The 103502-nt window shown below is 44.6% G+C and overlaps 2 protein-coding genes across 2 annotated transcripts; both read left to right on the top strand.

Moving 5' to 3' along the window:
• The first annotated feature begins 32133 nt into the window (after positions 1–32133).
• Positions 32134–35179, top strand: LOC143925407 (uncharacterized). The gene is made up of 3 exons (XM_077449963.1): positions 32134–32656; positions 33224–34585; positions 34698–35179. The coding sequence occupies exons 1-3, from the start codon at positions 32440–32442 to the stop codon at positions 35177–35179; spliced, it is 2061 nt and encodes a 686-aa protein (XP_077306089.1). The 5' UTR covers positions 32134–32439.
• Positions 35171–103238, top strand: LOC143931432 (zinc finger translocation-associated protein-like). The gene is made up of 3 exons (XM_077455756.1): positions 35171–35246; positions 79729–80154; positions 102025–103238. The coding sequence occupies exons 1-3, from the start codon at positions 35210–35212 to the stop codon at positions 102459–102461; spliced, it is 900 nt and encodes a 299-aa protein (XP_077311882.1). The 5' UTR covers positions 35171–35209; the 3' UTR covers positions 102462–103238.
• Positions 103239–103502: the final 264 nt, after the last annotated feature.

Below are 103502 nucleotides of genomic sequence, written 5' to 3'. Positions count from 1 at the left end.
CCACTACACTGACCTTCCTGTCCACTACACTGACCTTCCTGTCCACTACACTGACCTACCTGTCCACTACACTGACCACTATACTCTCCACTACACTGACCTACCTGTCCACTACACTGACCACTATACTCTCCACTACACTGACCTTCCTGTCCACTACACTGACCACTATACTCTCCACTACACTGACCTTCCTGTCCACTACACTGACCTTCCTGTCCACTACACTGACCTTCCTGTCCACTACACTGACCTACCTGTCCACTACACTGACCTACCTGTCCACTACACTGACCACTATACTCTCCACTACACTGACCTTCCTGTCCACTACACTGACCTTCCTGTCCACTACACTGACCTACCTGTCCACTACACTGACCACTATACTCTCCACTACACTGACCTTCCTGTCCACTACACTGACCTTCCTGTCCACTACACTGACCTACCTGTCCACTACACTGACCACTATACTCTCCACTACACTGACCTACCTGTCCACTACACTGACCACTATACTCTCCACTACACTGACCTTCCTGTCCACTACACTGACCTTCCTGTCCACTACACTGACCTTCCTGTCCACTACACTGACCTACCTGTCCACTACACTGACCTACCTGTCCACTACACTGACCACTATACTCTCCACTACACTGACCTTCCTGTCCACTACACTGACCTTCCTGTCCACTACACTGACCTACCTGTCCACTACACTGACCACTATACTCTCCACTACACTGACCTTCCTGTCCACTACACTGACCTTCCTGTCCACTACACTGACCTTCCTGTCCACTACACTGACCACTATACTCTCCACTACACTGACCTACCTGTCCACTACACTGACCACTATACTCTCCACTACACTGACCTTCCTGTCCACTACACTGACCTTCCTGTCCACTACACTGACCTACCTGTCCACTACACTGACCTACCTGTCCACTACACTGAGCACTATACTCTCCACTACACTGACCTTCCTGTCCACTACACTGACCTACCTGTCCACTACACTGACCTACCTGTCCACTACACTGACCATTATACTGTCCACTACACTGACCTTCCTGTCCACTATACTGTCCACTACACTGACCTACCTGTCCACTACACTGACCACTATACTCTCCACTACACTGACCTTCCTGTCCACTACACTGACCTTCCTGTCCACTACACTGACCTTCCTGTCCACTATACTGTCTACTACAATGACCTACCTGTCCACTACACTGACCACTATACTGTCCACTACACTGACCTACCTGTCCACTACACTGACCACTATACTCTCCACTACCTGTCTACTACACTGACCTTCCTGTCCACTACACTGACCTACCTGTCCACTACACTGTCCACTACACTGACCTACCTATCCACTACACTGACCACTATACCCTCCACTACACTGACCTACCTGTCCACTATACTGTCCACTACACTGAGCTACCTGTCCACTGTACTGACCTACCTGTCCACTGTACTGACCTACCTGTCCACTGTACTGACCTACCTGTCCACTACACTGACCTACCTGTCCACCATACTGACCTACCTGTCCACCATACTGACCTACCTGTCCACCATACTGTCCACTACACTGACCTACCTGTCCACTACACTGACCTTCCTGTCCACTACACTAACCACCACACTGACCTACCTGTCCACTACACTGTCCACTACACTGACCTACTTGTCCACTACACTGTCCACTACACTGACCTACTTGTCCACTACACTGACCTTCCTGTCCACTATACTATCCACTACACTGACCTACCTGTCCACTATACTATCCACTACACTGACCTACTTGTCCACTACACTGACCTACTTGTCCACTACACTGACCTTCCTGTCCACTATACTATCCACTACACTGACCTACCTGTCCACTATACTGTCCACTACACTGACCTACCTGTCCACTATACTATCCACTACACTGACCTACCTGTCCACTATACTATCCACTACACTGACCTACCTGTCCACTATACTATCCACTACACTGACCTACCTGTCCACTATACTGTCCACTACACTGACCTACCTGTCCACTACACTGACCTACCTGTCCACTACACTGACCTACCTGTCCACTATACTGACCTACCTGTCCACTATACTGACCTACCTGTCCACTATACTATCCACTACACTGACCTACCTGTCCACTATACTATGCATTACACTGACCTACCTGTCCTCTACACTGAGCCACCTGACCACTATAACCTACCTGACCTCTACCCTGACCCACCTACCCACTACACTGACTTCTCTGTGCCCTGCACTGACCTACCTGACCACTACACTTCTTTCTGCACTACTCACACTACTGACTACTTCCCCACACCCCACACAAACATATGGCAGATTGGTGGATTTCAATCACCACTCCAGACCAGTACTCCATGCAGATCATCCATAGTCAGATGACTGCTATCCCCGCAGGCCGGGAACTCTGCCAGCGGCCGCTGTACACTCGCCTGCATGGAGCACCGCCCCTCCCACTCACACATGGGCTGCCTGCATTGGGCAATGGCACGCAGCTGAGGAATCATGGGGGACAGGGCAGGCTGGACCACTGGAGTCGCTGGGCGGGGGGAGATCCAGTTGCTGAGGAGTCTGCCTCATTGGAGATGTGTGGAGCCTGGAAGAAGTCACTTGGGCTGCCCACCCCCACGCTACACCACTGGGCTGGCCCGACCGAATTACAACATCGACATTCCACAATCAATTAAAATTGTGAATGGCTGTATCCGTTTCATTCCGGGACACTGTATTGTCCCGGAATGAAGGTGCCCGGGACCCGGGACAGACCTGCTAATTGCGGGAATGTCCCGGGCAATCCGGGACACGTGGGCACCCTAGTCGGTGGACATGTCACCGCTGACATCCGACCCACAATAGACCTGTATGGATCCTCTGTTCAGGTCGCCCTAAAAAACTGACAGGAGGACCTGAGTGGTCCGCCCGTGTGAAAAGGACCGAAGGCTTTTCCCCTTGGTAATCTGGCCAGTAACACACCTCCTGTACTAGACTGCCCCCACTCTGGATGAAGGAGCACAGGGGGCACATCTTAGGACAGAAGCATTGTTGGTCTGGGGGAGGGGGGATTAGATGTACTAGCAGATTTACATATACTACCAAATTGGAGCCAATCTCCAGGTCACAGTTTAGACTCACAAGCAGTTAGAACGACAGATTTTTTGGGATAAAGGTTTTACACAAATAAATAAAAGAGCTGATCACTGCAATCACCTATCAGTGGCACATGGTTTGGCTCAACCCTCTAACTGCTACATCTGCATGACAGCTTGTTTTGCTGATAAAAAAAGCAGACTTCTTCCAGGAGGATGACATGGAGGGGATAGAAATGTCCAGCTGAACGCATAAAATTTCACACCAACAATTCAAATATCAGCAAAAGTAATACAGGAAGTACTTATTGGGAATTGGTCATCCGATTCAGGTGGTGCTGAACACGGGGGGGGGGGGGGGGGGGGGGATAGTGAGCACTGAGGTGGGTGATGGGGGGCAGATGAGTGAATACAGGGGTGTTGATTAGGGAAGGGGGGGTGATGAGTGAACAGGTGGGGGGTGAGATAGATGAGTGAACATGGGGGGTTAGTGAGCATGGATGGGGAGGGGGTGATGGGGCAGATGAGTGAATGGTGGGTTAGTGAGCACTGAGGGAGGTAATTGGGAGAGGGGGGTGATATATGAATGAAGATGGGGAGCAGATGAGTGAACATGGAGGGGGGTGATGGAGGGGTAGATGAGTGAACACGGGGGGGTGATGGGGGGCAGATGAGTGAACAAGGAGGGGGGTGATGGAGGGGTAGATGAGTGAACACAGTTGGGTGATCCGGGGTAGATGAGTGAACACAGAGGGGGGAGTTATGAGGGGTAGATGAGTGAACACGGGGGGTGTGATGGGGGGCAGATGAGTGAACAAGGAGGTGGGTGATGGAGGGGCAGATGAGTGAACGCGGTTGGGTGATCCGGGGTAGATGAGTGAACACAGAGGGGGAAGTTATGAGGGGTAGATGAGTGAACACGGAGGGGGGAGTTATGAGGGGTAGATGAGTGAACACGGAGGGGGGAGTTATGAGGGGTAGATGAGTGAACACGGAGGGGGGAGTTATGAGGGGTAGATGAGTGAACACAGAGGGGGGAGTTATGAGGGGTAGATGAGTGAACACGGAGGGGGGAGTTATGAGGGGTAGATGAGTGAACACGGAGGGGGGAGTTATGAGGGGTAGTTGAGTGAACACAGAAGGGGGAGTTATGAGGGGTAGATGAGTGAACACGGAGGGGGGAGTTATGAGGGGTAGATGAGTGAACACAGAAGGGGGTTGATGGGGGGTAGATGTTGTTACACCCACCAGAGTTTTGCATTTTAGACGTATTTATAACAGTAAAGTTCGTTTCTATAGTGAAATACAGGACTTAGAATGTCTGACTGCTTAGATGTTGAATTTTAAAAGCAGCAAAGTTCTGTCAGATTAGCAAACCTATGAGCTCCCGTATTTCACTGCGATTTTCAGCGACTGATGGCAAATAACCACAATTTTTATCATTTTTATTGATATTTATCGCTATTACTAACCCTTATTAGAATATTATCATTAATTTTATAGTTTTTTGCAGGTATACAGACTTTCAACAAGATGCCTCGACCTTCACGTCCCAGATCCCGGCGAAGGCGCTCACGCCAGGACAGCGACGAGTCACCAATCGCCCACAGGACGCGATCCAGAGCCCCACATCAGCGGAGACAGGAGGCAGACCCACCCAGGAACAGGAGCCGTTCGCCGAGAGACCGCGACAGGGTGGCTGAACATCTTCCAGCACCGCCGCCGGCCATGGAGCTGCGTGGCGAGGAGCAGGTGAGATGTACAATTTGTCTTGCAGGGTATGAACCTGGAGAAGACACGGCCATTCTGACCTGCGCTCACGAGTTCCACATGGGCTGCATCCAACGTTGGATCGAGCAAAGCGCAACCTGTCCACTGTGCCGTGCTCCTATTCCCATCCCCCAGCAGGACCAGCAGGACCACGGAATCCACTTTGACATTGACATCGACGAGTGGCTCAACGACAGGTTTGAGGTTCAGCTTGATGAAAATCGTAATGTGTGGTACTTTAACGTTGAAGAGGTGTTGCTTGACTTTCAGGTTCTTGAAGAGGACGAGGAGTATGAGTTAATTGATAGGTGGTAATGTGGTAATGATCCCTATAGAGCAGGGCTCGACAAATCCCAGGCGCCAGGTCACCATTGCGACTAGAAATTGTGCCCTGGGGCCTGGGCTTTTGTCAGTGACAGGTGCCCCTACTACAGGGCAGGCTGTGGGGTCTTGACTGGGAAAGTGGAGGTGCCTTGCAGGCCTCGTAGGCCCTCCACACACAGAGCACTGTCTGGTAAAGTTATTAGCGGCAGGAGTGGGGATGGAGCAGGAAGGGAGCAATGCAACAGCCGCTGACATGGCGAGAGCTTCCTCCTCCCTTCTCCACACTCTGTTGGCAGAGCAGCGCCACGGTGTGAAACTGTATGGAGAGAGAGAGGAGCTGTCAAAATTGAGGTTGAATGTCGGTGTGGGCGGGACCCGGGATGGGCGAGACCCAGCTATCCAACACCTGCCCCTTTCTTAAACAGCCCAATCATTGGCTGGATAGCTGCCAGGTCCCGCCCACCCCGTGTCCCGACCACCTCCGACATCACTCTGAATTTGTCAGCTCCTCTCTTTCTCCATACAGTTTCACACGCCACAGTGTTGCAGAGAGTATTCAGTTACACTATCGGCTGTGAAACCCACCATTGCCATCCAGTGCCATCTGCCAATCCCAACCAGTGACACATGCCAATTAGTGCCACCTGCCAGTGCCAACCATTGCCACCTGCCAGTGCCAACCATTGCCACCTGCCAGTGCCAACCAGTTCCACCTCAGTGCTGCCCAGTGCTGCCCATCAGTGTCACCTGTCAGTGCCACATGTTAGTGCTGCCTATCAGTGCCCATCAGTGCCACCTCAGTGTTGCCTATAAGTGCCACCTATCAGTTCCCATCAGTGGCACATCAGTGCTGCCTATTGGTGCCCATCAGTGCTTCTGACAGTGCCCATCAGTTCCGACCTCAAAGCCACCTCATCAGTGCAGCCCATCAGTGCTCATCAGTGCCATCTCATCAGTGCCCAAGGAGTCGCTTCATCCTGATGCAGCTTCAAGCTTTCCAGGTGAGCGCTCCAGACAATTATCACCGAAAAGGGGTCCCTTCATCCTGATGAAGTTGAGGATTCCAGACCAGAATACAAAATGTAGTTTCAAACTCAACATATAAACAGCAAAACACATTTTTTTTTAATCTTACAAAGATGGAGAGGGATTGTTGGATATAAGGGGTGGAGGAGGCCGGATTTTTTTTTTCCACTAAACAATATCCTTATTTTTCATTAAAAATTCATACACATCCATTAGTTAATGGTCCTCCTACACCCCTTCTTTTTCCCCTCACGTCTGTTTCAAATGAGCAGTGCAAGTTAGTTGCAGTCATGTACACTGCTCTATGAACACAAATCTTATAGCCCAAAGCCCAGAGCATAAAGTCTAAAGCCCATTGCCCTTTTCAGGAAGTTGGATCATAAAATAAATGAAGGGACCGGAGTTTAGTGTCACTTCTTTACCAAAGTACACAAAAGAAGTGTGATTGGGCGGCTAATTGGGGAGAAGAAAGCCCACAGTCCAAAAGCCCATAGCTATGTTTTTGGGTTAAGAACACATACTTAAATTGAATATATATTTTTAAACCAGAGTTTACTATATGAGTAGTGTGTGACAGGTCCTCTTTATGGACCCCACATCTCTCCTCCAGGCTGGAAAGGCTGAGATCGTTAAAAATAATAAAATAAAATGAACGCTCTTGGCTTTGTTTACATCCGCCAGCCCGGATGTGACATAGCGTCATAAATCTCTACGGTAAACTTCCGTTGGTGACCGATTCTTTCTCTGGGTCGCCGATTGTACAGGCAAGCCCACGAAGAGCACCGGAGAGTGGCAGAGGGGGGGGGGGACGACATCCCCTCCCGCTGCCTGTAAGAACGGTCAAGCGGCTGAGCTGTTGGGATTGTTCTTACGGTGCGCAGTGTCGCTGGCCGAAAAAATACAATCCAGGCATCATTCAGATATCCCCCTCAAAGTCTATGACGTCATATCACATACTTTGGGCATGAAGTGGTTAAACTACTGGACCTCTCCCTTTCCCCTCACTTCTGTTTTAAAAAAAAATGTAAAAATGCAAAAAAAAATTTTTTAGTAAACATAGATAAGATAGTGATATGATAAGTCAGTATGTATGATTTTTGTTCTTGTATAGATTTTTATAGATAAGATGGATATTATTAAGTCAATGTACTTGTAAATTATTTGTCATGAAATTGTTTCTTATGTGCGTTTCCGATTCCTCGTCACATCCTCTGTTAACTCCCAAACCCCTCCCTTTCCCCTCACCTCTGTTTGAAAAAAAAAAAAAAATAAAAGAATATATATATATATATATATATTTTGTAAATAGAGATAGGATAGTGATAGGATAAAATAGTATGTATATTTTTGGTCTTGTTTTAAAAAAAAATATCAAATATAAAGATAGATATTTTAGTTAACGTCCTTGTAAACTATTTGTCATGGAATTGTCTCTGTATGTTTGTGCCTCCCTCTGTCATTCTCCATTAATTCCCAAACCTCTCCTTTAGCTCACAGTCCAAAGCCCACAGCCCATATCCCAAAACCTGCAGCCCAAAGCCCAGTGCGCTGCCCACCCCCCTCCCATGTAGTAAAAAAAATAAATAAAAAAAAAAAGATTTTTTTTTTAAACATGTCCCTTTAAGAATTTTTTTAAAAAAAATTTCCCTCCCTATGTGCAATGGCGCCGGGAGCAGTGCAATATAGGAAGCGCCACCTCTATGCAATCACAAGATTGCAGACGAGGCGCTTCATTTGGCCAAAAAAAGAGCGCTCTGTGGCGCAGCCGATCGCGCCACAGCTTCCAGCGCGATCGACTGACCGAGCAAGTGCATAGACTTGCACTTGAGTGAGCGGTGCTTCCGACGTCACTCAAGGAAGTGACATTGGCACAGCAATTCTCTGTTCTGCCCGCCTGAGAGGATCAGGTAAGGGGCTGCCGCATGGCAGCTTAGAAATTCTTGATTATTCATTCAGCCCAGCCGCCGGTACCCCCCCACATCCACAAGGTTACTATGGTGGTCGCACTTGGCAGCATACCCCACCCCCCTGCTAAACAAGATTTAAACAAAATGTGTTATCGGTGGCCGGCAGCATACCCCCCCCAAGAAGCTTTAAAAAAAAAGGGTTATTAATAATAACCCTTTAAAAAAAAAAAAAAACTTGTCTGGGGGGGGGGGGGGGGTGCTGCCTTTTTTTTTTAATCTTGTTTGGGGGGGTATTGCTGCTGACCACGATAATAACTTATTATCGGTGTTTGGCAGTACACACTCCCCCCCAACAAGATTTACAGGTTGTAGATATGTGCGATTTGCATGTTGTAGATATGTGCGATTTACAGGTTGTATGTGTATATTATATGTATATGCAATAGACAGAATGCGATTTACAGAATGCAGATATGTGCTATTCACAGGTTGTAGATATATGCGATTTGCAGGTTGTAGGTATGTGCAATTGTGCATTAAGGTGATAAAACTTAGGGCTTTAGAACCACATTTAGATAGCCATACACTGTAAGATTTGGAGGGGTTGAAGGAAAGAAAACGACTGATTAGGAGAGAGCAGATCGCACACACAGATTATAGGACGAGGCCTACTACAAACATACATCCAACATTAGAAAAACGATGACTAGCATCCAGTAGGGTAGCTTAGTGTAGTTTAGTGTAGGTCCTGCCCTAGAAGAGTCTACCTTGTCGTGGTGGGCAGGCTTGGAATCTATTGGTCAAAAGTATGTTAGCGAATGGGAGAGAGGATCACTAGATCGTCACTTCTGACCAATCGATTTCACCAAAGGACTCTTGGTTTAATCAGAGCACATGAAAAAAGTTCATGAATCAGGTTTACATCCACTTTACGATGAAAGGAGGCTCCAGGCCTCAAGACAACCTTGTCCATACAAGTTTTATACAAGACAATATTGCTAGCACTCACCTCGCAGACATGATGGCAATAAGGAAGGCCACCTTGTGAAAGTTGGCTGGGGATACACTTTAAAGTGGAGCCTACAATCCTAAAATGACCCCCCCTACATGCACTCACAGCCCCCACCCCCCTCTGTATAGTAAAATGCTATTCTTCAGTTAACTTTTTTCATACCACTCTCCTGGGATACCACATCATGTATCCTAGGAGGCTACAGGAGAAGGGATCCGCAGCATCTGATAGGCAGACGTGGCGTGCTGGTGTGGATCATCTGGAGGGGTGGGGGCGGGGCTTGTGCCTGAACCCAGAAGAGGCAGCCAACTCTCAATGACCAGGATGGCAGCATGGGACCCAGGATGTGACAACTGAGTAGCGGATCGCAGCAAGACAACACTGGATTGTCTGGGCAGAGATAACCCAGCATAAGAGGGACTTAAAACAATGTTATATATATATAACCATATTATCTATACCAGCTTTTATCAGCCAGGATGTCCAGGCACCCTGGGGCACCGTGAGGTTTCTTCAGAGGTGCCTTGGCAAAATGCCTGAAAATTGCCCCAAAATTGCATACAAGCCAGCATGTGGATAAAGCTGCCTTTTAGCCACAGGTTTCCATTGAGCACCATTAAAACCTTCTTGAGGGCACTTTAGCTGAGTGATGGAGAAAATTTGAGGGAAAAGAGAAACCTTGGAATCCTAGTCAATACCAGTTTATAAAAGATGATTTGCTTTGGAAGAATAAATCCCCCCTAATGTTGGGGGTCCTACATGTGTGGATGCTGCTGTGTTATGCAAAACTATTAGAATAGTTTTTACCTTTTGAAATGTGGAGCCCCCAGATTGTCCATATTTTTTAAAGGGTGCCTTGACTGATAAAAGTCTGAAAAATAATGATCTATACAATGAAAAGACTGAAAAGATTGTTCAATGTGCCATATATTTAATTGCCATTAAAGCGGGAGTCCGCTGTTTTTTTTTTAAAAGCCAGCAGTTACAAATAATGCAGCTGCTGACTTTTAAAACAATGACACTTACCCGCCCAGCGTGCCCGCGATGTCGGCACCCGAAGCCAATCTCTCGATCGTCTCTCGGGTGCTGCCGCCGCCATCTTGGGTATGGGAATCAGGAAGTGGAGCCTTTCGACTTCATTTCCCGGTTCCCTACTGCGCATGCGCGAGTCGCGCTGCGCAATAAGGATGGCCCCCGCTGTCTCTGAGGTCCGTGTGTTTCCCAGCAGGCAGCGGGGGACCTTCGGAAAGGGGCGTAGATTCTGCAGAATCTACGCCGGAAGTGGTTGCAGATACCTGTACTGTACAGGTACCTGCACCCCCCTCCCCCCTGAAAGGTGCCAAATGTGGCACCGGAAGGGGGGAGGGTTCCAATGAGCGGAAGGTCCACTTTAGGGTGGACCTCCGCTTTAACAATCAGGCCGCCTTCACACCTGGCCGACCCATTGCTTTTTTTGGTGCATTTGTTGTGTGACAGCATAGGGCAGCCAGCGCCAAAGTAGCTCCTGTACTTTTTTTTTCAGCGGAGAGCCAAGCATATTTTGTCACAAGACTGCTACCCAGGTTTGGGGTGACATTGAGGGTCTGTTCACACAGGAAAGGGGTGTTCTGTGCACATTTCCTGCATGGGAGGGGAACACGTTTCACCTGCGGTCTCTTTTTATTTGTTCGATTTTTAGTTGATGATATTGATTAGGAGGTGATTATGGATTTTGTAAAGGGTGCTGCCTTTCAAGACGAATACGAATTGTATAGATTGATGTGTCATTATAAAACGTGACCACTAGATGGAGATAGATTATCCACTCTGAATTAAAGTGATCGTAAAGTCTTTTATGACATTTTTACCTATAGGTAAGTTTATAATAAAGCTTACATGTAGGTAATAGGAATATGTAATAAATGTGCACTGTTTAGGAGATATTCCAGTGAGCAGCAGCCAGTGACGTCACCAGCGCATGTACTTTGAAGAAACTGAACATTGGTGGCATTCCTCCAGAGCTCTGTGCTGAGGCTCCCGCACAAATGCGCTGGACTGACATTTTTGCAGCTACCGCATCCAAATTGCAATAGTGTGAACCCAGCCGTAGCCTCCCTGGCGGTATGATTATGTCAGATCTTTGCTTCTCAAAGCAGTACAATTATTTTGCATAGAAATTTGGCGATTTGTGTTAGGAATAACACACTTAAATCTGTCCAAACAAGAGTCTAGTAGACATCCCGGGTATGATGAAGTTTGAAACACAAAATCATAACTTATAATATAATAAATATAAATAATTTTAAAAAATAATAATATAATAGTAATAAAATTAATTTCCACATGATTAACTATCACTCAATTTTGCAAGTGTTCTAATTTACTATTGCCGTTTTCTAGCTGGTCTAAAACCACTTTTGACATAAAGGGACACTTTTTGGTTGCTATGGACAATCTCCAGTTTCCAGGCAGTATTTATAATACAAAAAGAATCACTAAAAAAAGAGTGTATATCCTCTGATGGGAAATTAAATAGGGTTACTGGCAATAGGTAATAGTACAAGAGTAGAAGAGATTAGAGTCTTTCTACTATTACCTATCGCCAGTAAACTATTTAAAATCCCATCAGAGGATATACACTCTTTTTCAGGGATTCTTTTTCTATTGTACTAGGGATGTGGGTTCACTGACAATCAAGTCTCATACAGGGGCGACGCCACTCCTCTGTATTTATAATATAAAACTGCATGGAGGGCACTGGACAAAGCACTAGGGACAAAAGGGATGTAAAATCATTTCATACAGTAATGTAATCGTTAAGATTACAATGTACTGTATGTATTATGATTTTTCACATTTTTGAATTTGCTGCTGGGCTCTACCCCCATGCGCCGCTCGCAGGGAATGGAGCCCGGCACACAGAGGCATTGGGCGGAAGACACAGACACAGCGGGGGGATATTGCAGGATCCTGGGGACAAGGTAAGTACATTGCACCAGGATCCTGCAATGCAATCCCGAGTGTGGCTCGGGGTTACCGCTAATGGTGTGGAAATTTAACCCCGAGCCACACTCCGGGAAACCGCCAGGGAGGTTAATGAGAAGTTCACATCAAATAAATAAATGCAACATTTTTTTTGCCTTTTGGAGCCTGGGAAACATGGCACCAGCGATCAGCAGATTGCTGATACCATGCAGGTCTCCTGCAGACTGTCAGTGTAAGCTGTTTGCCCTGTACATCGTACAGCCAGGCAGTTTCACACTGACAAGAAGACTCAGTGAACTACCATAGCACTGAACAGCGCAGTGGTAGATCATTGAGAACTGCAAACCAACAGCCGCAAAGGATGGCGATGCTTGTAGATCATTCACACACACAGAGTCCTGTGAATGAATAATGCAGCCGTGTGAGCAGAGCCCCGTGCGGCCGCACTGTTTTCAAAAAGTGACAGCTAGTATAGGGAACTTCTCCCCATGCTGCTGCCAGAGGGAGAGGAGGAAACAGTGAATGGCTGCAGCAGTAGGAACATGTTACATGTTTCACCTTAAAAACGGATGAAACATGTAACACGTTCCCAAAGGTGGATTTATCCTTTAAAGAATCTTAAAGACACAGCGCAACATACAGTGCCTTGCGAAAGTATTAGCCCCCCTTGAACTTTTCAACCTTTTGCCACATTTCAGGCTTCAAACATAAAGATATAAAATTTTAATTTTTTGTGAAGAATCACCAACAAGTGGGACACAATTGTGAAGTGGAACAAAATCTGTTGTATATTTTAAACTTTTTTAGCAAATAAAAAACTGAAAAGTGGTGCGTGCAAAATTATTCGGCCCCTTTACTTTCAGTGCAGCAAACTCACTCCAGAAGTTCAGTGAGGATCTCTAAATGATCCAATGTTGTCCTAAATGACTGATGGTGATAAATAGAATCCACCTGTGTGTAATCAAGTCTCTGTATAAATGCACCTGCTCTTTGATAGTCTCAGGGTTCTGTTGAAAGCGCAGAGAGCATCATGAAGACCAAGGAACACACCAGGCAGGTCCGTAATACTGTTGTGGAGAAGTTTAAATTTGGATTTGGATACAAAAAGATTTCCCAAGCTTTAAACATCCCAAGGAGCACTGTGCAAGCGATCATTTTGAAATGGAAGGAGTATCAGACCACTGCAAATCTACCAAGACCTGGCCGTCCCTCTAAACTTTCAGCTCAGACAAGGAGAAGACTGATCAGAGATGCAACCAAGAGGCCCATGATCACTCTGGATGAACTGCAGAGAACTACAGCTGAGGTGGGAGAGTCTGTCCATAGGACAACAATCAGTCGTACACTGCACAAATCTGGCCTTTATGGAAGAGTGGCAAGAAGAAAGCCATTTCTCAAAGATATCCATAAAAAGTCTCGTCTAAAGTTTGCCACAAGCCACCTGGGAGACACACCAAACATGTGGAAGAAGGTGCTCTGGTCAGATGAAACCAAAATCGAACTTTTTGCCCACAATGCAAAACGATATGTTTGGCGTAAAAGCAACACAGCTCATCACCCTCAACACACCATCCCCACTGTCAAACATGGTGGTGGCAGCATCATGGTTTGGGCCTGCTTTTCTTCAGCAGGGACAGGGAAGATGGTTAAAATTGAGGGGAAGATGGATGCAGCCAAATACAGGACCATTGTGGATGAAAACCTGTTGGAGTCTGCAAAAGACCTGAAACTGGGACGGAGATTTATCTTCCAACAAGATAATGATCCCAAACATACAGCAAAATCTACAAAGGAATGGTTCACAAATAAACGTATCCAGGTGTTAGAATGGCCAAGTCAAAGTCCAGACCTGAATCCAATCGAGAATCTGTGGAAAGAGCTGAAAACTGCTGTTCACAAACGCTCTCCATCCAACCTCACTGAGCTCGAGCTGTTTTGCAAGGAAGAATGGGCAAGAATTTCAGTCTCTTGATGTGCAAAACTGATAAAGACATACCCCAAGCGACTTGCAGCTGTAATCGCAGCAAAAGGTGGCTCTACAAAGTATTAACGCAAGGGGGCCGAATAATTTTGCACGCCCCACTTTTCATTTTTTTATTAGTTAAAAAAGTTTCAAAAATCCAATAGATTTCGTTCCACTTCACAATTGTGTCCCACTTGTTGGTGATTCTTCACAAAAAATAAAAATTTTATATCTTTATGTTTGAAGCCTGAAATGTGGCAAAAGGTTGAAAAGTTCAAGGGGGCCGAATACTTTCGCAAGGCACTGTAGTACAGATGTTAAGAAACTGCATACATGATACAGTAGATGGTCAGAGAGTGTGCGGACATTGTACAGGAGATGGTCAGAGAGTGTGCGGACGTTGTCCAGGAGATGGTCAGAGACTGCAGACATAGTACAGGATATGGTCAGAGAGTGTGCGGAAGTGGTACAGGAGATGGTCAGAGACTGCAGACAAAGTACAGGAGATGGGCAGAGACTGCCGATATGATACAGGAGATGGTCAGAGAGTGTGTAGACATGGTACAGGAGATGGTCAGAGACTGCATACATGATACAGGAGATGGTCAGAGACTGCAGACAAAGTACGGTAGATGGGCAGAGACAGCAGATATGATACAGGAGATGGTCAGAGACTGCAGACATGATACAGGAGATGGTCAGAGACAGCAGACATACTATAGGAGATGGTCAGAGACTGCAGACACGATACAGGAGATGGTCAGAGACTGCAGACATACTATAGGAGATGGTCAGAGACTGCAGATATGATACAAGAGATGGTCAGAGACTGCAGACATGATACAGGAGATGGTCAGAGACTGCAGACACAGTACAGGAGATGGTCAGAGACTGCAGACAGTACAGGAGATGATCAGAGACTGCCGACATAGTACAGGAGATGATCAGAGACTGCAGACATAGTACAGGAGATGGTCAGAGAGTGTGCGGAAGTGGTACAGGAGATGGTCAGAGACTGTAGACAAAGTACACAAGATGTTAAGAAACTGCATACATATATACCCTCTGGTAAGCGCACTCACTATATGGTGACGGGCACTTGTGCGCATTCAGAGTGTGTTGAATCACTGTGGTGTCTTCATTTAAGAACATAATTGCTAATTATATGGACTTACACATGAACTTTTTATGAATGGATTTTTTGCATTGTCATTTTTTATGCACTTCCTTTTTTTGATTTTTATGCACTTGAGGTGTTTTGATTGCATCAATTATTTATATATTAATTATTTATATTTCATTTATATATAATTATTATTTTATTTTCTTTATATAATTGGTTAGAGGGTTGGCGCAGCCTTTTGTATTTTTGTACTATTGTTGAGTGTTTATATCGCATTTATCGCTGCTGCCTACATTATACACTGTTAGTTTGTTTTTTCACTATTTTTACCCAAGCGCGGTTTATTTTTTCTTTTGATACAGGAAATGGTCAGAGACTGCAGACAAAGTGCGGTAGATGGGCAGAGACAGCAGATATAATACAGGAGATGGTCAGAGACTACAGACATGATACAGGAGATGGTCAGAGACTGCAGACATGATACAGGAGATGGTCAGAGACTGCAGACATGATACAGGAGATGGTCAGAGACTGCAGACATGATACAGGAGATGGTCAGAGACTGCAGACAGTACAGGAGGTGGTCAGAGACTGCAGACAAGATACAGGAGATGATCAGAGACTGCCGATATAGTACAGGAGATGATCAGAGACTGCAGACAGACTACAGGAGATGGTCAGAGACTGCAGACATAGTACAAGAGATTTTGATTTTGTGTATTTAATTGAAGCTTGGACCCCTGCGTGAGATTCCTGGATGGACCTTTGTTTTGTTTTTAACTATAAATGCCTGTCTGATGTGGACTCACTGCACCAAAATGCATCTATCCACTTGAGCTAAACACGCCAATATCACAGTCTATAAATCATAATTAATATTCTGCCATCTTCATAGCAATCATTGAATATTGGCAGATGAATGCCTACATATTTTATATATTTATTTGCATCTTCTTTTTCAAATATTTATTGCACTGTAATCATCACCTAAAGTGGTATGGATTGTATTATGAGTTCTCACGTTTTTAGATATTTATTTGCTCAATGTCACATTATTTGCAGAGAAAATCAGGCCTTCCGGGGGAGGAGTCTGTGATGGTGCGTGTCGGCACCTAGCGCTCTGGTGTGCTCCATGGCCCCCACCGTTCGGAGAATGCCGCTGAGCGCGGCTCCCTTCTAGTCCTCCCTGCCGGCCTTTCTTGATCCGACACTCGGGCTGTCCCGCACCCGAAAAAAGAAATCTTCTCCCCTACCTTCTCCCTCTGTCTCTCCCCCTTGATCCGGAACATGCCGCACGTTACTGAGCGGCGCTCCGGTTGAGGACGCGGATCCTCTGCAGGTCTCGCTGGGTCCTGGCGATTGCCTGAACGTGCGCCGGCGTGGCCGGTCTATTGGATCGGCGGGAAGTGAAGGGCTCGGTGCTCTGGCGCTCGGAAATCTTCGCTAACCTCGGGAAAGCCTTCTGTGAGTTCCGGACGCCATCTACTGGTCAAAGTAGGATACAATCCCCAGGACTCAGGAAGGTATTGTATTGTATTGTATTATACTGGAATAAGGACAGAAATCTCATGAAGGTTAGTAAAAACAAAAAATAAAAATGGAAATGCTGTATTGGAAAGAAATTGTGGAATGTTGAAAATGTTGAAGATATCATAGAATTATAATACCAAGATAATTCCTATTACAAATAACTATTGAGTAAATGGCAAATGGACGTAAATATATTAAATATTAAATATTAAATATTAACCTACAACATCCGTTAATCGTGGAGAAGGTTTGGTAAAGTTATTCGATAAGGCTTAATATATAATCAGGAACCTAAAAAATTGGTCCCTCCCCTCGTTGCCTGGAGGGGGGGAGGTGAGATTGAGATAGATGCAAATTAATAAGGGAGTTATAGCCTGGCTGACGTGTCCCTCCTCTGTCTCTGCCCGGTCCCCTCCTCCCCCCTTCGTTGGGGAGAGGGGGATGGGAAGAGTTGGGTTGGTGGGGCCGGGGGGGGGGTGGTGGGCGGTGGGGGGCGGGGGGTGCCCCTAGTGTGCGGGATAACCACCTTGCCAGTGTAAGGCGAGATGGGCGAAGGCACCATTAAACGGAATTCCACCCTAGGGCCAAGGGATAATTGGAACGAGGGTGTTCCAGACAAAAGGTCCCGGACCAATAGGTCAATTTTACATCTTGCAGGGGTACAAGGAGGGGGGAGGGATGAGAGGGGTAAGGGGAGGAGGGAGGTGGGTAGAGGGAAGGGTGGGAGGGTTAAATCTGTTAGCACAAATCCATATCTCCTAGCAAAAAATGTTAGAAAAAGTATTATGCATGTATAATGACAGAAATTAAAATAGCAATATATAATGTCAGAGGAATGAATTCTCCAAAAAAAAGAAATAATATACTGAGGGAGATAGAGGGACATTCTGTAGATATTGTGTTTTTTACAAGAAACGCACCTGATGTTGGATGTTTGTATTAGATTAAACACACAGAAGTATCCAACATGGTACTATGCAGATACCCCAACTAGGGGCGCTAGGGGAGTGGCAATTGGGATCTCCAACAAGGTCAAATGGAAAATGGAAGAAATAATAACGGATCCACAGGGGAGGTTTCTATTTGTAAAAGGATGTATAGAAAGAAATAGATATACACTAGCAAATATATATTGTCCCAATAAAGGCCCAAAAAAATATTTAAACAAAATTCTGAATTAGATACACACAAACAGGGTCATATAATCCTGGGTGGTGATATTAATTTTGCCATTGACCCGAACATAGATAGTACGTCACTGGGCATGGTACATGAAATTAAACAACATGCAACCCTAAAAAAGAAGATGGTCCAGCAACAATGAATGGATACTTGGCGAATATTTAATACAGGGAAAAAAGATTATACATATTGTTCTACAGTACACGACATGTACGTCAGATTGGATTATATATTCGTCGACCATGAATTATTAGAAAATATATTAGAAGCAAAAATAGGATCCATAACCCTTTCAGATCATGCACCGGTAATAATAAAATTAAAAGAGCCAGGAAGAGAATTTAGTAAAGGGACATGGAGAATAAATGAGTCTCTATTAGAAAACGCGGAAATAGAAAATATTGTTAAAAACGAAATCGAACAATATTTCTTATTTAATGACTCAGAAGAGATCCCAAGGGCTACACTCTGGGAGGCCCATATAGCCATAATCAGGGGGAAACTAATATCCATAGGGTCCTGGAAAAAAAAAGAAAAGGAAAAGCAGCAAAATGACTTAAAAGAAGAACTCTATTTATTAGAACAAACACATAAGTCTCACCTCGATAAAAATATATATAAAGAAATAATACACAAACGTACTCTATTAAACAACAGAACGGAACAAGACGCAAGAAAAACTTATAAAAATGTAGCGAAAGAGAGATATATGTGGGGAAATAAGACGGGGAAACATCTGGCTAGACTGGTAAGGGAGAAAAAAGCCATTAATTATATAGAAAAGATTAGGAATGCGGTAGGAGAAATAAAATATAGAACATCAGAAATTGCAGAAGCGTTCAAAACATATTATGGCGCACTATACGCAATTAGGAGTAGGGAGACTGAAAAGCAAAAGGAGACTAGAAAAATCAAAATACAGGAATATCTGAAGGAAATAGACCTACCAAAAATAACTCCAGAGAGGGCCAGATATTTAGAAGAACCAATCACCTCAGAAGAAATAGAGAACGCAATAAACGATATGCCCAATGGGAAAAGCCCAGGACCCGATGGGTTTACCATCAGATATTACAAAAAATTTAAACAACTACTGGTCCCCCACTTGTGTAAATATTGGAATAAATTGGTAGAAGATGAGTCCATGAGAAAAGAATCATTACTAGCAAATATCACCCTTATTCCAAAACCCGGTAAAGACCCTTCGATCTGCTCTAACTACCGTCCAATAGCGTTGCTAAACACGGATACTAAGTTATATGCAAAAGTAATAGCAACGAGGATAAAAAAACTACTCCCAGAAATGATTAACGGAGATCAAGTAGGGTTTGTTCCGGGAAGAGAGGGACGAGACAATAGCCTTCGAACGCTATTACTAATGGGGAAAGACGGTGAAACTAAACCTCCAATGATATTGGTGTCGATCGACGCCGAAAAAGCCTTCGATCGAGTAGATTGGATCTTTATCATGGAAACACTACAAACATATGGCTTGGGGCCAAAAATGATGAAATGGGTGAATAACTTATACACGTTTCCATCAGCCAGAGTGGGGGTTAATGGGAGTATGTCGTCTGCTTTTGATATGCATAACGGCACAATACAGGGGTGTCCCCTCTCGCCTTTATTATATGTGATAGCCCTGGAACCCCTATTAGCAAAAATTCGAACTAATCCAGTCATTGAAGGAATAAGGATGGGGGGGGAAGAACATAAAGTCGCGGCATATGCAGACGACATACTCCTATATATGACCAACCCCCAAACATCGTTAGTAGGCCTGATAAAGGAGATGGGAGATTATGGGGCTCTCTCTAATTTTAAAATAAATCCAATCAAAACTGTTATTCTAAATATCGGATTAAACTCACAAGACGAAGAATTGACACGGCAGAAATTCCCTTTTACATGGGGTAAAAAAGATATAACATATTTAGGGATTAAAATAACAAAGTCAATTCAAGGGTTATACCAAGCTAATTATATTCCTTTGATAAATGAAATTAAGGAATTACTAAAAAAGATGAACAAAGGAATAATATCCTGGATGGGAAGAATTAATGTGTTGAAGATGGTGGTATTGCCAAAAATTACATACAAAATGCAAATGCTTCCGATAAAAATACCAACTTGCTTTTTTAATATAATAAGAGCGTTATTGTTAAAATTTATATGGCAAAACAAAAAACCTAGAATTAAATATAATTTATTAACAAGGAAAAAAAAACGGGGAGGATTGGCACTACCAGACATACACAGATATTATTTAGCAATCACAATATCGAGATTGGTCGAATGGTCAAACTCAACCACTAAAAAAAAATGGGTAAAAATAGAGGAGATATTAATGGGGTCACAACTACAAAAAAATACATGGATTCCACCAAAATTTAGAGAAATTAGTAATAGCACACATGAAATCACATTAATGACACTGAAAAACTGGGACACAACACAAAGTAAAAATAAGTGGCAACACAATTCACCCTTAATCCCCCTAGAGGGTACGAGTTTTTTTACACCAGGACACGACACTCCATTAGGGAAACAATTGAAAGACTTACAATTAAAAGACATTATAAGGGAGGGGAAGTTAATGCCAAAATTTGACTTAATGACGAAGCATAAATGGCGAAGGTTAAAAGATTGGGAATACCATCAGATCCAGCACTTTGTGAACTCCATCCCAAAACCAATAAGAAAAGAAAGTAGTTTAACATTCATGGAAAAATTATGTATAAGGAAATCAGCAGTTAAACATTGTGTCTCACAAATATACGACGGTCTTTCTGAATTAGAGGGCCAAGGAAACATCCCATCTATAGTCAAATGGGAGAAAGACCTGGGCTACAGAGTAGACGAGACCCAAATGATTAACTCGATATATGATTCCATACATGATATAAGATCTATTGAAGTAAATTACAAATGCTTAATGAGATGGCACTTAACACCAGATAAATTACATCAAATTGATCCCTCCAACTCCAAACTATGTTGGAGAAACTGTGGTTTATATGGATCAATTTTCCATCTCTGGTGGGAATGTCCAGTAATAAACAAATACTGGAGTAAAATAATAGAGTATATAGAGAAGATAACGGGGCAAAAAATACCTTTATCCCCAGGGGAGTGTTTGTTCTTGGGAGCAGAAGAAAAAATGAGTAAGCAATCCAAAAGAAGAACAAGAAAGTCATTAATTCCCGTTTTACTTAATGCTGCAAAAGCCTTAATACCAAAAAACTGGTTACAGGTGAAAGGACCCTCGATAAGAGAATGGATTCAAAAAATTGAATACATAAATAATATGGAATATCTAAGAAAAATGGAGGAAGATAGAATGACACAATTTTATAGAATATGGGAAAAATGGAGAATATTTAAAAAGACGAAGCATTATACACAAGCATTAATGGAATAGAGCTGCGGAGATAGGGAAGGTTAACAGATAATTAGAGAAGAGGGAAGGGTGAGGGAGGTATAACTTAATTAAATAAAGAATAAATGATTAACGACTAGGTAACTAATTGTATGAGGGTAAAATAGAATCGGGGAGAAGAGAGTTTTATTCATTGATATTGTTGTTCTCTTTCTTTGTATTTCTTTTTTCTTTAAAATGTACATGGTCTTCTCCTTTTAAATGGAAAAACATTAAACAGATATATAGTATAACGAGAAGACAAAGGGGAAAAAAAAAAAAAGAAAAACACCCGGCCACAATGATGTTAATCACAAAGATTAGGATTCTGAGAGGCAAACTGATTAAAAAGAATCAATAACTAGAATCCTACTGAGTGGCATAAAAAAAAAAAAAAAAAAAATGTCACATTATTTGAATTACCATTTTTTACATCCTTGCACACCAATGTTAAGTTAGCTTTCTTGCATAAATTAATTTGACAATCACTACAGCAGTGCAGCCCCACCAATCACATTTAGATACGGATAAGCTATAAGGTGCCTGCAGCAGCGAGTCACTTGTCATCAGTATATCCAATTCAAAAATTCAAAGTGGTAGTATACACTACAGTTATGTCCCCCAATCCTGCCTCCCAACTCGCATCCCACTCGAATCCCTCCTTCCAGCCCAAATCACTTCTAGCACAACCCCAGCCCCCCCATCCCTCATAGAGTTAAAAGCCAAAAATGACCTATGGATTTTGATAGATATAACCGATAAATGGAAATATTTTAGCATTGAAATCAATTGGAAGCGCCGTGGCAGCAGCGCTTTGAACCCTTTATTTGGCCGCTAGCAGGGGTTAAAAGCGCACCGCTAGCGCCCAAAAAGCACAGCAAGGACGACGGCAATGCGTTTTTCAAAACAAAGTTAGAAATGGATTTACATTTAGTGAAATAAGCATTTGACCCCTTTGCAAAACATGACTTTGCAACCACAGAGGTCAGACGTTTCTTGTAGTTGGCCATCAGGTTTGCACACATCTCAGGAGGCATTTTGTCCCACTCCTCTTTGCAGATCCTCTCCAAGTCAATAAGGTTTCAAGGCTGCCATTAAGTAACTTGTACCTTCATCTCCCTCCATATATTTTCTATCGGATTAAGGTCTGGAAAATGGCTAGGCTACTCCAGGACCTTAATGTGCTTCTTGAGCCACTCCTTTGTTTCCTTGGCCATGTGTTGTGGTCATCATTATGCTGGAAGACCCATCCACGCCCCATTTTCAATGCCCTGGCTGAGGTTCTCACCCAAGATTTGACAGTACATGGCCCCTTCCATCATCCCTTTGATTCGGTGAAGTTGTCTTGTCCCCTTAGCAGAAAAACACCCCCAAGCATAATGTTTCCACCTCTGTGTCATCGTCAGGCTTTAGATCTACCTTTGCTGGAGGCTGGGGCCTGTTGTGCTGCCGGTTCCTCGGATGCTTTTTCGCCGAGCGGTGCATCACCGGAGACTACCTGGAGTGTTCCCGATCTTCCGGAGATATGTGTCCCGCTTCTCCTGCGCGTCTATGTCGGATTAGGCAAGGTTTTGTTTCCGACGGCGCAGAGCAAAGGAGTCAAGCGGCCATCTGAGTTGCTCGCGCGCATTGCGCCCCAGATTTTTTTTATTATTATTATTATTTTTTTTTAACATGCCTATGAAAAATAATAGAAATTGCCCTGTGCAGCAAGTGTTTAAAGACTGCATGTGGCAGGCTCTTTATTGCACTGCAAGTGCATCTTGCCGCTTACACATGACCGGACTTTTGGCAGAGTTCCGACTGACTTTCCAAACGCACATGGTCACACGCGAACAGACTTTTGAACGTGATGATATAAGACGGGATTAAAAAAAATACACCATACAGATGAATGTTTTTCCCGTTAAGAATTGAGTCTGTCGGACAGATTTGAAACATGTTCTATTCCTAGGTTCGTCTGATTTTATTTTATTTTTTTAAACGAAAAACGATTGGATTAGCCTACACACGATTGGATTGTTCGACTGACTGATTCCGTCTGACCTAGTCTGCTGGAGAGTCTGGTCGTGTGTACGCGGCATTAGTTTACATTCAAGCACAGTGCCTGTGCACCAGGATGACTGACCTGATGCTCAGGAGTGATGTCATCCTGTGCTGGCCAATAAAAAAAGGCCACAGCCCGGCACTCGGAGCCAAGTAGATGCCAGTGAGCTACGTTTGGACCAGTAATGGAAGAGTAAGTATGGACTTTAGTTCTGCTTTAAAGAGGGATTCCACCAAAAAAAAAAATATTAAAAGCCAGCAGCTATAAATACTACAGCTGCTGACTTTTAATAAATGGACACTCACCTGTCCCGGGTTCCAGCGATGCCGAGGCCGATCGATGCGTGTGTCCCAGCAGACAGCGCGCCAGGACAGGAAATGACATAGACTCCCACGGGAGTCTATGCCCGGAAGTGGGTGTAAATACCTGTCTTTGACAGGTATCTCCACCTCCCTCCCCCCTGTAAGGTGCCAATTGTGACACCGGAGGGGGGAGGATTCCGATTAGCGGAGGTTCCACTTTAGGGTGGAACCCCGCTTTAACCTGGCAATCTCCTGCAAAAAAATAATCAATTTATACTACTCTGCCCAGCAGCCAGTGTCTCTTGCCTCCCCTACATTCCAGCACTGCTGCCTTCACCAGTGATTTTTTTTTTTTTTTCCATTCAGTACTTAAGGAGTGTCCATTACCTGTGTCTCCTGAGCACACTGTGTCCCCTTCCTCTGACCGCTATGTCACTTTCGAGTCCGGTAGCCAAGTAGGGGTTGGAGGAAGGAACTATGGTAAGTTTCACTGAAGACACTAAAGGAATCCGTGGTGCTGAAACACAGGCCCTGTATACACAGTGCCTTGAAAAAGTATTTATACCCTTCAAAATGTTCCACATGAATACTTTGTAGAACCAGCTTTCACCGCAATTACAGCTGCAAGTCTTTTTTTTGTTTTTGTCTCCACCCGCTTTGCACATAATTGTGAAGTGGATGGAAAATTTATAAATGGTTTTCAAATTCTTGTACAAATATTTGAAGTGTGCCCTGCATTTGTATTCAGCCCCCCTGAGTTGGTACTTTGTAGATCCACCTTTTGCTGCAATTACAGCTGCAAGTCTTTTTGGGCATGTCTCTACCAGCTTTGCACTTCTAGAGAGTGATATTTTTGCTCATTCTTTGCAAAATAGCTCAAGCTCTGTCAGAATGGATGGAGAACGTCTGTGAACAGGAATTTCCAAGTCTTGCCACCAATTCTAAATTGGATTTAGGGCTGGACTTTGACTGGGCCATTCTAACACACGAATATGCTTTGATACAAACCATTGCATTGTAGCTCTGGCTGTATGTTTAGAGTCTTTGTCCTGCTGGAAGGTGAACCTCTGCCTCAGTATCAAGTCTTTTGCAGACTCTAACATGTTTTCTTCTAAGATTGCCCTGTATTTGGCTCCATCCATCTTAACATCAAGTCCGACCAGCTTCCCTGTCCCTGCTGAAGAAGAGCATCCCCAAAAGATGATGCTGGAACACCATGTTTCACGGTGGGGATGGTGTGTTCCGGATGATTTGCAGTATTTGTTTTCTGCCACACATAGTATTTTTCTTTTAGGCCAAAAAGTTAAATTTTGCTCTCTTTTGACCCGAGCACCTTCTTCCACATGTTTGCTGTGTCCCCCACATGGCTTCTCGCAAACTGCAAACAGGACTTCTTATGATTTCTTTCAACAATGGCTTTCTTCTTGTCAATCTTCCATTAAGGCCAGATTTGTGGAATACACGACTAATAGTTGTCTTGTGGATAATTCTCCCACCTGAGCTGTGGATATCTATAGCTCCCCCAGAGTTACCATGGGCCTCTTGGCTGCTTCTATGATTAATGCTCTCCTTTTCAGTCCTGTCAGTTTAGGTGGACTTCATGTCTCCTATGTGATGAAATTTCACTGTAAAAAGAAAAGTTGCGCCAAACTATATAAAATTCTCCCCCCCCCCCCAAAAAAATAAAAATAAAATTAGAGCCACATACATGTACATGCAATAATAAACACAAGTGTCGGGGTGCCAGTGCATTAAAACATTGATTACTCTACACATGTTGCATATCACTGCACACGTGAGAGTGAGAACATTAATTCTAGGCCCATTATTCATGGATATCACTAAACTGATTACCTGTAGGTCAATAAGCGCCTCTTATTGAAATATTAGGTTAGCAAAGTTCCACAGGCATGCAATTTCAAGGCTTGATATGTTATATAGCCTTTTACTCGGCACAACCTCGTCTTTTATATTTTACCAACAAATTGGTAATATATTGTGTTTTGTGTGACTTAAAATTAACCTTGGTGTGTTTTTTCTTTTTTACTTGATAAACTGTTGCGGTAATATCGTGTGACATAAAAAAAAAAAAAAATTGAACTACAACTATTTTTCCAGAGTATCTGCTTTCAGAATATAAGTATATCTATTTTTTATTTTTTTTATTTTTTTAGTAATCAACAGGCCTAAAGTATTGTGTGCAAAACAATGCAAATGCTAAAGTAATACTATTTTAAAGGCTAACTCCTTTCGGAGCTTGTTACACAATACACCTGTATTTGGGGTTTAACAGGAAGTATGGTCAGAATCTGCAGCCCCCACTCTCAAACCACCACCCCTTCTTACAGAAGCCAGTGATGCTTCTCCCTGCCAGCTTCTGTGAAAATTTACACAGCTGCATCATTCATTTTACATTCATTTTTTATTTAAGTCCTCTCTGCCACCGTGACAGAGACTCGTGGATCTCAATGGAGCACAAGTGCGGTAACATCCCAGATGTAATCCAACTTCCTTCAGCCATAGCAAGCGGATGCACAAAGAGTCTACAGGAGCCAGAACATTGCATGTGTAATCCACTGATCAAGGTTGCAAAACTTTCCCAGCTCCTTAACAAAAAATAATATAGTTTTTTTTTTTTACTTAAACCGAGTGCATTTATTTATGCTAAAGTTGGACTGGGCCTTTAAACACTTTAGTCACATGATCAAGGGTACTATGTTAGTAATTTTATCCAGGGCTCGAAAACCCCTTTGGACAAACCCAATCTGCCCTTTGGTTGGCTACACATTTGAGCAGGTCTGGAAATGCATGCATTCCCACACCTACATTCAGTCGCACACATAACGTGGAGCTTTAAAGAAAACACATGGCTTGCATTAATTCTTAATGACATGCACTCATGCACTGAAAAACATAGAGAATGTTTCCCTGCAGGCAACTTTTAAAAAAGTTGCAATGACCTTTTCCCTGCAGGAAACGCAGGTACCAGAGCCCATTCAATCTAATAGGCTGCTATGCCAAAACATGGCATGCAGAGCTGCCTAGATGTGAACCTAACCTTAATGTAGGTAAAAACATATATTTCTCTTATTGATGTAGCAGGAAATGCAATAGGATAAGACCCTGCGGAGTGTGTTATATTGGTATCAATATAATGCTTTAAAGAATATAATCCTCTGGGGCATGTGAGAAGAGAAAAAGAAAAGCTCTAGAAGAAAGAAGAGAAGATAGGACAAAGAGGGGTCTGCGACTTACTTATTTTAATTCTTCAGTGAAGAGGGTTTAAACCCTTTTGTAAAGAGGTGTGTTTTTTTTTTTGTTTTTTGTTTTTTTGTTAATTGCTTGTATCCTCATGGAGGAGATTGGCAACTGAAGGGAAATCCCAAGATTTTATAGTTGTCACCAAAACGAGTTTAAGTTAAAGTGATTGTAAAGTATTGTTTGTTATAGGAAAAACAACATTATACTTACCTGCTCTGTTGCAGTGGATTTGCACAGAGCAGCCCGGATCCTCCTCTTCTCAGGTGCCTCTTCGCTGCTCCTGGCCTCTCCCTCCTGTTCAGTACCCCCACAGCAAGCAGCTTGCTATGTGGGCACCGGAGCTGAGTCACAACTCCGTGTATCTATTCAGACACGGAGCCCCAACCTGGCCCTGTCCCCTCTCTCCCCTGATTGGCTAGCTGACTTTGACAGCAGCGCGAGCCATTGGCGCGGTTGCTGTAACTCAGCCAATCGGGAAGGAAAATCTTGGACAGCTGAGACATTCGTGGACATCGCTGGACAGAGAGGGACCTCAGGTAAGTGTGAGGGAGGCTGCTGCACACAGAAGGCTTTTTATCCGAATGCATAGAATGCATTAAGATAAAAAAAACACCTGACTTTACAACTCCTTTAAAATATCCAGTGAGGATTCCAATTCCAGTGACTACTGTTTAAGGTGAGAATTTTTTTTTTTTTTTTCTCAAAAAGGATTTTATTGAGATTGAAAAGAACACACAGGAACAATATAGTTTCCAGTTAAAACTGTCATGTATGTACGTACATACAAGATCTCCATTTCCACGGATTATAACAGCAGGTCCTCCACCATGCCAACCCTTCATGCCTCAAAATATAAGCATCATTACGCATCCACATTAAAGACGTAATCTGTCCAGAACTAAATCTACAGAAGATAGGCCAGGGGTGTCCAACCATAATACGTTAAATTTATCAGGGCAGCCACGGTGTTGGAAAATATATTTTTCCAAGTGTAGGGTGACTCCCATTTGGACAATCCATTCCTTCAGGGTAGGAGGCTCGGTCGCCTTCCAACATCTAAGAATAAGCTTATGGGCCAGAAAAAAACCCTGGCAATTGCCTGTTTAGGGTTGTCTTCAATTTGAAGATCATCAAGGATTCCCAATATACATGGTCTGGGGTCCACGGGAACGTGGACCTAGAATACCTTATTAATGGTTGCAGTGACAACCGACCGGTAAAGATGTAACTTTGGGCAGAGCCATAAAAGATGAATAGGGTCCTTATGGTCTCTAGAGCATCTAGTGCAATCAGTATTTTCTCTTATCCCCATCCTATATAGCCTTGTGGCCATAAGATGTACCCGCAACACAATATACAGCTGGGAAAAAACATTGTGCTGTATTGCGAGAGCACAACTGTACAGCCTGTAACGCGTCCTCCCATTGGTCTTCCTCAAATGTGCCCACATATCTCTCCCACCTGGTCACCACCCTAGCTAGAAAGCTGTTTAGGAACGTAGACAATAGCATAGACTTGACAATGGATATAAATCCCTTGAAATGGGATACCTCTATCATGTAATGAAAAACGAGCTGGGGATTGTATTCATAAAGTTCCACCTGATTGTACCTTAATTGCATGTTGCAGCTGCAAATAAGGGAAGTACATTGATTGTGGCAACCCAAATTTAGCCTGTAATTTTATAAAGAAGCATTAAAAGATATGTACCAAGTGTGTGACTCCATGTGATTTCCATCATACGCCACATGTCAGGGATGTTCTTTATAGTACCTATTGTCCAAAATAGGGCTATAGCCAGTGAAGCCAGTGATATCCTGTAGCTGTCTACGTTTGTGCCACACCTTTTGCAATAAAATATATGTAGGGAAAAGTTTATTTGATTTAGTAAAAGCTAAACCTTCCAGACCTGTGGCTACATTATGCATTCCCGTGACATATCTCAAAAGGGCTGTGGTTGGATCCTCTTTCCCCCCCTCAGCAACAGACTCCTTAGGCATAGCTGGGCAATATGCTGCAGCTGAGCTGCCAAATAGTAGAGCCAAGGATTGGATAAGGCTAGCCCACCTGCCTCTTTAGGTTTCTGCAGTTCTAACCTAATCATTGGAGGTCTATTAAGCCATATGAAGGAACAAAACATGGAATTAATAATGCAGAATATTTTAAGCTGGAGCACCATTGGTGTGTTGTGTAAAATGTACAGAAGTTGTGGCATAAAAATCATTTTAGTGAGGTTTACTTCCTCTTTAAGTCTCTGGATAGCTCCACCTAGCACTGCTTATCCCCAACATACACTTAAGCATGAAAAAGAAGGCTATTCCTGGGAAACCCTTCTCTTATATGGATCGTGTTTTTAATGAGCCTTTATGTAATGATTGGTGCAACGTGCGGAGGGAGCTTCATGCAGAGAGTTTCTTCCTGCATAATATGCAGTAAAGTAATAACCCCTCTGCCTTTACAACCATATTAAAAGAAGACTGTTCACACTGTGGATTCAGCCATTCTTGCACTAAAATATTTGCATCCTTTATGGATTCAGTTGGTGTCCTCCTTTGCCTTGGCAGGACCAGCCTTGCAACTGGCTATTGCCACCTTGTTGATTGCCCAGATCATGGCAAAACTGGGCTGGAGAAATCTATGGTGAACTTTTTACAATTGATAATCCTAACCTTGTTGCAAAATGACAGTGCTTGACATCAGCACTGCCCTTTTTCTGTATGCACACTATGGAGAACTTGATCAAGTCTTGTGCATAGGTGCAGAATCTTATGGCTTAAAGCATTGTTGGCAGAATGCCCTTGAAAAGATACTTCTGTGCATGACTCTTGAAATCACTTTCCTCTTTTGGAAGCATCTTTTGAGGAATACATCAATACGCCCCCTGAGGAAAGGGGCCTCCTACCCCTCTATCCTTAATCTCGCCTCCCCTACCATGCAGATGACATCTGTTCATCCCTCAGAGTCATTATCTACTGCATGTCCTTCCCGTCATGGCAGACCCCTCACAGCTGAGCCCACTAGACCTGCTCAGAAATCTTCACATAAAAGAATGCACCCACTCCTTAAAGAGGAAGAAGGGGGAAAAAAAAAAGTGCCCGAGGGACTTGTATTAACATAGGTATCCTGTAGACTTGCCATTTGGTCAACTGCAGCAGAGTGACTCCTGCCAGGTCTTCTATAAACCTACCGCTAGATCTCACATATGAGAGATCTTCTAACTTTAAAGGCAAATGTAATGTAATAAGGCTTTAATTCCCATTTCACCATATCTCCGTGTAGGTTTTACATTGCTGAACTCACCACATCTTGTGCTTTATCATTAGACACCTAACCACCAGATCATGCGTTGTCTTGTAACTTTCTAAAAAAAGGTATCTGAGTCAATTCTTTGGAGATAAATATATATAAAATAAATTAATTAATTTCTTAGTTCTGTTGGCAGATTCCTTTGGGAAAGCAAAGCTATTGTCTGCTTTCTTCTCTACGCCGATTTAATGCATGGAATGAATGCATAGCCCCAATCGTTCCCCTTTTATGTGCCCGTCTCTTTCAATATGTGGTCTGTAGATAATGTCAGCTTTTGTCTGCCCATCCCATCACAAACAGCAGTAGTTCTGCTTTGGCTCCCCTTGCATTTTACTTGGTGCCTCCTTTTCTAACATGACATAGGAATGAAGTTTCCTTGAAGTTGGTCCTTCTTGCTTCCCTTGGACTTTATTGTTACCTTCCGTGGGGATGTTGTTCTTTCTCCCTCTGTCTTGCTTTGAGGGATGTCTCTTGGATAGGTTGTGTCATGTTATGGCTACCTGCCATGTATCACTTTTCAAACTGACCCCTTTTCCATGTCTCTCAGGAAGATAGCTCTAGTCTAGGAGATTCCACTTTTCCTTTTTACTTCCTTTACTTAAGTGGTTAATTTACATTTCTTTAAGGCTTCTTCCATCAGGAAAGGAGTCCCTCGTTCTTGCCTGCACCCATTCCCCTGGCGGTTGAGGTTCTTGGGTCCTTTCCAGCATCTAGCCTCAGTCCTTTTTAAAGGTCGGAGAGCCACTGCCTGTTCTTCTTTTCCTATTTTTAAGACCTTCTCTTGGCAGTTGGCTATTTGAGTCTCTGCTTATTCATACTTCGGCTATAAGGTGATTCCGCTGTTTGGGTCCATTGAGTCCTTCTTTTTGTGGGCCCCTTGCTGCAATTTTGCCCACCCCTCAATTTATTTCTTGGGGACCTCCCATAGTATTAGAATCAGCTCCTGTGCCCTGTACTATAGGATAAAGATAATAGGAATTTTGATGTACCTGTAAATTCCATATCTTGCAGTAAAGTACAAGACAGGGGTCCCTCCTCTTTTCTCTGATCTCCTTACTGCTTGCTTAAACTGGAGCCTTACAAAGTGTGCAAGGTTATATGGATACACTGTGGGGTAGTTCTCGGGAGTGCTTTTCCTAGTGTCTAAACACCTGAAGGTAGTGGCATATAACCAATAGTATTAACTTCTGTATCCTGTACTGTACCCCAAGATATAATTTTTGAAGTACTTGTAAATTCTATATTTTTCTATGTAGGATAAAAATTTATAATATCTGCAATCAGAATCACATGCACACATACAGTATATGATATGCATGCAAGCTTATGGAAAACACTACAAAACCTTTAAAAATCTTGCAAAGCTATCACTTTCTTAACCTAAGAAGACATCTGGCACAGAAGCCAAAAATGCTATATTCTTATCAGAGTAAATTTAGGAAAGGGTTTTTCCCCTAAATTTCACTGAATGATCATCAACATCTGCAAGTTATTTTTATTTTTTCTAGTTGTCTTTTAAAAGTTTTCATTCACTAGCACACCAACTGTTTTTTTTTTCCATGGCCCTCTGAACAAAAGAGCATGATTGCATACAGTATAATTGTTCATCAGAGTCTGGCCGGTAATGTGTAATGGGCCAGTGGCAGCCTCGATTGTAGGGAATGATTGTCAGGTATTGGAATTTTTTTTCCAACAGCCACCAATAATGTTGTTATATAATATGGTGTTAGCAGGTGGAAAATACATTTTAACTTGCCAAGCTCCATTCAAAACTACATTTTGAATTTGGGGTGTTGATCCTTAACCAAATACATTCATGTATTTTAAACATTGCTGAGACATAGCTTTAGCTTTTGTTTTGCCCTGTTATTTTAACCCCTTATTCTTTCACTTTATTATAGATTCAAGCTCAATAGATGTCTTGTATCCAGATCCATCAGATTCATATACCGGTGGGCTTTTCCCAGGTTCCACCTCTTTTGACTGGAGTTCCCCAGATAGTAGTGGAGAGGGGAGAAACCAAGAAGGAGGGCAAGAGAACTGCGAGGAGCGGGCTTCCCGGCCAGGGAACAGTCGCATTCCTGGAAAAGACCACCGGCGTTACTATCACAGTCACTGGAGGCTTGAGTATTTGATGGACTTCAATGCACGTTCTCATAGCATGATCTGTATGGTGTGTGGCAGTTCCCTGGCCACCTTGAAACTCAGCACCATCAAACGACACATTCAGCAGAAACACCCCTATTCCCTCACTTGGACTCCCTGTGAAAAGGAGGTCATCATTGGTGGCTGGGATGCCCATCTATGTGTTGATGCTCAGACCCTTACAGGTGGCGAAGAGCAGGGGGCAGGTAAATCTTGGTCTACAAATATCAAGTCTGGCAGTGGTCAATTCCAGGATACTTTTCATTGACAATATTCAAAACTACAGGCCTAGTATTCCTGGAAGCCAAATCCAGGGGTCCGTTATTAAATGGTGTGGGGGCCTGTTGCCCAAACACACACAGATGGTAAGCAAAGTGTTTACTTTGCTACCATTATTCCTGCAGTTAAAAGTGACTTTTAAGGGTTCAACAGACAATCAAAGCAACAGTCCATTCACCTGCACAGAGAACCCTTGCACGCACACACTCGGCAGAACAGTAGGACCATGTCAGTACAATCGAGTGAAATTTTGAGTGTTCAGTATGAAAAGAGCAGAAAGCTCTTGTGTTTACTAGGCTTTTTTTGTCTTGTCACTATGTTAAGCATTTGTGTATTTTGTCTTGTAAAGAATTCCTTTCCACCATTAACAGTCTCATATTTTGGTTCATTTTTTTAGAATGTGTTTCCATCTACATCTCTATATATAATTTTATATATACATATGTGCATCTTCATTAGCGTATGTGTAAACGCCTCCCTTCCTCTTTCTACAGATGATAGTACAGTTACACCTGGTCCAAAAAAGAAGCGTCGTCGTCTTCCTCTGGCATCAAAAGGATCATGGCGTCCTCTATTAGGATCTGAGATTTCTCTGCCTCCACCTCCAGACAGAAGCCAAATAGAACAGTACATGAATGAGTCTTTTAAACAATGGTTACGATTAGAGTTTTTGATGGATTATGATTGTCAAGGGGACACATTGTATTGTATGATGTGTGCAACAGCCTTACCAACTCTCAGTATTAATGATATTAAAAAGCACATATTGGACAATCATCCCACATCAATTTATTACAACACTGCACAGAAAGGTATTATAGTAGAGTCATGGATAAACCGTAAGGCGGCTCCAGAAGAGATTGTAGATGTTGAGGATGAAATGGATGAAGATGAGGAAGAAGATGCAGAGGTTGATCTGACAAAAAATTTAGATGAAGAGGATTATTTGGTAGAGAAAACCATTACAGATCCAAGACCGCAAAAAAATGTGGGGAAAGAAAATGTTAATGGAGAAACCAAGGAAAATGGACAGCAAAAAAATGTTGAGCCTTTGGAAAAAGATGGTCTCAAACTTGGCAATGCTCAACAGTTGAAGAAAACTAAGTTAGAGTCCAGAAATGTGACATCACTGGAGGAAGAAAAGATTGGAGAAGAAAAAGAAGAAACCAATGTTGAAGAGGCAAAGCTCCAAGATGAGGGCTTGAAAGCTGAAGTAGTGAAGAAGCTAGAGGAGCACGAAAAGATTAGAGAGGCACAGCTGGAGAAAGGGACACAGAAAAGTAATGAGCCACAACTGTTGGAGGATGAGAAACTTAAAGCTAGTGAAACAAATCTCTTACAAGAGGGGCAAAGGAAGACTAAAGGGGCACAGATGCTCATGGAAGAGACGCATAAAGCTAAAGAGGCACAGGAGAAGGAAGAAAAGCTTATGAGTATTGAAGACCCATTGCTGGGGAATGAGGAGTTAAAAGTTAAAAAGTTGCAATCACTTGAAGAACAATGTAAGGCTGCAGAGGCACAGTTGGAAGATGATCAAGCAAAAGTGTCTAACCATATGGAACTTGTGAAAGCGGTCCAAACACTGTCAAATGAAAAGCAGTGTGTGCAAGAAAAAGTGAAAATAGGGAGCCAACAGACTGAACCGATCGTGAGACTTAAAGGACCGGTTCCTGCTTCAGCTGTGGAGACGGTAGTTGGGAATATCAAAAATGAGCAGGAGAAGCATAATTGTCCAAAGCTGATAGAAGAAGGGCAGAAACTATCAACTCCAGAGAAACGTATAATTCAGGTGCAACAAGTTCCACAAGTACAGCAAGCTCCAGCAGTGTTGGGAATTGAAGTTCCCCTGTTAAAAAGTGAGTGACATCCATAATAGTGAAGCTACAGCAATTTGATAAGCATCAGTATTATATTTATTTTACTGTATGTCCATTCATATTCTTTTCTGTTTGTTTTCCTTTTTTACAGTGGGAACTCCAGCACCCATTCTTATCACACGGGTCTCTGTTCTACCAGAGCATACAGTGATTACACCTCCAAAACCAAAGCCCTCTACCTCCACTTCTGACACTTCAAAAAACTATCGGGTTATTGCTCCCAAAGTTATTACAGTTCCGGAAGACCTCCAGATACAAAAGGCATCATCCTCTGTTAACACCGAGCCTTCTCTATGGCCTGCAGGGGTTGACCCTGCCATATGGGAGGTTAGTTTGTGGAAAGATAATGGCGGTAATTCCATTACAAATTTCCAGGGCCTGGCTTATCAAATGCGTTGGCGCTCACATTACCTGATGGACTACAATGGACTGCGAGGAAGTGTGGTCTGCATGTATTGTTGCTCTTCACTAACTGTACTGAAAGATAGTAGCATAAAAAGACACATTGTACAGAAGCACCCTCATACATCCAACTTCTCTGCTGAGCAAAAGGCAAGTGTCCATCTAGACTAGGAAAATAAGCTGGCTGAAGTAAAGAAACTGATGGCAAAGCATAACATGGAAGGAATTGTTCTAGGAGGTAAGAGGAACATTGAGAAAGTATTTGTTTTTTATATGCGTAGAATGAATTTATAGAGGATATTTACCCTAGGAAAAAATGGTAATAGCAGCTACAAATACTGTAGCCGCTGACCTTTAATAAAATAACACTTGCCATCTTTGCCCGATCCAGTTCTTCTGTCTTTGGGTCCCTGGCACCAGTATTTTTAGTGTGGAAAGCCAGATGTGACTCCTTTTGGCTTCACAATTGTCCTCCCACCACACATATGCTTTGTGAATAATCCCACATCCTTCTGGGATTTGTAGCATGGCTTAAAAGGCTGCGGCAAAGCGGGCACCCCCAAGGTGTGTCCAGATGTGATGGGGGGGGGATTTTAAGACTTTTATATATAATTAATATTATTTTTTTTTATTATTATCTTTTGGCCAATAAAGGTAATAGCAGGCATTAGAGCTGCACGATTAATTGTCAGGAATCGTTACTGTGATTTTTATTGTTGCGATCTTGAGAAGTGTTTCACGATTCTTTCTATGCAAAGAATCCTCTGCTCTTCCGAAGCCGCAGTCTTCCAAAGGAAGAAAAAAAAAAAAACAGGGCAGTCTGCCAAGAATCACAACATTCTTTAAGGCTCGGTTCACACAGGGGCGGCACGACTTGCAGCGCGACTCACAGACGCGACCTGCAAACGACTTCAGTGGCGACTTGCAAAACGACTTCTGTATAGAAGTCAATGCAAGTCGCCTGAAGTCGCCCCAAAAGTAGTACAGGAACCTTTTTCTAAGTCGGAGCGACTTGAGTCGCTCCTATTAGAACGGTTCCGTAGTACAGAACGGAGCGCGACTTGTCAGGCGGCTAAGTCGCCTGACAAGTCGCGGTAGTGTGAACCGGCACTTACAGTGGAACTTAAGTATAAACATTGTACCAATTTATTAAATAAACAGACTTCATGTGTAAATGAGGAAAGTTTAACCTCTTGCCGACTGGCTCACGCTGATATACGTCGGCAGAAGGGCACGTGCAGGCATATTAACGTAACTGTATATTGCCCTTTTAAGAAGCATTTTGCAAGCGTGTGCACTCCGTGAGTGTGATCGCGGGTCCCGCGAACTCTGTCCGCAGGAATACCTGCGATCATCTCATGGAGTGAAAGAACAGGAAAATGCTGATGTATAATCATTTCCCCATTGTGCCTAGTGACGCTGATCACAGCTCCCTGTAATCGGTAGCGGTGATCAGTGTCGTGCCACACATAGCCCCCCCACAGTTAGAATCACTCCATAGAACACACTTAACCCCTTCACTGCCCTCTAGGGGTTAACCCCTTTACTGCTAGTCACATTTACACAGCACTCTATACACTAATCGCACTGATCGCTGTATAAACGTGAATGGTCCCAAAATAGCACGAAAAGTGTCCGATCTGTCTGCTATAATGTTGCAGTCACGATAAAAATTGCTAATTGCAGCAATTACTAGTAAAAAAAAAAAAAATTTATAAAAATGCCATAAAACTATCCCCTATTTTATAGCTGCTATAATGTTTGCGCAAACCAATCAATAAACGCTTATTGCGTTTTTTCTTTTTTTTTTTCTTTTACCAAAAATATGTAGAAGAATAAGTATGGGCCTAAACTGAGGGGGGGAAAAAGTGTGTGGTTTTTATTTTTTATATACATTTTTTGGGATATTTTATTATAGTAAAAAATTAGTTTTTTATTTTTTTGTAAAAATTTCCGCGCATATATAATAATATTATATATATATATATATATATATATATATATATATATATATATATATATATATATATCGCAAAAAATAAAAATCGCAGAGGTGATCAAATACCACCAAAAGAAAGCTCTATTTGTGCGGAAAAAACAAACGTCAATCTTGTTTGGGAGCCACATCGCAGAACCGTGCAATTGTCCGTTAAAGCGACGCAGTGCCGAACCACAAAAAGTGCTCTGGTCTTTGGCCAGCCAAATGGTCTAAGGCTTAAGTGGTTAAACACTAAACCTTTTTCTGACATTTGTTGGTTTCAAGTTAAAATCGTTTAATTTTCTAGCAAAAAAATAAAAAATTAGAACTCCCAAACAGTATATATATATATATATATATATATATATATATATATATATATATATATATATATATATATAATTATTTTTAGTAGCGACCCTAGAGAATAAAATGGTGGCTGTTGCAAAATTTTATGTCGCACTATATTTGTGCAGCGGTCTTTCAAATGCAATTTTTATTTTTTTTTGTAAAAAAAAATAACCTGTAAAGTTAGCCCAATTTTTAATTTTTTTTGTATAATGTGAAAGATTTTACGTCACGAGAATAGTGATCTTTTTATTCTAAGCAAAAAAATTGTGATTCTCCTTTTGTCCAGAATCGTGCAGCTCTATCAGGCATGCTTTTGTTTTGTTTTCTGTTCATATACAGACCGTTTACATGTAAAAATTACTGACAGGTTAGTTTTTAATCTGTGAAATATGATCTTCATGACATTCTTGCTAGTCGCTGCAACAGGTAACCCCAGTTCACACTCCCCTAACAGTTGTAGGGACATTTGCTCTGTACCTTTCAATGGTACTGATGTCTAGAATTCTGTGACCCTACAATTATAGAGTTTGCCTTGTTATCGGAGTCCTCCTTAGCTTCTCTGGGTGAGGCTGCATCCCTTGCCTTATCGACTGCGGTCTCTACTACAGTTACACAAGACCTTGTGGCCATATTCACCCAGTTTTTCTCTGGTTCTCTTCCACAGAGGTTCTAACCGTGCTCACATCCATTTCCTTGCAGTGTCAATTGCTTATCTACTAACAGCCTTTTTTTTAAATACTTTTCTACAAGTTAATTTTTTTTTTGCTAGAAAATTACTTAGAACCAAATATTATTATATATTTTTTTTCTCTTTAGTTCATTGATGGACACAGCTCCTTTAAATCTTGACCTTAGGGTTATCATGCCACCTTCAGGAGAGGACTAGACAGAACATGTAAAAATAGCAAGTCTGCACAGCACTGCACAGGGGGCGGTCCCATTGGCTATAACCCCTCACCCTGCTTCCACAGCTCAGTTTTTTTTCTGCCTAGTGTAGGACCTGGCTCCGTGAGGGGAATTTTTTTATTTATTTTTTTCTGCAATTTTGATCCTGTGATCTACAATCAACAGCCGGGCTGGGGGAAAGGCTGGATTATATAGATCATTGCAGTCTCCCCAGCCTAGCCATTGAGCGTGAGCAGACCCTAGCTATGTGCTGGGTCAGCCACGACATGCCCCTTATGGTCCAGGAGCGGCCGGTGGGCTATATGCTTCAGGGCACACATATGACCGGGCTACTGCTGTCTGTAACAGTGTGCCGTGGCCAACACCCACTCCGTACTGCTCGGGTGATGGGTCTGTGGTGGAATGCGTCTAGCAGTCCTGACAGGAGGGGAAAATATGGATCCCCCGGCCTCGGCAGGATGGAGCAGCTGGGCATTCCCTGGGAGGTCAACTAGGGGGGTCTCTCGCTCTCCCTTTCCTTTCTAACGCATTCCCTCCTCCCCCTGCTGGGACCACTGTGTGACTGGGAATGAGGTGCGGTGTATGTACCTGGCCGGGGGGGCTCTGGGCCTTGGCGGGGGGTGTTGCGCTGGCTGTCAGGGTCCGCTTTTTTCTTTACCTGCTTTTTTTCCTGTCACAGTGAGGTAATCGGGGTGTTTGCCATGAGGGGAGTCTGCCGCGCGGGCTGCGGCCATTTTCCTGTAGCCTTATGGGGTGTATATGCTGTCAGCCATTTTCTAGAAGGTTCGGTGGCCATTTTCTTGGTGATTGTTTTGCTAGAACGGCCGGTACTTTGTGACTGATACAGGGCAGAGCAGACGGCGGCAGTCAGAAGCCAGTGCTTCTTCCCCAGACATCCCTGCTATTGCAACTGGCTCACCTGCACAAAATGCAGTGCCTATGGATGTTTTGTCGTTGGTCCTGGAGACCTTTGTTGCCAGGGTTGCGGGTGCAAGGGGGTAAACGCCCCCTGTCTTCTGGGGAAAGCTCTGATTCAGATCTGGGCCCTGCGGTGACAGACGGCCCCTGTTCTAATGTGTCAGAGGATGCGGACCAGGACCGTTTGCACAGTTAGAATGGTTAGCGCAGCCCGCCTGGCTCGGCAGGTAAGCGTTTCCAGTCCGACAAGGCACCAGCTGAAGGACAAAAGCAACAAATCAGCCTGCGAGCAAAAATGTTACCGCATGAAGGGTTGCCCCCGCCCGACTCTCTCGAGTGGGGGGTCGCCTTGGGGAGTTTGCAGCTTGGTGGACCTCCCTACTGTCCGACCAGTGGGTTTGCGAACTGGTTTCATCGGGATACAAGATTCTTTCCCTCCAACCTTCATCTGCTTCTGGCTCATTGGGAAGCCCTGTTCGGGGCAGTACAGGACCTGCTGCTGCGCGGGATGATAGTACCTGTACCAACGCTGGAAAGTTTTCAGGGATTCTACTCCAATCTGTTTGTAGTCCCAAAGAAGGAAGGGGTACGTTCAATCCTGGACCTCAAGGCCCTCAACAGCTTTGTGAAAGTGCAAAGGTTCAGGATGGAATCAGTTGCTCCGTGGTCGCTGCACTCCATCAGGGGGACTTCCTGGCGTCCTTGGATATCAAGGATGCATACTTACATGTACCTATATGCGCACGGGAGCCGACACGCGCGGCAGCTCCATTGTTGCAAATGCCGCGCTCAGTGCGCCTGCGCATGCGCCATAGACAGCGGTGCCTGTCTTCAGGCAAATATCTCCTAAACCGTATAGGTTTAGGAGATATTTCTTGGACCTACAGGTAAGCCTTAATCTAGGCTTACCTGTAGGTCAAAGTGGTTTGTAAGGGTTTACAACCACTTTAAGGCTTACCTGTAGCTCCAAGAAATATCTCCTAAACCTATACGGTTTAGGAGATTTTTACCCGAAGACAGCCACCACTGTCTATGGCGCATGCGCGTAGACAGCGGCGCGCAGGCGCACTGGGCAGGCCACAGATCGCAGCGATATGCCGCGAGTGTCGGCTCCAGTGCGCATGCGCGGGAGTGACGTCCTCATGGCTCAGAATTACAGTGCCGGAGCAGCTCCAGGATACATGGCAGCGGCGAAGAGGAAGACGGAGGACCGCTTCGGGGGCTTTGTTCTCAGGTAAGTTATTCATAATGAGTTAGTATGCTATGCATACTAGCTCATTATGCCTTTGCCTTTACAGGGTGTGTTTTTTTTTTCCCTTTACTTCCTCTTTAAGGCAACGCGGGATCACAATTGTGGGTTACTTAGACGACCTCCTTCTGAGGGCAGCTTCCGCCTCAGAATTAAGGGAGGACGTAGCGATCACCATACAGACTCTCCGGGAGTTTGGTTGGGTACTGAATCTAAAAAAGTCGGTGTTAGTGCTGACTCAAAGCCTGGAGTACCTGGGCTGACAGACCGAGGTCTGTCAGACTCGGTAATTTCCACTATGCTGAGGGCATGGAAGTCCTCTTCTCTGAAGATTTAACATCGTACATGGAAGGCTTACATCTCCATGTGTGAGGAGATGGGGTGACGTCCGTGCACATACTCAGTTTCCAGGATCCTGCTGTTTTTACAGCGAGGAGAGGATCAGAAACTTTCCTTAAGCACCATCAAGGGCCAGATATCAGCCTTGGCTGTCTCTTTCCAACGTCCCTTGGTGACTCACTCATTGAGTACATTTGTGCAAGGAGTTTGACACGTAGCCCCTCCGGTTCAACCACCGCTACCTCCGTGGGATTTGAATCTGGTGCTATCGGTTCTTCAGAAACCGCCATTTGAAAATATTAGGGAGATTCCCTTGTTGACTCTTTCTTGGAAAGTAGTCTTTCTGGTAGCTATTACATATGCCAGGCGGGTTTGTGAGTTGGCAGCCTTGTCATGCAAGTCTCCTTACTTTGTCCTCCACAAGGATAAGGCGGTGCTATGTCCGCAGCCCTCTTTTCTTCCAAAGGTGGTTTCGGCCTTCCATCTAAAATGAGGACATCATGTTACCATCCCTATGTCCTAAGTTGACACATCTGAAAGAAGTTACTTTACATTCCCTGGATGTGGTCCAGGCTCTACGGGTGCATCTGTCTGCTACGGCTCCTTTCCGGAGGTCAGACTTTTTGTCTCGGTGGCTGGTCTGAAGAAAAAGGTCTGGTGGTCTTGTCGACCACCATCTCTCGGTGGATCAGACAAATCGTGGTTCAGGCCTATGCCTTAAAGGGGTGGGTACCCCCTTTGTCCTGTCGCAGCTCATTCCACCTGGGCAATTGGAGCCTCCTGGGCTATCCGACATCAAGCGCCTGTTTCCCAGGTGTGTAAGGCAGCGACATGGTCGGCCGTTCACACTTTTACAAAATTCTACAAAGTTGAAGCAAACGCATCTTCGGATGCTTGCTTTGGCCGCAAGGTTTTTCAGATGGCGGTGTAAGGTTGTAATTGAGACTTTCATTAAGTTACAAGTTTGTGAATGCATTTTTTTTTGCATAAGTTGGCCGCAGGTTTTAATGGCAGCCGTTTAAGGTGGCAACTTCTCTGTTTGAAGAGTTCCTCTTGTTGTGGCTGAAGTTATTTCTTTCTGTTTCCACCCCTCCCCCTTTTATTCTTTATTTTTTTACACTGCTTGTGGATGTCCCTAAGGTCAAAATTTAAAGGAGTTGTCTCCGTCAATGAACGAAAGAGGAAATGGGATTTATGTACTCGCCGTAAATCCTTTTCTCTGAAGTTCATTGACTGACACAGCACCCACCCCTCCTAGTTTTGTTTGTACTCCTTTTTTGATGAACTGAGCCACAGGAAGCAGGGTGAGGAGTTATAGCCAGTGGGACCACCTCCTGGGTGGTACTGTGTAGTCTTGCTGTTTTGCATGTTCTGCCTAGTCCTGAAGGTGGCGTGATAACCGTAAGGTCAAGATTTAAAGGACTTGTATCCGTCAATGAACTTCAGAGAAAAGGATTTTACAGTCAGTACAAAAATCCCAGTTTTTTTCTAACACCCTAGAGAATAAAATGGTGGTCGTTGCAATACTTTTTGTCACACCGTATTTGCGCAGTGGTCTTACAAGCGCACTTCTTGTCTTATTTTTTAATTAAAAAAAACAGTAAAGTTAGCCAAATTATTTTTTTCACATTGTGAATAATAATATTATGCCAAGTAAATTGATACCCAACATGTCATGCTTCAAAATTGCACCTGCTCGTGGAATGGCGACAAACTTTTACTCATAAAAATCTCCATAAGTGATGTTTAAAAATGTACCAGTCTTGAGTTGCAGAGGAGGTCTAGGATTAGGATTATTGCTCTCACTCTAACGATCAAGGCGATACCTCACGTGTGGTTTGAACATCGTTTTTCAAATGCGGGCGCTACTCACGTATGTGTTCGCTTCTGCACACGAGCTCGTCGGGACGGGGTGCTTAAAAAATGTGTTTTTTTTTTTTTTTTTCATTTTATTTTAGATTTTTTATTTTGACAGTTTAAACAAAAAATAAAATTGGGTCACTTTTTATTCCTATTGCAAGGAATGTAAACCTCCCTTGTAATAGAAAAAAAGCACCTCAGATCTCATATTTACACTAAAATGCAAAAAAATAAAAAACCTTTTTTAAGAGCTATGGGCGGAAGTGATGTTTTGACATCATTTCTGCCCTTCCATGCTATGGAGCCGAGCAGGGACCATCTTCCCCCTCAGTCGACAGCCAGGTATCCATGGGAGAGGATGCGATCATCTGGTAGCGGTGGGGGGGAGGCGGCATCTCTCCTGCCGCAGATAAAAGTGATCTTGTGGCAAATCCACCATGGAGGTTACCTTTTATCTTAAAGAGACATGCACTCTGTTCCTGAAAATACCAAGGTTATGGCAGCTAGCTGCTGCCATAACCCTGGTTTTTTGCATCAAAGTACCAGCGTACGGGTATGCCGATTTGCGTCACGTGGTTAAAGGAGAGCATTTCAGCTCCTATTGATGCGGTACATTCTACTCAGCTGTCTTTAATATTTAGGTCTTTCAGAGCTCTTAGAATTGCAAAGACCTGCTCTTTGAGGTATTCCATGTAGATTAAAAGCACTCTGATGGGTCCTGGAAACCCCCTGCGCCCTAACTAGGTTTTGGGAAGGACTTTGATAAACAGTGGTCTATATCCACTGTGGATCTGCCAGTGGCCCACCGTAACAGGGAAACGACTAGGCATTCTAGGATTCTCCCACCCAACAGTTAGAATCCCCCTGCAAAACCCAGTATTTGCTGGTGAGCCCTGCCCTTAGCCCTATTTTGCTTGAGCGGAATTGTCTAAATGACTCAAAAGGATACCCCCACCACTGCAGGGAATCCTTACCTTATTGAGTGTGTAGAGCAGATGTCTGGAGGTTTAGAGTTTAGCTGTTATGGCCTGCTGGTAGCATCTAGGACAGGGGTCTCAAACTGGCATCCCTCCAGCCGTTTGCAAAACTATAATCAGACACTTACCTATCCTAGAGTTCAGCGATGCGGGGAAATCAAAGCCCCGTTCATCTCCCCCCTCCGCTCCGCGGCGCCGGCATTTTAACTGTGGGTGTCCAGCTGTGGCTTCACAGCTGGGCACCCACTGCGCAAGTCACGCGACGTGCTGTGACTGGCTGTGCAATCATCTGGGACCTGTCGTGTCCCAGGTTGCCTAGAAGGAGGGTTGAGAGGTGAACTCCCTTTCTGCGCTGAGGGAAGATTTCGAGGGACCACATAGAAACAGCCATTATAAGGCAAGTAAAAAAAATAATTCTTTTTTTTTTTTTTGGTGGCACTCCACTTTAATTCCCCTCTCGTGTCCCTTTCCCTTGGTCAGGAAGTTGCCTGTCACTCTGTTGCAGGAGCATAGTATGCTGAAAGGCCATCCTCTTTAACCCAGTCTCTTCTCGGATTACCTCAGACCCTTCCTCTGCTGTTGTGGATCAGGTTCCTCCACATAATAAACTTTCTGCCCCGAGTAACAGGTAGTTAAAGCGGAGGTCCACCCTAAAGTGGACCTTCCGCTCATTGGAATCCTCCCCCCTCCGGCGCCACAATTGGCACCTTTCAGGGGGGAGGGGGTGCAGGTACCTGTACAGTACAGGTATCTGCACCCACTTCCGGCATAGCTATCTGCAGAATCTACGCCCCTTTCCGAAAGTCCCCCGCTATCTGCTGGGAAACACACAGATCCCAGAGGCAGCGGGACCATCCTTATTGCGCAGCGTGACTCGCGCATGCTCAGTAGGGAACTGGGAAATGAAGCCGAAAGGCTCCACTTCCTGATTCCCATCCCCAAGATGGCGGCGGCAGCACCCGAGAGACGATCGAGAGATCGGCTTCGGGTGCCGACATCGCAGGCGCGCTGGGCGGGTAAGTGTCCTTATTTTAAAAGTCAGCAGCTGCAGTATTTGTAGCTGCTGGCTTTTTAAAAAAAAAACGCAGAACTCCCGGCGGACTCCCGCTTTAATGACTTTGTGAATCAGTCTTTATTATTGGGGAAAATTTCCGTTCCTTTTGTCCAGAAAGTCCTGTCATTGGGAGCTCACATCTACATTCTGTAGTCCCCAAGTAGGTGTTTCTTACTATATTGCAGGCCCCTGATACTTGGATAGGACTCCAGATATGGATACTGTTGAACAACATCATGGTGCTAGCAAGCCTCTACCATTGAGTAGGAACAGGAAGTTTTGCTGTGACGAGAAAAATTGTTTATTCTTATTTGGGAAGCAACCTTGTATTCCAGCCCTGTCCTCTCTGCTCACTTCAAGTGCTATCTTCAGAAGGCCAGTTTCTTTCAGCTGGCTTCTTCTAGACATAAGGGAGTGGTCCAGTCATCTGGGTGTGTTCTTCATGGAAGTTGGGGGAAGCACCATGACACCCTGGACCCTTCTGCATGCTGAACAAGCAAGTTTCCTGATGCAAGAAGCCTCTGGCATTAGAAAGGAATGGTCTAGTGACCCGTCTAGAGGTAGGCATTCCCGGCAGTTTTTCTTTGCTCTGTTTTAACCTGGGCAAATGTTCCTCGCCAACCTGATAACTTATGGTCCATACCCTACACACTCTGATTTCTCTGGATGTAGGAAGTCTGGAGCATCTCTAAGTTTTTGACTGTTTGAGGCTCCTTGATAGGCAAGATATTTTTAGCAATTTTTATTATTTTTCTGCTGCTCGGTCAGCTCCGATCCTCCCCTTTTTTGCAGGTGCGGCCCTGATTCCCCTCTGCTGATAACTATCAGCTGGGGGCACACTTGCCGCCACCCACACCTCCACTGGGATACCTGCAAACCTGGAAGATGGATTAGGTGGAGTTATATGCAATGGCGGTGATGTGAACCTCGCCTGGCATGTCAGTGGACAGATGAGTCCTCCCCAGTCCCCTCCAGGTCACACAGGATTTGTGATCTGGGCGACATGGGTGGCCTCAGGGATCCCTCCTTCCTCCTTCCCTAGCAATCACAGCAGACTCCCTTTATATATAAATATACCACAGTCTATGAAGGCCTCCATTCAGTGGTCCAATTAATTGTGGAAACACTGGAAGTTGACACACATATACAGGGAACCAGGTGAGAACTCTTCATGCTGGGACAATCCTTACAAGGCTATCATTCCTTTATTTCTTTGGCTTAATGGAAACCCTCCCCTAGGGCTGCAATGATTAATTGATAATGAAAATCGCTGACTACGATTTTAATTATCGATTAGTTGGTCCGCACCTTCCTCCCTGTCTGTCCATTAAATAAATCCTCCTTCTGCCTGTGTACAAGGTGCTGCCGTATGTTACGAGGCACATCCTCGCCTCTCCTCCTCGCCTCTCCTCTGATGTCCACTTCCCACTTATCTTCTCAGCCCCACCTGCTGCTGTCTCAAGGAAACAGAGGCAAGAAGCAGCCGCGAGGGGAGCTGAGCTGGCGAGCTGCACACTTGACTGTGAAAGGTAGCGGCTAATAGAACAGTAAAATAAAACCTAAAACGTACATTCATTTTTATGACAGTGCCCCATCCTAACACTCCTACGTATTCCTGGGGGGGGGGGGGGTGCTCCATCATTGGTGTTCCGGGGAGGTGGGTGGAATAGTAGTGTCCCATCATTGATTTTCCTGGGAGGGGGAGAATAGTGCCCCATTGGTGTTCCTGGGTGGGTGAGGGGAATAGTGTCCCATGATTGGTGTGTTATTCTGCAGTTTGCGTGTAACACTCAGCTTTTTTCATTCTTACTTTTAAATAAATGGAAAAATGGCATATTACGTTTATTTTTTAAAAATGATTTTATCTGCTTAATCGAAAAAAATTATCGTCTGATTAATCGATTATGACAATAATCGTTAGTTGCAGCCCCCCCCCCCCCTTCTTCTTATTGGGTCTTTTTGTGGCTCACCCTTAGGCTCCATGCACACTGGAGCTCATGAACTACAGTTTATTGGAGTTTGGGCGTTTTCTTTTTTTTTTTTTTTAAAAGCCCATAAACTCCACTCGACTAGCCTATGTGTTGCACACATGGACGTTTTTCTAGCTTTAATGAGCAGTGGTGTTTATGGGCTTTTTTCTGAACGCCAGAAGTTCTCGTTTAAAGTGGCGTTTTTCACTGCCAAAAAACGACAAACGCCGATAAACGATTATAAATGCTCATAAACACGTGTTTATTAGTGTTCGGCATTCTATTTTTTCAATGCATGTGGGAGTTTGGAATGCACTGTGGGATTTTTGGAGTGTCCTCTGTGTATTTTTATTGAAACCGCCCATAAATGCTAACGCTCATAAACGCTAGTACAAAACGCTGTTAAAAGCACGTTTTTCAACCGGCGTTTTCTGCCAGCAATCTGGCGTCCAGAAAAGGCTTTTTTGAACTTCAGTGTGCATAACAGTATAACACCATTCCTGGGGACTGGGATTGAAACCAAAGGGCGGTTTGCCTCACATCAGTAGTTGCTCAATCCATCTTCTACCAAGAGACATGTATGTATATATATGTTTTTAAAATTATATATATATATATATATATATATATATATATATATATTAGAGAGACAGAGAGATATTTATTATATACACTCTTTTGAACATCTTAACCATACATTGGTTTCCCTGTTAGTGCAAGGTAAGAATGTATGGGGGTTATTTACTAAAGGCAAATCCACTTTGCACTACAAGTGCAAAGTGCACTTACTGTAGATCCGAGGGGGACATCCAAGGAAAATGAACAGCATTTTAGCTTGCATGTGATTGGATAATAAAATCAGCAGAGCTTCCCCTCATTTCAGATCTACCCCTCAGATTTACAGCGACTGCAACCTCTGAGTGCACTTTTAGTAACTGTGATTTTTTAACCTGTTAAAATTGTAAAAAAAAAAAAATTTTTTTTCTTCGGGCATTAGGCGTAGTTCCACCATGAAAGGTTTGGCCTCTTCTGATGCCATTTTTATGTGTTGGTCCTTGAGGTTGATCTGCAGGCAGCCCTTAGTTCTTTTTTGCATTGGGCCTGTTTGCAGTTGTTTGCTGTTGCCCAACCCTCAGTTGGGCTGCTTTTGGACATCCCAGTGGTGAAGACTTCCAGTGTTCCTCAATGGATGAGAAGTTTAATTCAATTTTATACTCTCCATAAAATCCTTTTCTTGGAGTCCATTGAGAGACACAGATCCCACCCCCCTGTGTTCATGGGATTTGTACTATTTTCTGCAAAACTGAGGCATGCTGGCTGTAGGAGGAGTTGTCCCTGGGCTGGCCTACAACTATTTTATTTTTATTTATTTTTTTGTTTTCCAGTATCCATTAATGTAGGTGGCAGTATAACATAATAGTAAAGGTGTCCTATGTCCCACAATGGACTCCATTCTAGTGAGAGCTTGTTTTTGTTTGCATATTCCACCTAAAGAGGATCTTTCTCCCTTCCTAGCTGCATCTAAGCCACCAATGCTGCCTTTTGCAACTTTTGCATCAGTGCTTCTGGACAGACTGTACTTGAACCCAACTGCATGGAAGATACAGGGCCAGTCTGTAAGTTTGCTGTGAACACTTAACTCTGCGTCAGAGTACAGCACTACAGTGAGATGCAGTTAGCAGCAAACCACTATACAGGTCCAAGGCCGTGGTACATCTGGTAGAGCCCTGCCCATGAGGACCCCTACCATGGTGGAGGGTTATGGTCTTTCAAAATAGATAAAGTTGGGTATATATTAGCTTGCGAAGGAGGGCTCAGAAACATGGAGGGGATAGGCTGGGACTGAGCTCCTTCCCTTGCATAGGGGTCGTCCCCAATACTTGGCTAGTCCCTGGATCCTTTATCCCGGTTTTGCTGTTGAGAGTGATGGGAGGTGTGAATCCTTTAGCCAGCAACAGTGTTTTGCACAGCAGCCCCATGGAGCGCTCTGCAACTTTTTCCCTTTTTACTGGGACATTCTTTTGTAGCAACCCTGTCGTACTGCTACACATTGAGAAACTTGGGCATACTGTTGCCCATGCTGTGTACTAGGTCATGCCCCAGAAGTGCTTCTTGTTCTCCCTTAGCTGTGGGCACCATTTTAGGCATATGCTTTCAGCAGACTCTTCAGGAAACAATCTCTCCTCCACTGCTGGGCTCTTGGATTATCACAAGCCCTTGAGTTATCCAGCAGCCTTCACTCATGCGATGCAGATCAGCTGCGGCCCTTCTGTGCCAAAGCTTGGGTCAAGGGTACCACTCAGGGGTTCCTTTCACCCACATGGTGCGTGTCAGGCACAAAGGCACTAGGACAAGGGAAAAGGCCAGCACACAATGTGCAGAGGGCCACGAAAATGTGACTTGGGCTTCCCCTAGTACCTCAACTTCATTGTCCTCTGACCTCAACTTCTCAGCATCCTTCCTTAACCACTCGGATACAGTTCATCCCTCCCTTTTTAATTTTTTTTTAACTAGCTATGGCCAAGGGGAGTATAAACATTTTGGCAGTGAGTGTCAGTTGTGTCCCATCATTAATTTTAGAGGAATACGTGTCAATTGGAGGAGTAGCGCCCAATGGTGTCCATGTGAGGATTAGTGCCCCATCATTGGTATCCATTGTAGAAATAGTTCCTCATCGATGGTGTCAATGGGGAGGAATGGTGCCCCATCATTGGTATTTATTGTAGGAATAGTGCACCAAGGGCAAGATAAAGGCAAGCAAAAGGCCGCTTCCAGCCCCCGGGCCACAGTTTGGAGACCACTGCTTTTTAGAGTGATCTGGACAGCCAAGAAAAAGGAAGAAAAATGCATGCTACAGAGTATTCTGAACAATAAAGAATTGCTATAGCCTTTTTTTTTTTTTTTTTTTTTTAGTTTTTTATTACACAAAATTCTATTGTGGAGCTGATGAAGGTCTCTATGCTGATAGAAATCACTGGATGCTAAGATCTTAAACTCCCCTAGTTGGCGTCCCCTTCTGAATCACTTTCAGACTTTGCCACGGTGGAAGTCTTGCTCCTGGATAATAAGGAGGGAAAGGAAGAAGTGAAGGGGGAACAGGAATTGTTGGAGGACTCCTCCCGGGATGATGATCAGTCAGCTACAATATCTCCTAGACTGAAGGAAACCATCACGTTTTTGGTAGATGTGGTACATATATAAAAGAAAACAAGATTACTACGCAAAAATAATTTAATGAAAAAGTTTTAAAAATACATCAAAGTTGCATGGTATTCCGTTTCGGGCTTAGGCAGATAACGCCCTTCTTCAAAGACCAAATGCCTATAAATGACCATATACAATGATGAATATATAGCTCTTATACATCTTTAACCACTTCAGCTCCGGACCAATAAACACCTTAAGGACCAGAGGTCTTTTTGCAATTTCGCACTGCGCTGCTTTAACTGGTAATTGCGCGGTCATGCAATATTGCACCCAAACGAAATTTGCGTCCTTTTCTTCCCACAAATAGAGCTTTCTTTTGATGGTATTTGATTGCCTCTGCGATTTTTTTTTTTTGCGATATAAATGGAAAAAGAGCGAAAATTTTGAAAAAAAAAGATATTTTCTTCTTTTTGTTATAAGAAAAATCGAATAAACTAAATTTTTGTCATACATTGAGGGCAAAATTTATTCAGCCACATGTCTTTAGTAAAAAAAATGTCAATAAGCGTATATTTTTTGGTTTGCGCAAAAGTTATAGTGTCTACAAACTAGAGTACATTTTCTGGAATTTACACAGATTTTAATTTATGACTGCCGATCTCATTTCTTGAGGTGCTAAAATGGCAGGGCAGTACAAATCCCCCCCAAATGACCCCATTTTGGAAAGTAGACACCCCAAGGAAATTGCTGATGGGTATGTTGAGCCCATTGAATATTTATTTTTTTTGTCCTAAGGGATTGAATAATGACAAAAAAAAAAAAAAAAAATTTTTTTTACAAAAAGTTGTCACTAAATGATATATTGCTCACACATGCCATGGTTATATGTGAAATGACACCCCAAAATACATTCTGCTGCTTCTCCCGAGTACGGGGATACCACATGTGTGGGACTTTTTGGGAGTCTAGTCGCGCACGGCACCCCGAAAACCAATCACCACCTTCAGGATTTCTAAGGGTGCAAATTTTTGATTTAACTCCTCACTACCTATCACAGTTTCGAAGGCCATAAAATGCCAAAATAGCACAAAACCCCCCAAATGACCCCATTTTGGAAAGTAGACACCCCAAGCTATTTACTGAGAGGCATGTTGAGTCCATGGAATATTTTATATTTTGCCAAAAGTTGCGGGAATATTACAAACTTTTTTTTTTTTGCACAAAGTTGTCACTAAATGATATATTGCTCACACATGCTATAGGCAGAAGTCAAATTACACCCCAAAATAAATTCTGCTGCTTCTCCCGAGTACGGGGATACCACATGTGGGGGACTTTTTGGGAGCCTAGTTAACTAGCTACCTAGCGACACTAGCGACACTGATGCAGCGTTCAGAAAAATTATTGCTTAGTGACACTGGCAAAAGGGGGTGAAAGGGTTAACTAGCGGAAATCAGGGGGTTAAAACCATTATTGGGTAGTATATCGGGGTACCTGGCGCTATAAAAATCTGGCGGTGAACCTAAAAAAATAACTAGCTACCTAGCGACTGTAGCGACACTAATGCAGCGATCAGAAAAACGATCGCTTAGTGACACTGGCAAAAGGGGGTGAAAGGGTTAACTAGCGGCAATCAGGGGGTTAAAAACATTATTGGGTAGTATATCGGGGTACCTAGCGATATAAAAACCTGGCGGTGAACCTAAAAAAATAACTAGCTACCTAGCGACACATGCAGCGATCAGAAAAATGATCGCTTAGTGACACTGGCAAAAGGGGGTGAAAGGGTTAACTAGCGGCAATCAGGGGGTTAAAAACATTATTGGGTAGTATATCGGGGTACCTAGCGCTATAAAAACCTGGCGGTGAACCTAAAAAAATAACTAGCTACCTAGCGACTGTAGCGACACTAATGCAGCGATCAGAAAAACGATCGCTTAGTGACACTGGCAAAAGGGGGTGAAAGGGTTAACTAGCGGCAATCAGGGGGTTAAAAACATTATTGGGTAGTATATCGGGGTACCTAGCGCTATAAAAACCTGGCGGTGAACCTAAAAAAATAACTAGCTACCTAGCGACACTAGCGACACATGCAGCGATCAGAAAAATGATCGCTTAGTGACACTGGCAAAAGGGGGTGAAAGGGTTAACTCTAGGGGCAATCAGGGGGTTAAATCTTTATTGGGGGGTGATAGGGGGCTACCCTGGACCTAACACTAACTGTCCTGACAGTTTTTACTGTCACAACTGACACTGAATGCATTGATCAGTAAAGAAATGATCAATGCAATCAGTGACACTGTGACTGGGGGGGGAGGGGGGGCGGGGGGGGATCGGGGGGCGATCGGGGGGGGATCGGGGGGGGTTTGTGTGCCTGTGTGTACCTACATGTCAGTGTAGTGTTGGTGCACACTTACTTTTACTGTTCTCCTCGTAGTCCGGTCAAAAAGACCGCCCCGAGGAGAATGACATCACTTCCTCCTTCCTGTGTAAACAATACACAGGGGAGGAAGCTTCTCATTGGCCAGGAGCGATCCAGAGGGGGTGGCCGAAAACCAACGGCCATCCCCTCATCACGGAGCGCTCCTGGACCGAATCGGACCGCCGTAACCAGCGGGAGGGGGTCCGATCGGACCCCCCACCCGCTGGAAGGCAATCACGTGGATGTACGTGATTATGCCTGCCTGTGCCATTGTGCTGACGTACAATGGCAATACGGCGGTCCTCAAGTGGTTAAACAATTAAGCAATCCATAATCAATTACTATATAAGTACTTGTACAAAATTCATTATTACTATATAACCTAATCTAATATTAAAGCGAAAAAAATCAACAGGTGTCTCAGATCTCCCACACCACATCAGAACACTGTCGGCTAGGGATCTTCTGTCAAAAATAGGAAAGGGGGGGAAAAAAAGGAAACAAAAAAGCTTAACCTATAGCTAGAAATATCAATCTATATGTTATTTTAAATATATTATTGGAATCATTGGATATTAATATCCTACTTTCTTATATAAAAAAACGAATATGTACATACAGTATATATGCCAAAATTATTGCAAAAAACATGACTAAAAAAAATAAAAATATATAGCTCAATAAAGAATCTCTCACAGAGAAATGTAAACCAAATCTGAATTTAACCCTTTTAGTATGTAGGGTTTGCAACTGATGAATCCAATTAACCTCTCTTTTTCTCAACTCCCTACTCCCTACTTCCTCCCCGTCTATTCCTGGGTATACCATCTATCACCATATAACTTAGTTGTGATACCGTATGCCCTTTTCAGTTAAGTTTTGCGCCAGTGGTGATTTATCCAGTTTATCCCTAATGGCGTATTTGTGTCTAGCAATACGGTCCTTGACCGTCTGTATAGTTTCCCCTACATACAAAATCCCACATGGACATTTGATAATGTACACTACATAAGAGGATTGACAAGTGTAGTAATCTTTTATTGGTATGTCAAAGTCTTTTTGTGGGTGAGAGAAACTCTTACCCTGATCATACTAGTACATTAACTACAACAAGGAAATTAGCCTTTCTTCTGTGGCTCCAAAAAAGTAATATGGGGAATAGGTGTACAATGTTGATCTGATTTTACAAGTCTATCATAAATTGTTCTCCCTCGATGATATGATTGCAAGGGAGGAAGATAAAATTCTGGAACCGTAGAGTAATTACTATTAACAGGTCAATGTTTTTTAATCGTATTGTATACTCTATTAGAATATGGGTGAAATCGGAAAATTAATGGCGTTCTCCGACCTGTGATTTTAGGCTTGCTGGATTGTAAATTATTACGTTCTTTATGAACTGTCTCAAGGATATCCACACTGTTGGAGCCTGCCCTCCATTTCATCTAATCAAACTTCATAAATTTTGGGATTACTGGTAATTCTAGTTACACGTTTAAATTGGCTCTGAACGTTAATACTAGTGATGCACCGAAATTTCGGCCGCCGAAACATATCGGCCGAAAATGGCCCTTTCGGCAAAAAGCCGAAAGAGAATTTCCGCCGATACTGGTGCCGAAAATGGGGCGGGGCTTGCGGAGCTTGGCCCCGCCCCCGGTGCCGCCCGTCATTCTGTTTTTAGCTCTCCTCCTCCCCTCCCTCCTCACCTATGCTGCAGTCAGCCTGTGGGGTCTCGCTCTAAAGTCCCCCTCTCCACAGCGGTGGCTGCATATGTTTCCTCAGCCGATGTGTAACACATCGGCTGTGCAGGAGTTCGGGCACGATGTTTACTGTGAAAGTGAAACCAAAGGAGAGGCCTCTAGCAGTGTGTGCTGTGCTCTCTGCCTCCCCCTAGAGTGCAGTACCCAGCATGGAGATTAATGTACAGAGCTGCAGCTGCCAATTTAAAAAAAAGACTGTATGCATATATATGTGTGTGTGTGTGTGTGTGTGTTTGTATGCCTGTGTGTTGTATGTGTGTGTGCATATATATATATATATATATATATATATATATATATATATATATAATTTTGTGTGTGTGATATGTGTGCATGTTTATATGTGTGTTAAGTGTGTATGTTTCTATGTGTGTGTGCGCGCATGTATGTGTTATGTGTATTGTATGTTTATATATGTGTGTGCGTGTTTTTATATGTGTATGTTTATATGCACTGGTGAGGCACTGGTAGGCTGCTGGGCACAGTGAGGCTGCATTGATCTCCTGTAGCATGCCTGCAGTCTCTGGCCAGCTCCTGTAGCATGCCTGCAGTCTCTGGCCACCTCCTGTAGCATGCCTGCAGTCTCTGGCCACCTCCTGTAGCATGCCTGCAGTCTCTGGCCATCTCCTGTAGCATGCCTGCAGTCTCTGGCCACCTCCTGTAGCATGCCTGCAGTCTCTGGCCAGCTCCTGTAGCATGCCTGCAGTCTCTGGCCAGCTCCTGTAGCATGCCTGCAGTCTCTGGCCACCTCCTGTAGCATGCCTGCAGTCTCTGGCCATCTCCTGTAGCATGCCTGCAGTCTCTGGCCACCTCCTGTAGCATGCCTGCAGTCTCTGGCCATCTCCTGTAGCATGCCTGCAGTCTCTGGCCACCTCCTGTAGCATGCCTGCAGTCTCTGGTCACCTCCTGTAGCATGCCTGCAGTCTCTGGCCACCTCCTGTAGCATGCCTGCAGTCTCTGGCCACCTCCTGAAGCATGCCTGCAGTCTCTGGCCAGCTCCTGTAGCATGCCTGCAGTCTCTGGCCAGCTCCTGTAGCATGCCTGCAGTCTCTGGCCAGCTCCTGTAGCATGCCTGCAGTCTCTGGCCACCTCCTGTAGCATGCCTGCAGTCTCTGGCCACCTCCTGTAGCATGCCTGCAGTCTCTGGCCAGCTCCTGTAGCATGCCTGCAGTCTCTGGCCACCTCCTGTAGCATGCCTGCAGTCTCTGGCCATCTCCTGTAGCATGCCTGCAGTCTCTGGCCATCTCCTGTAGCATGCCTGCAGTCTCTGGCCAGCTCCTGTAGCATGCCTGCAGTCTCTGGCCAGCTCCTGTAGCATGCCTGCAGTCTCTGGCCAGCTCCTGTAGCATGCCTGCAGTCTCTGGCCAGCTCCTGTAGCATGCCTGCAGTCTCTGGCCACCTCCTGTAGCATGCCTGCAGTCTCTGGCCACTTCCTGTAGCATGCCTGCAGTCTCTGGCCACCTCCTGTAGCATGCCTGCAGTCTCTGGCCACTTCCTGTAGCATGCCTGCAGTCTCTGGCCACCTCCTGTAGCATGCCTGCAGTCTCTGGCCACCTCCTGTAGCATGCCTGCTGTCTCTGGCCACCTCCTGTAGCATGCCTGCAGTCTCTGGCCACCTCCTGTAGCATGCCTGCAGTCTCTGGCCACCTCCTGTAGCATGCCTGCAGTCTCTGGCCACCTCCTGTAGCATGCCTGCAGTCTCTGACCACCTGCTGTAGCATGTCAACAGTCTCTGACCACCTGCTGTAGCATGCCACCAGTCTCTGACCACCTGCTGTAGCATGCCACCAGTCTCTGACCACCTGCTGTAGCATGTCAACAGTCTCTGACCACCTGCTGTAGCATGTCACCAGTCTTTGACCACCTGCTGTAGCATGTCACCAGTCTCTGACCACCTGCTGTAGCATGTCACCAGTCTCTGACCACCTCCTGTAGCATGTCACCAGTCTCTGACCACCTCCTGTAGCATGTCACCAGTCTCTGACCACCTCCTGTAGCATGTCACCAGTCTCTGACCACCTCCTGTAGCATGTCACCAGTCTCTGACCACCTCCTGTATAAAAATATTTTTTAAAAACAGTCATTTTCGGTATCTGTGCTGTTTCGGTTTCGGTTTTCGGCCTAGTGTATTTTTCATTTTCGGTATCGGTTTTGGCACCAAAAAACCCATTTGGTGCATCCCTAGTTAATGCGTGAAAAACGCCCCCTATTTATCAGCGTATAACACGCACCCCAAGTTTAGGAGGGAAGTTTAAGGGAAAAAAACTTACATTTTTAAATGCCCATCAATGCAGCCTTGTCCAGCGTCCATCTGCACACAATACCGGGCTAATGGCAGGACGTAAAGGCTAGGAGGCGGGACTGGGCATCACTACGAGTGGAGTCGAGTACACAGTACACTCAGCTTGGCTTAGCCAATGTCGGCGGCGCTTCTGTTGCCCCCACAGACAGCAGGATCGGCGTATAATGTGCATCCGCGATTTTCCCCTGCTTTTAAGGGGGGAAAAAGTGTGTTATACAGTACTTATCTACATAGAAATGTGTTTTAAAAAGTTTTATTCAATGTGGCAGCCATTACTGTATGTTCCCAGTCTGGCCCCACATCAACTGGTAAAAGACTAATACAATTGTGAATCCGCAGAAGAGTGAGACCACACTGAAAAGCATATAGTGAGACCATACTGAAAAGCATATAATCAATCGTAACTTAGAAGAGTTGTCTCGGCCATGGTAATTAAGTTCTGTTAGTATTTTTTTTTTTTTTTAATACATGGTACCTGTGGTATTCTGCTTACTGATCTAGTAACCACTGTAGCTGGATTGTGATGTACAATTTTGTAGTGTATGGGTCATTCTCTTTATGATTACTTTCCTTGTTATACTGCCACATGTGGGTATGTTTTCTGTTTTCAAATTCAAACCCATTCCAGCACCTGCAAGTTGTAAGTAGTACTTCTCTTTAAATAAAAATTAGTTTCCTCCAAAACCATTTTTAACAGGTCCAAATGAAAATAAATCTGGGTAGAATTGTATTTTTGTGAATTAATAACTGTCGGCAAGCTTCCATACACAATTCATGCGGAATGGCTGTATATAGATTAGCTACATCCCAAGTTACTAGTAATGAGTCTGGAGGAAATATTACATTACTAATTTTACTTAAGAAATCCTGAATATCTAGTATATTTGAACGAGTTTGAGTTATTAGATGTTGCAAACATTTTATTTAATGGGGTGTTCAGGGATCAAAAAAGTTTGTGTATTGATTAACTCCCTGAGATCTGAGGACTTTTTGACCCAGGATCTCATATTTAAGAGCATCTGTTATGCTTTTTTTTTTCCTGTGACAGTAAAAGTGACACTAGTTATTTTTTTAAAAGAACAGTGTAAAAAAAAAAGTAGAAAATGGTAAAACAAATTAAGAAAAATTTTTTTTTTTTTTTAAATTTTAACCACTTAACAACCGCCCTATAGCCGAATGACGGCTACAGGGTGGTTGCTTCACTCGTTGCTTCGTCATATGAAGTGCTCCCAGAATTCCGCTCTCGCGTGCCCCCTGGGGGGCACACTCGAGAGCATCCGTGACCGCCGGGTACATCACGGGTGCATCACGGTGACGGAGTGATCACTTGTAAACAAACCGGCGTCCTGTTATGACGCCGGTTCCTCCCTCCCCTCTCTGTATCGATCGGTACAGCGCAGGGGGAAGAGATCGGTGTCAGCAGTGCTGTGGGCTGCATCTGCAGTGCTGCCCACCGAAAATTAACCCCTCAATTCCCTGCCAATACTCTGCAACTCCCTGCCAATACTCTGCAATACCCCGCCAATACTCTGCCTGCCAATACTCTGCAATACCCACCAATAGCCTGCCAATACTCTGCCATAAATTGCCATACCCAGCCATACTCGGAGATAACCAGCCATAGTCGGTGATACCCTGCAATACCCAGCCATAGTCGGTGATACCCTGCAATCATCGGCCATAGTTGGTGATATCCTGCAATACCCAGCCAGCCGTCATATGACATGCTTGAATTTGTGCAGGGATATCTGAATGATGGGTGTAGCTACAGGCATCATTCAGATATCAGCTTTTTCAGCCGGCGATTCCCTACACCATAAGAACAATCATAGGGGCTGTTCCACTGCTTGATCGTTCTTACAGGAGGCGAGAGGGGACATCCCCGCCACCCTCCGGTGCTTCTACCGTCTCGCCAATACGATCAAAGCCAGAATCTTTTTTATTTTTTTATTTTTTTATTTCAGGCTTCCCAGCCCAGAGGTGAGTTGTGAGGTCTTATTGCCCCCTAACTCACTGTAAAGAGGACCTGTCCTGCCAAATTCCTATTACAAGGGATGTTTACATTCCTTGTAATAGGAATAAAAGTGATCAAAAAAATAATTTTGGGGAAAAAATGTCAAATTAAAGTAAAATGAACAATAATAAAAAAAATTTTTTAAAGCGCCCTTGTCCCCATGAACGCATACGTAAGTCCCGCCCACATATGAAAACTGTGTTCAAACCACACATGTGAGGTATCGCTGCAAACGTTAGAGCGAGAGCAATAATTCTAGCCCTAGTCCTCCTCTGTAACTCAAAACATGTAACCAGTAAAGCGTCGCCTATGGGTATTTTTAAGTAGCGACGTTTGGCGCCATTCAACAAGCGTGTGCAATTTTGAAGAGTGACATGGTAGGTATCTATTTTTCCCAAAAAAACACGTTCGAAAAATTGCTGCGCAAATACCGTGTGAGATAAAAAGTTGCAACGACCACCATTGTATTCTCTAGGGTCTTTGCTAAAAAAAACATATATAATGTTTTGGGGTTCTATGTAATTTTCTAGCAAATAAATTATGATTTTTATATGTAGAGAGAAATGTCAGAATTGGCCTGGGTGCTCCAGAATGCCTGATGGTGCTCCCTGCATGTTGGGCCTCTGTATGTGGCCACGCTGTGTAAAAGTCTCACACATGTGGTATGGCCATACTCGGGAGTTATAGCAGAATGTGTTTTGGGGTGTAATTTGGGGTATGCATATGCTGTGTGTGAGAAATAAACATATTTTGACAATTTTGTGAAAAAAAATAAAATAAAAATCTTAATTTTTAAAGAATTGTGGGAAAAAAAATGACAACTTAAAAAAAAACTCACCATGCCTCTTACTAAATACCTTGAAATGTCTTCTTTCCAAAAAGGGGTCATTTGGTGGGTATTTGTACTTTTATGGCATGTTAGGGTCTCAAAACTTGAAATAGGCCATCAGAAAGACCAAATAATATCCACCAATTTGTACTTATTTTTACCAAAGATATGTAGTAGTATAAATTTTGGCCAAAATTTATGAAGAAAAATTACTAATCTGCTAAATTTTATAACCAAAATGAAGAAAACTTAAATTTTTTATTTTTTTTTTACAGAATTTTCGGTCTTTTTTTTTCTTTTATAGCACAAAAAATAAAAAAACAGCGGTGATTAAATACCACCAAAAGAAAGCTCTATTTGTGAAAAAAGGACAAAAATGTCATATGGGTACAGTGTTGCATGACTGAGTAATTGTCATTCAAAATGTGAGAGCACCGAAAGCTGAAAATTGGTCTGGTTATTAAGGGGGTTTAAGTGCCCAGTGGTCAAGTGGTTAAATTAGGTACAGCAAGAGAGCTCCAGACTTCCTCTGTAATTCTAAACATGCAACCTGTATAATTTTTTTAACCCTCACCTTTGGAGATTTTTAAGGGTACATTTTTTTTCGCCATTCCATGAGCGGGCACAATTTTGAAGCGTGACATGTTGGGTATCCATTTTCTCAGCATAACATGATCTTTCATAATAGAAAATAAAAAAACGGCTAACTTTACTGTTTTCTTATTTTTTAATTAAAAAAAGTGTATTTTTTCCCAAAAAGAAAAAAATATGTTTGGGGGTTCTAAGTAATTTTCTAGCAAAAAATATTTTTTTTTTAACTTGTAAACACCAAATCTCAGATGCTCGGTCCTTAAGTGGTTAAATTGTTTTTTATATGGTCCCGCTTGGACTCCTTTTGTACAAACCGCTTAATATCCTCCTCGACTTCTACAATTCAGCGGAAGAACATGATGTGGGTGGAACAAAATTACTTTTATTTTGTAAATCTAAATTAGCAATAGATAAATCTAGTGGTCTAATAAAAGATACAAATCCTGTATCCATTTTAGCCTTAGGACGGAAATGCAAACTAAGAACTTGCATTTCTGTATCAGTTAAAGCGATAGATGAAATATTGTGTACCACATTTTGTAGTTAAGTCCTCTGTCTGTTCCTGGTACTAATTCCCCTTGTTACACCTTTTGGTTCTTCTTGCCTCCTCTCCTCCTATTTTTAAACTTAGGGGGGCTATGATCCAAAAAAGACCCTCTAGGGGCATTGTGGAAGAACCTGTGGAGGATTTATGTATCGCTAAAAATACATAAGGATCAAGAAACACCCCCCCCCCCCAGCCACCCTATTGTGTCTAGTACTGAGTCGGTTACTATGCCTATAGCTAAATATTTAAATCTTTCACACTGGGGCGCTAGCAGTAAAGCACCACTATTTTTTTCAGCGCTGCCCATTCATTCATTTCAATGGGCAGTGGTGGTGGAGGAGTGGTGTGTGTGTGTGTGTGTGTGTGTGTGTGTATGTGTGTGTGTGTGTGTGTATATACTGCTCCTCCACTTCCCCAAAGATGCTGCCTGCATGACTGTTGTATAACAGTATAACTCATTCCAACCCCCCACACTTAACCCTATTATCCCCCCATTAAATTGAGACGACACCGGGTTGGAGTAACAAAGGCCGTAGTGGCCTACTTTATTTTAAATAACAAATAAACAATAAACCAATAAAATTCTGTATGAATATAAAAAACTTCATTTATCAAAAAACACTATCTAGGCATTGGTCTGTGCAGGCATTTTGTAAACTTCTATAACAAATAACCCAACTGGCACTGCGGTCCCTCTCCAAGTGTAATATTAGGCCTCAAGCCGACAAGCAGGCTCAGAGACAAACACTGTCCGCAGTGCCCCCATAACACTTTCCGTCTACCTTAGTTGTCCGGAAACCACCATCAGGAGCCATCCAGCGATAGTTCCTGAACTTTACTTTCTATATCTCCTTCCCCTGCACAGACCAACACCCGCCTCCACTACGACAGCCACAGTTCAGCACCTGTCATGAGAAAAGAAAAGACACACAACACAACACGCACGAAAAACACAGCACCAATAAAGGGAGGGTGGGTGGGAACGTTTCCCCTGACCTTCTGTTGAACTCCCATGATGCACCGGGAGTATAAGTAAACTCAGCCCCAGCCCGTCCCCCTCGGCACCTAAGTCCCTCCTCTAGCCTTTCCATTCCTAACTGTTAACCCAGTCATGCCCGCCCTTCGCCTATTCCTTTCTGTCCTTTTGCTGCGGGCTCCCTTGACTGTTGTATAACAGTATAACTCATTCCAACCCCCCACACTTAACCCTATTATCCCCCCATTAAATTGAGACGACACCGGGTTGGAGTAACAAAGGCCGTAGTGGCCTACTTTATTTTAAATAACAAATAAACAATAAACCAATAAAATTCTGTATGAATATAAAAAACTTCATTTATCAAAAAACACTATCTAGGCATTGGTCTGTGCAGGCATTTTGTAAACTTCTATAACAAATAACCCAACTGGCACTGCGGTCCCTCTCCAAGTGTAATATTAGGTCTCAAGCCGACAAGCAGGCTCAGAGACAAACACTGTCCGCAGTGCCCCCATAACACTTTCCGTCTACCTTAGTTGTCCGGAAACCACCATCAGGAGCCATCCAGCGATAGTTCCTGAACTTTACTTTCTTTTTTTTTTTTTTTTTACAATAGGTTTTATTAAGCAAAAGTCACATTGTAGTTACAGAGTCTACAAATACATGTAAAGGGAGCCTGAGTTAGCAGGAGAACAGACTCAAAAACAAAGAAAAAAAAAAAAAAAAGTTACAGGCCATAATATGCTGAGCACTTATCTGTAACAACAAATAATACACATTAAAAGCGACACAAATATTAAACAACGTGCCCAAATAGGGCCCTAAAGACCCTTCAAAGAATAACAGAAACATCACATCCTCATGTCAAGGGGAAGAGAAGAAGTGTGCTGATGTCAGAGAAAATAAAAAAACCTATAGAAAATAGAAAGAAAAGGAAACAGGATGGGTTTGCAGAGCTTCAAAGATCATGTAACACAACCCCGCCGGGCCAGCCCGAGCCAGACCCCATCACGCCGCTCAGCCAAATGCTTGGGGGGGAGGGGAGTTCAGCCACTAGTCAAACTCTCGAAAGCCGCGGAAAATTTGAACTGAATCCAGGGGGACCATGTAGTGTGGAATCGGTCGGCTGAGTCCTTGGCTGTAGCCAACATCTCTTCCATAGCGAAGATATGGTTGACCGCGTGTACCCATTCTCGGATAGTAGGAGTGGTCGCAAGTTTCCAGTATTTAGGAACCAGAGATTTAGCAGCAATCAGCAAGTATTTTGTCAGAGATTTGTTATATTTGCCCAAAGAAACGTTAGATATGTGCAGGAGACAACAACCCGGGGTGAGTGCAATTTTAGTTTCTGTTATGTGAAGTATTAGGCCTCGGACCCGACTCCAATAATCTACTATTCGGGAACAGCTCCACCAAATATGCAACATGTCTCCTTTCGCCTCCCCACACCTCCAGCACAGGTCAGACGACGCCGGATACCAATGTTTCACCTTAACCGGTGTAGCGTACCACTGAGAGAGTAGTTTGTATGAATTTTCTTGTAGCCTAGAGCTGACTGTACATTTATGTGCTAAGATACATGCATTCCGCCATTGGGTATCAGTGAAAGAGGTTTGAAGCAACCTCTCCCAACTCTCCCGGAACCTGGAGGTCTCAGTGTGGTCCAGCTGCTGGAGACATGTGTACATAAACGAGGTCGTTTTCTCAATCGGATCACCCTGGAGGCAAACTGACTCAAAAGGTAAGAGCTCTCTGAGGACAGCCTGTCTTCTTTCGGACGCCAGCAAATAATGGCAAGCCTGTCGGTAGTTCCAGAACGACAGTGTCCCTGAGGGCGAAACGTCCCCCAATTCCTCAAATGAGAGAACCCTCCCCTGCCGAGTCAAGTGTGTGGCCAGGAGAGGAGTGTTTGCGTCTAACAGAAATCTACTTGAGTCTATCCCGGGGGGGAAATCCGGATTATGTAAAAGAGGTGTAAGAGGACCCGGAGAGGATGTGAACTTGTGTCCTGCGACAAGCTTATGGAAAACCCTCAGAGTGGCTCCAATAAGGGGGTGTTGTATCAATTCCGCAGGACATTTGTCCCGCGGTATCCAGGGGGTGAAACGCAGGGGTGTCCTAGACACATTCTCTTCCACCTTTACCCAATCCTTTCGTGTAGCATGACAGTTCCAGTCTATAATTCTAGCTAGGTGCGTAGCATAGTAATAGAGCTTAAAATTCGGGAATCCCACGCCACCCTCCGATTTGGGTTTCATCAGTAAACGAAGACTGATGCGTGGGCGTTTGTGAGCCCATAGAAACTTCCATAGGATGGTTTGCAGCTGTTTAAAAAAGGAAGCTGGGATTGAAATGGGTAAAGTATGGAAGAGATATAGCAAACGTGGTAACGTGATCATCTTGATTATGGCTGCCCTGCCAAACCAAGAGAAAAAGCCTAGGGACCATCTACCTAAGTCCACGTCTATCTGTCGCAGCATAGGCCTGAAGTTATGTGTGTAAATAAGGTGCAACTGGGGGGAGAGTCTAATGCCTAGGTATTTTAGAGCGTCTGTAACCCACTGAAAAGAATTATTTGCTTGCGCCTGCGTCAGTGCCTCTGGCCCCAGCGTCAAATTCATCGCCTCCGACTTGCTGTAGTTAATCTTAAGATGGGAGATGTAGCCATAGATGGTAAAGGCCTGCAATAGGTTAGGAATGGTAGTGTGTGGGCAAGTCAGAAAAAACAATAAATCGTCCGCGTAAGCGGCAAGTTTGAAACTTCTGTGTCCAATATGGAATCCAGTAGTTGAAGGGGAATTGTTAACTGTGCGGATAAATGGTTCCAGGGAAAGGATAAACAGTAAGGGGGATAATGGGCAACCCTGTCTCGTCCCATTATGAATCATCACCGGTTCAGACAAGGTTCCGTTGATTTTTAAGCGAGCTGTCGGGTTTTGGTACAGGGAGGAAATCCAAGAGAGCATGCCCGGGCGTAAGCCTATATGTCTACAAGTCGCGAACAGATAGTCCCAGGCCACCCTATCGAAGGCTTTCTCTGCGTCCGTAGACAGGAGAAAGCCCTCCAAACCAGCCCTGTGGCAATGGTGAATCATGTTCAGTGCTTTGGTCACGTTATCTCTGGATTCCCTCCCCGGCATGAAGCCAGCCTGTTCGGGACCAATTAATTGGGGAAGAAAAAGACGTAGCCGGTTCGCAATTATCTTTGACATAATTTTTAAGTCCAAATTCAACAGTGAGATCGGGCGATAGCTAGAGCATTCAGAGGGGTCTTTACCTAATTTTGGAATGACTGTTATATGCGCGCTTAGAAACGAAGCAGGGAGATGGTGCGGATTTCTGAGGAAATTAAACGTTTTCAGGAGCGGATTTTCTAGCAGGGCCGAAAACACTTTGTAGTAGTGCGCAGTAAGCCCATCGGGACCAGGGCTCTTCCCCGGTTTAAGGCCTTTGATAGTGGCTAACAGCTCAGCGGACGTGATGGGGCCCTCCAGGGATTCTGCGTCCTCCGAGGTCAATGTGGGCATGCCGCTCTGCTCTAGATATTCTCGTATAATTTGGCTCCTGTCCCCATGCAACGTGCCCGGTTTGTGTTGTGGGGGTGTATTATAGAGCTTAGTGTAATATTGGCGGAAGCTTTCGGCAATTTTATCCGTACGATTTGTCAGACTACCATCTCCCATCTTAACTGCTAAAATGTTATTGCTCAGAGAGGCCTCCTTCAGGGCCCTAGCCAAGAGTTTCCCTCCCTTGTCTCCATGCTCATAATAGACTTTCTTTTTAAGAAACAGGGTACGTTTACTCTTGAGCTCCAGGACGCTGCTCAGCTCTAGTCTAGCCTGAATCAACTCCTGGGCCTTCAAGGCGTCCAGGGATCGTTTGTGTTGGGTTTCAAGCTGCGCAACCCTGGAGGTCAGTGCCCTAACCTGCAGCTCTGCCGCTCTCTTCCGGGCCGCCCCAGCTCTAATAAATACTCCCCGCATCACACACTTGTGCGCCTCCCAGATGGTTAGGGGGGACAGTTCCTCTGTCTCATTATCTAGAAAGTAGTTACGTAAAGCTTCCGTCAAAGAAGGGAGCAGGTCAACGTCCGTCAACAAGGAGGGGTTCAACCTCCACATGCAAGATTTAGGTCGCAAGTCAGGGCGTGTCAAAGTGAGTGAGATAGGAGCGTGGTCAGAAATGGTCTGGAGGCCTATATGAGCTTCTCGTAAGTCCAACAAATCCCTCTGTGTGATGAAGGTGTAGTCAATGCGAGTGTATTTGTCATGGGGTGCCGAGTAGCACGTGTAGTCCCTGTCCGACGGGTGAAGCGTTCGCCACGCGTCGGTCAGGGTCAAGGACTGTAAAAGACGCTTGATCCGTTTCAATATGCGGTAAGTCAGGCAAGATCTGCCATCGGATGTATCCTGCAGGGGATTGAGAGGAATATTAAAATCCCCTCCCAGGATAACGCATCCCGAGGCGAAACTTTTTAGCTCATCAATAACTTGCTTGCAAAACGTAACATGCCCTCTGTTAGGGAAGTAAACATTCGCTAAAGTTAGAGGGGTATTACCCCAGGAGCCTTTCAAAAATAAAAATCTGCCCTCCGGGTCTGCCAACTGATGGGTAACTACAAAACCTGCGCTCCGATGAAGGAGTATCGCCACCCCCTTCGTTTTGGCTATAGGATTCGTGGAATGATAAACCTGTGGGAAGTTTTTGTTGGACAATTTAGGAATTTGGTCTCCCCGGAAATGTGTCTCCTGCAAATACACAAACAAGGGCCTTACCCTGTGCAGCTCTCTGAGTACGGAAGTACGTTTTTCTGGCAGGTTGAGGCCGTGAACATTGTGTGAGATCAGGGTAGGGCTACGGCCCAGCGAGGAGTATGCCATGTCGAAAGTAACAGGACGCTCTTCTGAAGGCCCACTCTGCAAAACAAAGAAGAGAAGGAAAGAGGAGGGGAAGGGAGGAGGGGAGGAAGAAGAGGAAAGAACGGGATAAAGAAGAAACAGACTAGAGATAAGAAAGAAACAGGAGTGAGAACACAAGAGGATATGAGGTATGCACCACTTATAGGGTATAACAAAATAACAGTATCTGCCTGCAGTCACCTGTACTGCAAGCTGTTAGGAGAGCAAAAGGTGGCGCTGGTGCCACCACCGTCAGCACAGCTCCACCCTTTTTGTGGGGACCGTGGGAGGAACTTCGCCGAAGGTGAAGGTGTGTAGCAGGTTATGCAAAAAACAGGTATATATATATATATATATACAAAAAAAAAAAAAGGAGCAAATGGACTAACACACCCAACAAAAAAGCAAAAAAAAAAAAAAAAAAAAATGAAAAACAAACGTATCAAAAACAAGAGTCGCCATAAGGGAGACCCGCAGGCCTAAAAGAAACGAAAAGTCAAAGCACACATATATTCCCTGGCCAGGGATTAACAACCGGACTAAGGCCTAACTAAAGTTAGGTAAGAGGGGGGAGGAGGCCGTGTACAGTCCCAAAATATCCCCAGGGTGTAAATCCAATAGCTGAAGTAACATACATAGAGGCACCCAATGGCAGACCCCCACCCCCAAGAGTCCCGTAGCACATAAAAATTAAGCATAGTCCGCAATGGCCCGCTATGGAACTAAAAGGAGAGGAACAAAAACAACCAAAAAACAATGCCAAAGGTGTCTGCTGTCCAAAAGGATTACCAACAGTCTTCAAGCGTTGTCACGATGTCTGGATTGGCGGTCGGAATGCGATGGGTGGCCCCCCAGGTCCGGGCCCTGTTTCCCGCTCCTGCTCTTCTTCTGCGGCGGTTTCGCTGGTGAGGAGTGAGGCGAGCCGCTGGGGCTGTCATCCACCGGAGGGGGATTAAACTCGGCGTACCAATCAGGCAGAACCATACAGGGGATGTTCAAACTAGCACAGAAATCCGGGAGCTCTGCCGGTAGGCGCAACATCAGTTGTTTCCCATGGAAGGTCGCCTGCAGAGCGAAGGGGAAGCGCCACTTGTAAACCACCCCCCTTTCACGTAGCACCTCTAGCAAAGGGCGCAGGGCCCTTCTGTTTTGCAAAGTAATTGGGGATAAGTCCTGGTAAAGCGCAAGCTCGCAGTCATTAAACATGATCCTGTCATTCTTTCTAGCTTGGAGTAGAATTTCTTCCTTCAAGGGGAAACTCTGAAGGCAGCATATTATATCCCTGGGCGGTGCGGTGTCCGATGGCTTTGCTCTCAGGGCCCTGTGTGCTCTGACAAAGTCAATAGGGGTGTCAGCCGGATTTTCCAACAAATTGTTGAATATGGAGAGCAAGGCAGAAGGGAGTTGATCAGGACCCACCGACTCAGGGACCCCCCTCACCCTAATATTGCACCGTCTCCCCCTATTGTCAAGATCTTCCAAATGACGGTTTATGGAGATCAAGTGAGCAGTGTGTGCAACTGCCGTGGCTTCCAGCCTGTGCACAACTTTATCCCTCTTATGTTCGGATCTTTCCAGGGAGGACATTTTTTCAGTTAGGGACAGGAGATCAGCTTTCAAGTCCGTGATCGCGGAAAAGAGGGTGTTTTTTATATCTGAGGCGATAGAAGTCATGTCCCCTAGCGTGAGAGGGTGGTCAGGGTTCCTCGTCCTGCTTACCAGGTCCTCCGTCGTACACTGGGAGCCATCGCTCAGGTCCTCCTCGTCACCTCGTGCCAGCGCCATCTTGCGCGGCGTGTCTCGTCCAGAGCGGGCCTGAGACTGGAAGATGTCTTGTATGCTGCGGGGCTGAGATGATGTGGACCGGCGGCGAGAACGGGAGCCAGAGTGTAGGCGAGCCGGTTTACTCATCCTGCGGCGTGCGTATGGCCAGGGAAACAGCGAAAAGGCCGCGGGTCTCCAGGAGCTCCTCTAACAAGCAGCCATTCCTTCCGCGCGCCAAGCCACGCCCCCCGAACTTTACTTTCTATATCTCCTTCCCCTGCACAGACCAACACCCGCCACAGCATGAGGGATTAACCTACTTATTCCCGAATGCCCCTCCACACCCGAAGCGCTCTTTCTATGCCGTCCTGCAGGCCCAGAGTCCATAGGTCAATGCCCACATCATTCAGGTGTACTCCATCCGCTCGCAGGTACCTCCAGGTCTTGAATTCAAGCTCCAAGTGCCGGATGGCCAGGCCTCCGTTCCTGACCATAAAGTTGCTAACCGCCCTGTTCACCTTCTTCCTGGCCCTATTAACACCCGCCACAGACCTGGCCAACCGCCATGTCGTGCGGGCCACCATGTCTGACCATACCATGACCGTGTCAGGAAAATCAGTCATCAACCGCCCCACATCCTCCTTAATGTCTCTGGTAAGGTCAACCATGGATCGCGACCCCAGATCATTACCCCCAGCATGAATGATCAAAACATCCGGGGGTCTATCCCGTAACGCAAAGCGGTGCACCTCCGAAACCAACCTCCCCCATAACATACCGGGGAAGCCAAACCACTTAATGCAGACGTCCCGCCTAGGAAAACCCAGCTGCCTGCCCCCTCTCCTAGCATCACCCCTCCGTGCCCCCCAGCACACGTAGGAATGGCCCATTATCCAGACCAATCCCTTCGCTGAATCTGAAAATAGAAGAAAAACAGAGAACCATGCATGACAAACCACACCGACACCAAACCAGGTAAACCTAACCCCCTTATCATATGTACCTGCCAACTCACCCAACATACCCCAACCACAGCGCAGACCCCATGCAAACATCAAACTAGCACATTCGCCCGCAGACTGTCGTCCCAGCGTTCCCCGTTATAAAATGATTATGTTCTTTTTTTTTTTTGCATAGCAACAGCACTCCAACATACCAAGGAAGGAGAAATCCCCCGATCAACACACGTGCAGCCACCCACCTTGGACCCGTTCAACTCCCCTCCAGAGACTCTCCCAAAGCTAAGTTCCACAGCCCTTCGGGACAAGGCATGCCATGCAGATCTGCAGCTGGCGCCAACTCCCGGAACCTCTCCCACTGAAACCGGGAAAGCGCATCCGCCACCACATTCTCCACGCCCGGTATGTGCACAGCATGAATGAAAACGTTCAGTTGAAGACAACGCAACACCAAATGCCGCAACAACCGCACAACCGGCGGCGATGACGCAGAATTACGGTTGAGAACCTGCACCACCCCCAAGTTGTCCACGTGAAAATGCACCTTCAGGTCCTTAAATGTTGCACCCCACAGCTCCACCGCCAGAACCACCGGGAACAGTTCCAACAAAACCAAATTCTTGGTGTATCCCGCCGATACCCAAGATGGGGGCCACGGGCCCGCACACCAGCTGCCCCGAAAAAATGCTCCAAAACCCGAAGCACCCGCGGCATCAGTGAAGAGCTCCAGGTCAAAATTGCTGACCGGACCCGACATCCACATAGCCCTGCCATTAAAAGACTCCAGAAAGGTATCCCACACCTTCAAGTCTTCCTTGTGCGACCGCACCAAACGCACAAAATGCGCAGGAGACCGAACACCAGCAGTACTAGCCGCTAACCTACGGCTAAAAATACGCCCCATCGGCAGAATTCGGCAAGCAAAATTGAGCTTGCCCAGAACCGATTGCAAGACCCGCAACTGAACCTTCCGCACACCCAACAACCCAGCAATCTCCCTTCTCAAGTCCACCAGCTTACCCTCCGGCAACCGGCATTCCATGGCCTCGGAATCAAGCTCAATGCCCAAAAACGTGATGACCGTGCGAGGTCCCTCCGTTTTGTCCGGAGCCAACGGAATGCCAAACCTGCCTGCGACCTGTTGTAGCGTCGCCAACAAAATCGCACAGAGCTTAGAACCCGCCGGCCCTATACACAAAAATGAATAATGGAATTCACTCCGGACACATCTCGCACTACCCATTCCACGAAGGAACTGAATTGTTCGAACAGCGCGCACGAAATCGAACAACCCATCGGCAAACATTGGTCAACGTAAAAACCGTCAGCCCAATGGCACCCCAACAAGCGGAAACTCTCCGGATGAACCGGTAACAACCGAAAGGCCGACTCCACGTCCGCCTTGGCCAACAGCGCCCCCTTTCCGTACTTCCGCACCCAGCGTACCGCCGCATCAAACGACGTATACGACACCGAACACTCATCCTGCTCAATCGCATCGTTAACCGACCCGCCCCTGGGAAAGGACAGGTGATGTATGAGCCTAAACTTATTAGGCTCCTTCTTGGGCACCACACCCAATGGAGACACAACCAAGTCCGACCAAGGGGGGGCAGAGAAGGGGCCACTCATCCTACCCAGTGCAACTTCCTTCTGTAGCTTCTCCGAAACCACCTCCGGATGTTGCAGCGCTGACTTCAGGTTGGGTGCCAACGGGGGAACGACCACCAGCGAACACGGAATCCGAAAGCCCTGAGTAAAACCCAATTCCAAAACCTGAGCCGCCGCCCTGTCCGGATACCTACCGAGAAACGGCCGCATCCTGTCCACCATCACCGGAGTCCTCCCTCTTGTTGTTAACCTCTCCAGGGCGGCCTTTTCCTTGCTTAAAGCATCTGGACGCCGGGTGTGATCCGCCGCAGCCGGAACACTCGTGTTTGAACCTGCAGCTGCTCCCAAACTTACACACCCCCGAATTGTATTGCCAACACACCCCTTTTTTATTTCCGGCCGACTGTCCAGGGGACGAAGGACCGCCGCCCCCCCCCCTGAAAAAACTGCCCCGGGGCCCTCGCCGACGTCATCAATCGCATCCACAAGCTGATGTCCTTGTGGTCCCATCGTAGCGCCGGTCTCACCGCTCTCCGCTGCCTGAACTGTTCGTCATAACGAAGCCAAGCCGTGCCACCATAAACCCGATAGGCCTCCCCTATCGCATCCTGATAACAGAAAAGCGCCGAACAATGTTCGGGTTGCTTTTCCCCTATGACGCTCGCCATAATAGCGAATGCCTGCAGCCAATTTGAAAACGTTCGCGGTATCAACCTATACCTACGCTTTTCTTCATCTTCCTTCTTGGAGTCGTCCGGCTTCACCCTATCCAGGTTAAACTTCTCCAGCGGAAGAAGGGAGAATATCTCCACATACTCACCCTTCCACAACTTCTCCCGTACCTCCTGCTTAAGATGGGCCCCTAACGGCCCTTCAAAACACACGTAGACCTCGCAGCTGGCCGCGTCCGCCAACCGCGTGATGTCCTGCCGACCCGGTTTGTCGGCCGCAACCGCCACCTCCTCTCCAACTGGGGGCGCCACCGCCGCGCTCACCGTGCTCCCACCAGGCGGAGATTCCACCACCGGCGGGGCCACCGCAGCGCCTGCCACGACCGCCCCCACGGATGCCGGCACCCACGCTGCCGCCGGCCCAGCTACAGCCCTCTCACCCTGCTCAAACCTGGCCACCAATTCCTTTAACCCTGCCAAAAACCCCAGCAAGCCCGCAGAGGTACCCCCAGACCCCCCTGCAACAACACCCGCAGCCTCACCACACACACTTCCCCCACCCCCCGCAGTACCCGAAACACACACACCGTCCATACGTAGCGGGGACTTACCAGGCTGCACAGGCGACGCCCCATCAGCCGAATGTCTGTGTTCCACCACCGATCTCCTCCCGAAAGCAGGGGCCGGCTCGTCCGCCCCCACCGAATCATCCACGTCCCGCAGCTCCCGCTCATCCTCCTCTGACGATGACGGCCCACCAGACAGCTCGGGCCTGGATGCCGCTGCAGCCGTGGACATGCGACTCCTCCTGCGCGCTGCGTGCCCCCCCACCGACTTGTGGACGGCCTTTCCGGATCTGGCGCCTGGAGCCACGGACCGGACAGCCTCCGCTCTGTCATCTGCTGGTCCCATCCGACCTCTGGCCACGCTTGGAGCATCCCCTGCCGCCGAGACAGCAAGCCCAGGGACCCCAGCTCTCTCACCGCCGACTCCTTCTCCCACCGCTGCTGCATCCGTCCTGGGGGCGGGGCCCGCACTCCGTGACTCACCCCGCCGTCTGTGTTTGGCCGCCATCTCTTCCGCACCTCGCCTCCCCCGCGTGGCCGCCCCCGCCATCCTGGGATCACACTGAGGGGAACCCGCACACTCAGCCGCCTGCCGCTTGGCCGGGGGCGCCGAAGCCCGTGCCGCTGCACCGCCGCCCGCCCTGCCCCCCCCCTCCCGGGCCGGAGAAAAGCGCTCAGGCGGCCGCGATCGTCGGGTCCTGGTACCGCTCCTCACCTCCCCGCCGGGCTGCTCCACAGGCCGCTGTAATATTCCCTCCAGAGTGTCCTGCAGCCATCCATCCCCCCGCTCCGCCGCCTGTGCCAGCAAACGAGCCATGAGCAGCTCCACCGACGCCATGCTGAACGTTTCCCCTGACCTTCTGTTGAACTCCCATGATGCACCGGGAGTATAAGTAAACTCAGCCCCAGCCCGTCCCCCTCGGCACCTAATTCCCTCCTCTAGCCTTTCCATTCCTAACTGTTAACCCAGTCATGCCCGCCCTTCGCCTATTCCTTTCTGTCCTTTTGCTGCGGGCTCCCTGGACTTTTTTTTTTTTTTTTTTCCCTCGGCATTTCACACTGGGGTGGCATGAGAGGCACTTTTCAGGCGCTATTTTAAACGCTAAGGCCGCGTACACACGTGGGGACTGTTCGCCCAACTTTGTTCGTCAAACAGTTTGAGCGGACAGTCCGCTCAAAATTAGCATGGACGGACTTGGCCACACACGACGAACGAACAGTCCGCTGAAACTTGCGCGATGACGTGAACGGCACGTACGACGGGACTAGAAATACGACGTCCTATACACTGCAATGCAACCTTCGCCGTGTAAATCCTTTCTGAGCATGCGCGGAACTTAGTTTGACGAACAAGCCTACACACGGGCGGACTGTCCGCTCAAACCAAGTTTGAAATTTACGGAATTTCCGAAAAACTTTGTTCGTCAGACTGTCCACTGAAACTGTCCGCTGAAGCCCACACACGAGCGGACTGTCCGCCGAAACATTGTTCAGCGGACAAAGTTGGGCGAACAGTCCCCGCGTGTGTACGCGGCCTAAGATGCCTGAAAAGTGCCCCAGTGTGAAAGGGGTCTATGGCTGGGTTCACACCGTCCCCGCATCAGTCTCAGAGCAAGGGTCTGGTGCATCCTGGTTCACTCTTTTCAGGCCCAAATTTTGAGCTGAATTCAGACCTGAAACGGACCAAAAGACGCTCAGTTTTTCTGCAAAACGCACTGGACCTGCTGCGGAGATATGTGAACCGGCTCTCTATGGAGCAAAATCCCTGCATCCAATTCGCAGTGGTGTGAACGCACTACTTACAACTTGCAGGTGCTGAGATGGGTTAGAATGTCAGCCCCCCCCATGCATAAGCATGTGTTTTATTTATAATTGCAAATTATTTATTGATAACTGCAGTTTGGTACAGATTTATTGACGATGCATTCGCTATATGGGTGAGTGACCTCAGATCACTATCAATGTTTAATACATATTTGAACTACTTAATTCCTGGTCTGAAATTTTTATGTATCCATGGGCAAAATTGCAATACCATTCTTGGACACATTAACTATACAGAATGGGTATATTATCGGTGATATACAGGCGGTCCCCTAGTTACAAACATCTGACTTACAAACTGAGGGAGACAACAGGAAGTGAGAGGAAATCTACTCCTGGGAAGGGAAATTCATTCCTGTAAGAGTTATTATGGGAAAAAGGTCCCTCCACTAATGCTTTATCACCAAGGCTTGTTTCCACCACAACCCAAAATGTTCAAAATACAATTGTCATTGGGATAGAAAGTGGGGTGAAATCTTCTGAACAGGGGCACAGACAGCAAAACAAATGTTACAGGGATGGTAACCCTTCCCTGTGCTATCCAAAAAGCTTAAAAATAGTTTTCTTGGCTGGAGCTACACTTAAAAAAAAATGTACCTGTTCTGACGTAAACACAGATTCAACTTAAGAACAAACCTACAGGTCCTATTTGTATCCTGGGAACCGCCTGTAGAAGGCCCACTGATCATAACCAATAGTTACACTTCTCCAGTTTCCATTCCCCTGGAATTTTCAAATCTATTCCTCTGAGCCAATTTAAACGTGTAACTAGAATTGCCAGTAATCCCGATTACAGATTGGATGAAATGGAGGGCAGGCTCCAACAGCGTTTATAGCCTTGAGACATGCTTCGTAAAGAATGTATTGAAGAGGGATTCCACCTGCAAAAAAAAATATTTAAAAGCCAGCAGCTATAAATACAACAGCTGCTGACTTTTAATAGACACTCACCTGTCCCGGGGTCCAGCGATGTCGGCAGCCGAGATCGATCACTCGGGTCTCGGCTGCTGCCGCCGCCATTCTGGGTGAGGGAATCGGGAAGTGAAGCGTTGCGGCTTCACTTCCCGGTTCCCTACTGCGCACGCGCAAGTCATGCAGCGCACTAGGAGTGGTCCGCGCTGTCTCTGGGACCCATGTGTGTCCCAGCAGACAGAACGCCGGGACAGGAAATGGCATAGACTCCCGTAGGAGTCTATGCCTGGAAGTGGGTGCAAATACCTGTCTTAGACAGGTATCTGCACCCCCCTCCCCCCTGAAAGGTGCCAAATGTGACACCGGAGGGGGGGAGGGTTCAGATGAGAGGAAGTTCCACTTTAGGATGGAACCCCGCTTTAATTTACAATCCAATGAGCACAAAATCACAGGCCGGAGAATGCCATTTAATTTCCTGATTTCACCCGTATGCTAAGAGTATATAATATGATTAAAAAAAAACATTGGCCTGATCTGAATAGTAATTGCCCTACGGTTCCAGAATTTTATCTTTCTCCCTCGCTATCATATCGTCGAGGGAGAGCGATTCATGATGGACTTTAAAAATCGGATCAACATTGTACACTTATTCCCCATATTACTTTCTTGGGTCCACGGAATAAAGGCTCATTTCCTTGCCTTAGTTGTATTCAATGTACTATTGGTATTAACGGTAAGAGTTTCTCTCACCCACAAAAGGAGTTGACATATTCTTATGTAGTGTACATTATCAAATGTCCATTTTGGGATTTTGTATGTAGAAGAAACTATACAGACGGTCAAGGACCGTATTGCTAGACACAAATACTCCATTAGGGATAAATACGACATTTCATTGAAAAAAGGCCATACGGTATCACAACTAAGACATATGGCGATAGATGGTATACCCAGGAATAGACAGGGAGGAAATGGGGAACTGGAGCGGAGAAATTGAGAGGTTAACTGGATTCATCAGTTGCAAACCCTACATCCTGAAGGATTCATATTTTTTTTGGCATGTTTTTATTAATAATTTGGTGTGTATATATTGTATGTAAATATTAGTATATATATGTATATGTATGTGTGTGTGTGTGTGTGTGTGTATATGTATGTATGTGTGTATATATATATATATATATATATATATAATATTACACAAAATTAGGAGATTAATATTCAATGATTCCGATTTAATATATTGATAATAACATATACAGTGCCTTGCGAAAGTATTCGGCCCCCTCAAACTTTTCAACCTTTTGCCACATTTCAGGCTTCAAACATAAAGATATAAAATTTAATTTTTTTGTGAAGAATCACCAAGTGGGACACAATTGTGAAGTGAAACGAAATCTATGGGATATTTTAAACTTTTTTAGCAAATAAAAAACTATATTCTATAGTATCTCACAAAAGTGAATACACCCCTCACATTATTGTAAATATTTTATTATATCTCGTCATGACAACACTGAGGAAATTACACTTTTCTACAATGTAAAGTAGTGAGTGTACAGCTTGTATAACTGTAAACTTACTGTCCCCTCAAAATAACTCAACACACAGCCATTAATGTCTAAACCCCTGGCAACAAAAGTGAGTACACCCCTAAGTGAAAATGTCCAAATTGGGCCAAAAAGGGTCAATATTTTGTGCGGCCACCATTATTTTCCAACAATGCCTTAACCTTCTTGGGCATGAAGTTCACTAGAGCTTCACAGGTTGCCACTGGGGTCCTCTTCCACTCCTCTGACATCATGGAGCTGGTGGATGTTAGAGACCTTGCACTCCCCCACCTTCCGTTTAAGGATGCCCCACAGATAATCAATAGGGATTAAGTCTGGAGACATACTTGGCCAGTCCATCACCTTTACCCTCAACATCTTTAACAAGGCAGTGGTCATCTTGGAGGTGTGTTTGTAGAGCTGGGTGATTTTATATATATAAAAAAAACATGCGAAAAAATCTCACGGAGTAGACCGAAGCCAAGGCCTTGCCTAAAAACTCCTGCCCGCAGCACCTCGGGACCGGTGCGGTGGTGAAAAAAAATCGAAAAAAATTGATTTGACCTCTCAACTCCATTCAAGATTTAAATTGATTTTTTTTTTTCCCCCTGACCCTATGTGTTTTGGGGTGGTTATGTTGGAGTACTGCAGCCCAGTCTCTGAAGGGAGGGGATCATGCTATGCTTCAGTATCTCACAGTACATGTTGCCATTCATGGTTCCCTCAATGAACTGTACCTCCCCAGTGCCAGCAGCACCCGTGCAGCTCCAGACCATGACACTCCCACCACCATGCTTGGTTGCCGACACAACGCTTGATATCATTTGAACCAAATAATTTACATTTATTTTGGTTTCATCGGATCACAGGACATGGTTCCAGTAATCCATGTCCTTAGTCTGCTTGTCTTTGGCAAACTGCAGGCTTTCTTGTGGATCATCTGGATCAGGCTTCCTTCTGGAATGACAGCCATGCAGACCAATTTGATGCAATGTGTGGCATATGGTCTGAGCACTGACATGCTGACCTCACCATCCCTTCAAACGCTGCAGCAATGCTGGCAGCACTCATATGTCTATTTCCCAAAGACAACCTCTGGCTATAACTCTGAGCACTTCTTCGGTCGACCATGGCGAGGCCTGTTCTGTGTGGAACCTGCCCTGTTAAACCGCTGTATGGTCTTGGCCATCGTGCTGCAGCTCAGTTTCAGGGTCTTGGCAATCGTCTTATAGTTTAGGCCATCCTAATGTAGAGCGACAATTCTTTTACACTGTTATACAAGCTGTACACTCACTACTTTATCTTGTAGCAAAGTGCAATTTTTGCAGCGTTGTCACATGAGATGATATAATAAAATCTTTACAAAAATGTGAGGGGTGTACTCACTTTTGTAAGATACTGTATATGCAATACACCAGGACCTGTTGGCTTATGGAGGACAGAAGAGCCTAATGAGCCGGCATGAGCTGTAACAGTTGAATGCCCAGAAGTGATCTGAGGTCAGTAGTGTGGAATATATTTTGAGGTTGAAGAGGATAGTTGTGTCCCATTATAAATATATTTATATTTATTTTTATCGTTTTTAAGAAGCTTTTAATAAAAGATGGCATGGCTCATATTTTTTTGCTGCCCTATGGCAGTTTGATTATATTGGGAGAAGTACAGACTGTGGACAGTAAGGCTTCACTCACACCGCATTTATTGGCATATAACCCGCACTCCAATTTAAAGAGGGAAGTATAAGAAAAAAAATTTTCACAGCCCCCCTTTACATTATACAGTATACAGCTCCCTGCACAATACACAGCCCCCCATCCAGTATACAGCTCTCTGCACAGTTCACAGCCCCCTGCACAGTTCACAGCCCCCCATCCAGTATACAGCCCCCCTCCCCTTTCACTCCCAGGAGACCCCCAGTCTCCTGGGATAGCAGTGCCAGCATCACTGCCAGCCCCTTCTACACTTCTCCTGTTGTGTCACTCATTGTAAAACAAAGCCTCCATATACCTCATTAGCGCCATTTGTTTTTCACTGTCCTGGTCACATGACTGCTCTCCTCGGATGTTACATAGATGGTCATGTGACTGCTCTCATCCACCAATCTAAAGCTACACTCGGCGGAGGAGGAGGAGAGCAGCAAGGAAAAATGGATCTATTGAGAGATTTAGAAGCTTCATTTTACAATGACCGACACAGGAGGAGCAGTGCAGGAGAAGGGGTTGGCAAGTGATTTTTCTCAACTTTGACTATGCAGGCAGCGCTGTCCCAGGGCCAGGAGAGGCGGGGGTGGCTGGCTGGCCTGACACCCCCCCCCCCCCCAAATGGGTGGCTCCTTGGGCGGACCGCCCAATCCCTGCCCCCTGTTGGTAAAACATGTTATCAGTGTATAACACGCAGGCACTGTTTACCCTCTGTTTTCAGGGGGGAAAAGTGAGTTTTATACGCCAATAAATACTCTATGTAACCAGCAAGGTTTGAGCAAGCGTGTGAACAACTGTGGGCAGGAAGCCCCATTCAGTGCAATGGAAGGCTGACCGCACCCACTGCCACTCGCATTTTATCGACATACAGTGATTCATTATGGATAATCAACCCTGGATGCAGACAAGGCTGTTTCTTAAGATGCTGTACTTCTTTGTTCTTTAGGATTGGGGCTTGTTCACATAACCCTAAACCCAACTCCATCCAAATCAATTTGGTTTTGTATACATTAAAAACCTGTTACAACCTCCGCTTGATTTGTATTTCTTTCTAGTGTCCCTGCTGGATACGATTTCTTCTCAGTGCCTGTTACGGTGGCATTAAGGAAGTTATAGGGAATCTCAGTAATCCTCCTTTTTTTTTCTTTTTTTTCTTTTTTAGACTGTAGAAGGGTAGAAAGATTTTGATTACCGTCTTCCTGTCCTGGTGACATTTGTGTTCATTTTTTTTCTGATTTCCCAGGAACATGACATGATAAATATTCCATATGGGGATACAGCAATAATAAAACTGATGGAAGTGCTTACCATTCCCCACTATATCCAAAACAAAATAATGGCTGTAGTTGGCCTTTAAAGTGTTTGTTAACCCCAAAATAAATATATACAGATCCTGGTCCCTTAAAGCAAAAAAAAAATAGTACAATTGTCACGGCCAGTCCCTCTTCCGGCCGGTCACGTGATTTGCAGCCACTTTACAACTATAAGACCGAGCTTCTGAGGACACGAGAGGCCACGTGATCTTCCTGGCTGACGTCAGAGGGAGATCTCGTCTCTTCCCTCAGAAGACATCCATCAGAGCTTTAAAGGAACAACCGCGAGTCATGTGACCGGCCTGAAGACAGCTCAAATTAGGTTTTTAGAAAGCTCGTTTTTGAAAACGACTTGCATAGTGTGCTATGCCAGCCTCTAATAGAGGGGCTGGCATAGTCTTGTATAAATAGGTTAAGAAACCCTTTAAATAAAGTGTGGACTTCTCTGATGGATGGAATGGTTATATGGTAAAGGAGTGTTCTTTGCATTGCATATTGGCAGGGTATGTGCTTCAGTTAATACAAGGCATATGGCATTTGGATGTGAAGCAAAAGAAGAAATTAAAATTATTTTCTAAATGTTATGTTTTATAACTAATGATTTTCATTCCTCTTTAGTCTTCAATGGGGCACAACCACTTAATTTTTTTTTTCTCCATGTTTTAAAATACTTGGTGACATTGAACATTCATTTTGTGAAATGGAAGATCGTCTACAGTTAATTCTCCCGATTTTTGTTTCCCCCCCTTGTCATTGTAGATCCCGGAGTAACTCCATTACAAATTCCTGAATGTGATTCTGTGGAGGACGAGGAGCAGGAACCTAGCTGGGCTGGAGCATTGTCAGAAGGGAAAGGTGCTTCTTGGGAATTTGCTTTTGGCAGAATGCAAGGAAGTGCTCCAAAGGACCCACGCAAGTACCAGCATGACCGTTGGAAACTAGAATTCCTAATGGATTACACCCCAAGCAAGGATGGCTTGATCTGTATGGTATGTGGAGTGACCTTAATAAACCCAAAAATAAGCACTGTGAAGATGCACATCCAGCAGAAACATCCGGATACCATTTACTTGAGTGATCAAGAGAAGGCAGTAGTGATTGAAGAGTGGGAGCAAAGACTGAGTGCTAGCAAGAAAGGATCAGGTCACCAAACCGGAGATGATGAAATCTGTATAGAAATAAAAGGTGAGAGAGAGTGCGTGTATAGAGGTACATTATCATTTACTATGTCCCATTCCAGTGAACATATTGTAGCCTTTTTTTTTTTTTGTTCTATTCCTGCAAGATTGCACATAGCACATTTTGTAAAGCCCCTATTTGTTTTCTGTGGCTTTTCCAGAAGATTTCCCGGCTGCGGTGCAGGACACTATATTCTCTGACATCGGTTTTAGCGCCTTTTGGCTGCCCAGCCCAGAGATGAGAGCAAGAACACAGGGAGGAATATGTAGGGAAAGAGAGACAGCCTGTTCTATTGCATGCTTCCAGGTGCTGGCAAATAATTGAATTGTTTTCTACAGAGAACTTCCTTTGTGAGAATTTATTACTTTCGTTTAGATGGTGGCACCGCCCTCATCACCTTCCTCTAATTAAAAGTAAGAAACTGGCATATGAATAATGGAAAAAGGTAACACAGATCGGCACGTATGCATTAAAAACAAAAGGTTGCACTTAAATTCTAACCTAAATACTCCTAAATAGATAAATATTGAGATCATAAATGTAATATCATGATCTAGTGTATAGCATATATAAACTCCAATAGTGACAACAAAAGTGACAAAACTTTCTTGAAGTAATAAAAATGGTTGATAATCAATAATGAAATAACGTCCAAAGAAGATTATCCAAAAAGAAGACAATCAAAAAATGTCCAGTAAATAGTGCAGTGTTTAGTGACAGTTCGGAATATAGTGACATCCACAGTAGAAGTGACTTTACTTGGTGAATCCCGCCACCATATGAATTGTGCGCTTACCAGCTCCCAGATAATTAGAGCCTGTAGCTATTGCCCCGCCAGGGGCTTTTCCTCAAGGATTTCTGGAACCGATCCGATTGTCCTGTCTATGGAGGCTCTCCTGGTCAGGACTGTAATCCCACGGATCTTCCGTTACCAACCATTAGTGTTACACAAATCTGTGATATATTGTGGCTCAGAGAAAAGGAAACAAAAAAAATGGCCATAGGTGGAATCCGCTGGGTATTTAATGTAAAACTGAACGCCCTAGGCGTATAAAAACAAGATATAAAAAACTTCAAATAGGTAAAAATATTGAGGCCGGCTGGCTGCAGTACACAAGCCTGTGCTAAACAACGGGACGTAGCACGCGGTGACATCAGTACGTTGCTCCTCCCCATACATGCACAATTTGTTTTTACCTAGGTGATCTGAGTGGTCAAAACCAGGTAACCCCCCCCCCCACCCAAATAAAATAAAAAAATCATGCCCCCTTTTGTGTGAATTTCTGCATTAATCCAGTAACTGGTAAAGTCAAAGTACCAGATGCTGTTTTTTTTTTTTCAGATGTAATTGCAATTTTGGTCAATGCAAAATCCAAATATTCATGCTGGCTATTTTGTATCGTTTCATTTTAAGAAGGTAATTGTACATTGCTTAAAGTGATTGCAGAGCTATAGGTCTGACTCAGTAGGCAGTACATCAGACCTCTGCATAGAGAGCAAGGATCCTTTTCTACAGTATGTTGGCATAGGACAGGCTTTTTTAAACCGCTTTGTGTGAAAGGGACATCTACACTGATAGGGGACTGATTATCACTGTCCAGATTATTAATGCAGTCCCAAAAGTGCCTACCAGTGTTGCCAATGAGTGCCTCCTCATCAGTGTTGCCTATCAGTGCGACCTCATCAGCACACATCAGGGAAGGAGAATAATTACCTGTTTGCAAAATTTTAAAACCAACTATGAAAGTTTTTTATTTATTTCTTCAAACTTTTTTTTTTTTATTTCGCAAAAAATAAAAATCCAGTGGTGGAATACCACCAAACAAGCTCTGTTTGTGTGGAAAAAAAATATACAAATGTAATTGGGGTACAGTGCTGCATTACGCACAATTGTCATTAAAAGTGTGACAGCGCTGAAAATTGGCCTGGGCAGGAAGGGAGTAAAAGTGGCCAGTAGGTGATTAAAGAGCTGGCAATATATTACGCTCTTGGTTTTGTTTATTACCACTTTAAATTTTAGGTTCAGTTGGGCTGTAACCACTTGCCGACCATAATAAGTGTATGTGTGTGTATATGTGTGTGTATATGTGTGTGTGTGTGTGTGTGTGTGTATATACAAGTGTTTGCCCCCTTCCTCATTTCCTGTTCCTTTGCATGTTTGTCACACTTAAGTGTTTCGGAACATCAAACCAATTTAAACAATAGTCAAGGACAACACAAGTAAACACAAAATGCAATTTGTAAATGAAGGTGTTTATTATTAAAGGTGAAAAAAATCCAAACCATCATGGCCCTGTGTGAAAAAGTGATTGCCCCCTAAACCTAATAACTGGCTGGGCCACCCTTAGCAGCAACAACTGCAACCAAGCGTTTGCGATAACGTGCAATGAGGCTTTTACAGCGTCCTGGAGGAATTTTGGCCCACTCATCTTTGCAGAATTGTCCTAATTCAGTTACATTAGAGGGTTTTCGAGCATGAACGGCCATTTTAAGGTCATACCACAACATCTCAATAGGATTCAGGTCAGGACTTTGGCTAGGCCACTCCAAAGTCTTCATTTTGTTTTTCTTCAGCCATTCGGTGGTGGACTTGCTGGTGTGTTTAGGATCATTGTCCTGCTGCAGAACCCAAGTTCGTTTCAGCTTGAGTACATGAACAGATGGTCGGACATTCTCCTTCAGGATCTCTTGGTAGACAGCAGAATTCATAGTTCCTTTTATCACGGCAAGTCTTCCAGGTCCTGAAGCAGCAAAACGGTCCCAGACCATCACACTACCACCACCATATTTTAATGTTGGTATAATGTTCTTTTTATGAAATGCAGTGTTCCTTCTACGCCAGATATACTTGGACACACACCTTCCAAAGAGTTCCACTTTTGTCTCATCGGTCCACAGAATGTTGTCCCAAAAGTCTTGGGGATCATCAAGATGTGTTGTGGAGAAATTGAGACGAGCTTTGATGTTCTTTTTGCTCAGCAGTGGTTTTCTCCTTGGAACTCTGCCATGCAGGCCATTTTTGCCCAGTCTTTTCCTGATGGTGGAGGCATGAATGCTGACCTTAACTGAGGAAAGTGAGGCCTGCAGTTCCTTGGACGTTGTTGTGGGGTCTTTTGTGACCTCTTGGATGAGTCGTCGCTGCGCTCTTGGGGTAATTTTGGTCGGCCGGCCACTCCTGGGAAGGTTCACCACTGTTCCATGTCTTCGCCATTTGTGGATAATGGCTCTCACTGTGGTTCGCTGGATTCCCAAAGCTTTGGAAATGGCTTTATAACCCTTTCCAGACTGATAGATCTCAATTACTTTCTTTCTCAATTGTTCCTGAATTTCTTTGGGTCTCGGCATGATGTGTAGCTTTTAAGGATCTTCTGGTGGACCTATTTAAGTGATGCCTTGATTGTGAACAGGTGTGGCAATAATCAGGCCTGGGTGTGGCTAGAGAAATTGAACTCAGGTGTGGACAACCACAGTTAGGCTAGGTTCACATTGCTGCGATGCGGGAACGCCGCGAATCCGCGGCGTTTTCCCGCATCGCATACCTCCCGCCGGCAGTTCACACTGCCCTATGCGGACGGCTGGGGGTGTCAATGTTATGTTAATGACACCCCCAGATCCGTCGGCATATCGCAGTGCGATCTGCCGACTCGCACAGGAATCGGATCGCATGGTGTGAACCCCCATGCGATCCGATTCCGTTGCGGACCCAAAAAAGGGTCCCGTGCGAGTTTGCTGCGGGACCGCTGCGAGTTCAGCCATACTATCTGTATGGCTGAACTCGCAGCGCTACGGAGATCGGATGTGATTTGCTGTGCGAATCACATCCGGTTCTCCCCCCGCAGCGGTGTGAACCCAGCCTTATAGTATGTTTTAACAAGGGGGGCAATCACTTTTTCACACAGGGCCATGATGGTTTGGATTTTTTTTCACCTTTAATAATAAACACCTTCATTTACAAATTGCATTTTGTGTTTACTTGTGTTGTCCTTGACTATTGTTTAAATTGGTTTGATGTTCCGAAACACTTAAGTGTGACAAACATGCAAAGGAACAGGAAATGAGGAAGGGGCAAACACTTTTTCACACCACTGTATATATATATATATATATATAATCTCTCATAAATCGGTACCGTTTTTTACTGAAACCGGTTGGATTGGCTCATAAGCCACTGGAAGGGTTTCTGAAGCAGGGGGAGTGGATATCCGACGGTGCGGCTGGCTGCTCCCATAGACCCTGCCTTGGAGGGACCGGAGCAGCATCATGAATTCACTTCTGCTCCAGGCTGGAAGAATTTTTTTAATTTTTATTTTTTTATCTTTTAAAGGTAAAGAAGAGATTTGGGGTCTTTTTTGAGATCTCTCCATAAAGAAGGCCGATCATCCTTATTTCTATTATAGCAGATGTTTACATTCCTTGTAATAGTAATAAAAGAGGTTTAAAAAAATAAATAAAGGGACAATGTAAACATAAAAAGTTAAATAATAATCCTAAAAAAAAATAAAAAAAAAAATGTAAAGCTCCCCCATCCCTCTGTGCTCGCGTGCAAAACGAATGCATATGCAAGTCACGCACGCATATGAAAATAGTATTCTAACTACATATGTGAGGTATCACCGTGAACGTTGGAGCAGGAGCAATAATTCTCCATTTTTTAAAGCATAACATTTTCTGTATCTATTAACTCAGCATAACACCATCTCTCAGGTTATACAAAAAAATTGGGGTAACTATTGTGTCTTTTTTTTTTTTTTAAGTTTTTAATTTTTTCAAATAAATAGCGTTTGCAAAACCGCAGAACAAATACTGTATAACATAAAAAAAATTGCAGTGATCGCCATTTTATTCCCTAGGGTTTCTGCTTAAAAAATAAAAATAAAAAATTTGTTTTGAGGGTTATAAGTACTGTAGTTTTCTAGCAAAAAATGCTGTTTTACTTGTAAACAAAAAGTGGTTAAAGCAGTCTGAGACCATGTAGATTTTGTACCATTGTGGTTTAGGGAAAATTCTTAGAGCTAGTAGTTTCAGATAAAGGCCGTGTTCACACCGGGCTGAAATACTGTAAACATGTGTAGGGCTGTGTTTACCTGGATGTGAATGCACAAGTGTTCCATGCAGGCAATACTAGTAATGTGGCCGCGTTGGTGGTAAAGCTCGGCTAGTTTTAGCAGTGCTTTAGTGACATTTTAGTGGCAGTTAAAGGGTTAAACGTGCCTGAAAAAAAACGCGTTTCAGGCTCTTCAGCAGTGGTGCCCATTCGTTTCAATGGGCAGGGGCGGGGGAGGAGCGGTGTATACACCGCTTCAAAGATGCTGCTTTCAGGACTTTTCTAATGTTCTGCAAGAGCACCGATCCAGTGTGAAAGCACTCAGGCTCTCATACTGGAGCTGCAGGGGAGGCATTTTTCAGGCACTTTACAGGTGCTATTTTTAGCCCTTTAGTACCCGAAAAATGCCTCCAGTGTGAAAGGGGTCTTAGATCAAAGGAATAACCTTCTGTCTGTAAATGAGGTCAGTTTAACCGCTTACAGACTAAACTTTTTTCTTTATTTTAAAGATGATACAGTGTAGCAGTCAAAAGCAGATGACAGTGGTTATAATAATAAAACAGACCTTAAATGTTATATCAGCAGTGTTGAATATTGATTCCTCTGGTTGTGCACTCTGTAGAATACATGCAAGTGTGAAACTGTGTGACGGATCTGTCCGTGCGCTAAACCGGAGAGGCTTCCAGACTGTTACCTTAAAGCGGAGGGCCGTTTAGAAAAAAAAAAGTAGCTGCTGACTTAATAAGCCCACTTACCTGTCCAGGGCGCCCACGATGTCGGCCGCCCGAGGCCGACCCATCCCTCGGTCTCGGGTCCCGGTGCCGCCATTCCTTCTAAGACCCCTTTCACACTGGGGCGTTTTTCAGGCGTTTTTCAAGCGCTTTAGCGTTAAAAAAAGCGCCTGTAAAGCGCTTGAAAGAAGCCTCATCTGCAGTCCCAATGTGAAATGTCAGCGCCCGAAAAACGCTCGTAAAGCGCCGCTTAAACTAGCAGCGCTTTACCAGCATTTTTTGAGCGTTAATGGGCCGCTTTTAACCCCTGCTAGTGGCCAAATAAAGGGTTAAAAGCGCCCACAAAACGCTGCTGCCAATAGCGTTTTTCGGGCGTTTTACAAGCGCTTCCCATTGATTTCAATGGGAAGGGGCGTTTTAGGAGCGTTATATTCACCGCTCCAAAAGCACTGCAAAGAAGCTGCTTGCAGGACTTTTTTTTGACGCTCTGCCAGCGCAGCACCTTGGTGTGAAAGCACTCGGGCTTTTACATTGGGATTGCAGTTGCAGCTTCTTTCAGGCGCTTTTTTTAACGCTAAAGCGCCTGAAAAACGCCCCAGTGTGAAAGGGATCTTGGTGTGAAAGCACTTGGGCTTTTACATTGGGATTGCAGTTGCAGCTTCTTTCAGGCGCTTTTTTTTTAACGCTAAAGCGCATGAAAAACGCCTGAAAAACGCCCCAGTGTGAAAGGGGTCTAAGGGAAACAGGCAGTGGAGCCTTACGGCTTCACTGCCCGTTTCCTACTGCGCATGCGCGAGTCACGCAGCGCTTTGTGAATGGGACGCGCTGTGTTCTGGAACACAGCGCGACCCATTACCCAGAAAACAACGCGACGAGCAGAGAAGACCAGAAGATCTCCGCGGAGGAGGAAGATTAGGATTATGTGCCTAGCAACAGGCATTTCTGGTAAGTAAAAAAAAAAATTTTTTTTGGATTTTTTTTTTTTTTTTGTAATTTTTAATATTTTTTTTTTTTTTTCAGGGTGGCCCTCCACTTTAACCCTTTCATGACTAAGCCTGTTTCTGACATTTGGTGTTTACAAGTTAAAATCCGTATTTTTTGCAAGAAAATGACTTAGAACCCCCAAACATTTTATATATATATATATATATATATATATATATATATATATATATATATTATAATATAATTTATTTAGCAGATAATCTAGAGAATAAAATGGCGATTTGTTGCAATATTTTATGTCACATGGTATTTGTGCAGCGGTGTTTTAAATGCAACTTTTTGGGAAAAGGGACACGTTCATGAATTTTAAAAAACAAAACAGTAAAGTTAGCCCAATTTTTTGTATAATGTGAAAGATGATGTTATGCAGAGTAAATAGATACCAAACATGTCACACAAACTACAGTACCTAAAAATTTCCATAGGCAACGCTTTAAATTTATTTTTTTACGGTTACCAGGTTAGAGTTACAGAGGAGGTCTAGTGCTAGAGTGACAATCGCGGCGATGTCGCACGTGTGTAATTTGAACACCGTTGGTACCCGTGCGGGCACAACTTCCGTATGCGTTTTCTTTGCTGAGCAAGCTCACGGGGGGCGCTTTTAAAAAAAAAATCGTATTTTATTCAATTTTATATAATTAAATTGTGTTTTCAAAAACAAAATTTTTTTGATCATTTTTATTGCTGTCACAAGGAATGTAAACATCCTTTGTGACAGGTACTCTTTATGGAGGGAATGGGGGGTCTAAAAGACCTCCAATCCCTCCTTTCCACTTCAAAGTATTCAGATCGCTGAAAACGGCGATTCTGAACACTATTTCTTTTTAAAACCGGCGCCATTGGCAGCTGAGTAAACCGGAAGTGTTGTTGTGACGTCACTTCCGTGTTTACACTCCGGAGCCTGGAACGAAGCTGTTTCCGGCTTCGCTCCAGTTTGTCTCTAGGCACCGGAAGTGGCGCATCTCAGAACTCCCGGTGGAGGCCCGGTAAGAGCGGCAGGAGGGGGGATGTCCCCTCCCACTCCTCCTGTATAACAGCCGATCGGCTTTTATTCGCATCGGTTGTTATACCTGGAAAGCCCATCGGCGGCTGTAAAAAAAACAAAAAAAACGGTACTGGGATGATGCCTGTGCGAGTACGCACATCTGCATACGCTCGGCGGGAATGGGTTAATAACCCACTATGGCTAGTATAGCTACCAGTTCTGTACAGTAAGAAACGCATTCACAGCTGTCTGGGAGGGTTACCTCCCAAGTATCAGCTGAGCCCAGTCATGAGACACAACAGACGGGTGATGTGAAGTAGGATATTCATATTATCTGACAAAACCAGTCCATGACTGGGAGCAATTTAGGGAAGGGAGGAAAAGGGGATAGAGGAAGGGCAGGGGAGGATAGTACTCCCTGGATGGGGGGGGGGTGTAAGGGAGAGTAGGTAAGAAGGGGGGGGAGGAAAATGAAGACGGTAGTCGGTGCCCCCGACTAGGGTGTAAATCGAGCCTCAGGGATTAATCAGGCTGTGCAACCTTTCAGAGGTATGCTTCGGTGTAGATGTAATGTTGCCATGGTCGCCATGTCTCCCGAAAGGTCTCCTCCCTACCGTACAATGCGGTAGTGAGAGCCTCCATGTTTCTTGGTTAATTCACCTTGGCAAACCACAGGGCTTTCGTCAATGGAATCTCCAATCTCCAAGACAAGGGGATGCATGCCTTGACGTTTACTAGCTGGATGGTAAGGGAGGCTTTGTAGTTCCTGATGGGTCTCTTAGAGAGCTGCAGCAAGCAAGCCCAGGGATCCCCGTCCAGAGTGACATCAGTCAGGTGCCTGATCATGCGTGCCACCTCCAACCAGTAGGGTTTGATTTTGGGGCAGTCCCAAAAGATGTGGAGGATAGTTTCCTCTTCCACACCATAATGCCAGCAAAGACTGGGGACTTGCGGGAAGAAGCGGTGCTGAGTAGTAGGCACTCTATACCATCGGGTCATAATTGTATAGCAGGTCTCTTGGACTCTGGTGGCTATGGATGACTTCTGGGCAAAGTATAGGATCTTCTCCCTCTGTGAGTCATTGAATCACACTCCTACATCTGCTTCCCACTTAGAGGAAGGGGGAGATAAACCCTTCTGCTGGTGAGATCAGGGAGTAGTATATTAGAGATAGACAGTGACAGATCGTTTCTTTACGATGGCAGATTTGTTCCAGTTCTGCGAGCTGACATGATATGCCCGGGTTCAGCTGGATGATAAATAATAAAAAAAAAAATCTGCTCTCTAATTTTCTGTTTGCCTGAAAAACTTGGGTCTGGTCCTGGACACAACTCGGCAAAAGTCTTTTCTCTTTGGTTCATTGATGGACACAGCTCCAGTAATCTTGACCATAGGGTTATTATGCCACCTTCAGGAGAGGTCTAGGCAGAACATGTAATACATGTGAAAAACAGAACTTTACAGTTCCGCCCAGGGGGTGGTCCCTCTGGTAATAACCCCTCAGCCTGCTTCCTGCAGCTCAGTTTTTTTTCTGTCTAGTGAAGGAGAAGGACCTAGGCTCCCCGCGGGACCATCTGTCCTGGGAATCTCTGGATTTTTGCCTTTTGCGTAAGATTTTAAGATCCTGTGATCTGCTATCAACAGCCGGCTGGGTGACAGGCTGGATAATTTAGATCCTTGTAGTCTCCCCAGCCTGGCCATTGAGCGTGTGCAGACCATGTTCTGTCTCTCTCTGTGGAAAGCATGGTCGGCGGCCATTTTCCCTGTGATTGTCCCTTATACAGGGCGGCTGGTGGCCATTTTGTTATAGCTCAGTGCGGTTTTTATCCTCAGCGCTGGTCCCTGTTGCTCAGAACAGCACGTTTTTTTTTGCTCTGAACACCTGGGAGCTGACATTGGACACAGGCACCTGTAACAGAACAGCGCAGCACTCTGTCAGGGCGTTGAGTCCTGCGGTGGGGGCCCCTCAGTCTGCAGCAGCTAGGAGGGTGGGATTGTGCACCTATCCTAAGTCCCCAAGGTGGGCAGACAGGGTGGGTCAGCATGGCTTCAGAAACTAATGTTTCTTCCGTAGAGCTCCCTGCAATTGCAACTGGCTCGTCTACAAACAGTGCGGTGCCTTTGGACGCTTTGTCGGCGGTCCTTGAAACGTTCGTTGCCAGGGTGGAGGCAGTGTGCGGGCGCAAAGGTGGTTAAAAAAAAGCGCCTGGTCCTCCGGGGAGAGCTCTGACTCAGACTCGGGCCGCGCAGAGACTGGCGGCCCCTGCTCTGATGTGTCAGAGGACGCTGACCAGGACCGATCGGATAGTGAGGATATTTCCCCGACCGGGTCCGCGCAAGACAAAGCGCTAGTTGGAGCACTTATCACGGCTGTGCATGATACCCTGACACAGCAGGATCCTCTGCTGAAGTAGCGGTCCCCTTTGGGTCCCGTAAGCCAGCCCGTATACCTAAGGTGTTTTCGTATGACTTATTTCGATAAGTTCATATACAAGGAATAGGGAAGCCCGCAGAGGACCTTCTCGGTCCCCAAAAGAATGGCGGTACGTTACCCCTTTGAGGAGAGCCTTCTTAAAAAATGGTCGGCTCCTCTGGTCGTGGACCTCCCAGTATCTCTCTCCCCCCCTCTTAGTGGGTCCTCCCCATACTACTGGAAAGTCCTTTATAACAGACTTAAAGTGGCTGTAATCCCTAGTCATGAAATTTGACTTGAACACATATATATGTAGTGTTTACTTGTCTCTCTCCAAAACTCTAAGCTTGGTTTCTCTCTGGTGCTTCGCTCCACTGTTATCAGCAGAGTCACTTCTGACAAGTTCTCTGACACATGAGAGAACGCAGCTGAAAATTTTTGTCGGAGAGGGAGATTAGCAGGGAGTGTGTCTATTCAGACTACAGCTCTGCATATTCCTTCATTCCTCTGCCTATGTGGTGGGGGGGAGGGGGGTCTTTCCTCTAATCATCTCACACAGTGTAAGCCCAGACTCCCCTGCCACTACGGAAAGGAAGAAAGCTTTCTAACATGATCTGCACTTTCCAAAGGGGGTAGAAGGGGGAAGATAGCAGATATATAAGTAAAACGTATGTAGGGAGATTTGTTTAGTCTCTATGTATCATTTGAGGCTATTCACTTCACTGGGTATATGTGAGGGTTTACAACCACTTTAAGTCTGTCAGGCTAGGAAGGAGTGTTCCAATTGACAGTTTAAGGATTATGGTTAAGAGGAGAAATCAAGCTCTCCATCAACATCCTGGATCTCACGCTCCATCACAGTGTCATATATCAGTCATCAAGGGGGTTTGACTTGAGGTAAGAAAACCAGATTTTCTCGTGGACAGAAGCTTTCTGAGGTGCACATCCCGAGAGTGACAATTAGCAGGTGGATTATCCCAATGACCATCACTTGGGGAGTGCAACTGGGGGAATCCATAGTGGAGAAGGATTTGGGTGTTTTGGTAGATCATAAGCTTAATCATAGCATGCAATGCCAATCTGCAGTTTCCAAAGCGAGCAAAGTCCTTTTTTGTATTAAGAGAGGTATGGACTCCAGAGAGAGAGATTATCATTTTTCCCCTGTAAAAATCACTAGTAAGACCTTATCTGGAATAAGCAGTTCAGTTTTGGGCACCAGTTCTCAATAACTATATCGGGGAACTGGAGAAAGTGCAGAGAAGGGCAACCAAACTGATAAGAGGCATGGAGAAGCTCAGCTATGAGGAAAGATTAGAGAAACTGATTACGAGGGAATATGATGAACATGTACAAATACATAAGGTGTACATATAGTGAACTTGGTTTTGAGTTATTTACTTTAAGGTCATCACAGGTGACAAGGGGGCACTCTTTACATCTTGAGGAAAAGAGATTTAATCTCCAAATACAGAAAGGTTTCTTCACAGTAAGAGTTGTGAAAATGTGGAAAAGACTTCCTCCAGAGGTGGTTCTGGCCTGCTCAGTAGATTGCTCTAACCACGTGCCGCCCAACCAACGTCAAATGAGGGATGGTGCGGTTCTTGCCCTGGGCAGATGTCATATGACGGTGTGTGTCGTTCGTGGCCACCCCATGTTACTAGGACTTGGTGCGACCCCAATCTCTGTAAAGAGCTGCTGACACAGCTCTTTAACCATGTGATCGGCTGTGTCAAATCACAGCCAGTCACATGTAAATACAGGAAGTACCGGTAATTGGCACTGACAGTGTGCGGCAAGAAGAGCCGATCAACGGCATCTCCTCGCAGGGGACATATAATCAGGGCACTGATCATCAGTGCCCTGATTACAGTAAAGCCCCATGTGTGCCATCAATCAGTGCCCATCAGTGACACAAAGCCGTGCCCATTAATGGTGCCAGTCAGTGCTGCCTTTTTAGTGTCCATCAGTGCTGCCTATCAGTGTGGCATAATAGTGCCTCCTCATCAGTGCCACCTGATCAGTGCCCATAAGTGCCACCTAAAGAAAGCTGTTTGTGTGAAGAAAATGATTAAAAATTTGGGTAGAGTGTTGCATGACCGTGCAATTGTCATTCAAAGTGCGACAGCGCTGAAAGCTGAAAAATGGCCCGTGCAGGAAGGGGGTGAATGGGCCCTGTATTGAGATGATTAAAGGCCTAGATTTTTTCCTAGGTGCACATAATATAAGTGGGTACTAACATTTATAGGTAAAGTTGATCATGGGAATATCCGATTGCCTCTCGGATCAGGAAGGGATTTTATTCCCTTTTTGTTGTAGCAAATTGGATCATGCTTTGCTAGGGTTTTTGCCTTCCTCTGTATCAACTGTGGGTATAGAATTGTGTATATGGGGATTGTAATTTTTTATTTTTTGTGGGGGGAATTGAACTAGATTGTCTTTGTCTTTTTTTTTCAACCTATGTAATTTAGAAAAGAAAATGCACATATATTTCAGTGTATGATGGGGGGTAGACATCAAAGGCTCAGACATGTGAAAATGGATGTGTACAATCTTTATTGCTCCTAATGAATGTTGATTCCTTTACTGTTGGGGATCTATATATCTTTGATGTACTGCTCTGTATACTACTAATGTGTCTTTAAAAAAAAAAAAAAAACTATGTAACTTGGACCAAGAGGAAAAGTCTCTTCATCCAGATGTGTTCAATCTAATATACCAAAGATGGGCTATTCTGGTTGTGGACATGTTCTGGCCTCCATATTCAACACGCTACCTTTGTTGCTGGAATCAGGAATCCTCTAGCTCTAATCTCTGATTCCCTAATAATTCCTTGGTTTTAGGTCAGGCTAATTTACTTTCCTTTCAGTGCAAATTCTGCCTATTCTGCTCTACAAAATAGAGCAAGAGAGAAAAGATGTGAATCTAATTGCACAAAACTGACTCAGAAGAACCTGTTACACAGACCTACTCAGACTTCTAACAGACACCCTCTTGCCCTTCTCAACAGGCCAGATCTGCTATGTCAGGGTCCTCTATTCCACCCTTCTCGGTCTCTTGCTTTAACAACGTGGCTGATATAACCCAGGTCTTAAATAGAGAGAGATTTCTGAGTCTGCGATTCCTACCTTGCTAAAAGCAGGAAAAGCCATTTCCAAGAACTATTATCACGCCTAGAAATCTTATTTTGCCTGGTGTGATTGCAGTCAATTCAATTTCAGAGATTGTTCGCCTCACATTCTATCTTATTTGTAAATAAACCTTGATCAGAACACACGCCATTATCTGCCTGGTGCTTGTATGTTTCTCCCTTTGTGTGTATGTATGTGTGTGTGTGTGTGTGTGTGTGTATGTGTGTATGTGTGTGTATGTGTATATATATATATATATATATATATATATATATATATATATATATATATATATATATATATATATATATATAAAATACTCACTTCTGTGAGATAGTGTGCGAGTGTATGTATGTGTATGCATGTATATGTAGAGATCTTCCTTAATGTATCCATACGTGAAAGTATGGCTGAAATAATTAATCGATTATGAAATTAATCAATTACTATTTTCATAATCGATTAATCGCCCAGTAACAATATGGGGTTAAAGTTAATGAGTCTGATGATATTTACCAGATTGACCCTTTAATAGTATATCTCTCCTCTAATAGCATATTCAGTATAGATCTCTAATAGTATATACAGTAGATCTCCTCTAATTATATACAGTATGTCTTTCCTCTAATAGTATATACACCATATATCCTCTAATGGTATATACAGTACACCTCCCCTCTAATGGTATATACAGTATATCTCCCCTCTAATGGTATATACAGTACATCTCTCCTCTAATGGTATATACAGTATATCTCTTCTAATAGTATATACAGTATATTTCTCCTCTAATATATACAGTATATCTCTTCTATCTGTTATTCTCAGAGTGGATTCGATATTTTGCTCCAAAACCATAGTTGGTTATTTATATTTACGACTGCATATAGAGCTATTTAAGAATAAATTGCCTTTTTTTTTTAAACTTTACATATTAACTAAATTATACACCACACTTTTTTTTTTTTTAAGGTTATTAATCAAAACAATCGGTCAACTAATTGATTATGAAAATAATCGTTAGTTGCAGCCCTACATGAAAGCAGTTGTAACGTCTAGGTCAGCGATGGTGAACCTTGGCACCCCAGATGTTTTAGAACTACATTTCCCATGATGCTCAACTACACTGCAGAGTGCATGAGCATCATGGGAAATGTAGTTCCAAAACATCGGGGGTGCCAAGGTTTGCCATCAGTGGTCTAGGCGTTTGAGGTGTATGCCCTTCCTGGCTGCAACGGTAATAATCGATCTGATGGTGGAGTGTCTTACGATGGTAGCGAATGTTTCATCGTAATATCTTCACCAAATTTCTGAGAGTAACCCTTGGCAACTCGTCTGGCTTTGTATTTGTGGATATTCCCTTCTGCGTCTGACTTTAGTTTGAAAGTCCACTTCCTATAGTTTTTTGCGATAGCAGGGAGCTCTAGTTCAAGTTTTATTCTCTTAAAGCAGGGGTTGACAAATTTGCTTGGAATCTAGGAGCCAGCTAAAAAAGTTAGGAGCCAGGTCCGTGACAGCGATCTAGACCTGTCCCTGGCCTGACATGGAGACGAGTGAGGGGAAGATATCCCCCAGCCCCCCACATATGAGATCACCTCTCATTGGACACACCGCTCGAGTGCTAAATGGCCGCTGTGATTGGTCATTTAGCATGATCTGTGATTGGCTGTATCCAAGGGACACGGCCAACACAGAACTTCCCCGATGCTCGCCCATGGCGGCGTGCAGAGGGGAAGTAAACAGGAGGATGTCTAGGGACGCCCTCCCGGCAATTGGTGTCCGCGCTGTAGACATCTTTCGTCTATAGCGCGGGCACGAAGTGGTTAACAAAAGAATGTGACTATTATTTCCGACATATTCCCGCTCATTAAGACCCCTTTCACACCAGGGCGTTTTTCAGGCGCTATAGCGTTAGAAATAGCGCCTGAAAAACGCCCTAAAGAAGCTGCACCATTGTCTGTAGTGTGAAAGCCCCGAGGGCTTTCACACTACAGCGGTGCGCTGGCAGGACGTCAGAAAAAAGTCCTGCCAGCAGCTTCTTTGGAGCGGTGTGTTTACCGCTCCTCCACCGCTGCTGCCCATTGAAATCAATGGGGCAGCGCTGTAACGCCGCTGGCAAAACGCCGCTATTGCGGCGTATTGCCGGCGGTTTTAACCCTTTCACTGCCGCTAGCGAGGGGTAAAAGCGCCCCGCTAGCGGCCGAAATGCGCCGCAAATCCGACGGTAAAACGGCGCTAAACATAGCGGCGTTTTACCGCCGCCGCTATCAGCGGTGTGGTGTGAAAGCAGTCTTACTGCCATTTCCCTGCTAAGGGTTCAATCAGGTCCGCCTGAAAAACTGACAGGTGAACCTGATCAGACAGCCCTTGTGAAAGGGGTCAAGCAGGGAGGATTACAAATAATATTTTTTTTTTCCTTAATTAAAATAATTATTTTTTTTACTTTTTACAAAAAAAAAATTTAAAAAAAAAAAAAAAATATATATATATATATATATATATATATATATATATATATATATATATATATATATATATATAATTAAATTAATAAATAAATTAATAAATTTAATAATATATATATAATATAATGAGAAGCCATTTACCAGCCACCACACTCACCGTTGGGCAAAAGGCGCCAGATGACGCCCGCAATCACTTCCTTCTCTTCACTTTGGGAAGGAAATGGGCGGGCAGTGAAAAACAGGCAGGGGAGCTTCACTCCATTAGGAATTAGCATTATTGGAATAGGGTGTAATTTCTACATCCACCACAAGATGGCGCCAGACTACCGAAAGATTTTAGAAGGCCGCAAAGCCGCGGCCTCAATTACTGGCCGGCGCGGCCCGATGGAATTGCGCGGCGGAGTTCGGGGTCCAAATGGAGACAGGATACCCCAGCAGCGTTGCCCCAGTCGCCAGGACACGAAATCTAGGCGCAAATGCGACCTGGCGACCGGGGTTTGTCGAGCCCTGTCTTAAAGTGACTTTAATTCTCTTTTTGCTTACTTTCTTCATTCGTTTCCCGTTTTGGCAGTTTTTCTGTCTCCCCAGGATGTTAAAGCGGGAGTCCACCGGGACTCCGCGTTTTTTTTTTTTTTTAAAAGCCAGCAGCTATAAATACTGCAGCTGCTGACTTTTAAAATAGTGACACTTACCTGTCCAGCGCGCCCACGATGCCGGCACCCGAAGCCGATCGCTAGGTCGTCTGTCGGGTCCTGCCGCCGCCATCTTGGGTATGGGAATCAGGAAATGGAGCCTTTCGGCTTCATTTCCCGGTTCCCTACTGCGCATGCGCGTGCCGCGCGGCGCAATCCGGACGGTCCCCGCTGCCTCTGGGAACTGTGTGTTTCCCAGCAGGCAGCGGGGCACTTGCGCAAAGGGGCGGGCAGTTGCGGAAAGGGGCGTAATCTACGCCCCTTTCCGCAGACAGCTATCCCGGAAGTGGGTGCAGTTACCTGGATTATCCAGGTAACTGCACCCCCCTCCCCCCTGAAAGGTGCCAATTGTGGCGCCGGAGGGGGGGGGATTCCGATGAGCGAAGGTCCATTTTAGGGTGGACCTCCGCTTTAAAATATGCTGTGTGCTTTGACAGTGTGTGACAGCTTACGGGGTGGTATCACTTTTGTAGTCTGAGTGGATCTTCTGACTTCAGGCAGTACAGGAGGATCTGGTGGGGAACTTGATTTAGGCGATGTAAGTTTTTACTCTTTTTCTGACTCCTGCAAAGTTTTGCTTTGGTTGACCTTTTCTTCTGGTTTGCTTGGCATATTCACTTTCAGGGATCAGTGGTTCTAGGCTCTCATCAAAATTAACACTATGGCTTCTAATCACTTTGCCAGTCTTTGGGTGTAGGATTCTGTAACCCTTAGTTTTCTCACTGTAGCCTACTAGAATGCCCTATATGGCTCTGTTCTCCAGCTTGGATCGTTTTTCACTTGGAATATGGGCATATGCTTTATAAATAGAATATGTTTATATCCAAACACTCTGATGTGCCCTATACTAGGCTTTGATCCATGCCACATTTCAAATGGAGTACTTTTAATGGCTTTTGAGGGTAGTCTGTTCTGTAGGTAGGTTGCAGCCATGACTGCTTCTTTCCAGGACTTGTGAGATAGGCTGGAATCTGACAACATGCACGGCTCCATTTCTAGAAGTGCGACTTTTGTTTTCCTTTCTGCTACAGTTTTGTTCAGGAGCGTATGGTGTCTCTTCAGGTATGAGGCCACTTCTTATGTATTCTCCCCCATTATCTGTGCGTATTATTCCTGGTTTGCGTTGGAATTTCTTGCTAGATATGGAAAACTCCTGAAGTTTCTCTGATGTTTCATTCTTGTGTTTCATCAGATAAGTAGTTGTGTATCTGGAATAATAGTTGATGAAAGTCCGTAGATATCCATTCTCGCCTGACGTGGGAGTTTTCATTGGACCGCAAACATCACTGTGTATGAGCTGCAGGGGGTGGGCAGTTTTTCTTTGAGAAGCCTGTGGAAGGGGCGCACGTGTGGCTTTTGCTTCAATACAGGACTTGCATTTCATGAGCACTTTGCAAGGCGCTATTGCCAAATCTTCTGATAAGCCTCTTTATATTGTCCTGTATAGCTTCTGAACTTCTGTGCCTCAGCCGCCTCTGCCATTAGTGAATACATTTGTTGTGTAGGTCATTAGAGTCTATATTGGCTTGCTGGTCTGTGGTGATGGAATCGCTTATTATTGTGAATTGTGCATTCATCACATTGGAACTTAACTGTGAGACCTTTTGTTTGCAAGACTTTTTACTGATAGAAGGCTGCCTTCTAGTTCTGGAACATACAGCATTTTCTTTACAAGGATATTGTACCTTCTGGTGTGATGCAGTTCAGGAAGCTCTGGCCTTTTACCTTTTCAGAAGTGATTATTTTCCCGTTTGCTAGGAAAACTGTCTCTTGTACTGTAATCAATGTTTATGAAGGTCTCATTGCTAGTTATGTGGCTTGTTGCACCAGTCGCTTGGCTTGTTGCTCTGTGTCACTTTAACCACTTCAGGCCCGGAAGGATTTACCCCCTTCATGAGCAGAGCACTTTTTGCGATTCGGCAATGCGTCGCTTTAATTGACCATTGCACGGTCGCTCGACGTGGCTCCCAAACAAAATTGACGTCCTTTTTTCCCACAAATAGAGCTTTCTTTTGGTGGTATTTGATCACCTTTTTATTTTTTGCGCAATAAACAAAAAAGCGATAATTTTGAAAAAAACACACTTTTTTTACTTTTTGCTATAATAAATATCCACCAAAAATATATAAAAAAAATCATTTTTGTCCTCGGTTTAGGCCAAAACGTAGTCTACATATTTTTGGTAAAAACATTGCAATAAGCGTTTGGTTTGTGCAAAAATTATAGCGTATACAAAATAGGGGATAGTTTTATGGCATTTTTATTAATAATTTTTTTTTCCACTAGTAATGGCATTTTTTTTATCGTGACTGAGACAATTATTGCGGACACATCAGACACATTTTTGGGACCATTGGCATTAATACAGCGATCAATGCTATAAAATTGCATTGACTACTGTTAAAATGTCACTGGCAGTGAAGGAGTTAACCACTAGGGGGAGGGGAGGGGTTAAGTGTGTCCAGGGGGAGGGATTCTAACTGTCTGGGGGATGGACGAGCAGTGACACAACACTGATTGCTGCTCCCGATGATAGGGAGCAGATGATTAGTGTCCTGTCACTAGGCAGAATGGAGAGATGCTGTTTACATCGGCATCTCCCCGTTCTTAAGCTCCGTGACACGATTGTGGGTATCCCAGCAGCGATCGAGTCCGTGGTTCCTGCGGGCACGGTCACTGAGCTTGCGGCAGGCATGCGCGGGTGCACGGCAGGAAATTCAAAGTAAGGTATGTTACTTTGACCTGCCATGCCATTCTGCCAACGTATATTTTTTTGACAGCGGACGGCAAGTGGGTTAAAGGTGCCACTCCATGATGTGTCTGCAGTTTCCTTTGTTTTGCTTTGACTCATTCTTTTGTGAATAGCTCTAGCTTTCGCTGTTATGCTTTCCAGATAGCACAGTCCCTTTTTACGTGACTGGTCTTCTTACTATGAAAACAGGCTGTGCTTTCTTTGTTGTGCTTCATGCCTTTTTTTTTTACATATTAAGAGCTTTGTCATCACGGTGCATTTTCTCTCCTTCTTTCGTATTCATAGATTTATTTCCCTTTGACATACTCCAGTGTCAGCTCCTGCTCGGTTTTTGTTTCTAAAGCATTAATAAGAGCAGTATATGTCTCTGGAAGGCTGCAGAGGATCAGGGCAACAATATGGTTATCTTTTGATGTCCTCTCTGATGGCACGCAGTTGCTCTATGATCTCTAGGATTGCTTTCTAATATATCTATCTACTATATAGTCACATTAGAAAGCTGCTTTACATTACATGTTCTATCAATTTTAACCAACACGCAATATTCAGCATGCAATGAGATCAAAGCAGTCACAGGAATGTCTGTAGGTAACAGAACTGTGTGAGCTTGAAAAAGAGCAGGGACACTTGAAACCTATGCGCTCTTACCTACAAGACTATACGGTTACTGCTTTGCTCTCGCCACATGATGATGAATATAATATATATACACACATTTTTTTTTTGTTGATTTCAGATCACTTCTATCAGCAGTAGATCACTATAGCAATGATTTACTGCTGTAGGGAAAGGCTAGTAGACAACTGCAACAGTTCTGCCTGAGCCTCTGTACTGATAGGAAGTGCCACAACATCACCTGTGTAATGGAAGCATAGTGTTTATATCAACCTTTTATAGCATGCTCCTATCTATAGAAGCCTTGAAAGCCCAGGCGTTGATAATTTCCTGGGATTAGTACTTGACTCTGGCTGTTGCTGACAGCTTAAGGTTCTATCCCCGATAGGTGGTCTAAATTTCAGGTTCAAAAAATACACTACATAGAAAATGGAGATCCAAAAACATTTCAAACACTTCAGCAGCAGTTTGATAATTCTCAACCTCCCAAAAGCAAGGATTCAAAGTCTATGGCAGGCTGAAATACACTTTGGCTAGATGGGTCTGAGTACTTTCATTCATGTTTAGTGCCATATGTGTTCAGGGAAGTATGCCTATATTGCAGGTATTCTTTGTTATATGTATACTTTCTCGAAAGGTTGGGGCCCTAAACACGGGTACCACTCTGTACAGCATTCAGCCCCATCCAGTCATAGCATAATTAGGTCTGCCATAGACAGGCTGCAGGCAGCAGGGCTGGACGCCACATCTGTGCCTCCAAGATTCACTATGCTGGTCCCATTTTGCTCAGCTCCATTATTCATAGTACTACAGCTTCTAGGAATGGCAGAGCTGGATAGAAAAGATGATCATAGTTGGGCAGCCTTGATGGGAATCTGTGTCATACCTGAAGATTACAGCAGGGAGCAGGACAGGAGAATTTTTACTAATAGCAGAGGAATCAACACATGGGACACATCCTATTGACTGTAAGTCGCTTGTGCTGATTTTCTTTTTTTTATTTTGTCTGCTCTTAGGCTTTAAGTAATTTGACAAAAGACAGTTGGACAGGGCTAACATGATTCCCTGCACAAAAATGCTTTTCACCTCAACAGGGCTTAGGAGGTGAGTATATTTTTGACACATCAATAGATAATCTGTACTTTAGGGGTAAATGTGCATATATTGCATTTTTATTTTATTTTCACCTGACATAAACTTTGTGTTCCTTACGAACTCAAGACTCAACCCCTTGCTCTACAGTAGGCATCATTTGGTGTCCATGCTAAAAGCGGGAGTAAACCTGCTGACTTTTTCTTTTTTTTTTTTTACACCTGCAAGGGAAAAGGCATAATGCGGTGCATACTAGCTCATTATGAAATACCTTAGAATGAGGCGCCAGCATCTCACTCGGTCCACGCCGAGGGAGTTGACATGTTCCCTCTGCGTGTCTTCTGGGTATCGCGGCTCCGGTGCTCTGAGTGGCCGGAGCCGCAATGTCGTCACTCCCGTGCATGCATGCGGGAGTTTTCTTCCCGGCAAGGTCTGGCGTCTGCCGGACTTTCAGTCGAGAATCCCCCGTGTACATGAGCCGCTGAAGTCAGCGGCTCATTGCGAGGGGAATATTTCCTAAACCATACAGGTTTAGGAGATATTCTTTTTACCTACAGGTAAGCCTCATTATAGGCTTACCTGTAGGTAAAAGTACAAAATGTAACTATACAACCGCTTTAACCATCCCTGATTCTGTCCAACTCTATGATCATGACCTTGCCCCATGTGATTGAACTCCAGCACAGTAAGTAACTGTTCAGGCATTGATTACTGCATTGTGGGAAGACCAAGGATTACTGATATTTTCAGCAAGTCTCCCATAATGACCTAAGTGGCAGCCAGGGTAGAGTGAGTATAGGTATCAGTGCCTTTTGTACAGCAAGGGGTGGGTTTTATTTTAGTGCAGCTGTTCTGTAGCACTCAGCTAAGTCTGTTGTAAAGAGATTATTTTCATATGCCAGTTTGAATGCAACTTTGCTTATTCTGATATTCCTTTATTTTTTCTCAACACAGAAGACTCGACAACCTCCGAATCACATGGGACCAGTGCGGCAACCTGCACTCCACGTACTGAAATAATTCTTCCAACCATCTCCAAACCTTCTAACCCTACCGCTTCTCTACCTCCACCGTGTAATAGTGCCAAGCGGAGCTACCAGGTCCGTTGGCGCACCGAATTCATGATGGATTATGACTGTCGTCGGCAGGGCCTTATCTGCATGGTATGTGGTGGTACACTGGCCACCCTGAAAGTCAGCACAATTAAGCGCCACATTGTCCAGGTGCACCCTTACTCTGCAGACTTCACGCCTGAAGAGCGTCAAAGGATTTTGGAGGCCTACAGCGAAATGGCCCTACATTACATCCATTCAGAAGAGTGTTTTAAAGCCCAACCCCAGGAGGAAGCAAAAGGCCGTAAAAGAAAAGCAACTGCAGTAGAGGATGCATGAGGTCACTTTAAATTATACTTAAACATAGGGTGAACTGTCTAGACCCTGTGGCCTAACCTAATGTATTTCTACATCTGTGGTACATTGCCCATTCAAATGGTCTTTGTTCATCCTATTCATTCCCATGTTCAAACTGGCAGAGGTTCGAATTCCCTCCTCTTCTTCAGAAACGTTTACTGAGACTGCTTTTTGCCCTTGCTAAAAGACTAACAGCACATTGCTTAATCAGTTGTGTCTCAGCCATTACTACATCTACCTACAAAACAGTTTTTGTCTTCTGGAGAAAACAAAGGAGCAATTGCAATCATTTTATAACCCTTAATTTAAACCATAAGGCTTAAATATTATAATTGTTTATTACAACTATTGTGGTCCTTTGGTAACACTCGTACTACTTTATTTTTTTATTTTTACTAGACCAGGGAATGTCACCCCTGTGGAAGTTTTAAGCATCACAGTTGATGCCTGGTGCTTAGATGTAACTATCCTTTATAAAGCAGAAAATAGAGCTATTGTATATGGCACCTGAATTTCACAAGGTAGGGAAAGGAATTTGTAGTAAATCTGTTTTCTTTGCTCATATGCCTAAACAAGCTTTCCACAGTAAACTTGCATTTCATGGACTGGATTTCATACCAAAAATTTGGTAACATACTTGGGGACCTTTTTAGTTTGCTTTTCTGATTATATTATTTGGTTGAGACAAATGAATGGTACCCAATAAAAGAAATGAAGCAAGGTATTGTATTCTGTAAATAAATCTTGGATTCTTGTAAAGATTGTCTCTATAACCGCTCATAATATTTGTGTACTGTGGGACAAAACTGCAGTGTGCCCAGGAGTCATACAGTCGATTGTTTATTCCTAAAACAAAAAGAAAATCGGTGAATGAAATACTGAAAGCTTAAATGAACTGGGTTATTGCAAGGTAGTTTGGCAGTCTTGTGGAACACCAGAGGACCCAAAAACCAGGGCTAATGGAAGCAAACAGCTTCCATGTTCTCTGGCTGTACATTTCCTCCTCCACCTTGCTCTTTACTT

The sequence above is a fragment of the Lithobates pipiens genome, unplaced genomic scaffold, assembly GCF_037356315.1.
Source record: "Lithobates pipiens isolate NorthernLeopardFrog02 unplaced genomic scaffold, aLitPip1_a1.2 Scaffold_10, whole genome shotgun sequence".
In the NCBI taxonomy this organism is placed as follows: Eukaryota; Metazoa; Chordata; class Amphibia; order Anura; family Ranidae; genus Lithobates; species Lithobates pipiens.
Note: the sequence above shows the minus strand (reverse complement) of the source record. Positions and strands in the feature narration are given on the sequence as shown.

Excerpts from the sequence above, each read along its gene's own strand:
- LOC143931432 (XM_077455756.1), top strand. The coding sequence starts at position 35,210 with ATGGCAAAGCATAACATGGAAGGAATTGTTCTAGGAG. Across the intron at positions 35,247-79,728 it reads GGAAGGAATTGTTCTAGGAG|ATCCCGGAGTAACTCCATTA; the intron begins GTAAGAGGAACA and ends TTGTCATTGTAG. Across the intron at positions 80,155-102,024 it reads AATCTGTATAGAAATAAAAG|AAGACTCGACAACCTCCGAA; the intron begins GTGAGAGAGAGT and ends TTCTCAACACAG.
- LOC143925407 (XM_077449963.1), top strand. The coding sequence starts at position 32,440 with ATGGACTTCAATGCACGTTCTCATAGCATGATCTGTATGGTGTGTGGC. Across the intron at positions 32,657-33,223 it reads TGGCGAAGAGCAGGGGGCAG|ATGATAGTACAGTTACACCT; the intron begins GTAAATCTTGGT and ends CTCTTTCTACAG. Across the intron at positions 34,586-34,697 it reads TGAAGTTCCCCTGTTAAAAA|TGGGAACTCCAGCACCCATT; the intron begins GTGAGTGACATC and ends CCTTTTTTACAG.